The 135,871-nt window shown below is 39.2% G+C and overlaps 1 protein-coding gene and 1 pseudogene across 2 annotated transcripts; one reads left to right on the top strand and one right to left on the bottom strand.

Moving 5' to 3' along the window:
- Positions 1-3,602: 3,602 nt before the first annotated feature.
- Positions 3,603-75,124, top strand: PGGT1B (protein geranylgeranyltransferase type I subunit beta; the record flags this gene model as incomplete). The annotated part of the gene is made up of 9 exons (XM_080699043.1): positions 3,603-3,742; positions 21,045-21,163; positions 36,993-37,060; positions 46,725-46,876; positions 48,570-48,702; positions 56,162-56,207; positions 62,103-62,287; positions 70,157-70,265; positions 74,943-75,124. The coding sequence occupies 9 exons, from the start codon at positions 3,603-3,605 to the stop codon at positions 75,122-75,124; spliced, it is 1,134 nt and encodes a 377-aa protein (XP_080555169.1).
- Positions 10,648-11,237, bottom strand: LOC308265435 (translationally-controlled tumor protein-like; annotated as a pseudogene). The gene has a single exon. The product of its transcript is annotated as a translationally-controlled tumor protein-like (transcript).
- Positions 75,125-135,871: the final 60,747 nt, after the last annotated feature.

Here is a 135,871-nt window from a genome sequence, read left to right on the forward strand (position 1 = left end):
TTGGCAATGGTGAATTGTGCAGCTATGAATATAGATACACATGCATTAGTTTGGTAGTTTGGTTTCCTTTCTTTTGGGTAGATACCCAGAAGTGGTATTGTTGGGTCATATGGTAAGTTCATTCCCATTCTTCTGAGAATCCTCCATACTCTTTTCCAAATTGATGCACTAATTTGCAGTCCCAACAAGAGTGTATTAGAGTTCCCATTTCTCCACATCCTCACCAACATTTGTTGTTGTTTGTGTTTTGCCATCCTAGTTGGAGTTAGGTGAAATCTCAGAGTAGTTTTGATTTGCATCTCTCTGATTGCTAATGATGTTGAGCAATTTTTTTCCTTTATTTATTGGCCATTTGAATTTCTTCTTTTGTAAAGTATCTTGTTTCACTTGCTCATTTTTTGACTGGGTTTTTTGTTTTCTTAGTGCCGAGTTTCTTGAGTTCTCTGTATATTCTAGATATTAGTCCTCTATCGGAGGATCTACATAATTTAAACATTATCATTTAATGGCTAAATAATATTAACTTATATAAATGCTTTGTCATACGACACGCTATCTTCTTTACTAATAATGTAGAGTAGCATTTTATGTGGTTGTTAGATTCTGTCATGCATATACCAAATGTTTTGTGTGGTCAAAAGCACTCATAAAAAGCCTTTTACAAGCAGGGTGTGGTGGTGCATGCTTGTAATCCCAGCATTTGGGAGGCTGAGACAGGAGGATCTGGGTTCGCAGACAGACTCAGCTACTTAGTGAGGCCCTTTGCAACTCAGTGAGACCCTGTTTCAAAATAAAGGATAAAAAAATAGGGTTAGGGGTGGAGCTCGTAGGTAGAATGCCCCAGGATTCAGTCCTCAGTACCGAAAAAGAAAAAAGCCTTTTACTTACCTTCTAGGTATATTATATATCTTTCAAAGAGTCCTACATAGCAAGTTTTTCCATCAGCTTTGGATTAGGTTGCTTACCTTTGAGCTGAGAATCAGATGAAATATTTAGCTTCCTAATTAAGGATGAGAATTGTCAAACATGTATAAAGTATGCATAGTTGTTGATTCTATTATGTTAAATCATTTGTTATGACTCTAATTTGAACATAGGCATTTGAAGGTTTATGTGAGAGCTTTAAAAAAAACTTTTATTAGTGCATTGTACTTATATATCATACTGAGGTTAAAGTGATACAAACACACATATACACAACACAATGTATTTCCTTCCCTCTCCCACCCTGCTCCTTTCTCTTCCCACCCTGTACATGCTAGCGAGATTGGTAGCAATATTTTCATAAACTTTAACTTTTCTCTTATTCAATCCTATTCCCCTTCCCCAATCCCCTTCCACTATTTTGTTGGTCTGTCTCATTTATCTGAAGTCATTTATGTTTCTTCTTTCTAACTTCGGCACATGAAAGAAGACTTACAACCTGTTCTGAGACTCTGATTCTTCTTAGCATTATATTGTCTAATTCCATTCATTTTTCTGCAAATGACATAATTTTGTTCTTTATGACTGAGTAGAAATTACATTGTGAATCTATACCACATTTTCATTATCCATTTATTTGTTGAAAGATACCTAGAGTGGTTCCATCATTTGACTATAGCATTGTAATGCAGACTAGGCCTAACTGAAAGGTAAGGACTATAGCTTCAAATGACAACTCTCAAGACAATACAAGCTCTTTGTTAATGCATTATTTATTATTTATTAAAGAAATATAGGAACACTTGTGAGTAAACAGTTACTAGTATCAAAAATCATTCAAGGTGCCTTGGATTGTTGAATCTAACATCAGCACACAGGTCACATTTTTTTTTTAAGAAATAACATTTCTAAGAAAGCTAACAAATTAATTTTAAAGAACCTAGTTTAGGCCGGGCGTGGTGGGGCACACTTGTAATCCAGCACTTGGGAGGCTGAGAAAGCAGTATCATGGTTTGCTGATAGCCTCAGCTACTTAGTGAGGCCCTCTGCAACTCAGTGAGACCCTGTTTCAAAATAAAGAATAAAAATAGGGCTGAGGGTATAGCGTGGAGGTAGAATGCCCCTGGGTTCCACCCCCAGTACAGCAAAAATAAATAAATAAAAATAACCTAGTTTAGGCCTGATCCTTGGTATACATCCCTTCCCCCAGAAAGCTCCATGAAACTTTAGCGGGAACACTGCAGTGTATGTATGAGTCAACTTAAATCCCCATTAAAAAAAAAAAAAAAAAGCTAGAAGCACATTATTTCAGCTTTTAGCACACAAGTATGTTCCACTGATTTCCTGATGACACATGGACACAAGCAAAGTGTTAAATCTGTAAGATTTTTAAAAGAAAATGATGCAGTCTTATATGACAATATAAGTTATGTATGCCTGTAAGATGTTTGTAATGCATATATACAGGTGTTCCTCCACCTATGATGGAGTTGCATTCCAATAAACCCTTAGTAAATTGAAAGACTAAAAAACGCATTTAAGCCCCGTGTGGAGGCACACATTTGTAATCCTAGTACTTGGGAGGCTGAAACAGGAGGATCACAGGTTCATGGCTAACCTAGGCAATTTTGAGAGACCCCCTGGAACTTAGTGATACCCTGTTTCCAAAAGAAAAGAATAAAATAAGGCTGAGGGTGTAGCTCGGCGGTAGAATGCTTATGGGTTCCATCCCTAGTACCACCCCCCACCCCAAAAAAAGGCATTTAATACCCTAAAAGTATCTGTTGGTCCTGTCTGACAGGGCCCCTCATCCTCTCTGCTCAGCATCAGTAAAGAGTATGATGCTAATGGGGGGGGGAGGGGGGATCAGAATTCAAAGTGTGGTTTCTACTGAAAAATCGGCTAGGTCAAACCATTGTAATTTGAGGACTTGTGTGCATTTATACATATTTTAAATGATTCTCAGTATTTTAGAGATTAGGAAAATCTCCAAACTTGTGTTGATAACTAATAGACATGTTTATCTCCTCAGTTTTAATTTGTAGGTTTAGTTTCCTTATCCGTGAGTTTGAAACTGTAGCCCTCCAGAAATAACCGCGCAAACATACTATTTCCACCTCGTTTTCGGATCTACCACCTTTACATTCACTGCTTAGGGCCAGAGTTTTCTCAAAACGAACTTTAATCTCTGGTTCTTGGGGGGCGGCGGGGAGAGAAGGGTACCGGGGGTTGAACCCAGGGGCATTCTGCCTCCGCCCTATTTTATTCTGAAACAGAGTTTCACAGAGTTGCGCAGGCCCGAATTGATGTTGGAACTGCACCTGCGGTCCTGCGAAGGTCTCAGCCTCTCAGGTACTGAGGTTACACCAAAACCTACTCCAACCACTTGTTCTTGGGCTTCCAAATATCCAATGAGACGAAAAGGCGCAAGATTCTGGCAGATTCATGGGCTAGAATTCACAAGACCTGTGAAATATTTCCAACCCTTTAGCGCTTAAAATAGAAAGTACCCTACCTGAGGAGAAATAAGAGAAAATGCTGTCAGAAGACTTTTAGTCGCCAGTAACCAGTCCGTGTCGCCCGCCTCAGCAGTGACCCGGCATCCGCGGCGCCGGCCGGGTGCGCGCACGCCCTGCCCATTGCTTCCGGGTCGCGGCGGAAGTCGCTTCCGGAGCAGCATGGCGGCCGCGGAGGACGAGCGGCAGGCTGGCGGCGGCGAAGGAGAGCGGCTGGATTTCCTGCGGGACCGGCACGTGCGGTTCTTCCAGCGCTGCCTCCAGGTCTTGCCCGAGCGCTACTCTTCGCTCGAGACCAGCAGGTAGCTCGTGGGCACAGCCGTTGGCAGAAGGTGGGGAAGTCGCGGTGGGGAGGGCCCGAGGAGGCTCTAGGTTCCGCCTCGTTTTACCGCCCAACCATTTTTTCCGTCTACTCCGAGCTTCCTTTTTACTGTCGTTTCCAGAGCCTGGATTCACTGTTTACAAGTATAAAAAGAAAATATCAAGCTTTTGTCCTTTAGTCGCTTCTGTGCTTTCCTTTCTTCCGTAGTCATTAATTCGTAATTGAAAGTCTGTACCATACTTGTGTAGGAGGAGCGGAGAGCCTGTAAGGTTTGAGGAGAAATCTACTTTCCAGGAATTGTACTTCTAGTGTTAGGCAAAAGACGTGCAGTGTAACGTGAAGCTGCCTGTTTATAGAGTATTTGCAATACGGTTCGGTAAGGTTGGTGTTAGCCAAGGAGTGTGATTCACAGTGAAGTCAGAGGATGAGGAAACGAAAGGACGAGGAGATAGTTGGGCCGCATTGTTGTGTTTTGAACCTCATTGGATCGAATGGGAAGAAACATTGTTTTTGCTCAGATGTCTCCTCACGTTTGCCGAACTTGCTTCTGGTATATGTCGAACACTACATGGGTGGGTCAGTTTCCGGAGTTTTAACAGATTTCTTCACCTAATGCGGTCAAGAATATTTACTGTGGTTGGCACTGGAATACATCGCTACAGTTTGAGTAGATTTCTGTATATTAGCATAGGATTGATGGGAGCATATAGAAAAGGCATGTACCCAGTCCACATTTGTGAGTGTGTGTTGCTGGAGATCGAACCAAAGGCATGTACCCAGTCCACATTTGTGAGTGTGTGTTACTGGAGATCGAACCCAGGGACATTCTACCTCCGATCTGTACCCCCAGCCCAATTTTTTTTTAAATTTGGAAACAACCTCGCTAAGTTGCTGAGAACCTTGCTAAATTGCTGAGGCGTGCTTTAAACCTATCCTCCTGTCTCAGCCTTCCAAATACTAAGATTACACACCCCACATAATCCACATTTTTTAAAGAAGCCTTTTATAATCAGTACTTGATATCATATATTATTATTATACTTTGCCCACAGAATTATAAATTTCATAAAGGCAGGATTCTTTTGTCTGTCTCTAACGTTGAGACTGGTCTCCATAGGTAACCACTAGCCACACTTAACTATTTTGTCTTGAGTTAATTAAATCAAATGTAAAATGTAATTGCTTTTCTACAGTAGCCACCACAAGTGCTCATTCACCATATTGGCCAGTGGCTGTTGTTTCTTTCCACTTCAACATTTGCATCATATTCCAAAGTAATATTGGATAACATTGCACCAGAACTTGAATGACATTTGTCACATAAAAGCAGTAAAGAGTCGGGCTTAGTGGTACACACCACTAATCCCACTACATGGGAGGTTGAGACAGGAGGATCACAGGTTTGAGGGCAGCCTTAGCAATTTAGTGAAACCCTGCTTCAAAGTAAAAGCAGCTTCAGCAACTTAGTGAGACTCTGTTTCAAAAATAAAAGGACTAGCCAGGCGTGGTGGCTCATACTTGTAATCCCAGCATTGGGGAGGCTGAGACCAGAGGATCTCGGTTTGCGGACAGCCTCAGCTACTTAGGCCCTCATAACTTAGCGAGACCCTGTTTCAAAATAAAGATAAAAAATAGGGCAGGGTGTGTAGCTTGGAGGTTGAATGACCCTGAGTTCCATCCCCAGACTCACATGAATGAATGAATGAATGAATGAATGAACGAATGAATGAATGGATTAGGGGTGTAGTTCAGAGGTATAATGCTCCCGGGTTCAATCTTCATTACCACCAAAAAAAAAAAAAAAAAAAGAAAGAAAAGAAAAAGAACCATTAAAGAAATATTTCTCAAATAATGGTATCTGGTTCCTGAAAGGTGAACAGATTCTTTAAAAGAAAGAGTAAACTATATTTTTTCCATCTGTAGGTAGTAACTAACAGAACCTGTAACTACATCTTAAATTGGATTCAATCCCCAATAATACATACAGGTACACACATGATCCAAAACTAAATCCATTGATTATAGTGTTACTAGATGTTAAAAAATGTTGGCAAATGATTTTCATAACTTATGGGGATTGATTTTATGTGACCACAGATAATTTGGATTTACAAAATGTCCTTTTGTTAAATTGCAACCTTTTAAATAGCTGGACTTTGCTTACAGCTATACTTACAGATCTGTGGTTAAATTTTTTAAATGCCAGTGTGTTCTATAAAATTCCAGCTTGTACAAAACTATGTAGACTAACACATGTTGACATAAATTGTGTAGTTCTTACAGTGTAAGTAAAACAATAAATATCCTCTGAATTAACTAAATAAAACTATTTGATAACTTTGTTATAATTATAGGATCTTCAACAAGCATTATATATTAGAGAATAAGTAATAAAACACCTACTGCATTGCTTAAGCAGTATTCTTTTTATGTATAGTGCTTGTTACTTATATAGAATATTTTCCTAATTTCAGTTTTTCTATGGTTCACTTAATAACCACATTTAAGAGATAACAATATATCAGATTCTATAGGGTTTTTTTTAAACTGCTTTTCACTTTTTCTCTCACTTGATTTACAGCATATACTTTATTTAGCATTAAGAAGCATCAACTTGTGTGTGTGTGTGTGTGTGTGGTACTGGAGTTCCTGGAAACACTTCTACCTCCGGACTACACTTCCAGACCTATTTTTTTTATATTTTTTTATTTGGAAACAGGGTCTCTTCAGCCAGGGAGGCTGGCTTCGAACCCGCACGATCCTCCTGTCTCAGCCTCCCAAGCATGGGGATTACAAGCATGTGCCACCATGCCAGGCAAGAAGCATTAACTTTTTAAGAAAAGGTGACTGTTCATAAAATTTATGGTATTACAGTTGTAATATAAAACACTGCACTGGCTAAGTCAAAGTTCTTTCCCAGTATTGTACTTCAAATCCACAACTTTTGAGTGCCTAATTGAGGGATACAGTATTCACATGTGATTCACACGTTTTTTATTCATTTCTTCTTACATATATGAAACAACTGATTCCTAAGGCTAATGTTGGACTGGATATTTAGATGCTTATTTTCTGACCCACTCTTTAGGCAAATTATTTCTTTTTTGTTGTTGTTTCTTTCAGTGTGACAACTAGTAATAGATTTTTTACTTTTCTAATGATAGTGGCTTCATGAATATAAATTGATGTTTGCTATTTAATCTGAGGGTTTTTTAAATATTAACTTTGGAAAAATGGTATTACTGGTTAAGTGATTGTTAAGCCTTAAATGGTGAGCAGTTATGAAGTCTATTTTTTATGACTGTGTAGTTAGAGTTTTGTGTGGTTATGAGAATTGCCATTGTTATTGGGATGATGAAAATTAAAGGCTTTTTTTTAAGTTGAGGAATACCATAGTGACCTTTTTTTTAAAATTGAAAATGGTATACTGATTGGTGCCCTCTTCTCCCCCTCTACTCCCCCCCTGTTTTCCCTTCCTTCCTCCTAACAATGAGTGTCCAGGTTAACCATGCTATGTTCATACTTTTACACATATTCAGATGTAACTCCTCTATTAATCAACCTCAGCCTTCTTCCTCTCTTATCCTTCCATTCTAGCTTTGCTGAGATTTCCCCTCCATTATCTGGAGTCCCTCTGAGGAATACCGTAGTGACCATTTTCTAATTTTTTTTTTAACCAATCCAGCTGTTCTGGAAGAGTTTAGGATATCCGTTATTTTGCCTACTTTTTCAGTTGCCCTATTGTCCTGACATCTTCCCCTATAGATCCCTAGTTGTAACCTCTGTTGCCTACCATTCAACAACTACTCTGTCCTTTCATTCCTTCCCTGGTTTCCACTGAGTATGGTTGTGGGAGACTGTTAGTGATATGACATTTCTGGGGCGCTCCCCAGATTTGCTGTGTTGAACATGGGCCTGGAAGCTTGCATCATACTTATCATCTCTGGTGATTGTAATGCATGCTGAAATTTGAAAGTTTGAGACTGCATAAACAAACATAAGCAAATAGATTATTACAACAGTGCTTCACATATGACTTGCCTGACATCTTGTTAGAATTCAGATTCTAATTGCATAGGTTCAGATAGGGTCTGAGATGCTGCCCCCTCACCTCCCTCATGGTAGTGAAGATTACATAGCTAGCCCCATTTATTTTTTATTTTGAGATGGGTCTTACTAAGTTGCCCAATTTGCCCTTGAACTTCTCGTCGTTCTGCCTTAGCCTCCTGAGTCAGTGGGATTACCAGTGCATACCACCACTCTCAGCTGAGATGCTATATTTTTATCAAGCTCCCAGGTGATGTTGATGCTGTTGATCCTCTGACCATACTTAGATTTTATATGCATGGTAGTGGTGATACAGGGTGTTACGGAAGGACCTAACAAGGGATTCAGAGGAAGCTTCTTGGGAGAAATAACTCCAGAACTAAATACTATTTGAGTGTGTTCCAGTCGTTTTCTTTTTTGTGTTTGTTCTTATTTTGGTTTTGCAAATGGATAAGAAGGCAGATAAATGAGTGTTAAGTAGAAATTTTAATGGTTTTCTAATACTGATTTGAAACTTCAGTGTTTTTACAAATTTCAATCAGTTTGGTTCAGAGGGTAAGGCAGTTGTGGTAGGAATTAAGTCTGAAGAGGTAAACATGAGCCAGATCATGCAGGGCTTTATATGCCTTATCAAAAATTTGAATCTGCTATCCTGTAAGTAATGGAAAGTCACCAAACACTGGGTCTTGATGTATAAATAAGGTTTTCATAGTGATTATTGTACTGAGTAAAACATCCAAAACCTGGGGGATTAATTGAAGTGTTGGATATCCCAGGAAAGAGGTGCTGAAGCAGAGGAAGTAGGGACAGAAAACAAGGGATGAAGAACCAGTTGCTTCAGATACCAGGGTTGGAACTACCTTTTGGTCTGGAGAAAAAGAGGCAAAGGAGCAGGTTTAGAAAGTGAAATGATGATTTCAATAATAGTTTGAATCGTACGACCTGCTTAAGTTAGGAAGCCTTATTAAGTTTTGTGAAGATATCTAGTGCTATACTAGATCGTTTAGTAAATGCTTCTGGAGTAATTATGATAGTGGAAAAAGTATTTTGCATGTTAACTAATTCCAAAAATGTATGACTATGGTTAAAAATATTTAACAGATGAGTCAGCCATTTGAACGTATGAGTGAGCTGGGTGTGGTGGTGCACGCTTGTAATCCCCAAGCTTGGGAGGCGGAGACAGGAGGATCGCACAGGTTGAAGCCAGTCGCGCTGCTTAAGAGACCCTGTTTCCAAATAAAAAGTATAAAGTAAGTGTGGGAGTGTATCCTGAAGGTAGAATGGCTTCCAGGAACCCTAATACCACCAAAAAAAAAGTATGAGTAAATACTTAAAATTCTATAATTGATGCATTATTTCAGTCATTCATTTCAGAGTACTTAATAGGACGTATGTGTGCTAATATTTTAACTACATGCTTGATTCTAATGTATCTTCTGAAGGCTTTCTGTTTACTGACACTATTTCTACTTTTTTTGTGTGGTACTGGGGATGGAACCCAGGGGCATTTTACTTCTGAGCTACACCCCCACCCCTTTTTTATTCTGTATTTTGAAACAGGGTCTCACTGAGTTGCAAAGGGCCTCACTAAGTAGTAGCTGAGGCTGTCTGTGAACTGCGATCCTCCTGTGTCAGCCACCCGACTCCTATTTCTACTTCTTAATGTAGCTACTTGTTTATAAATTTATAACTTTAGAGTATTATTTAGCCATAGCCCCACCTGAGAACTAGGCAGGAATCCAATCCATTATTAAAGACACATAGAGATACCAGTAAAGGAAGGATTGTGTCAAAAAGGAGCAGAGCAAGTGATCCAAAGTTTGGAAATCTAGTTGCCTCCCATAAATTAGTATTTCTAGTGTATTTGGAAATTGTCACTCACTGTGGTAGCCTGAGAATACAAACTCACTCATAAGTAAGTTCTTTTGATTTTGTTTTTATGCCATTTTTCAACACACACACACACACACACACACACACACACACACACACACACACCACTGCCTTTGATTTTCGTTCTTTAATCCTTGTTTTATGTTTATGCTCAAGATTGGAAAATGAGATCTTTTGGAGACATTTAGTTTATTCATCTCATCTTTGAATGAATTGATCTACTGGTAAAGCAACTTTTATATAGGTGGGAAATGTTACTTTTCCATCTAGGTAAGATAAACTTTATAGTAGGAGAAGGGGAACAGGAAGAGATGGCTTACTTAGTTTAGCTATTAAACTACAGACTCAAGAGATTCTTTTAGAAAGAGAATAAATGATCTCCAAAAGGAAACATTTGATTGGCCTGATTTAGATAAATGTGTTGGCAAGATTGTCCTTCTGTATACCTAGGTTACCCAGGAGATTATACTCCAATTTGTCGTTTGGGCTGCCATTAGCCTTATTATTTATTTATTTCTCTATTATCTATTATTTATTTCTCTAAGGTGTATAACCTTAAATTACTTTTTTCTCTTGGTATTAAGAATTAAACCCAAGGATATTTTACCTCTGAGATATACCCCAAGCCCTTTATTTATTTATTTATTTATTTATTTATTTTTGAAACAGGATCTTGCTAAGTTGTCTAGGGTCTTGCTAAGTTATTGGGGCTGAACTTGCAATCCTCCTGTTTTCAGCCTCTCAAGTACCACATCTGGCTTCTTTTATATATCTTATGGCTTGTTTAATTCTCTCCTCCATGAAGATTTAGGGCCACTTGAGAATTCTTTTTTTTTTTTTTTTTAGTTTAAATTCACTTTATTTTGAGACAACCTACATGACATGTTTCTTAAAAAAAGCAATGCCTCCACTTTAAATAAACCACAGTCAAAATAAATGAAGAGCTCAAGATGACATCAGTCCCATTTGTCTTAAGTCCTGGTGTTATGTGGATGGCAAGCAGCAGCCACTTATGACAGGTGACAGGTCCAAAGTAAGTGCCAGATTTGTTAACATTTCTCCATTTCTAAACCATCCTTAAAGAAAAACATAAATGGAGTCACACCATCCTCACGGTAGTCCAGGAGAGCAACCATGCCATCTGGATTCATGTTTTCACCAATAAAAACTGGTAGTTTTTGAAATTAGCAAGGATATGCTTGATTTGTTCTGCAGCCCCAATCATAAAAGGTTTTACTCTTTCTGGTCTCTGTTCTTCAAGTTTGCCTTTGATTGACTTAATGTAATCTTTGGTGTACTTCTTATAGGCTTCCTTTGTGAAGGTTCATGACAATGTCCACACCAGTGACTACTGTGCTTTGGGTTCCTTTGCCCTCAGGGCCTTCAGCGGAGGCATTTCCACCAATGAGCGAGTCATCAATATTACCCTCTGTCCTACTGACCATCCTGTCCTCCAGGCACAGCCCTTCCATGACCTCCCGGATCTTGTAGTGTCACATTTCATCGTGGCTGATGAGGTCCCAGTAGATGATCATGGTGGCGGCTGGAGGGAGGTGGCGGCTGGAGGGAGGTGGCGAGCAGGAGCTCGGAGCTAGCGCAGTCCAGCTGGGGGGAGGGGGGAGCGGGCAGAAAAGGCCCCACTTGAGAATTTGATATGATCAGAAAAGATCTTTCAGTCTGTCTAGAAGGGAGGCTTAGAATTTGCCCCAAAGCAGCATCTGTCTTCTGTCTGCCAGCCATTGCTAGATGCTTCTGATGGGGTCTTACTTTATAAATAAAGCTATTTACTGTAGCTATTTTGCTCATGGTATGCTACTCATAATATTTTTTTAATTAACTAACACAAAAAAGACATACAATACTTCATCTAATCTTCATGGAAAAATTTAACAAGATTTTCAGTTTTGCTGTCATTCATAAAGTGAGTAATTGCATTATGCTAGATAAAATTTCCAATAATTTAGTTTACTAAAGCATTATTATAGAAAAAAAAGCAATGCCAGGCGTGGTGGCTCACGCTTGTAATCCCTGCGCTTGGGAGGCGGAGACAGGAGGATCGCGCAGGTTTGAAGCCAGCCGCGCTAGCTTAAGAGACCCTGTTTCCAAGTTTAAAAAAAGTATAAAATAGGTCTGGGAGCATAGCCCGGAGGTAGAAGGGCTTCCAGGAACCCCAGTACCACCCAAAAAAATAAAAATAAAAAAAGCAATGATTTTTAAGCTTGCCTGCTCTTACATAGGGTTTTCCCAATGTCTAACATCCATTTTGTTTTGTAAAAGAATATTACCCTAGTGTGACGGGCCCCGCCCATCAGCCAGTAAGTCCGAGAGCTAAGATGGCGCTGAGCGGAAATCTTCCCCAGAGCACTTAGGTGGTAAACAGCTTTCAGGAAGTGACGACAAGAGCATGAGATACACGGGAACACCGCATGCCATAGGGCAACAGCCAATGGACTGGCTGTTGCCATGAGTTGTGCACGTGAACAGTCTGCTGATTGGCTGTTGGGCTCTATATAAGGGGAAGATTTCTGGGGGGAGAGAGAGAGAAGAGAAGATTTACGGGAAGAAGATTTGCGGGAACTGTACAAGAACCTGGGGTAATAAAACTGCTTGAGGAAGATCGTGTAAGAGTCGTCACTGCGCACGACAAGTGGTTGGCCCGTACGGGGACCTTCGCTTTGATCAGAACCTCGGCAGTCCAGGGCAGCCGGCTGGTAAGTACTCCTTGACTCCGAAAAGGGAGGAGGAGGCTCCGTTTACGGAGGGTTATTTTCCCCGATCAAAGGGGGCTCCATTAAGGAGGATATTTAGTAAATAAGGCTCGCGGATAAGCGAGGCTCGCGGAAAAGCGAGGAACAGCGCTGTATTTTCCCCGATCAAAGGGGGCTCCATTAAGGAGGATATTTTTTAGTGTAAGTAAGTTAGAGAATCGGGCTGGTCCTGATTCGACAAGATGGGAAATAGTCCATCTCACCCATTGCATAAAGCATTGAAAGCTTTGTTGAAAAGTAGAGGCCTAAAGCTTAGGGACAAGACAATACAAGATTTTCTCGAACAAATAGATAGGGTAGCGCCATGGTTTACAGTATCAGGGAATCTTTCTTTAGCAAGCTGGGATAAATTGGGAAGAGACGTAGAACGCGCCGAAGAACAAGGTATTGTCACAGGAGGGACTCGGCCGCTTTGTCGGCTGATTCGTGCCTGTTTGGAAGAAAGGCGCTTTAGAAAATTTGTGCAGGAGGGCCAGGCAGCTTTAGACGGTGTAAAAGAGGAACGTTCAACTTCCTCTAAAGTGGCCAGTGAGGAGGATTCAGAGTCAGAGGGGGAGGATGAATCTGAGGAGGAATTAGAGGCCATTTGTAAACAAGTGAAAGCTTTTGAACTGATTAAAGAGGAAATTTCGCCTCCTCCGTATAACCCTTCTGCGCCCAGAGCAGGAGAAGGTGTCTCTTTTAGTAGTCAGATGTGGAGAGATGCGGGAATTTTTTTAGCAAATCAAGCTTTCCCAGTTTTCCAGCTGCAGGAGGGGGGAAATCGTTATCATGAGCCTTTGGACTTTAAAACAGTTAAGCATCTCGCAGAGTCAGTTTGCACATATGGGTCGTCAGCTGCTTTCACTATAGCAATAATAGAGAGTTTACATCGCTATGCCATGACCCCAGGAGACTGGCAAAATTTGGTTAGGGCCACCTTAAATCCTGGCCAATATTTGGATTGGAAAGCTTATTATATAGAATATGCCACTGAACAAGCTGCACGTAATCGAGCAGCAGGAAATTCAGCCTGGGATATAGACATGCTGATGGGCCAAGGACGATTTGCTAATCAACAGCTTGGGTATCCACAACAGGTGTATGAACAAATCAACAGACTCGCTACCCAGGCCTGGAAGGCCCTCCCTAACAAAGGAGAGGTATCTGGTAACCTTACAAAGATTACTCAAGGATTGACTGAACCCTTTTCAGACTTCGTTGCCCGTCTAGTAGAGGCTGCGGGAAGAATTTTTGGGGATTCTGACGCGGCCATGCCGCTCATTAAACAATTGGTCTATGAGCAATGCACTAAAGAATGCAGACAGGCCATCACTCCTTACAAACATAAAGGCCTAGAGGTGTGGATGAAGGTGTGCAGGGAACTCGGAGGACCCTTAACCAATTCAGGACTTGCTGCAGCCATTATACAGGCCTCCGGACAACAAAGTAAGAATAGTACCAAAAATGGCAATTGTTTTTCCTGTGGAGCGACAGGACACTTAAAACGAGATTGTCCTAAGTGTAGGGCGTCCCAATCTTATCCTTCTCCTCCTGAGTATTGTCGTCGATGTAGAAAAGGAAGGCATCCTACTTTTGAGTGCCGTTCGGTTAAAGATATCGATGGCAACCCCTTGCCCTATACTGGAAAGCAATCATCAAATACTCAGACAAAAAACGGGAGGGCGGGCCCTCGTTCCCAGGGCCCACAAAAATATGGGAACCCTCAGGTGTATGGGGCCATGGAGACACAGCCACCTCAGTGGCCCAATTTACAGCCTCCGGAACAGTCCGGCGAGCCACTCCAGGTTCGGCAGGATTGGACCTCTGTGCCACCTCCAGGCTGGTATTAACGCCACAAATGGGGGTTCAAATTATTGAAACAGATTTTCAAGGTCCTCTGCCACCTAATTCTGTTGGCTTACTTTTTGGAAGGTCTTCCTCTACCATGAAAGGACTTGTAGTCCATCCGGGGGTTATAGATGAGGATTATACCGGTATTATCAAAGTGATGGTTTCAGCGCCCCGGGGTATCGTTGCCATTTCCCCTGGGGATAGAGTGGCACAGTTACTTTTGCTTCCCAGTCTACATGGTATGTTTCCTTCAGCAGAGGGACGACGCGGTATTGGTGGGTTCGGTTCTTCAGGAAATGAGTTAATATCTCTTGCCTTTGATATGGGAACTCGTCCCTTGATAACCTTGGACGTGGAAGGCAAGCAAATCCTAGGACTTTTAGATACTGGGGCAGATAAAAGTGTCATCGCCTGTAAAGATTGGTCATCTTCATGGCCCACTCAAAAGGCTACCGGAGAACTTAGAGGTTTGGGTTATGCTAAAACCCCTGACCTCAGTGCTAGGGCTTTACATTGGAAAGATCAGGAGGGACATAAGGGGCAGTTTGAACCCTATGTGCTGGAGCTGCCAGTTTCCCTCTGGGGAAGAGATTTATTAGTGGACATGGGATATTCCTTACAAAATACATCTTATTTCCCCCAAGCCCATAATATTCTCCTTCGCCAGGGCTACCACCCTTCCTACGGGCTGGGAAAACACCTCCAGGGACGTAAAAGCCCAATTCCTACTAAAGAAAAGAGTGGTCGCGAGGAACTGGGTTTTGTGCAGTAGCCACTGAGGAGGCAATTCCCATTACCTGGAAGACGGGAGATCCAGTATGGGTTCCTCAGTGGCCTCTCTCCCGTGAAAAGCTTGAAGTAACAAGGAAATTAGTACAAGAGCAATTACAGTTAGGCCATATCCGGCCATCCACCTCTCCTTGGAATACCCCGATTTTTGTGATAAAGAAAAAATCTGGAAAATGGAGGTTATTACACGACCTCCGAGCCATAAATAGCCAAATGCAGATTATGGGGCCAGTCCAACGAGGGCTTCCACTCCTCTCTGCTATTCCGAAGGAGTGGCCACTTATCAGCATAGATATAAAAGATTGTTTTTTCTCCATCCCTTTAAATCCTGCGGATACTCCTCGTTTTGCTTTTACTGTTCCCTCTATTAATCAAGAGGAAATTGACAGTAGATATGAATGGGTGGTCCTCCCACAAGGAATGGCCAATAGCCCTACCCTCTGTCAATTATATGTAAATAGTGCTCTTGAGCCCGTAAAAACCAAATTTCCAGAAATTCGGTGTATTCATTACATGGATGACATTTTGTTAACCACAAAAAATCCCTCCATACTTGAGGAGGCTTATTGTCACCTTGTAAAGATTTTGGAAACTCATCAATTATTCATCGCCTCAGAAAAGGTACAAAGAGGAGAAAATATACACTTTCTTGGCAACATTGTTCTCCCCCATGCAGTCCTGCCTCAAAAATTAATCATCCGCACTGATCAATTAAAAACCCTCAATGATTTCCAAAAACTGTTGGGAGACATTAATTGGGTTCGACCCTTTTTACAAATTCCTAACCATGCCTTGAAACCTTTATATAATCTGCTCGTAGGCAATCCTCAATTAGATTCTCCTCGCGTCCTTACCGATGAGGCCCGCCATGCGTTACAATTAGTAGAACAAGCACTTACGAAAGCGTCTCTCCGTCGAGTGACCCCTGGACAGCCATTATGGGCTTGTATCCTGGCCACTGAAAAACAGCCTACTAGTGTTCTTTGGCAACAAGGACCCCTTCTTTGGATTCACCCCAAAGTCTCCCCTCAAAAGGTAGTTGAATATTATCCCACCAGTGTAGCAAGCCTTGCCCTTAAAGCCATTCAGCAGTGCATCCAACATTTTGGCAGAACGCCCGATAAGTTGGTGGTACCGTACACTGCTCTGCAAGTACAAACGCTGGTAGCCACTATTGATGATTGGGCTATACTTATGTGCTCTTTCAGTGGTGAAATAGACAATCATCTTCCCAAAGATCCATTGTTACATTTTGTTCTGGAACATCCTCTCATTTTCCCATTGGTCACTAAAAACAAACCTGTAGCTAATGCAATTAACATTTTTACTGATGGATCCAAAACTGGTGTGGGGGCCTACCTAATAGAGGGAAGCAATCCTGTTGTCATCCAATATTCACATACCTCTCCACAACTGGTTGAATTAAATATTGTTTTAGAAATTTTTAAGAGAGTTTCTTCTCCTTTCAATTTATTATCAGATTCACAATATGTGGTTAATCTGGTTAGATCGCTTGAATGCGCGGGTCAACTCTCTTTACATACTCCTATTCATTCTATGGCTAGCCAAATCCAGATTTATATACATTTAAGAAAGACACCATTCTTTATCCAGCACGTTAGGGCACATACTGGATTACCTGGCCCTATTACATATGGAAATGATCTAGTAGATAAACTCACCAAGATACATATGATTTTTTCTCTTACTCAAATGCAACAGGCACAGGCATTTCACCGTCAATATCATGTAAATTCTAAAACATTACAACAGCGATTTAAAATCCCTCGACATCAGGCTCGGGAAATTGTAAAAACCTGTAATGCCTGTGCCCCTTTTTTACACCCCTCACATGTGGGCATTTGCCCACGAGGCTTGCTCCCTCTACATCTCTGGCAAATGGATGTAACTCACATATCTGAATTTGGAAAATTGAAATATATCCATGTTTCCATAGATACTGTCTCTGGAATTATTCATGCATCTGCTCATGCCGGGGAAAAGGCACATGACGTCGTCAATCATTGCCTTGAGGCCTGGGCAGCATGGAATATGCCTAAAGAAATAAAAACTGATAATGGCCCGGCTTATACTTCCCAAAAATTCACATCCTTTTGTTCACAGATGGGAATAACTCTAAAGCATGGCCTTCCGTACAACCCTCAGGGACAGGGTATTGTGGAACGCGCCCATCGTACTCTTAAAGAATGCTTGATAAAACAAAAAGAGGGAATTGGAACCAATATGAAACCGAAGCAGCGCCTATCCTTAGCCCTTTTTACTTTGAATTTTTTGCAATTAGATGTCAATGGCAAGACTGCTGCCGATCGTCATTTTGCCCCCTCGGGTACGAGCCAGGGTTTCGTGCGTTGGAAGGATGCCCTCACAGGGCAATGGAGGGGACCTGACCCAGTGCTCACATGGGCCAGAGGCTCTGTTTGTGTGTTTCCACAGAACGGCGCCGATCCTGTCTGGGTTCCAGAGCGGCTGACTCGTCTGGTGAAACAAAAGGATGATGAGCCATCGACTGATTCTTTTGGGGACCATGATACTGTGGAATTCCAAGGATAGGAAGTGATCCACAATGGGGGCTTTTGACTGCTTTTTCTTTTCTATTGCCTTTGAGTCATTCTGCTCAAGTTCTTCCCCGCTTAATCCTTTTACCTTTTCCCCTTAAAATTGGCACAGGAGCAAATTCTACTTTTGCAGGTTATAATTTTACTTATTAGAGCCTGACCATGGCCTTTCATTCTAACCTATTTGATCTGTGGCTTCTTTGTGGGATAAATGGCAGTTGCACGGATTTAGCTCCCCTTGTCATGATTAATGATAATGCGTTTATTGCCGCTAATCTTTCTTGCGAGCTTTCTGCATATCCTACAGATAACCGGTCATCGAAATTTGACAATTTGACAAGACGGTTGCGGTTGGAGATCATCAAAACCAATACTACTCAAGTTGACCCGGTGATGGCCCGCACCTTGATGTCCTGGATCCAACAAGCAGCTCGTCATTTAAAAGAGTGGGCTGGACTGGGTGCTCTTGGTCTTTGTCTGGTCTTACTGTGTATCTTATGTCTCTACTGTCTTAGAAAACTAATCCGTCAGCGCGCTACAGATCAAGTGCTCATAGCTCAGGCATTTGCAGCCATGGAGTTGGGACAATCCCCTCAAATATGGCTTGCGGCGATGGGAAAGTCTTAATGACAGGATGCCAGCTAGGACTGCACTCGGGACCCCGGGAGGGTGCATCCCGAGGAGGGCATGCTCAACTGCATACGGGTTGCCACTGATTCTTGTCCCGTCCCTGGCAAAAGGTGGTGGGCCTAGAAGCCCCTTCCAAACATACAGGGGTTGAGTCCTCTGTCCTCTCCTGTCTGAAAAAACAAAAAAGGGGGAACTGTGACGGGCCCCGCCCATCAGCCAGTAAGTCCGAGAGCTAAGATGGCGCTGAGCGGAAATCTTCCCCAGAGCACTTAGGTGGTAAACAGCTTTCAGGAAGTGACGACAAGAGCATGAGATACACGGGAACACCGCATGCCATAGGGCAACAGCCAATGGACTGGCTGTTGCCATGAGTTGTGCACGTGAACAGTCTGCTGATTGGCTGTTGGGCTCTATATAAGGGGAAGATTTCTGGGGGGAGAGAGAGAGAAGAGAAGATTTACGGGAAGAAGATTTGCGGGAACTGTACAAGAACCTGGGGTAATAAAACTGCTTGAGGAAGATCGTGTAAGAGTCGTCACTGCGCACGACACCCTAGGGGAAAAGATAGATAGTGGGGGAAAAGTGGGTAGCCAAACAAGGAACCTGGACAAAGGTAGGTAGTATTGTAGAGTATGATTTGCTTCTAAGGTCCTTATTATTCCTGTCCCACCAAATTAGGGAAAACACTAATAATAATGGTCTCCATTCTCATGAGTGCTTGTTGTGGGCAGTAAGCACTAAAACTGTAATGTGTATTGATGGGTCCAGCCCGTCAGCGGTGGGGCGGAGCAGGAAAATGAGTGCCGACGGCCTGAACAGAAACACATGAGCTGGGAGTCAAGTCAAGCAGGATCTCGTTTGCTTTTCTTCAGGCAACCCAATTTAAAGCAAAAAACTGCAAGGGGGATTTCCAACAGGAAACTATTCTAACCTATCATGCTAAAGGTCACTCTTGCATGTGCAAAGCACATAACTTGTAGCCAATGCACGAGGGGTTCACGAGCATGGAAGCATTATATGAGCCAATAAGGCTCAACATTACCAAATTGGGCTAGCGGGGACAAGGGGAGTAATTACGCCCTCCATATCTGCTCAAAAGTTTTCGTGGTTCTGTCTGGTGGCTGTGTAGACCCCAACAGTGTACAATATGTATATGTATGAAACTATAATATGTGTATGATGTATAATAATTTATATTATTATTGGAAACTAAGATTAGGTATCCTGCCCAGTGTCATGTGGCTAGAAATTAGACAATTGAATGTAGCTCATTTGCCTGCAAAATTTGAACTGTGGATTGCTGTACTGCAAGGTTTCCCACATAAAGGTGTTCTACTGCCCTTAAATTAATCCTGATTTTATCCAGGTAAATGATCTTTTTGTGTGTGTGTGTGGTACTGGCAATGGAACCCAGGGGCATTCTACCTTCTAGCTACACCTCCAGCCCTATTTTTGATTCTTTATTTTGAAACATGGTCTCACTGAGTTGCAAAGGGCCTCACTAAGTAGCTAAGGCTGTCTGCAAACCAGGATTCTCCTGTCTTAGCCTCCCAAATGCTGGGATTACAAGCATGCACCACCACACCTGGCTTCACCTTTCTAATTAGATGGATCTCAGTGAGTAGTTAGAATTAAATTGAGATATAAGCAATTTTCTAGCTCCGTGACCAGTACTTATTAATAGGGTTTCAATAATGTATACTATTGTATATCAGTATTTCTTTGTTTTTGGTTTTTGCTCTTAAGATTTGATTGGAATTAAATTACTGTTCAATTTCTTCTCATTATCTGATGGATGCCAGCCTTTTTCTGCCAGGGATCAGAGGGGGGGGCGGGGGGAGAGAGGGAAGGAGGGGAAGAGAGAGAATGAATGAATTAGGTTTCTCCTAAAGTTGGTATTCTCATTCTATATAATCCTATCCTAGATGCATAGATAATTTATTACATACTAATGGATGCCTAGGACATTAGGCTTAATTTTTTCTTGGAGCCTTCTTGAAAAGGTTAAAATAGCATATATCAAGTGGCTCTGCTCTAAAATTTTATGTCATGATTTGAAATAACCATTTATTACTACTACTGCTCAGAAATTATTATACTATGCAAATGAGTCAACAGTGGCAATATAAAAATTATATTTAAGAGATCCTTTATGTTAAAAACAACATCAAAGATGCTATTTTTATAAGAAAGTACAAAGTTCAGAATTACGATTTAATTAATGCACAGTATTGAAGGGGGAGGGTGTTGCTTTATAGCTTTTTATTCTACCAAATAATATTCCTTTGTGGGAAAATGAAGTTGAAATGCATTTGTATTTATTTTTCAAAATATTTCTTTACTTCCCAAAATTTATTATAAATTTTTCTCAAGAAATCATATTTGCAAACAGATCTGAACAAAGATTAAATTAATTCTGACATTTCTTAACATGTAAGCATAAGCTGTAAGTTTAGTTACTCTTAGCAATTAGTAAAAATTGATATTTTTATGTATTTTCCAGCCTTTTGGGCATATTTGTACTGATTATATGCAGGGAATTCTCTTTTTTTAAATCAACTTTTAGCCATCAGGTAGCATATATACTGTCTTCAGTAGATTCATTTATATCTCAGTTGAAGAGGATTGGTTTAATTTGGCAAGATGGTTATACTATTTAAATTATTGTAAATGTTAAATTGAGTTTTTTCCTTGATTGAGAAAGTGTTTGATAGTTAAGGTGGAATTTTACTTTTTTTTTTTTTAGGTTGACAATTGCATTTTTTGCACTCTCTGGGCTTGATATGTTGGACTCCTTAGATGTGGTAAACAAAGATGATATAATAGAATGGATTTACTCCCTGCAGGTCCTTCCCACAGAAGACAGTGAGTGAGTTTTTAGCATTTTCTTTTTAGTATAACTAATTGTGCCTGACATAATATTTGTTGAATTAGCAAACTTTAGTATTTACTCATTTAATATTAACATATATATTTATGCTTTCCATGTAATGCAGATCCAGCCTGTTCAGACACAACACTTAACAAGTCTAGTCATTAATCCCTCAAGAGAACAATTTTAAGTTATCGGAGATTAAAATAGGGACTAATAATTGTAGCATCACTGTGTTGTATACTCCAACATTGATACTGCTTGTTGACTGTATGTTTGTATATGATTAGTTCATAGCATTCACTCATTAGCAGTCATTCTTTTTGGCTCTTTAGTGAAAAACTGCATCAGAAAGTTTTATTTCAGTCTCCTGGTCATGTTTAATTAGCATTTTTAAATGGTTTCTTAGAGCTCTTTTTTATACTTCCGTCATTTTTATGATTCTTAAAATTTTAAGTTTTTTAGTAAATTTCCAAAATTCACAAATTATATGATCAACTAAATATGTACATTTTATTAACTTTGTTAGGTACTCTTAAGTGAAAAATATTCAACACATAAAACATATACACATTAGGGATTCTGACTTTAAGATCAAGTGGGATTGGGAATGTAGCTCAGTGGTAAAATAAATGCTTGACAAGTATGAGTCTCTGAACACACACACACACACACACACACACACACACATACACACACACACACGAAACAGACTCTTAGAAATTCATGTAGTTTTTATCAGTGGTCACCACTTTGTCTTGTAAGACATGGAAAGCAAAAAATGTGTCTTGCATTTCTTTTCCCTTTCAGAACCTACAAAATTATTCTATTTCAGTAACTGCTAAATTGTTAAATCAGCTGAACATTCTCTACCTGTTCTCCTTCCCCTTTTCTATATCTGTCTCAAATATATTCTCACTCGAAGCATTTGCAGACTGGTTGGAATATGCCTTTTGTAATTCATAGGTCTGTATTTGTCCTTTTTGTGGTTTTTTTTTTTTTCCAGTACTCAGGATGGAACCCAGAGGCATTCTACCTCCAAAGTATATCCCCAGCCCTATTTTTTATTCTTTATTTTGAAACAGGGTCTCACTGAGTTGCAAAGGGCCTCACTTAGTAACTGAGGCTGTCCCGAACCGTGATCCTCTTGTCTCAGCCTCCCAAATGCTGGGATTACAAGTGTGCAACACCATGCCTGGCTCATATTTGTCCTTCTTTGTGATATCACAAAAAACTTAAGGAATTTAAAAGTCTAAATATTAAATAAGCAAATAAAGGAAAACTTGATAAATGTAACTAGTAAAGATTTTTATGGTGTTAGATAAATGGCAAACATGGAGAAAATTGTGGCTATATATAAAATAAACAAAACATTAATAGCCAGACTGTGAGGAATTTTTATTTTTTTATTTTTTATTTTTTGCGAGTCTAGAGGAAACTGAGAGGCAGAGTATAAGAGACTTGCCCAAAACCTCACGGATAGATGTTACAGAAGCAGGCTTAAACTGAAACCCCAGACCCTAACTCAAAGTCTGAATGCTGCTTTACTGTTTAAGTATATAGATCCCAAGCTGGGACTGTTGTATATGACATTAAGTACATTGTAAATGTTTAATCATTATAGAAGTAAGACTATAATGAAGTTTTCTGTTCTCTAGTCCTTTTGTATTTTTATTTCATAATAACTGTTCAATGGCTATTTATTATGTATGTAATCTATATAGACTTTGTGAGAACTCTGAGGCCATCTGATTGATGGCTTTAAAGGAAAACAAATCTGGTATCTTTTCTTTAGGAGGTTCCATATAATGTCAAGATTAAGTGGTTGGAAATATAGATAAGGTTGAATATTAAAGAGATAAATGGGTAATCATATCATATGTAGTCAATTTTTCAGATTTACTACCCTTTTTTAATAATATAGTTGATATGTAATAAAAGTCTCCAGTTTCTTTGAATGAAAATCTTCAACTCACTGCCTTTTCTTTACTTGGTCTTAGTCTGATTCTAAAACTAATCTTCAAATTTTACAAAATAAATATGGAAAAATTCATTTTTGTCCAGATAAAAATTTGATTACCTTGTCTGGGTCTTTTACATGTATAAAAAAGGAGCTGGATACAGTGTGTTCTTTACTAAGAAACCTGAATTACTTGAGATCTGTAAGAAATTATTTCTGTATTCATAAAGTATAAATGTAAAATTATAAATGTTCATTATTAAATAAAATTGCCACATTCCTCCTTCAGGAGGCTTAATGCAAAAGCCTTACTCTTGAAGTAAAAATTAGAAAGTTAAGAATGTACTCAAATCAGGTTTTGAATTATTTTATGACCATCATTAGTAGTGAGGTGATATTTTAGCCTAACAGTTGTCCTTTATTAAAAAGTACCTAAATATAATTTTAAATGTATTTTTTATTTTTCATAGTACAATTAAGGGAAGGTAAACACACTACTTATGAAAAACAACTTTCCTGATCAAAATCTTGTTTGCTGTGTGTGGTGGTATAGATTTGTAATCCCATCATTTGGGAGGCTGAGCTAGGATTGTGGTTTGAGGACAGCCTCAGCTACTTAACAAAGCCCTTCACAACTCAGTGAGACCCTGTTTCAAAAATAAAAAGACTGAAAAATAGGGCTGGGGGGTAGCTCAGAGGTAGAATGCTCCTGGGTTCCATCCCCAGTACCATAAAAAATAAAATTATATAAATAAGTAAATCCGGTTTAACTCATTAAACTTTCATATTCTTTAAGCTTTTAACTTTTTAAAAGAATATCTACATGTACTGTGTTTATGTATTTATTAATATGAGTTTAGTAGTAAAGCCCTAAGTTTTAAAGTGAAGTATGACTTGATCATCAGAAAAGAGCTTAAATACTATCTTACATGTGCAGACATGATAGCTAAACACATACTCTAATAATACTCTCCCCCACATATTTACACATAAATATACATGCACATATTACATTTATGTACAGTTTCTTCCATTTAACATTAAACTTGGTTGCCTTTATGGCACTACAAAAGTAGAGGATGCATTCAAATCAGTGGTTCTAGGTTATTTTTCTTTAATTTTTTTATTTTCTTTTTATTATATTTATTTTTAAAATTTTTTGGTGCATATTCATACATCATATTGGGGTAAAAAACTTGTGTGGACATACATACACACATCACTGATTTAACCCCTACCCAATTCCCACCCCATTCCCTCCGCATCCCTCCTTCCCTTGTTTGGCTTAGTGGTTGACTTCCATAGGTTGTTTGTTTGTTTGTTTGTTTGTTTGTTTTTGGTGGTACAGGGGTTCCTGGAAGCCCTTCTACATCCGGGCTATACTCCCAGACCTATTTTATTTTTGGAAACAGGGTCTCTTAAGCCAACACGTCTGGCTTCGAACCTGCCTGATCCTCCTGTCTCCGCCTCCCAAGTGCAGGGATTACAAGTGTGCACCACTATGCCCAGCAAATTCGATATGTTTAAGTACATTGTGTGTTTTAGAGAATTTCCTTCTTATCTCCTCCGATCTACTTATTTAGGTTGTCTTGTTTGCTCCTCTATAGGATTTCCTTTTTCATCTAGAGTTCCTCCTATGACCCATTTCTCCCTAACTCTCACATATTAGGGAAAGCATCTATTTTCTTATTTTCTGTGAATGACTAATCTCACTTAGCATAATGTCCTCCAGTTCCATCCATTTCCCTGAAAATGATGTAATTGAGTTGTTTTTAATGGGTGAGAAAAATTCCATTGTGTACATATCCCACAGTTTTGTAATCCATTCATCTGTTGATGGACATCTTGGCTGGTTCCATAGTTTGGCTATGGTGAATTGTGCAGCTATGAACATAGAGACACATGCATTAGTTTGGTAGTTTGGTTTCCTTTCTTTTGGGTAGATACCCAGAAGTGGTATTGCTGGATTAAATGGTAGATTTGTTCCCATTCTTAGGGTTCTCCATGCTGTTTCCCAAAGTGGTTGCACTAATTTGCAATCCCACCAACAATGTTTTAGATTTCCCACTTCTTCACATCCTTGCCAGCATTTGTTGTTTGTGTTTTGAAACATTGCTATTCTAGTTGGAGTTAGGTGAAATCTCAGGGTAGTTTTGATTTGCAGCTCTCTGATTGCCAATGATGTTGAGCATTTCTTCATGCATTTATTGGCCATTTGAATTTCTTATTTTGTGAAGTGTTTATTTAGTTCACTTGCCCATTTTGTTATTGGATGACTTGTTTTTTTGTGTTGAGTTTCTTGAGTTCTCTGTATATTCTAGATATTAGTCCTCTATCGGAGGTGTAGGTGGCAAACATCTTCTCCTATTCTGTTGGCTCTCGATTGAGGTTCCTGATTGTTTTCTTTACTGAACAGCAGCTCTTCATTTTCATGCAATCCCATGTATTGATTCGCCTTTTCGTTTGTTGTGCTTTTGGGGTCTTGTTGAGAAACTTTATCTGTGCCTGTGTGTTGCAGTGTTGGACCTATGCCCTCTTCAAGGAGCTTCAAGGTCTCTTGTTTGATTTCCAAGTCTTTGATCCATCTTGAACTGACTCTTGTGCAGGGTGAGAAAGTGAGATTACTTTCCAATTTTCTGCATATGGTTATCCAGTTTTGCCAACACCATTTGTTGTACAGGTTGTCTTTTCCAGTGTATGTTTTTGGCCCCTTTGTCAAAAATCAATTGGCTGAAAGTGTGTGGACTTGTTTCTGGGTCTTCTGTTGTGCTCCATTGGCCTATGTATCTATTTCTGTGCCAGTACCATGCTGTTTTTATTACAATGGCTTTGTAGTATAGTTTAAAGTCAGGTATTGTGATTCCTCCTGCATGTTTTTTGTTGCTGAGAACTACTTCGGCTATTCTGGGCTCTTTGTTATTCCAAATAAATTTAAGGACTTTTTTTTCTATGTCAATGTCCTCTGCAAATAGAGAAAGTTTGAGTTCTTCTTTTCCTATTGGTACTCCTTTCATTTCCATTTCTTGCCTTATTGCTCTGGCTAGAGTCTCTGGTACTATATTAAAGAGAAGTAGTGATAATGGACATTCTTGTCTCCTTCCTGTTTTTAGGGGAAATTCTTGAAGTTTTTCCCCATTTAATATGATGTTTGCAGTGGGCTTATTGTAGATTGCCTTTATGATGTGGAGATATGTTCCTTCTATTCCAATTCTCTGCAGTGTTTTATTAATCATAAATGGATGTTGGATTTTATCAAATGCTTTTTCAGCCTCTATTGAAATGATCATGTGATTTTTTTGTCTTTGATTCTGTTTATATGATGAATATCATGGATTGATTTTTGAATGTTGAACCAGCCTTTCATCCCTGGGATGAACCCTACCTGGTCATGGTTTATGATTTTCTTGATGTGATTTTTGAATGCGTGTTGCTAGTACTTTGTTGAATAGTTTTGCATCCAAGTTCATCAGAGATAGAGGCCTGTAGTTTTCCTTCCTTGAACTGTCTATTTGGTTTGGGTATTAGTGTGATGTTGGCTTCATAGAGTTTATTTGGGAGAGTCATGGTTTTTTCTATTTCACGAAATAGTTTGAGGAGTATTGGTTTATATTAAGGTTTGATAGAAATCACTTGGGAAACCATCTGGTCCTGGACTTTTCTTTGATGGTAAGCTCTTTATTGCTGTTTCAATCTCTTTGATTGTTATTGGTTGGTTTAAGTGTTCTATATCTTCTTGACTCAGTTTAGGAAGGTTGTATTTATCTAGGAAGTTGTCGATTTCCTCCAGATTTTCCATTTTGTTGGAGTATAGTTTTTCAAAGTAGTTTCTGATAATCCTCTGGATTTCTAAGCTGTCATTAGTAATGTCTCCTTTTTCATCCCTTATCTTCATAATTTGGGTTGATTCTCTCTTTTTTTTAGTTAGGTTGGCTAGTGGTTTATCAATCTTGTTAATTTTTTCAAGAAACCAGCTTTTGGTTTTGTTGATTTTCTGTATTTTTTTTTATTCTCTATTTCATTAATTTCTGCTCTAATTTTAATAATTTCCCGTCTTCTGCTGGCTTTGGGGTTCAATTGTTCCTGCTTTTCAAGAGCTTTGAGGTGTGTCGTTAGGCTATTTATTTGGAGATTTTCTGTTTTCCTTATGTGAGCACTCAGTGCTATAAATTTTCCTTTTAATACTGCCTTCAACGTGTACCAGAGATTTTGATATGTTTTATCTTTATTTTCATTTGTTTCTAGAAATTTCTTGATTTCACCTCTTACGCTTTCTATGACCCATTCTTCATTCAGAAGTGTGGTGTTCAGTCTCCACATGTTTATGTTGTTTCTCTGGGTCTTTTTATAGTTGATTTCTAGTTTCATTCCATTATGGTCTGAAATGAAACAGGGAAGTATGTAACATTTTTTAAATTTGCTAGTGCTCATTTTGTGTCCCAGGATGTGATCTGTTCTGGAGAAGATTCTGTGATCAGAGAAAAATGTAAACTCCGCTGTAGTTGGGTGAAATATTCTATATGTGTCTAACAGGTCCATTTGATTAATGGTGTTCTTTAGTTCTGAGGCATCTTTGCTGACCTTTTTTCTGGAAGATCGGTCTAGTATTGTGAGAGGTGTGTTGAAGTCTCCCAGTATTATTGTATTGGGATTTATGTGTGACTTCATGTCACAAAGAGTTTGATTTTTGAAAGTAGCTGCACCTATGTTTGGGCCATAGAAGTTGATTATTGTTTTTTCCTCTTGGTCGATTATTCCTTTTACAAGTAAAATATGACCTTTGTCTCTTCTAATAATTTGGGTTTGAAGTCTAACTTGTCTGATATCATAGTTGCTACTCCTGCTTGCCTTCGAGTTCCATTAGCATGGAATACCTTGCTCCAGCCCTTTACCTTGAGTTTGTTACTCTCTTTACTTGTAAAATGTGTTTTTGTAAGCAGTAGATGGATGGATTCTAGTTTTTAATCCATTTTGCTACTTTATGTCTTCTTTTGGGGGAATTTAGACTATTTACATTCAGTGTGATTACTGAGAGATAATTACCTTCAATGCCTAACATATTAAGATCTTATTTCTGTTTGAAATACTGTGTATTCTTTGCTTAGTTGTCTGCTGGGTGGAAAATCTTGTTACTCTGGTTTGGTGTATATTACCTATTTCTTTTTTGTAGTTATTCTCCTTGTGTATTTTTTCTAGCGCTGCTTTTGAAGACATAAATTCCTTCAGTTTCTGTTTGTCATGGAAGCTTCTTATTTCCCCATCTAATTTGATATGTAGGTTTTGCCGGGTAAGAAATTTCTGGCTGGAAGTTGTTATGTTTCAGAGTTTGGAATATGTTACTCCAAGCCCTTCTGGCTTTCATGACTTGGTTTGGGAAGTCTGAAGTGATTCTAATTGGTTTGCCTCTGAATATCACTTGACCTTTTGTTTTTGTTGCCTTTAAGATTCTCTGCTTGGCTTCCACATTGGTCATTTTGACAATTATGTGGCGTGGGTAACCTCTTCTCTGATCCTGTCTAAAGGGAGTTCTATAAGTTTCCTGGACCTGTGTGTCGACCTCTTGCTCTATGTTTGGAAAATTTTCTGCTATTACTTCCTTGAAGAGATTTTTGATCCCTTTGGTTTCACCTGCTTTTCCCTCCTCTATTCCGAATATTCTTAGGTTAGCTCGATTAAAATGGACCCATATTTCATCAATATCAGATTCCTGCTCTTGTATTTTTTTTTGTAAATTATAAACTATTCGTTTGTTTCTGGAGTGATCATCTTCTAGGAGCGAGATTCTATTCTCCATGTGGTCTAATAGATTGTTTATACTTTGAATTGAGGCCTTTACTTCAGTGATTGTGTCCTTTATTTCTTTTAAACTCTGTAAATTCTTTTCGAAGAATTTCGATGTCCTGTATGAATTCTACAGTTATATTCCTAATTTGACCTTCTGGAGATCTGAATTTTTGTTTTATCAGTTTCTGATGTGTGGTTTGGGTGTTCCTTGCTCCATTGTTATTCCTCTTCCCCATGATTTCAGAAGTGTGTGCCTTCTCTGAGTTCTTCCCTGGGTAACTACAACTTCACTTAGGGTGCTCTGGATCTCAAGTCTGTGGTAATCTCAGTCACCTCTTCTCCTTTTTCTGGGTTATATCGCAAAGTGTCAGACCCAGGGAGTTTATTGAGGCTGCGTGAGACCGTGGGTGTGCCGGGCTGGGCATTTTCCCACTGGGAGCTGCAAGTAGGGTGTGGTATGTCTGCTACTGCTACACCTTCACTGGGTTGGACTGCCAAGTCTCAGATCCAGGGAGATTGTCAAAGCTGCGCAAGTCCCTGGGGGTGTAGTATTGGGATTTCTCCTTTAGGGGCCGCAATTTCCCTTATGGTTATTGTTCGAGCTCATCTGGAGCTGTCGCAGGCATGGTGGACACGGTTGGCAATATGGCACTGCTGACACACCCTTGACCGTGAGGCTGATGTATTTCTTTTCTGGTTTTGAGCTCCGTTCTAAGTCCCTGAAGGGCGTGATGAGCTTGGCCACTGGGAGTTTTTGTCGTTCTTTGCGCTGAAGAAACTGCTGAATTACACCCAAATGATCTGCAGCTGCTCACTTCAGTTTCTTGTTTACCTTTCTTCTCTGGAGCCTGGTGAGTTGTTTAGTGCGCTAATGTGGAGCTGTCGTGGGCGTGAAGATCTCGCCACCGCTGCTGCCAATATATGGCTGCTGCCACGTCCTCAGCCTGAGGCTGGCCTATTTCTTTCTCGTTTTGAGCTCCCTTCTGTGTCCCTTTCTTTTCTGGATCCTGGTGCTGCAAGGCAAGATGGCACAGCTCCGCTGCCACAATGTGGCCTGCTTTCTTTTCTGGTCTCTGGTCATTCTTCTAGTCTTTTTCTCTGTTCTTGTATTTACAGTTTTTACTTCTCTGCTTCTGGCATTTTCTGGCTATGAAACGTGCTGATTTTGTGGCAATAGAGATAGATTGTTAGCGGGACTCGTAAACTCTGCTTTTCTCGGTCGCCATCTTCCCGGAAGTCTGTTCTCCTTTTTTAAATATGATTGTATAGGCCCCAGACTCATAGTTTTTATGCAGCTGTGGAATGGAGCCCAAGAGGTATCTATATTTTTTTCAGATTCTACAGTTGATTTTGGTGGGCAGACAGACCAAACAAGTAACTTTCTGTTTGTTTTGCTGCCATTGAGTAGGAACACTAGATGGTGATACTTCATCTGTTTAAAGAAGTTTAAACTTAACCAGGAGTTTGCTTCCAGGTAAAAAATAGAATGAACTACATTTATATCTTAATGAGCATAAAAAGGTAAACATATAAAGGAAAGTTCAATAGCAGACAATTCTTGATAGGAACCTAAAAGAAGTACCTAATGATTTAAAAAGCTGTAACCTGGGCATGGTTGCTCATGCTTATAATCCCAGCATTTGGGAGGCTGAGACCAGAGGATCATGGTTCACAGATAGCCTCAGCTACTTACTGAGGCCCTTGTCAACTCAGAGACCCTGTTTCAAAATAAAGAATAAAAAATAGGTCTGGAGGTGTAGCTCGGAGGTAGAATGCTCCTCAGTTCTATCCCCAGTATCACAAAAAAAAAAAGCAATAAAAATGTTACCTCTTAATTAGCACCATTTTTTAAAAATCATATTTAAGTGTATGACTCATAACAGATTATCAGAAATGATTGTTCTTGAGTTCATAGGTATGTAATATTAGCTTCCCTAAGAAATATTAAGATATCTTTTTGTTGTTGCTGTTATATTATACTTTTTTTCCCCCCAGTATTGGGGATTAAACCCAGGAGCTTTCTACCTCTGAGCCTCAGCCCTATTTTTTATTCTTTATTTTGAAATAAGATCTTACTAAGTTGAGGAGGACCTCAGTAAGCTAAATTAGCCACAAACCTGCAAGCCCCTGTCTTAGTCTCCCAAGTACCGGGATTACAAGCATGCTCCACCATTTCCAGCTTATATTATATTTGAATAAGTATTTTTCTTTATTCTTACATTCCATGGACATTTCAGAAGAGGGACAGAAATATTAAATTGCCTCTCTTGTCTTTTCCATATATAGTTACTGGTGCTTAAGATTGTAAATGTCTATTATATGTGACAGGATAAGTTCTATGTTTTGAAAGGAAAACAAAGGCAATTTTACTTTAAAGAAACTTCCTTGATACATCATGACAGAAGCTGTTAATTCTTTTTGTTTTGCTTTTGATAAAATATAATTGACTAATTTTAAATGGTTGCTGTTTATTACACCTTGATCACTGTGCTAAAAGTACAATCTGAATATTACTTATAACCCTTACAATAACTTTGCATGGTATTCCTTGCAGTGTATTACTGTTCCTAGCTCAAAAATGTAAGAAACTGGCCAAGAGAAGTTGCTACTCACCCATAGAACACAGTGCTAGGAAGAATAAGGTCTTCAGTTTGATTCTGAGCATTCATGTCATGGTGTTTCACCCTTATGGCATTTTTGAGCATCAGTATTTCTGCTGCTTTTCAGAAAAGTTATTAATTTAACCAACCTAGAATTCAGAAATGATCAAATAGGAATACTTTTATTCATTTTACCTCTAAGCGATATTTTACTCAGAAACAGATATTTTATTGAATGTTACTGTATGTCTGCCACTATGTAAAGCATCTGACAGAATTATGTTACTAGCAGAGGTGCTGTAAACTTTCTAATGACAGTATAAATGCAATGAAAGATGAAATCAGTGCTTTCTTTCATCAAAGGTAAATAATGAACTGGGTACAATAATACACACTTGTAATCCCAAACAATACTTAGGAGGCTGAGTCAGGAAGAGCACAGGTTCAAGGCCAGCCTCGGCAACTTAGTGAGACCTTGTTTCAAAATAAAAAATAAAAAAGGGTTCTGGGTATACCTTGGAGGTAGAACATACCTGAGTTTAATCCCCAGACCCTTGCCCTCAAAGTAGAAATGGGATCCTATTTTTATGGAGAGCTATCAGCAATTGGTAGCTTGGGGAGATGGCATTGCTTTTGAAATTTAAGTTATATAAGACAATATATCTTTTGATGTTGCCTCTTAACCAACTTGATAGAGATTTAAAAAGTGATGATAAAAGGTGAGCACACACACTTGTAATCCCAGCATTTGGGAGGCAGAGACCGGAAGATGGTAGTTCATGGACAGCCTCAGCTACTTAGTAAGGCACTTTGCAACTCAGTGAGATCCTGTTTCAAAAATAAAAAAGACTAAGCCAGGCGTGGTGGCGCACGCTTGTAATCCCCGCTCTTAGGAGGCTGAGACAGGAGGATCACACAGGTTCGAAGCCAGCCTCAGCTACTTAGTGAGGCTCTCAGCAACTTAGTGAGACCCTGTTTCCAAATAAAATATAAAATAGGTCTGGGAGTATAGCCCGGAGGTAGAAAGCCTCTGGGTTCCACCTCCATTACCACCAAAATAAATAAATAAATAAAAATAAAAAAGACTAAAAGATGGGGATGGGAGTGTAGCCCGGAGGTACACTGACCCTGGGTTCCATCCCCAATACTGGGGGGAAAAAGTGATGATAAAAGGATAAAGGCATCCACTTTGATTTCTATGTTGAATTCAAAAGATTCCTCCTGCCTTCAAGATTCCTGGTTTGGTTAAATGGTATTTTAGGTACAGCTGTGAAAAGACTTTGCAGATGGCAATTAAGATAACATAAGTCGCTGGGCGTGGTGGCGCATACTTGTAATTCCCGCACTTGGGAGGTGGAGACAGGAGGATCACGCTGGTTCGGAGCCAGCCTCGCTGGCTTAAGAGACCCTGTTTCCAAATAAAAAATATATAATAGGAATCCCAGTACCGCCAAAAAAAAAAAAAAAAAAAGATAACAAGTCATTTGACTATTGTCATTAAATGTGATTTTTCATAGGTGATTTACATATACATATATATTATATAATATATTTGCAGATAACCTCAGTATTATTACATGAACAATAGAAGAGACAGTCAGAAAATATAGTGAAAAAGAGGAGGAGAGAGAACAAAGAGCCAGAGAGAGTCTAACCATAAAGAGGATTTGAGAGCCATTGCTGGCTTTCAAGAAAGGGCTCCAAGTGCAAGAAGTGGATAGGGAGGCATTAGGTGCTAAGGGGAGTCTATCACTGACAGCCAGCAAAGAAACAGTGCCTTTGTTTGCGGGGTGGGGGGGCAGGGTATTGGAGATTGAACCAAAGGACATTGTACCTCAAGCTATATCTCCAGCCTTTTTTGTTTGTCTGAAACAGGATCTCACTAGGTTGTTGTCCTCTAACCTGTGATCCTCCTGTCAGCAGCATCTCACATACTGGGATTACAGGTGTGCACCACCACACCCAGCTAAATAGGTGTCTTAACTTGCTATTTTTGGTAATTTGTTATGGCAGTGATTACTAGAGGGTACAACTCACCCTTGTTGATACCATCCTACACAATTCATAATGTTTTATTCTCTTCCAGGCTTTGTTGAGCTGTACCATTTGCTAAATTTTAACATAATAGAGCACATAATATTTTTCTCTTACCTTAGTTGTACACATCTTGCATTTTCTCTTACCTTAGTTGTAGACATTAGTTGCTATATAGTTTTACCAATAATTACTTTTTGTGTGTGTGTGTGTGGTACTGGGGGTGGAACCCAGAGGCTTTCTACCTCCAGGCTATACTCCCAGCCCTATTTTTATTTTATTTTGAAACAGGGTCTCACTAAGTTGCTGAAAGCCTCACTAAGTAGCTGGGGCTGGCTTTGAACCTGCGTGATCCTCCTGTCTCAGCCTCCCAAGCGCAGGGATTACAAGTGTGTGCCACCATGCCCGGCCCAATAATTACTTTGAATAGCAGTATAATCTTCCTTTCAGTAGATACAACAAGATACATTTAACTTGTACTTTAGTCACTTCTGAATTTTCACCATATTATGCCACACTGATTATTATGACCTTGCTCATATTTGAAGTTAATGGGAGTAGATCATTACTTAAGTGTGTATGAATGTTTTCATGATTTTGTTATACATTGGTGTTGTATACAGGTTTAGCAAGAAATGAGAAACTCGAGTCCAAGGGAATGTGCCAATTGAAGCCTTTATTAGTTGGCCAGCAGGGGTACCCTCAGCACAGAAGTTTGGCTGTAGGGGCACACTGAGGCCAGAACAACAGTAACCTTTTCTAATAACAAGGGACCAATCAGATTCTTACATGTTTCATATTAACCCAGTAACCATGCGAGCTATTGCAAACAAGCCAAATACAGAAGCCAATTAGCCGTTAGCAGGGACTAGGGCAAGAACACACACAGCTGTTAGCCATATGTGGTGATTACTGAGGCCAACCAGAATGTTGTGGTTAGCTACATCCTGTTTAACAAGAACCATATGTTTTAAGCCTTGCACAATTAACTCTATAGTTACAAAATGGCAGAGAAAACAAAATGAAGTTACTTCAGTTTCACATTGGCAGGATTTAAATGGAATACCAATTTAAAAGTCTTTAGCAAAAATAAGAACCATCTTCACTGAAATTGTTGCCATAAGTGTCTTATTAAAATAAAATTGCCAATAAAGGAAAGATGATTGATGGGGAATTAATGTATAAGCTCTTTTTCTAAGTATTTCAATGGATAAAAAGTTGAATAAAGTACAGTGCCTAATTTGAAGCAGCAGGAGAGTGAAACAGCTATTGTGAATTAGTCATGTACCAATCACAAAAGATGTGAAAGTAGATTCTCATTTCAGGGCCTATTTTTAAGTCTGCTTTATTTATTTATTTTTTTTTTTAGCAGTGCATTTAGTTTACTGGTATGTTCCTGTCTCCTTCATCTATTAAGCTGATTTTCTAATTATCAGAACCATAATTATTATTAAGGTTGTGATTGTTTTCTTAAGTTTCTAACTTATATGTCATTGATACTTTGAAAAATGAAGATGATTAGATTAATTTAAAAAGAAATGTGTTGCTGGGTGTGATGATGCACACTTGTAATCCTTAGTACTTGGATGCTGAGACAGGAGGACTGCAGATTTGCAGCCAACCTCAGCTACTTAGTGAAATCATCTGCTACTTAGTGAGACTTGGAGGTGTAGCTTGGAGTAGAATGGCCTTGGGTCGATCCCTAGTACTGCAAGAAGAAAAAATATGTGAAGAAGTAAACCTTGAATGAGTGTAGACTGAGTGCTAACTTTGAGTATTCTGTGTACTTCAAAGCCAAGAACTCAGAATAAAAGCATAGCTAACACTGAATTACAAAGCACATATTTTCTTTGTGACTATAGAACAGTCTAAAGCCTGCTCATATATAAAGCAGTAGTGAGTTAAAGGATGAGAAGTTAGGATTCTAGACCTGTTTTGTTGTGACCTTGAATATTGTCACTTAACCTTTTTGGCTTCTGTTTTCTGTTCTATAGAAAGGGAGATTGAGGTAGGCCTGGTGGCACATGCTTTCAATCCCAGTACTTGGGAAACTGAGACAGGAGGATCTGGATTCTGGTTTTCAGCCAGCCTCAGCTACTTAGGCCCTCCACAACTAATGAGACCCTATATCAAAGTAAAGAATAAAAAAATAGAGCTGGGGTGGAGCTCAAAGGTAGAATGCCCCTGGGTTCTATCCTGGGTACCACAAAAAGAGGGAGGATTTAAATAACTTCTTCACTGCCATTCTGATTGGGGTTGAATGGAATCTCTGTAGTTTTGATTTGCATCTCCCTGATTGCTAGTAACAGAATATTTTCTTACATATTTATTGGCCATTTGGACAGCTGTTATGGAGATCAGTGTGGAGATTCCTCAGAAAACTAGGAATGGATTCACCATGTGATCCAGCCGTTCCATTCTTGGATATCTTTACAAAGGGACTGAAATAAGAATATTACAGTGATTGTCATTTGCAGGAAAATTGTTGGACCTGGAGAACATTATGTTAAGCGAGATTAACCAGTCACATGGTGAAGGGTCATGTGTTTTCTCTAGAATACAGAAGTTAGGGAGTTATCAGAGGTACTTCAGATAATGGAGAAAACATTCCAATGGAGCCAGGGAGACTGTCTAGTGGGAGGAGGAAGTGGGAGAGGATCAATGAAGAAATATTTCCATCGACATTATGTATGTATGTGAGAATACCAAAGTCAATATCAGTACCCTATATGGGGAAGGGGGTGATAGAGAAGGAGCCAGGAAAAAGACTAGCAAGTGCTGTGTGCATGTATGTCACTATCACTGAACATTATGACATGAGACTACAATGCACCAATAAAAGTACAGAAAGGAAGCCATGCATGTTGGCACACATTTGTAATCCCAGCATTTGTGAGGCTGAGACAGAAGGATCGTGGTTCACAGACAGCCTCAGCTACTTAGTGAGGTCCTTTGCAACTCAGTGAGACCTTATTTCAAAATAAGAATAAAAACAGGGCTGGGGGTGTAGCTGGAATGTAGAATGCCCCTGAGTTCCATCCCCAGTACTGTAATACACATACATATATAGATATGTGTGTGTATGTGTGTGTATATATATATATATATATATTATATAGATATATATTACATAGATATATAATTGAACATGTTGATCACATGAAAAATGGTTATGTAGGAGAAGTATGCAATGAGGTGAGGTACAAAATAAAAGGTATATAGTAGGAAATGACTATTTTGTCTATAGTATAGAAATTAAGTGAGGGTATCCCCATAAAGCACCTAGAACAGACCTGGAACATGGTGATCATTTAACATTAGCATGAAAATGGAGACAGTGACAAAACTGGTACTAAAACACTTTTGTGTAAGGTTATATAATTAAACTGCTTTAGAATCTATAAAAAAAATAAGGTGTATTTAAAATAAGCACATTTTGTTTTCTAGGATCAAATCTAAATCGCTGTGGTTTCCGAGGCTCTTCATACCTGGGTATTCCATTCAATCCATCAAAGGTTAGTTCTTCTTGGCTCAGAAGGTAGAAGGGAGATTTAGTGAGAAAGAATAAGAAATTATTCAGAAAGAACCAGGCTTTTAGGTTTCAATAAGGCTAAATACTATCTAATAATGTACATTATAAACTGAAACCCCTGAAGAGAAACCTGTACCCCCTTTCTGGAAGAATTTATAGTATATAGATATGCAGAGAATTCTATTAATTATTGCAAAAACTTGTCTCACTCTTTTGCATGCATGCATGTATTTGTAAAAATTGTTAGTGATTTCCTTAAGAGAAAGGTATAGTATTTTGATACTTTTTGTGTGTGTGGGTCTGGGGGTGTGCTGCGAACTTGTTCAGTCCTGGGGGCAATAAATCTGGCACTGAGTCCCCTTGGGACCGAGATCCTCAGAAAGATGGGCAAGGGCTTTGGTTGCCGTCCTGCAGGGGTTAATACCTGCAGTGACTCCTCCCTCTTAGCAGGTAAGAGCTCCTTCAAGTGTGGGGTCTCATCCCCCCCACCCCCACCTGGAAGAGAGGAATCTGAAGAAGTGACATGGACAACTGCCTTTTGTGCAATTGACAATGTTTTAATTTCCTGTCACCAGTATTTATACCCTATACCCCGTGTAAGCACCAAAGGACAATAGTGAGGCATTAAATGTAAACAAGATAAACAGGATAAAAGAAGATCCATGGCGTCACAGTTTAAGATCACAGTTTAAGATTCGTCTGGGACTAGGTGATTAAAGTCATCCCCCTTGGCCTTTGTCATTGGAATCAGGTTTCTGGCCTCACAGGTGAGCCCTAGGGGGCAAGGTCAGGAGTCTGGAAAGGCGTCCTGGACAGACAGGCAGGCAGACAGGCGTCTGTAAAGGCAGGGGTCACACCCAAAGTCAGTTTTGGGGAAATTTAGTCTTCTAGGATCTCCTTTGATCCTTCCAGAGTCTTTTTGTCTCTAGGGCTTAGTCCAGGCCCTTCTTTATCAAGATCCATAGGCTGCGTTACAGATTTGTCTGGTCCTGTCTGCTCTGCCATTCCATATAAGGCATTACTTATATTACAGTTAGTAGACAGGGCAAAAACATTATAACACAGGTGATTGGATTTCTATAATTGCTTTTTAATGCATGATCTTGAAGCAGACTTTTGAGTTTTTTTACTGTCCTCCTGCTGAGTCACAAATGGTAGGCTTTTGTTAAATTAAGAGCTTATTAGCATCTCTTAAGATTCCAGAGACAGTTTTACATCTCTTTGGGAAATGGGGCAAAAGGTAGATTTGTAGCTTCCCCTGCTGGCAGAGAGTTGCTTGGAGCTAATCTTTAGATCAAAGGACCTGCCTGGGGGGGGGGGGGGGACGGAAAGGAATTTTGCAGCCCCTGAATTCTGGCTGCCCTTTATTACAGCTGGAACAATATAGAGAAATTCTGAGGGTTCAGACATTTTACTAGAAAATTTATCTTTCATGGACTTTACTTCTTCCACAGTCCTAATTCTTGAGATCCTGTTTTAGATCATTGGAGCTTATTAGTGTAGACATCTAAGAGCAGGGAGTATTTTTGCCAGAGATGATGTCTCCTTCCTCAGGGCGTGGCCTCCATGAGGTCTTGCCAAATGCAGTTTGTCATGCTTGCATTTGCCCAGGGGGGACGGTGGCAGGGGTGGAACCCAGGGGCATTCAACCTCCAAGCTACACCTCCTGCCCTATTTTTTATTCTTTATTTTTAAGGTGGGTCTCACTGAGTTGCAGAGGGCCTCACTAATCTCACTAATCTCAGCCTCCCGAATGCTGTGATTACAAGCATGAGCCACCACAACCGGCTGTATTTTGATACTTGATTTGAAAGAAGCCAGTGAACTTTCATGTGTTATAGAAGGACTGTACATTCAGCTCTCATTTCTTAGAAAAAGCTCTTCTCAAGACAATGATTAATGACTTATGGCAATAAGCACAACTTCCTCCTCATTATAGCCAGAGTCTTTAGAACCAGCTCATGCCAGAATAAAAAGCAGTGAGTCTAACAACATACAGAACCCTGCTTCAAACAAGCATACTCAGAACTAGTGTTATGAACTAGTGTTATGGGTGTTCTGTTTATGTACAAATTGCCAATATTTTTCTACAGTAGAAGGCAGAGGAAAACTTCACCTTTTCTTTTTTTTTTAAAGAGGCCTCACAAATGGAAACTTCTTTCTTAATGGGGTCAGTCTGCTGGTATAATGGTTACAAGTCAGTATCTGATTTGTATCCAGTTGCAAGTTAAATTAAAATGGACTGCTTCCAGTTTTACCATAATTTACTTCAAATATTCAAAATACCGATTCTGGAAAAAAGAACATGATTTTTGATAGAAGTACTATTTCAACTTTATTTCTCTGCTGTAAGCAGTGTACCACCTTACCTGTGTTAAGGTCATATGAATTCACCAATATGTCTCCAATCATTTGTGCCATTTGCTTTTAGCAGGGAATATAAAAACAGAACATTTTTCCAGACCTATGATATTTTCTAACTAAAGCCAATCTTAAAGACAGTTTCTTCAGTTACTCATAATAAACAGGATATCTGGTTTTCTTGATATTGATAATCATGATCATTGTATAGTAGTAGACCATATACAGGTATGTACCTATACTTATTGGAATAACAAGAATAGGTATATAGCATTATTTTAATAACATTACTTTTCAAAGATGATCTCCTCTACCCTTGAGACATTTCATCTCATCTTAATGCATTTCATTTCATTTCATTCAGTTACAGTTTCTATGTTGTCCAAACTGGCACCAAACTCCTGGGTTCATGCCATCCTTCTGCCTCTGTGTTCTGAGTAGCTAGAACTGCAGACAGATGTGCCTCACTCAACCTGGCTCCCAGAATGTTTAAAGAAATTACAAGAATTAGAATTAAAGAAGAAACTGGTTTTTGGCCCTTGATTCACCTGGATTTGTCATCTTGTGGAAAGCTAGGTGCCATTCCATGCTGTGTTGCCTTCATCTAAATTATGAGTGGTGATAGGAGCAAGGAACTCCAGTAGAATCACATATATTGAATGTGGATAGCTTAGAGTATAAGAGAAAGATAAGGCTAAAAGAACCTGAGTAGGTACGGGATTATCCAAATAGTATGAATAAAAGAGCCTCATTGATTTTTCTTCAGAAACCACCAAGCTATCTGTAGACCATCAACTTATTAGATATATACCTGTGGCTGCCAGTGGCCCTAGAGCAGTTTTGGAGAAGCATTGATGAATCCTCCCAACCCACTATTGTTATCTTCCCATATTCTTTATTGAGTCATGTATTATCTTTAAAATAGGCCCCAGAATTTTTCTTGTCTTTTTTCTTTTTTCTTCTACCTATAATATCTGAAACTCTTCTTGTGCTGCAGAAAAGAATTCCTGTTTAAATCCATGTATTTCATTTCCTTCATAAACAATAACAGTCGTGTTGTAACTATTTATTCAAACCTCTCTAAAGCTAAGGTCCACATTTTATGTTTGGATTCTTTATATAGTTATTTTAATATAGCAAGTGCTTAATTTAACTCCAAAGTGAGATATGCTATAGAATTTCTAAGTGGTCTATTATAAGTATGGAATAGAATGGTCCTCAGAAAATTAGAGCCTGAGCCGGGCATTGTGGTACACACTTGTAATCCCAGCTTTCAGGAGGCTAACACAGGAGGATCATGGTTCGTGGCCAACCTCAATTACTTAGGCTTTTTGCAACTCAGTGAGACCCTGTTTCAAAATAAATTTTAAAAAATAGGGCTTCGGGCATAGCTCAGAGATAAAATGTCTCTGGGTTCCATCCCCAGTACCACCAAAAAAAAAAAAAAGAGAGAGAGAGAGAGAGAGAGAATTAGCTTGGCTCCTAAGGGTGGACTTAGAGTGAAAGTTGTCCAGATGAATATTTGTGACACTGTATAAAGAATTGTGTATTTAAGGGTGAATGAGTTCATATTGAAAGTGTATTGAATATCATGCAAATTTATTTTGTATGGAACCACAAAGATCAATATATAAGAAAGTCAAGTATACCCTTGAATCATAATTCCAAAAAACTAGTGGCTCTTTGATACTGCCTTGCACTTACTCTGTCATCATTAAGATAACTAGCATTTTTATAAACAATTATTTTTTTATTTTTTATTTTTTATTTTATTTGTGTGTGTGTGTGGGGGGGAGTACTGGGGTTCCTGGAAGCCCTTCTACCTCCGGGCTACACTGCCAGACCTATTTTATTTTTGGAAACAGGGTCTCTTATGCCAGCACGGCTGGCTTTGAACCTGCGTGATCCTCCTGTCTCCGCCTCCCAAGCCCGGGGATTACAAGCGTGTGCCACCACGCCCAGCTATAAACAATTATTTAATCCTCGTAATAACCTTATGAGGTATTAATATCTCTCTTTTCCAGAATGAAGAAAAAGCTAGTAAGTAGTAGAACCAGGATTTTTGTCTCTCAGTGATTGTAGAAGTTAACATTTATTATTAGAAGGCAGAGAAATCTATTTTTTCTCTATCTCTTTCTCTTTAAGAGTTTGTTTTTATTTTTACTCTTTTGGAATGATAAGCCCAGGGCCTTGACATATTAGGCAAGCATTCTACCCACAGAGCTACACCCCCCAACCCCAAAGTAAAACTTTATAATATGAAAGATTGATAGCATGTTGAACTTTATATTTTTCAAGTGAAATCGTCTTTCTAAGATAACCAGTTAGTAGGATCAGCTGATTATTTGAAATTAATTATATGATTTGTATATTGTGGGATGTAAAGTTGGCCTTTTGCGGGGGTGGTACTGGGGATTGAACCCAGGAGCTTTCTACCTTCAAGCTACACTCTCAACCTTTTATGGTTTTTTTTTTTTTTTTTGGTGGTACTGGGGTTCCTAGAAGCCCTTCTACCTCCGGGCTACACTCCCAGACCTATTTTTTTATAATTTTGAAACAGGGTCTCGTAAGCCAGCGCGGCTGGCTTCCAACCTGCGTGATCCTCCTGTCTCCGCCTCCCAAGCGGGGATTACAAGCGTGCGCCACCACGCACGGCCCAACCTTTTATGTTTTGAAACTTGGTTGCTACAGGACTCCCTAAGTTGCCGAGGCTGGTCCTGAACTGGTGATCCTTCTTTCTCAGTAGTGGGATTACAGTGTGGGCCACCACACCCAACTATATAATAAACCATTTTTAAATTCAGATTTTATCTATAGCAATACCAAGTCCCAGGGTCTTTACGGGATTTCTTAGAAGGAATCACGTCTTTTGTTTTTTTTTTTTTTTTTTGTGTGTGTGTGTGTGTGGTGGTACTGGAGTTCCTGGAAGCCTTTCTACCTCCAGGCTACACACCCAGACCTATTTTATATTTTGAAACAGGGTCTTCTAAGCCGAACATGCACGATCCTCCTGTCTCCGCCTCCCAAGCGCAGGGATTACAAGCGTGTGCCACCACACCCAGTGAATCACGCACGTCTTTTGTAGAGCTTAAGAAATCATCCAGGACTTCCGGGAAGATGGCGACCGAGAAAAGCGGAGCTTAAGAGCCCCGCTAACAACCAATCTTCATTACCACAAAATCAGCGCCTTTCATAGCCAGAAAACACCATCAGCAGAGAAACAAAAAAATCACCAGGCTCCAGAGAGAAAGTGGACTGAGAACAGAGCTCAGAGCCACAGAGGAGATACACCAGCCTCACGCCCGAGGACGCGGCAGCAGCGCCATACTGCCGGCGGCAGCAGCGAGTTCACCGGACGGCTACAGCAAGCCGAGGTAAGCCGCTGCGGAACAGCCAGGTGGGATTTTTCAGCGCAGGGAGCATCTAAAGCTCCCAGTGGCTGAGCTCAGCACACGCTGCAGAGACTCAGAGTGGAACTCAAAACCAAGAAGAAAAAATACACCAGCCTCACGGCCGAGGGCGTGGCAGCGGCGCCATATTGCCACCAGCGACAGCAGCAGCGAATTCACCGAGTCCAGTACAGCTATATCTGCGAACTCAAGAACAGTGAGTCAAATTGCGGGCCCCAGAGGAGAAATCCTAGTACTGTACTCCCTGGGACTTGACCCAGTGGGGGAGTTGCGGTGGCAGAGATATCACACCATAGGAGAACGTGCAACCTGGCACCCCCCATAGTCTAAAGCAGCCTCTATCGACTCTCTGGGTCGGAGACTCTGTGATACAACCCAGTAAAGGAGTAGTGGGGTCTGAGATACTATAGACTCGAGATCCAGAGCACCTTAAGCGAAGTCATAGTGACCCAAGGGAAGAACCCAGAGAAGGCACAAACTTCCGAAATTATGGGAAAAAGGAATAACACTAGAGCAATGAATGCCCACAACCCCACAACATCAGAACCCGATAAAACAAAAAATCAGAGATTTCTAGATCAAATCAGGAAAAATACTGTAGAAATAATAGAGGTGCTTCGAAAAGAACTCCGAGAGAGCCAAAAAGAGATAAAGGATGCAATTAATGAAGTAAAGGCCTCAATTCAAAGCACAAACAACCGATTAGACCACATGGAGAACAGAATCTCGCTCTTAGAAGATGATCATTCCAAAAATGAACGCATAGTTTCTAATCTAGAAAAAAATATCCGACAGCAGGAATCTGACATTGAAGAAATATGGGCCCATTTTAAGAGAGCCAACCTAAGAATAATTGGAATAGAGGAGGGAAAAGAAAGTGAAACCAAAGGGATCAACAATCTCTTCAAGGAAGTAATAGCATAAAACTTTCCAAACATAGAGCAAGAGGTTGATACACAGGTCCAGGAAACTTATAGAACTCCCTTTAGACAGGATCGGAGAAGAGGATCCCCACGCCACATAATTGTCAAAATGACCACTGTGGAAGCCAAGCAGAGAATCTTAAAGGTAACAAAAACAAAGGGCCAAGTGACATTCAGAGGCAAACCAATTAGAATCACTCCAGACTTCCCAAACCAAGTCATGAGAGCCAGAAGGGCTTGGAGTAACATATTCCAAACTCTGAAAGAAAACAACTTTCAGCCAAAAGTTTCCTACCCAGCAAAACTTCAAATTAGATGGAGAAATAAGAAACTTCCATGACAAACAGAAACTGAAGGAATTTATGTCTTCAAAACCAGCGCTAGAGAAAATACTCAAAGAGATTAACTACAAAGAAGAAATAGGTAACACTCACCAGAACCAGAGAAACAAGATTTTCCATCCAACAGACAACTAAGATTGGTTATCTGTGGAGATTCATTATTTATGTTAGTCTTTTACCTATCTCTAAATGGTATTGTTTGCCTTTATTGTTGTTAATTTTTAGGATTTCCAGTTGGAATATTAATATACCTTCAGATATAGCATTTGGAAATATTTTATCCCATTCTATTCGTAACTTTTAACTCTGTTTACATTGTCTTTGGATATACAATATTTTTTCATTTTTTAGGGAGTTTGTATACTCTTCTGTTGCCTGTGCCATTGAAATCATATCCAAGAAATCACTGCCAATTTCAATGTTGTGAGGTTTTATGACCCAGATTTTCTTCTAAAAGTTTATAGTCTTAAGATTTATATTTAGGTCTTTTATCTATTTTGAGTTAATATTTGTATATGGGATTAGGTAAGGGTCCAATTTTATTCTTTTCCATGTAATTATTTTTCAACAATATTTAGTTAAAAGATTATTATTTCCACCACCAAATGTTCGTGGAAACCTTGTCAAAAATAACTTGGCAATATAGGGAAGAATTTAGCTCTAGGCTTGTATTTAACTCCAATGGTTTATATATCTGCCTTTAGAACAGTACTACACTGTTTCAATTATTGTAGCTTTATATGGTTTGAAATCAGAAAATATATATCTGCTAGCTTTGTTCTTTTTCAAGATTGTTTTGGGTATCTAGAATCCATATTCCATATTAGGATAGATTTTTTTTCTGAAAAATAAATATATAAATATATGATAGTTTCACCTAAAAAACAAAAAAAAATCCTCTGGTAGGAAAGAAAGCAAAAAGAAATATTGAAATTTTATCTTTAAGTCATCAAAAGCTTGGTATCAGACAAACGAAACTGTTATGTGAGATTATCATTTTTAATTTTGGATAAATTTATATAATACTAGATGTCAACCACTAAGCCAAGCATGGGAGGGAGGGATGGGGAGAGAATGGGGTGGGGATCGGGTGGGGGCTGACTGGGTGATGTGTGCATGTATGTCTACAAAAGTTTGTATCCCACTATGATGTATGAATACAGTGCACCAATTAAAAACAAAAAAGAAACATCCAGTCAGGTATAGTGATATACACTTTTAATCCCAATACTTAGGTGCTGAGACAGGAGGACCACAGGTTAAAGGACAGACTCAGCAGTTAATTTTAGACTCTCAACCTAACAAGACTCTGTTTAAAATTAAAATTAAATAGGCTGAGGGTGTAGCTTAAGAGGTAGAATGCCCTGGGTTCAATCTTCAGTAACACACACACACACACACACACACACTTTGAATAATTGTATGTAATAACCTTTTATTGAAATAGTCAAATTAATCCCAACCATATTATTATAATATGAATTCTTCTGGGGAAAAAAGGCTTTATGTAATGTTCTTTGCAAGCAATACCCACTTGGGCTCTAAATAATAAAAGTTGTACTATTTTATTTTTGGACAGTTTCTCAGTTTCAGTATTTTGGGCTCTTTATATTTTGGGGTTTTTTTTTTTGCTATTCTAACTTCTTAGAAAAGGTAATTAAACTTTATGTAGGAGCAGAATGATAAGGTTTTCAACTATATTTTTAAAAACTTAATATGATGATTATTTATTATATTTATTATTTGTTATGTTATTTAATATTAGTATTATTTATTATATTTAACTTAGATTTTTGCTATATAAAAGAATTTTATGAATTTTTTTTGTGTGCGTGTGTGTGTGTGTGTGTGTGTTACTGGGGATAGAGTCCATAGGCATTCTACCTCTGAGCAACATCCCCAGCACTATTTTTTATTCTTTAATTTTAAACAGAATTTCACTGAGTTGCAAAGGGCCTCACTAAATAGCTGAGGCTGGCTTTGAACCTGCACAGTCCTCCTGTCTCAGCCTCCCAAATGCTGGGATTATAAGCATGCGCCACCATGCCCAGCTTGAATATTTTTGCTTAAAGGACTGCATGCAGTCTAAATGTGGTGGCACACACTATAATTCCATCTCTTCTGGGAGGCAGGAGCAGGATAATCACAGGTTCAAAGCCAGCCTGGGCAACTTAGTAAGACTCTTGTCTCAAAAAGGGCAGGGGGGGCGGGGAGCTCAGCAGTAAAGTATTTGCCTACCTATATGTGAAACCCTGGGTTCAATCTCCAATACTTAAAAAAAAATTGTTCTCTAGTTTAATAAGACAAATCATAAATCATAGAATTATTAAATATGAACTTTAAGTAATTTGGTTTATTTAAATGCCATAACTACTTCCTTAAAGCTTCTGGTCTCTAAGAGAAATTTAAAAATGATGTAGCCTGGAATGTACTTAATCTTACATATATTGAAATGTATATAAAAATAGAAGTTTGTTTATTTTAATTGGATATCTAAAAATTATTATATTTCACATTTAACTTTACTATTTATTAAAACCTCATGTTAAACTTGTTGATGAAATAAGTTTTCATTTCATTTTACTAATTATAACAATAATTTTTGAATTTAGAATCCTGGAACAGCTCATCCCTATGATAGTGGCCACATAGCCATGACCTACACTGGCCTTTCATGTTTAGTTATTCTTGGAGATGACTTGAGCCGAGTAAATAAAGAAGCTTGCTTAACAGGCTTGAGAGCCCTTCAGCTGGAAGATGGGAGGTATGAGTCATTTCTTGTTACTCTTTAAGAAAAAAATTTTGGAACTAAAAAAATGGGTATAAATTATTCTAGATTTTTAGAGGTTGATACAGTTGTCTAGAACCACCTAAAGTTTATTTTATATATATGCATATATATGGTTAACTGCTTAATCAAGAAAGTAATCCAAGATTCTTAGTGGGTGAATGAAAATAAAAGTAACTTTACAATAGCAGAAGTGAGTGTGTGTGTGTGTGTGTGTGTTTGTGTGTGTGCGCGCGCATGCTTGCTTGCAATACTGGGGATTGAACCCAGGAGCATTCTACTTCAGAAAATAACCCCAGCCCTATTTTTTATTTTTTATTTTGAACAGGGTCACACTAAGTTGAGAGGGCCTCACTAATTAGCTGAGGTTGGCCATGAACCTGTGTGATCCTCCTGTCTCAGCCTCCCAAGTACTGAAATTACAAGTGTGTACTACCACACTTAGCATAGCAGAACTTTTTTATACTTTTGTTTCTATTTAATTTACCTTCTAATGAAAAAGAAAATGGTAGTTTGAAACATTTAATCTGAATTTTAATTCCTTAAAAAAAGCATAGTGGTGCATACCTCTAATCCCAGTTTGGGGGACAGTGAGACAGGAGGATTATAGGTTCAAGACCAGCCTCAGCAACTTAGTGAAATCCTCAGAAACCTAGCAAGACCCTATTTCAAAATTAAAGGGGGGGTGTGTGGCTTAGAGGTAGAATACTCCTGAGTTCAAGACCATACACAAAAAATTAATGGCAGAGAAAGGGATAAACATTTTCTATTTTGTTCTAAGTGAAGATAGTTTCAGTGAAAGTTTCAAAGGATAGGGAAAAGTATGCTCACTAATATTTGGTGGTTTGTATGGTGTGTCTAAAAAATTTTCTAATACTTTTAGGTCAGAAATAGTTTTTAAATTTGCAAAATGATACAGTGATGCTAAGAAGATTTGCAAACAAATCCTGCTATGATATAGCTCTGAAAGCTCCATCTACTAATATCTCACTTTTCCTATCAATGTCTTCAAAATACTGCACTTGATTAGGGAAATACTAATATATTAAATAGATATTAGAAAGAGTATAAAAGTAAATATTAATATATTAAATAGATATTAAACAGAAAGAGTATAAAAGTAAATATCTATCTCATCCAGAACATGTGACTAGTATTTCACTATTGTTCTTAACTACTGTCGCCTTATCTTTGTTTATAAATAAATAAGTCAATAGATTTGTAGCATAGGCTATTACCGCTCAAACACTAATGTGTAGCAATTAAAACACAATATGATTGATCAATTAGTAGTTATCTGTATGTACATTTAGAAGAAAATTCACATAGTAAAACCTGGGCTTCATAATTTTGGACCACTCAGTAGATCCCAAATTTTCCCTGCTACTCCTGCCATTAACTTTCAAACCAATGTGTCACAGCTTCCCTACACTCAGTGCTAACATCTGGCAAGAAGTGATATGATCTGAACTTTGAAGTACAGTTGAATATTTGGAGATTGTTCTGTATTTTTAAAGTTAATAAACATTGTTTATTAAAAAGTAGAAAATGACTTCTAAGTTATTGATAGATGTATCTGTAAGTAAAACCACAAAATAGCCTTTCTAAGCCCCTTGCAGAACAGTTAGAGTTCATCCTTAATAGAAAATCACATTGTTATTGTTTTCAGTTTTTGTGCAGTACCTGAAGGCAGTGAAAATGATATGCGGTTTGTGTACTGTGCTTCGTGTATTTGCTATATGCTCAACAACTGGTCAGGCATGGACATGAAAAAAGCCATCAGCTATATTAGAAGAAGTATGGTGAGTTTGAGTTATGTGGTAACATTGACTAGTTGAAATTATTATTGCTGGTATAAAACAGCTGCAGTATAATGTATGCCTCATCTTTTCCACCAAAAACTTGGAAATCAAGTCAGTAAGATTGCTCTCTTGCTGGGCGTGGTGGTGCATGCTTGTAATCCTCGCGCTTGGGAGGCTGAGACAGGAGGATTGCACAGGTTCGAAGCCAGCCTTAGCTGGCTTAAGAGACCCTGCATCCATAAAATATAAAATAGGTCTGGGAATGTAGCCCACAGGTAGAAGACCCCTGGGTTCCATCCCCAGTACCAAAAAAAAAAAAAAAAGTGAGATTGCTCTCTTGAACATGTTTCGGGAGGGAGATACACCAAATGATGTGTGCATGTATAAATATACCACTTTGAATCTCACTATGATGAGTTTTATAGTGTGACATGTTATTCTTTAACACAGTACAAGTTAATCCTTTTATTGTCAGTAATAAGGAAAGCTTAGTGTCAGCAAAAAATATCCTTTGCTTTGTTCCATCTCATATATAAAACTAAAGACTAACTGAGATACCAAATTTAAAATTTTATTTTTATTTTATTTTATTTATTTATTTATTTTTTTTGTGTGGTACTGGGGTTCCTGGAAGCCCTTCTACCTCCGGGCTAACACTCTCAGACCTATTTTTCATACTTTTTTATTTGGAAACAGGGTCTCCTAAGCGCGCACGCTGGCTTCGAACCTGCACGATCCTCCTGTCTCCGCCTCCAAGCGCGGGGATTACAAGCGTGCGCCACCACGCCCGGCCTAAAATTTTAATTTATTGTCAACTCGTGTAAAATTGAAAGGAAAAACCAAGAAAAAAATTTTAAATTTTAATTTATTGTCAACTCGTGTAAAATTAAAAGGAAAAACCAAGAAAAATATAACCGGAGAAACAGAATGCTGTTTTATAGGTTTAGCACTTTCCATGTATGAAGTTTTGAGTTTTGTAAATTAGAGATTTTAAGGTTGTTATTTCAAACTTTAATTAGTATTTTAGTATTTTGAAATGAAAATGTCTAAGTTCTTAGAAGAGTGGAATTGGTTTTAACTAAATATGTAATTGTGGATCAAATTTTATAGAATATACAGTAACGCAAATTTTAAAAAGCTTGTGGATGCTAGAAGAGAACTGTAAAGAATTTTAAGAAGAGACATTTATGTTAGGAGGTTATATAAGAATGATACCTATTGATGACATGAATAGTACAGAAGCAATACTGTCTACTCAGTGCATTGTATTTGGAGATATTCCGTGTTGACAGGCCCTATTTCTTCTCACTTGGTTAAGGTGGTGTATGCCAGAAATTTCTTTGTAAAGTTAGTATTTTTTCTTTGAGATTATCTAGTATTTTATGGCAAAATATCTGGAAAACTGTAAATATCCTGCCAATCATCTATATAGACCCCTATCCCAGCTTTATTGATATTTATTTATTTAATATGTGAAACATTAGCTTGGTTCGAAATGTCAGAGCTATACATGAAGATACTCAGAAATATGAATCTACTGCTCCTTCCATCTTCTATCCCTTTTCTACCCTCAAATCTAGCATCTTGTGCTGTTCACTCTGTAGGTAACCATTCTCTTTAGTTTTTACCTTGTCCTATATTTCTCTTTGATGAGAAGATATGCATATTTTATTTTCTTCCTTTCTTACTTGAAAGATAGCATACTATAGACACCTTTTTGCAGCTTTTTTCTACTGAACAATATACCTTGAAAATCTCTTTAACAGTTCATAGAGATTTTCCTCATTCTTAGAATTTTATATTATTCCTATATGTGGATATATACCAACTGTTTTATTTTCAGAATATTACTATAAATAATAACCTGTGTGTATGTTTATATATTGTTAGAGATGTATTTTCAGGGTCAGTTTCTAAAAGTGGAATTGCTTGATCAAAAACTAAATGTATAAGCAGTTTTATCCGATATATCCCATTTTCTATCCCCAAAGGATGGACCAGTTGTATTCCCATCAGTGTACAGAAGTACCTATTTCACTAGAGCCTTCCCAGTAGAATGTGAACTTTTTCATTTATATTTTCTCTTATTGGTGGTTGAAAAATGATACACTAGTATATTTTAATTTGCATTTCTTTTATTATGAGTGAAATGAGACTTTTCTTTTTTAATTTTTTATTGGTGCTTGTATTTATACATCTTAATGAAGTACAAGATGGTAGAGGCATACTTACATACATTACCCAATTAGCCCCTACTCAATTCATCCCATTCCCTCTGTCATTCTCGTGTTTGACTTAGTGATTGATATCTTTGTTAAAGTACATCATGTGCATTAGAGAATTTTACTCTAATCGCCTCCTATCCCGTCACTTAGGTCACCTTATTTGCTCATCTATAGTATCTCCTTTGTCTAGAGTTCCTCTTATGACCCATTTTCTCCCTAGCTTTTGCATATTAGGGGGAGTATCCGATTTCTTATTTTTTGTGACTGGCTAATCTAATTTTGCATAATGTTCTTTGGTTCCATCCATTTCCCTGTAAATGATATAGTTTTTTTTTTTTTTATGGCTGAGTAGAATTCCATTGTATACGTATGTCATAGTTTTGTAATCCATTCTTCTGTTGATGAACATCTTGGCTGGTTCCATACTTTGGCAGTTTTGAGTTGTGTAGCTGTGAACATAGATACACATGCATTAGTTTGGTAGTTTGGTTTCCATTCTTTTGGGTAAACTCCCAGAAGTGGTATTCCTGGATTGTATGGTAAATTTGTTCCCATTCTTCCTTGAGGAACCTCTATACTGTTTTCCAAAGTCGTTGCACTAATTTGCAGTCCCACCAACAATGTTTTTTTTTGTTTTTTTTGTTTTTTTCTTTTTTTTGTTGGGGGGGCTGTCTGAGGGTGGAACCCAGGGGCATTCAACCCCCGAGTTACACCCCTGTCCTATTTTTTATTCTTTATTTTGAAACCAGGTCTCACTGAGTTGCAGAGGGCCTCACTAGGTAGCTGAGGCTATCTGCGATCCTCCGGTCTCAGCCTCCCAAATGCTGGGATTACAAGCGTGCGCCACCACGCTTGTAATCCTTGCCAGCTTTTGTTGTTGTTGGTATTTCGAATGATTGTCATTCGAGTTGGAATGATGTAAAAATCTCAGGGAAGTTTTGATTTGAATCTTTCATAGCTAATGATGTTGAGCATTTTTCATGCATTTATTGGCCATTTGAATTTCTTTTTTCAGGAAGTGAACTCACTTGCGCATTTTTTATTGGGTTATTTGTTTTCTTAGTGCTGAGTTTCTTAAGCTCTCTGTATATTCTAGATATTAGTCCTCTATCAGAGGAGTAGGTGGCAGAAATCTCCCATTCTGTTGGCTCTTTATTGAGGTTCTTTATAGTTTCCTTTGCTGTACAGAAGCGCTTCAGTTTAGTGCAATCCACATATTGATTCGCCTTGTAGTTTCTTGTGCTTTTGGAGTCTTGTTTAGAAAGTTTTTACCTCTGCCTGTGTTGCAGTGTTGGACCTATGCCCTCTTCAAGGAGGCTCAAAGTCTCTGGTCTAATTTTCAAGTCTTTGATCCATCTTGAATTGACTCTTGTGCAGGGTGAGAAGTGGGGCTTATTTCCATTTTTCTGCCAACACCATTTGTTGAAGAGGCTATCTTTTTTTCCAGTGTATATTTTTGGCCCATTTACCAAAACTCAACTGGCCGTAAGTTTCTGAATCTTCTATTCTGCTCCATTGGTCTATGTATCTGTTTTTGTGCCAGGATCGTGGTGTTTATATTACTATAGCTTTGAAATTTAGTTTAAAGTCAGGTATTGTGATTCCTTCTGCATGGTTTTTGTTACTGAGAACTACTTTAGCTCTTCTGGGTTTTTTGTTGTTCCAAATTAATATAAGGACTGATATTTATATGTCTAAAAGAAATGACCTTGGTAATTTAATGAGTATTGCATTGAATCTGTAGGTCACTTTTAGAAGAATGGCCATTTTGATTGTATTTATTCTGCCTATCCATGAACATAGAAGATCTTTCCATCTTTGAAGGTCTTCAGTTTCTTTTATCAATGTTTTATAATTTTCTGTGTAGAGATCTTTTACCTCCTTGGTTAAGTTTATTTCTAAGTATTTTATTTTTTTGTGGTATATTCTGAGTGGAAGTCTTTTCTTGATTTTTTTCCTAGTGGATTTATCGTTGGTATACAGAAAAGCTTCTGATTTTTTAAGATTGATTGTCTTTCATTTCAACCATTTTCTTTCTAACCTTTTGTACTTCTTAATATTTTCTTCATTCAGTTATTTATGCCTTTCTTTAGTTTCCCTTATTTTTATTTTAAACAATCAGTCCTTATGTATTCTATAATTTAGTCTTTATTTTTTAGTTTTTTTCTGAAATCATTTAAATCTTATTTCTTCCTGCTTTTTTCATTTCTATTTTTAATTTTCAATTTCTTTTTTATATTTCTGAATACTTTTGTGAGGGTATGTAATTAACTTTGGAATCCTATATTAAGTTTTCTTCTATTTCATTGCTATTTCTTAGCAATAGGGACAGATTTTGATATACTAATGCATTTTTATTCCATTGGCTGAATTTTTATCTAAGAGTGACTATATAAATTTGACAAAAATTTATTTTTGTTTAATAATTTTAAGTGTTTTTTTTTTTTTTTTACAAAAATTTCATGTTTAAAGATGCCTTCTTTTCAATGCAAAATATGTGGGGGGTTTTGGTTTTTCTTTGTGCAGATCTGGGGATGAAACACAGGGTATTCAACCTCCAAGCTATGCCCCCTGCCCTATTTTTATTCCTTATTTTGAGACAGGTCCTCACTAAGTAGCTGAGGCTGTCTGCAAACCGTGATCCTCCTGTCTCAGCCTCCCAAATGCTGGGATTACAAGCATGCACCACCACGCCTAGCTAGGTGTGATTTTGTTTTTTTAAAAAATGGGTGGCTCCTTTTAGTTCTTAGTGGTTGGAACACACTGTGTGTTCAGTGATTTTGCTGGCAGAAAAGAGGTTCTTTAGTTTCTTAGGTCTCTAATTATTGCTCTTTTGAGTTTTCCATTATTGCCTGATTTTCAAAGGACTCATTTCTTATTTTTTTAACTTTCTTCACCATAAACCATGCCCCTTGAGCACTGCCACCTTGACTTGCACACTGTTTTAAATTCCTTCCTTATGACCAGTGCTGTGTTCTTACCGGGCCTCTTTTTAGTTTTGCTTTGCATGGCAGTGCCAGACCATAACAATACCATGCAAGCTAAAATCAGTCATTTTAGTCATCAGTGGGGGAAATTGAAATTATTGTTCTGTAACCTTAAAAATGTTTTTCTAAACTGCGATCCTCTGGTCTCAGCCTCCTGAATGCTGGGATTACAAGCATGCACCACCATCTCTGGCCCTATTTTATTTTTTATTGAAACAAGGTCTCACTAAGTTGTGGCAATTTTCCAAAATTGCTGAGGCTAGCTGCAAATCTGCAATTTTCCTATCTCAGCCTGCTAAGTACTGGGATTACAAGTATGCCCCACCATGCCTGGCTCATCTTTTCTTTTTCTAGGCAAATGATCATACTCCATTTTAAGTTTGTTTCCATGTTCAACATTTTTCTCCTTTGTGTTTTCAATGTTGTTAAATATCTCTAAGAATCTTTATTAGATGACATTTTTTGCCATCAATGTTTCTCTAGAACATCTTCATCCTTTTCTTTTTTTTTTTCCTTTAGTGGTACTGGAGTTCCTGGAAGCCCTTCTACCTCCAGGCTACACTTCCAGACCTATTTTTACATTTTTATTTGGAAACAGGGTCTCCTAAGCCAGCACGCATGGCTGGCTTCAAACCTGCGCGATCCTCCTGTCTCTGCCTCCCAAGCGCGGGGATTATAAGCGTGCGCCACCACGCTCGGCGTATCTTCATCCTTTTCATCTCTCCATTTCCCTCACTTATCTAGGTACCTTATTAGTTCTTTTGTGTATCTAGAGTCTTTCTTTCTTTCTTTGTTTTTTTTTTTTTTTTTTTTTTTTTGTGTGTGTGTGTGTGTGTGTGGTACTGGGGGCGGAACCCAGGGGCTTTTCTACCTCTGGGCTATATTCCCAGTCCTGTTTTATATTTTATTTGTAAACAGGGTCTCACTAAGTTGCTGAGAGTCTTAGCTGAGGCTGGATTTGAACCTGTGCGACCCTCCTGTCTCAGCCTCCAAAGTGCTGGGATTACAAGTGTGCGCCACCACGCCCGGCTCTAGAGTCTTTCAAACAATAGCATTGTCAACGTTTCAGTGGTAGCCATTTCTTCTGTAACTGCTTGATTTCATATTCACTTCAGTGTTGCCACTTTTTCTTTACTGTACTTTTCATTTTAGATGGCTAATCCCTCCTTTTCATTATGCTTTTGTGTAAAACAATATGTGACTTTATTTGCTCTCTGCATAAACTTAATAACATATGCAGTAACCAATTACTAATAGACTTTTAAAAAGATTATACAGTTGGCACTGATCATGATTTACATCTGTTATTTATGTAATTGTGGACTGTGAAAATTGTACTTTATATAGTTACAGTTAATATACTCTGGTTACTGAAATTTTAACCATTTTTAAGTTATGATAAATGAAATACATACATATTGAAACTTTACAAAGCAAGAACTGTCTGTATCTTCAAATCAATCTCAGAGCTTCCATTACTTTCCATCGTCTTCTATCCGCCTTCTTCCTTTTGATTTTTCACAGATCACCTTTGCTTTCTACAAATGTCAATTATGAGAGGTATCTGGGATTTGATTTTTTTAATCTGAAGTTTGAGTATGTCTTCTTGCTAAGACTTAAGTTTTATAACTTTATTTTTCTACTTAATTCTGTTTTGATTTTGGAGGACTTGTGGGAAGTTTGAAATTTAGGAAAGCACTTTTCTTTATTTTCTTCATTATGCCCAAACTGCTGGCTCTGTGTGTGTGTGTGTATTTGGTACTGGAACTTGAACCAAGAGGCATTCTACCTTGGAGCTACAGCCCCAGCTCTGTTTTATATTAGTTTACAACAGTCTTGCTAAGTTGCTACAGCTAGCCACAAACCTGTGATCCTCCTGTCTCAGCCTCCCACTATGCCCAGCTCTAGATTTGTTTTATGACTGTAAAATCCTTATATTTCATTCAACTCATGTTTGCTTGCAAATGGAAGAGAACTGAGGTTCAGAACTCTTTATTGAGTAGAAATTAATCTGTAGGTACCATATTTTAATAGTTTTTTTAATCAAAATTGTATGCATTTAGTGATGTGGCTTGGTATTTAAGACAAGATTGGGTACATAGAAAATGCTTAGTTCTAGTCTGTGGAGAAAAGTCCATATTTTGCAAGATATCAGGAAATAGACAAAATAATTAACACATTGGCAACTTTAATCATTTTTTATTATCTTTTTATTTCCCTGTTAAACTAAATATTTTTCCTTTTCAGTCCTATGACAATGGGCTGGCACAGGGAGCTGGACTTGAATCTCATGGTAAGACATCTTAAATGAATGTGTAGTTTCTTTTTGTTCTCTGAACATCATCATGGTATCTTCAATATGGAAGACCTGAGATTTATCTTGACCCTTGGGGTAGCCTTATTATCTTCTTTTTTACTTTTCTACGTCTCTTTTTATTAACACTATTGAGCCTATTAGAAGCTTCTTGGGTCATTGATCATTAAGAAATTATTCAAACCAGAGTGTTGATACAATATTTTTTAGTAATGTAGTTATATAGTAGCTGCATGAAAATATTTTAGGATTATCTTTTAAGCTACTGTTAGAAAATAGATTATTTTCTTTGGTGTAATACTAAAAGGCCAGACCAAAGAGATGCAGAGTATTAAACATGAATCAATAAATTTCTAAAAAGGTGAAATTATATTAATATAATTATAGTCATAAAATATTTTGCTATTGAATATATGTCCTTACCAACATTAATAAAATCCCTTCTCTCACATTTTCCTCACTTTTGGCAGAAGTAAAACAGTGTTATGCTAGTCATTAAGTTTGTCACATTAATAGCCTGAACTCTCTGGAATTGAAATTGCCATTCTGAAATAAATAGGTTTCCATTCTTCTTTTCTAAAAAGAAAGATACCAGATCTTAGAGGCTCTGTGAGTGAACCTGAATTTCCTCTTCATTACAGTAGGGTTTTTATGTGCTCATTTGTTGTCCTCATCCCTCTGCTCCTGTGATAGAGTAGAAAGAACAGGTTAGTGTTTGGGCCTTGGCCCTGACACCAGCTGTGTGACCTTAGCATCTGCTACACAGACATACAAGCTAAATGGAGACAAACCCACACATAATCATTTGATTCTTGACAAAGGCGCCCAAAACATGCCAGAGTAAAGACAGTTTTTGAACAAATGGTGCTGAGGAAAGTGGCGATCTAGAAATAAAAGAATGAAACTAGCTCCTTCTATCACCCTTCACAAAAGACAACTCAAAATGGATAACAGACCTAGGAATTGGACCAGAAACTTTACAACTGCTATAGGATTATACCTGGACATATAATGACTTCAATAGGATTTTTTAAGCTCAGGAAATAGGCTGGCATGGTAGCACATGCCTGTTGTCCCAGTATTTGGGAGGCTGAAACAATAGGATCACATGTTCAAGGCTAGCATTAGCAACTTACTGAGGCCCTGTTTCAAAATAAAAATATCTATATAAGGAATAGGAATGGGAGTGTAGCTCTGAAGAATACCCTTAGGTTCAATTTTTTGTACCACAAAAAAAATTCAGGAAATAAGAATTATTAATAAATGGAACTGCATCAAAATAAACTTCTCAAAAGCAAAGAAAATAATTTAAGAATATAAAGAGAGAATGAAGAAAATCTTTGTCATTTACTCTTTTTTCCCCTCTTTTTTTGTAATACTAGGGTTTAAATCTAGGAGCGCTCTGCCTCTAAGCAACATCCCCAGCCCTGTTTTACTTTTGTTTTTGTTTTTGTTTTGATTTTTGGTGTGTTTGTTTGTTTGTTGTGGTACTGGGGGTGGAACCCAGGGGCTTTCTACCTCCAGGCTATACTCCCAGACCTATTTGGAAACAGGGTCTCACTAAGTAGCTGAGGCTGACTTCGAACCTGTGTGATCCTCTGTCTCAGCCTTCCGAGGATTACAGGTGTACGCCACCATGGCCAGCCTACTTTTGTTACCTTGAAATGGTGTCTCACTAAGTTGAAGAGGGCGTTTTATTTGGTGTTCTAGAGGCCTCCTATAATTGGATATCCATGTCTTTCCTATGATTTGGAGAATTTTATACTATTTTTTAAATAAGTTTTCTATGCCCTTAACCTTTATTTCTTTCTGTTTAGGTATGCTAGTAATTTGGATATTTAAGATTTTAAGGATGTTCTACAGATTATGAATGTTTTCTTAATTCTTTTTTCACCATCTTTTTCTAAATGTAATATTGTAAAAGACTTGTCTAAGTTCTGATGTGCTTTCTTTTGTTTGATCTAATTCTGTTGTTAAATCTTCCACCTGAACTTTTATCTTGAGCTATTCATTTCCAAGATTTTTTTTTTTTTTTTTTTTTTTTTTTTGGTGGTGGTGGTACTGGGGTTCCTGGAAACCCTTCTATCTCCGGGCTAAACTCCCAGACCTATTGTGTGTGTGTGTGTGTGTGTGTGTGTGTGTGTGTGTGTGTGTGTGTGTGTGTGTGTTTTTAAATTTGGAAATAAAGTCTCTTAAGCCAGCGAGGCTGGCTTCTAACCTGCGCGATCCTCATATCTCTGCCTCCCGAGCATGGGGATTACAAACATGCACCACCACGTCCAGCCTATTTCCAAGATTTTTTTATTGGTTCTTTTTTATAATCTCTATGTCTTTGCTAAACTTCTCATTTATAGTCAACATTGTCTGTCTTCATTTCACTGTTTATCTGTATTCTCTTGTATTTCATTGAGCCTTTTAAGAAATCATTCTTTTGAATTCTTATCAGGCATTTTATCTACTTTATTATCTGTCTGTTATAGATAGTTATGAACTTGAAGAAATATATGACCTTGTTTTTCTACTTCTTGTGTTTCCATGTTGATATTTGTGCCTCTTTTGGAATAAATGTCTCTGCTGCTAATGAGATGTCTTTCTTAGCATGTAGTTTTCTCCTGAGGATGTATCTACCTTAGTTTGTTGTGCTTTGTTGAGTTTATTTCCAGCTGGGCACCATAGTATAATCTCCTTTTAGCTTCTTTTGTTGTGATTGAGTTTGGGTACAGTAGATACCATATCAGAATCAAAGAGACCCACTGTCTTTGCAGGTCTTGCAAGAACAGAGACCCTCTAGCAATTTAAGCAGGTGGATGTACAGTGTTTGGGGTTTATCTTCTGTGATTATTCCCAGCCAGGAGTGATGGGGACTCTATAGGCACTTTTAGTATTGCCTCTGTTACTTGAAAGTGATTCTGTTAATGGATTCTCCACTAGTCTTCTGACCAGGTACTGGTGTGGATCCTGATGCTCACAGGGAGAGGCAGGAGCTGGAATCCTCCCTACCCATCCTCCCCCCTGATACTCACTCCCAGTGGTATCAACAGTGCATGATCAGACAAGATGGTATAACCAATGCTTGTGTAGGTGCAGATTCAGCAAGTTATGTTATTCCTCATGACTTCACATGCTCTCCTAGTTGTATGCCTGGGGATGGATCTATGCCTGAGTTTTTGTCCCCTCAATTCTTTAAGTTGAGGTGTCCACTAGAAATTTGAGTGGGAATGAGCCATTGCTGGGGCTGAGCGAAATTCTTCTCAACTTTACTGGAGATACAGCTTTGTGTCAGAGCACTCGCCTAGAATGTGTGAGGCCCTGGGCTCCATCTCCAGCACTGCCAAAAGAAAAACACATTAAGGAAAAACAAAGCAAGACCCCCCCAAAATGAAAAACCCCAAGTTAAAAATATATATATAAAAGAGATTCAGCTGGGTGTGGTGGCACACACTTTTAATTCCAGTGCTTGGGAGGCTGAGACAGGATCACAGGTTTGAGGCCAACATTTCTATACATACATATACTATTCTTTGATCATTACTACCTTCTTTTATTCCGCTATCACTATCTTCTTCCTACCTGTCCCTCTTCCTGGAACTCCCGAAATAGCCACTCTTCTACTTGCAGATATTTTTCTTTTTCCCTTAGTTTACATATATGAGAGAAAACTTGATACATGATCATTGTTTTCTGGCTTATTCCACTTAACATGGTGATGTTCATTTCTCTCTATCCTTCTGCAAATAATATGTTTTCATTATTTATGGCTGAATAGTACTCTGTTATTTCTTTATCCAAATAATTCATCTCTTGACAGGCATCTAGCAAGGCTTGTTCCCCAACTAGTCTACTGTTAATAGTACTGCAATGAACATGGATATACAGGTATCTCTTTGTGTGCTCACTTCATTTCCTTGAGGTGTACACCCAAGAATGCTATAGCTGGAATTATTAAACACTATTGATTGCATTATAAATTAATACTGCCACTATAGAAAACAGAGGTTCTTCAAAAAATCAAACTGTACATTAAAAACCACCATCATTCTTTTCTTTGTCCCAGCCAGTTAGTGCTGTGCACAAATGTCTTTGTGCACAGAATAACTTAACACCAGATTTACTGATTTTTTTTTTTTAGAAAAGTTAACAATCTAGGATAATGGGGTGTTTATTCTCTTGTTGTTTTTGGTTTTGTTTTTTTATTTTCAGTACTAGGGATGGAACCCAGGGGCATTCTAATTCCAATCTACACTTCCAATCCTATTTTTTAGTCTTTTTATTTTTTGAAACAGGGTCTCACTGATTTGTGAAGGTCCTTGCCAAGTAGCTGAGGCTGTCTATGAACTGCGGTCCTCCAGTCTCCGCCCACCCCCTTCACCCCCTTATCCCATCACATGCTGAGATTATAAACCACCACGCCCGGCTTGGTTTTGTTTTCAGTTTGCCAGTTAAACCAGTTGTCCTACATAAATCACTGATTTACAGTCTTATATTAGTAGATTAAGAGCAAAATCGCTTATGTATTTATCAGTTGCTCTGTGCCAGCCAGTATTTGATTCTTTACATACAATCTCATTTCTCACACCAGCCCTTTAAGAATAGGCAGTTTTGTATTATGTTTAATCAGAGAAACTAAACCATTATGAGTATTGAAGAATAAAGGGTTTATTATAGTAATACAATTTTATACAAAATTCTGGAGGAACACCTAAAGGACTAGTTAGAAGATAAAAGAAGCCATTCTGAACCATAGGCAGAGGGAGACAAGTCAGATCTGCAGAGGAATCTAAAAAAAAAAGGAAATATAATTGATAATTGCTTAATAGAAATTAGAAGGTTGTGATGAATTTATTTTTCTGTTTTAATTCACTCAACTCTACAATGGATTTCCCAACTAATGGGGAAAGATCCAAAAGATTAGATAGTTCTTACAGGAACATTTTCAGTGTGATGGCTACTTTGAATTTTCTAGAGATAATGCTCACTTTTCCTTTCTATCCAGGATTTGTAACACCAAAAGGAAAGGTAGGGGATGAGACCTATTAGGAACAATTTACTTAATATGCTGAAATTATTAAAAATAACTATGTAGAGTCATAGTATATTAGAAATGCATGTATTTTCAAATTGTTTGGAATTGATAGCCGATAGTGTCAGTAGAAAGCTTTGTTTCTTGTTTATTCTAAAAAAATTACTGGCTTTATTTCCTGAGGAAAATGCAGTCATCCCTCAGTACCTGTGGGAAATTTGTCCCAGGACCCCTGCTAAGGTGCATGGTCAAAATCTCTTATATAAAAGGTGTAGTATTTGCATTTTAACCTATGTACAGCCTCCCATATACTTTAAATCATCTCTAGGTTATAATGCCTAATGTTTATGCCATGTTGTGTTTCATTTAAAATAATGAGAAGGGGGAAATCTGTGTGGTACAGATGCAGTTTTTTTTTTCATATACTTTCCATCCTTAGTTGTTTACATCCACAGTTGCAGAACCCATAGGTAAGGAGGGCCAACTATACTGTTGTTAAGGGACTTAAAATCATACTCAAGTGATTAGTCTCAGGGACTGAGTAGTCCTGGATTTTAGTTCTAAATCTGCCACTAACCATGTAATTTGGAACAAGTTTTCTAATCTTTTAAGTCTTGTTTTTTTATAAGTAAAATATTTCTTATAGCTTTAAATTGTTCTGAGTTCTATTCTGTTTCATCAAATTAACATTGAAAATTTCAGTGTTTAGTAGTTATTTTGAAATTATTTATTACTTAAATTTTATTTCACTGTTTTCTAATATTAATTTAACTATTCTTCCTCTCCCCAACCATGTACTGGTTTTATAGACCTCTAATTTGAAGTTTATAGCTTTATGTGGTTTTGATTAACAGGAGGATCTACTTTTTGTGGCATTGCATCACTGTGTCTGATGGGTAAACTAGAAGAAGTTTTTTCAGAAAAAGAATTAAACAGAATAAAGAGGTGGTGTATAATGCGGCAACAGAATGGTTACCATGGAAGACCAAATAAACCTGTGGACACCTGTTACTCATTTTGGGTGGGAGCAACTCTAAAGGTAAGGGCAAAATGAGAAAACCTCTACTCTATATTAGTAGAAAATGAGCTAAAATCTAAAATATTTGGCCTTTGTAACCTATCTTAATACTGTTGAGACCACTAAAGTTTGTGAGTTTCTTTTTTTCAGTATGCTTCTTGAAAATTTGCATTCTTACAATATTCAAGTGATCCAGAACTTGGTCTTACACCTACTTACATTATATGCAGAACTTGTTATATGCCTACTTTCTTATAGGTGTAAGATCATAAAAATTCACTAATGAAACTGACTAGTAGTCCATGAAGAGCAGGGATCTGTCTGAAAGTGATACTAGTGAAAATTTTATGGAGAGATATTATTCTTAAATGGTTTTTCAAGGAATAATTTATGGGTGTGTATGTGTGTGTTTCTTTTACTAGGGATTGAACCTTGAATCTACGGCATTCTGCCTCTGACCTATACAACCCCAGCCCTTTTTATTTTTTATTTTAAAACAGGGCCTTGTGAAGTTTCCCAGGCTAGCCTCAAACTTGTAATTCTCTGGTCTGTTTCCAAGTACCAGCATTGCAGGCATATACCACTGTGCTCAGCTATGATTTATCTTTTAATATTTTTGTTATTGTTTAAACCTTTTGAAACACATTGATATACCCACACATTTCCCCATCTTTACCTATGCTTTAAAGTATTCTATATTGAACCCTAACTTCCCACAAGTTTTTTCTATCTTCTCTTTCCCTTTACCTTTAAGAAATATCATCTAGCTGGGTGTAATGGTACAAGCCTGTAATTCCAGTACTTAGTTGTCGCGTCCCTCGACCAGTGATTAAGACACGACACGAAGCTCTTCTTGCAAGCCGTTTATTCAGGATACTAGTAATGGCGGAATGGCAGAATGGCATGGCCTGGCAAAGATCTGCCTTGCGCAGGGGATTATAAACATTAACCCTCCCAATCACTCCCTGCCACGTCTCACTCACTCATTGGCTCATGCTCGTCAGGCCACCACCACGCCATGCGTTACATAACCTTAGCCTCCAAATATGGAGTTGCTTCCTGCACAGCCATGTGTCAATCAAGCTCAGAGGCAGGAAGCCGGCGCCATTTTCTAGTTCAGAGGCAGGAAGCCGGCGCCATCTTCTAATGGCGGCTCGCCACAATTCCCCCTTTTTGTTTTTATAGGCAACAGGTAAGAGCAGAGGTTTGACCCCTATTAATCACTGGCACCTTTTTCTAGGGACGGGTACTTGGGTGCCTAACCCGTGTGCAGTCAAGCGTACTCTTCCTGAGGACCAAACTTGTGCCCTCAGCTGCAGTGCTTTGCCTTGCAACCTGAGCCACTATGCCTTAGCTGCCGCGAGCCAGGCTTGGGGTGATTGTCCTGCCTCGATAGCCACACAGGCCTGTATAAACATGGCTGTATTATGATTAACACTTTGGCGAAGACGAGCAATGCACCAGACACAAAACAACACAGCCACAACCAATAATCCCATCAAGGCCCCCAATCCAGCCCATTCCTTTAGATGATTCATGGCATGAGTTATCCAAGATGACAGTCCTTTGGCCAAACTAGTGTCCACACGAGTCGAGTTGACGGTGACCACGGCAGTGCGTAATCTCTCTAGTTGGGTTTCAAATTCTCCCGTCCAGTTGCATGGGTACCGGAAATGCCGATAGAATTCCCCATCTCCATTCCATCTGAACCGAGGTTATTAGGTGAAGCAGCATCCACAGCCGTAGGGGGTTTCTCATTTTCATGATTATTGCAGCGCCTAGTCAAGCGTTCTGGGAGCCACACCGGGTCCTGTTGATTCTGTGGAAAAACACAGACAGATCCTCTCGTCCAGGCCAACACTGGGTCTGGGCCATGCCAGAGTCCCGTAATTACATCCTTCCATTTAACATATCCCTGACATATAGGCTTATGTGTCATATGACGATCAGCCGCAGATAATCCATTTAGATCCAAGTTTAAAAAATTTAGAGTAAAAAGAGCCAATGCCAATCGCTGTTTAGGGGGCCGGGAGGCAGAAACCAGAGGATTGGAGTTCAAGGCCAGCTCATCAACATAGTGAGATGAGAGAGAGTAGGAGAGGGAGAGAGTAAAGGAGGAAGGGGGGAGGGGGAAGAAGGGAGGAGAGAAGAGAGAGATAACATCTTCTATAAAACATCCTAATTTTTTCTAATTATTAAACAAATTCAGAAAAGAGAATGATTTAAAATGAAGATAGTACTTCTGTGTTTCTCCTTTCTTCTGAATGCCATTTCTCAGATATGCTTTTTTTTTCTTTTTAAATCATGAAATATTTTAAACATACTTGAAAGTAGGGAGAATGGTATAATGAAATCCCCATATATCCCAACCAATATCAACATAACAAAACCAGCTTCCTTCATCGAGACTCATCCTACTTCCCTTCTCTTCACTGTGTTATTTTGAGGCAAATCTGAAATCCTGCTTTTTATATTATCTGGAAATTCTTCAGTACAATCTCTAAGTGAAAAAAAGAATTTTTTTTTTTTTTTTTTTTTTTTTTTTTTTTTGCAGTGCTGGGGATGAAACTCAGGGGCATTGTGCCTCCAAGCTACACCTCCGGCTTTATTTTTAGGTCTTTTTTTGTTTTTGAATTAGGGTCTCACTGAGTTGTGAAGGGCCTCACTAAGTAGCTGAGGTTGTCCATGAACCACAATCCTTCTGTCTCAGCCTCCCAAATGCTCAGATTACAAGCATCCCACCACACCCGGCTCTAAAATTAACTTTTTTTTTTCTTTGAGTTTGGGGATGGAACCCAGGGGCATTTGACCTCCGAGCTACACCTTCTGCCCTATTTTTTTATTCTTATTTTGAAACCGGTCTCACTGAGTTGCAGAGGACCTCACTAAGTAGCTGAGGCTGTCCACAAGCCGTGATCCTCAGGTCTCAGCCTGCCAAATGCTGGGATTACAAGCGTACCACCACGCCTGGCAACTTTTTTTTTTAAAAAAAAGAACCTTAGTGTCACTATCACAGATTAAAAAGTCGGTCACAATTGTTTATTATTATTAAATATCCAATTAGTAGTGATGTGTATTTTCTATTGCATCACTAAAAGAGGCACATAATATCTGTCTCTCTCTCCTTTTTATCAGAGGGCTCCAAGATTGGCAGCCCGGGTTTTTCCATTACAAATTTCCCATCAGCTTCTGGTTTTTATTTTTTACCTTTTATTGTGATAAAATATGCTTGTTTTGTATATAGTAAAATATGGTAAATACATATATATCAATTTAACCATTTGTAAATGTATAATTCAGTGGCGCTGATTGTAGTCACACATTGTGAAACTATCACCACCATATATACTCACTTTTCATCATCTCTAGCATAAGCTGTGAACATTAATAACTTTCCATTCTATCCTCCCAGCCCCTGTGCTAGTCTACTTTTTATCTCTGTGAATTTGTCTATTCTAGGTGCTTCATTTAAGTGGAAATCACACAGTATTTATACTTTTTGTATCTGTCTTGTTTTTTTGTAGCATATTTTCATGGCCCATTCATGTTGTAGTATGTATCAGTGACTTCCCTGTTGATGACTGAATAATATTCCATTGTATTTATATACCACGTTTTGACTATTCATCATATGATTTCACATGGGTTGTTTCCACTTCTTGGATATTGTGAATAATGCTGCTACAAACATAGTGCACATTATATGTTCAAGTTCCTGCTTTCATTTTTGGGAAACATATACACACTTAGGAGTACAATTGCTGGGTCATATGGTAGTTCTTTGTTTAACTTTTGAAGGAACTGCCAAGCTGTTTTCCAGTGCAGCTGCACTTAAACATTCTCACTAGCAGCATATGAGAATTCCAGGTCCTCTATATCCTTACCAATACTCATTTTTTCTGTTTGGGTTGTGGGGGTTTTTTTTGTTGTTGTTGTTTTTTTTTTCTGTTTTGGTTTTTTGTTGTTGTTGTTGTTTTTAAGTAGTAACCATCCTAGTATATTTGAAGTGGCATTTCGATGTGGTTTTGATTTGCTTTTCCCTACTAAATAGTGACATTGAATACCATCTTTTCATGTGCTTGTTGTTTATTTGTGTATCTTTTGGGGGAGAAATGTCTATTTAAATTGTTTGCCTATTTTTAAACTGGATTTTATAGTTGTTGAGTTGTAGGAGTTGTTCATTTATAATGGGTATCAGTCCCTTATCAGATAAGAGATGTGGAAATTTTTTTCTCTCATTCCTTGAGTTTCCTTTTTACTCTGTTCATAGTTGAATACACAGCTTTTTTTTTAATGTTGATGCTATCCATTTCAATCTATATTTCTTTTTTTCCTGTGCCTGTAATATCTGCAAAATGTCTGCCAAGCTGGGCATAGTAGTGCATGCCTGTAATCCAGTACTTGGGAGGCTGAGACAGGAGGTCGCAGGTTCGAAGACAGCCTCAGCAAGTAGTAAGATGCTCATCAACCTTACAAGACCCTGTTTCAAAAATAAAAATGAAATAAGGTTAGGGATGTATCTCATAGGTAGAATGCCCTAGTAAATAGTCCCTAGTACCATTAAAAAAAAAAAGATTGCCCAATCAGTGTCATAAAGATTTTCTACAGTGTTTTCTTCTAATAAAATAAATAAAATAAAACTTTGTTATAAATTTTGAAATCAAGACAAAAATCTTATGCTGGGAATAAAAATCTTATGCACATGTCTATAATCTCAGAATTTGGGTGGCTGAGATAGGAGGATAACAGGTTCAAGGACAGCCTCTGCAATTTAGTGAGGCCCGAAGGTAGAATGACCCTCAGGTTCAATCCTCAGTACCAACCCGCCTCAAAAAAAAATTTAAAAAAAAATTATACACCTCTAACATGATCTTTTTAAAGTTGGCTTTGGCTTTGGGCCCCTTAGGTTTCATATGAACTTGTGACTGATTCTCATTCACACACACACACACACACACACACACACACACACACACACACACGTTAGAATTTTGATAGGGACTGTTGACTTTTTTTTTTTTTTTTTTTTTTTTAGAACTGGAAGTTGAACCCAGGGGCATTCTACCTCTGAGTTGTACCCTCAGCCCTATTTTTTATTCTTTATTTTGAAACACAGTCTCACTAAGTTACAGTGGGCCTCAGTAGCTGAGGCTGGCCTTGAACCTGTAATCCTCCCATCTCAGCCTCCCAAGTACTGGTATTACAATTTCTGGGCATTGAACCCAGGGACATTCTACCTCTGAGCTACACCCCCAGCCCTAGTTTTTATTCTATATTTTGAAACAGGTCTCACTGAGTTGCAGAGGGCCTCACTAAATAGCTGAGGCTGTCTGCAAACTGCGATCTTCCTGTCTCAGCCCCACAAATGCTGGGATTACAAGTATGTGCCACCATGCCCAGCTAATGTGTTGACATCTTTAATATTAAGATGTCTTTCTACTGATGATCATGCTGTGTTTTCCCTTTTACATTAGGTCATGTTTCATTCCTTTAACAGTGTTTTATAGTTTTCAGCATACAGATCTTTCATCTCCTTGTTTTCTTATTTTCACTTTGATCATTTATTGCCAATACTTAGGAACCCCATCAATGTTTTGGGAGGATGGTTTAGCATCATTGAATATCATTGCTTAGCTCACTTATGTCATTAGGGATTATAAAATGGTGATATTCTATCATTACTTTTAAATTTAACTAGAATTCCTTTAAAAAGAATTATACTCTACCCTGAGGTAGATATGTATTTCTTTCTCTTAATTTTAATAGTAGCATAAACAGTAGTGGTCAGCATTAACAGCTTCTCAGGATTGTCCCATTTGCACCCAGTAGAAACCCTCTTAAGTTGGCTCTTGCATCTTTTTGCTGTGACCTCAGTAATACTTGATTTTCTAATGGCAGTCAGTTTTGAACAATTTTTCTTTCAGTTTCAGTTTTTCTGAACATATGCTAGCATTGGACATTATCTTTGATTCCCACCTAGGAAAAATTAATATCTGGAGTCTTTTTTCCAGTAAATTGTTACTGGTTTTATATAGATATATTTTTAACCCCCAGTGTTAGGGATGGAACCCAGGGGCATTCTACCTATGAGCTACATCCCCAGCCCTATTTTTTATTCTTTATTTTGAAACAGTGTCTCACTGAGTTGCAAAGGGCCTCACTAAGTAGCTGAAGTAGGCCACAAACCCAGATCCTACTGTCTCAGCCTCCCAAATGCTGGAATTATAAACCTGTGCTACCACACCCAGCCCTATATTTTATTCTTTATTTTGAAACAGGGTCTCACTGAATTGCAAAGAGCCTCACGAAGAGCTGAGGCCGGTTACAAACCCAGATCCTTCTGTCTCAGCCTCCCAAATGCTAGGATTATAAGCATGTACCACCATGCTTATATTATTTTAGGTAACATTCATATTTAGTAACTATTAAAACGTTTATGCTTTGCCTTAAGATTGATTCTACAATCTTAAGGCCTATCATGTTGCCTATCATGTGTAAGTCCTGGGTTCAATCTCAGCACGGCAAAAAAATATATATATATATATATATATATATATATATATATATATATATATATATATTACTCAGTGCCACTTAATGGGAAGTGTTTCTCTTTTTCCGTCTATTCTAATTGAATCAAAATGAGTGAATAAATTTGTTTTTTATTTTCATTATAATTTATCTTACATGTTTATCTCTTTTTGAGAAATATACTTGTTCATTAATCATTAATATCTCCATTAATATCTTCCATGGATCTCTGATCCATTAACACACTTTACCTTGTGTCTTCAAACTTTTTTTGAACTCTTTATCTTCTATATGCCCCATCTTTCCTATTACAGTTCTTTTTTCTTCTTAATGGGCTCTTTAGAGAGAAAATAAATATATGTCCCAAATCATTAAACTCCATAGGTTTTTATATTGTAACCATATTTGTCACACCTTTATCTTTCCTAATTGAAGAGCTGTAATTTTTTTTTACTATTTTCATACAAAACTCTAGCATCTGCATAATCATTTTTGCTCTTTCTTGAAATATTTTTAGTTTCAATTACTTACTACCAGTTTGTAACAAAAAATAAAAAGTATCATAAAAGTTAGAATATGAGTAGATGAAATGGTACTTTTTAAAGTGATTGATAGCCGGGCGTGGTTGTGCACGCTTGTAATCCCTGTGCTTAGAAGGCTGAGACAGGAGGATCGCGCAGGTTCGAAGCCAGCCATGCTGGCTTAAGAAACCCTGTTTCCAAATAAAAAAATATAAAATAGGTCTGGGAGTATAGCTCGGAGGTAGACGGGCTTCCAGGAACCCCAGTACCGCAAATAATAATAATAATAATAATAATAATAATAATAATAATAATAATAATAAATAAAGTGATTGATTAGCCAGGCATGGTGGTCCTCACTTGTAATCCCAGCATTTGGGAGGCTAAGACTGGAGGATTGCGGTTCGTGGACAGCCTCAGATACTTAGTGAGGCCCTTCGCAACTTAGTGAGACCCGTTTTCAAATTAAAGAATAAAAAATAGGGTTGGGGGTGTAGCTCAGAGGTAGAATACCCCTGTGTTCCATCCCCAGACCCGAAAAAAAAGAAAGTGATTGATTATGTTGAGCACACTAGAGAAGTTATGTTTTTAATGTAGCCTAATGTGGTACAAAGGGCTTAGTTGGGCCTGGTTCAGAAGAAGGATGTAGTAGATCAATAAAACAAAAATAGATTTGGTAAGAAAAATGAAAAGATAATGCAGGGACTTATTTTAAATGCTCAGATCTTCAGAGATTTCATCTCTGAGAGTCTTAGCTAAGAAAAAGCATATCTAAATGATACGTTTCTGAAATGTGAGCCAAAGGTCAATTTTTGCCAATTAATTTTTGTCATTTCAGCTTCTAAAAATTTTCCAATACACTAACTTCGAGAAAAATAGAAATTACATTTTATCAACTCAAGATCGCCTAGTAGGGGGATTTGCCAAATGGCCAGACAGTCATCCAGGTAACTGCTTTCTTTTATGAATCCAGAACATTTATTTCTTGAGTAGATCTTCAAGCATCTTTATCAGAAGGATGCCTGATAGAAAATGTTGCCATAGTTGTAAAGTTACAGTAAGTAATATCTTTTTTAAAAGATTGATTATTTGAGATAGATTTACGGTTCTGGGCAGTACAAAGGAAGGGATTGATTATCAAGATGTATTGGTATACTGTGCATTCTGTCCCAAATATGTAGGAATGCTTTAAGTGTTATAGTAACTCAGATGGTCTGAATGGGTCCTGTTCCAAAATGGATTTTTGCCCATCCACAGTCATTAGGATTATTAGCTATGACTTGAGCCAAGTAGAATAAATGACTCAGTCCTGAAGGGGACTAGTTCTTATTCTTTTCAAAAGTCATTAAAGAAAGTTACATCCCCATACAGATGTCACTCATTGCCTATAGTCTTGTTCTCTAAATTTCAGATCGAAGTAACCTTTTCAGATGAATACCTTGGTATCTGAACTATCACCATTCACTGTCTATACTCCATAACTAAATAAATTCAGAAAGTATGAACAATACCCAGAATTTGGCTTTTTTTCCCCACCTCTAACATGATTCTTCATTTTCCCCTTTATATTTCACTTCAGGAAAATGTGTCTATAGCTTGCCCATAAAATCAATACAAGTTTCTTAAAATAATTAACAACACTGACATTTTTGATAAGCAAGGTTTCAAAGAATTAGCTGTAAGTATGAAATTAAGTGAAAGGAATGATTGTGTTTATAGCATTGCAGTAGAATCATGGTTTTGTTATCAGTCTAGAAAATAGCTCTTCAGCTCATTTCTTATCATGGAATTGCTATGGTTGTAAAGTATCCTTGAATCAAAATATAAGTAAGGCTTATAAAAACATTTTTAATATTTGAATGAGCAAAATATATATATATTTGGGGGAGAGCAGAACTGGAGGTTGAACCCAGGGGCATTCTACTTTCTAGCTATGCCTCCAGCCTTATTTTTTTTTTTTTAATTCTTAATTTTAAACCAGGGTCTCAGTAAGTTGGGGAGAACTCACTTAAGTAACTGAGCCTGGCCTCAAACCTGCAGTCCTCTGATATCAGTGTCCCAAGTACTAGGATTACAAGTGTGCACCACCACAGCTAGCTGAGCAGAAATATTTCCTCATATCAATACTTAACATGTATTTTTATGTAAAACATGCTTCCTTCAAAAAATATAGTACTTTTAGTCATAAAGTTATGTTTTCACAAAATACTTTCTGAAGCAGTATTTTTAAATTTAGAAGTGCCTCAAGAAATCTGAAGCTGGGAATAGTGGCGTACACTTGTAATCCCAGTATTCGAGGGGCTGAGATGGCAGGATCACAGTTCACAGATAGCTTCAGCTACTTAGTGAGGCCCTTTGCAACTCATTGAGACCCTGTTTCAAAATAAAGAATTAAAAAAAAAATAGGGCTGAGAGTGTAGTTCAGAGGTAGAATGCCCCTGCGTTCCATCTCCAGTACCGCAAAAAAAGAAAAAGAAAGAAGTCTGAGAATTATTTTGCTCTCGATGCCAATTTTTTTTCCATTCATTGTGTACTATTTAAACAAATAATGAGAATGTGTACATTATAATTTCTTAGAAAACATAAATATACTTAGAATATATCAAACATTTCCAAGAACAATTTTTAATTATTGAAGCTTTTTTTCTACAATCATCAGTTGCTTTCACATTTATGTAAGTATTTGAATGTAATATTGACTGTGTGTGTGTGTGTTTGTTTGTGTGTGTGGTACTGGGGGTGGAACCCAGAGGCTTTTCTACCTCCAGGCTATACTCCCAGACCTATTTTATATTTTATTTGGAAACAGGGTCTAAGTTGCTGAGAGCCTCACTAAGTAGCTAAGGACAGGCTTCGAACCTGTGTGATCCTCCTGTCTCAGCCTCCCAAGGGCGAGTGTTACAAGCGTGCACCACCACGCCCGGCTAATACTAGCTTTTTACAGATACATTACAATGTCTTTGGAACCTATACACCAGGGAGCACAAAAAGTATTTAAGTTGAAATAATGTGGAAAGACCTATTCTCAGAGCCTTTAGGGAAATTATTTAAATTACCTTAATGTCAGGTGTGGTGGTGCACACTTATAATCCAGGATTGCACAGGTTTGAAGCCAGCCTCAGCTACTTAGTGAGGCTCTCATCAACTTAGTGAGACCCTGTTTTCAAATAAAATATAAAATAGGTCTGGGAGTATAGCCCGGAGGTAGAAAAGCCCCTGGGTTCCACCCCCAGTACATAAATAAATAAATAAATAAATAAATAAATAAATAAATAAATAAATAAGCAAGCAAGCTTAATTTGGGGTCTAGCAAATCTAGTAGCCAATATGACCTAGGAGATTTTTTTTTATGTACATTTATGGGAGAAACTTAGAGTCACATTTTATTTTGAAGTAAATGTATATTTCACCATCAAAAGTGCTTTTTTATGTCACCACGTATAAAGAAGTTTGTTTTATAGCTATTTGAGGTTTACAACAAGTTCTGATCGCTAGCTTTTACAAAAATCGTTTGAGGAAAGACTAAGTTTTACTTTATCTGGAGATCCCTTCCCTTCCCTTTCCATACTGGGGATTGGACCCAAGAGTATTCTACCTCCAGACTACACCTGCAGCACTCTCTGTATTTTGAAACAGGATTGTGCTAAGTTGATGAGGGTCTCATTAAATTACTGAGGCTGGCCTCAAACTTGTGATCCTTATGTCTCAGCCTCCCAGGGTCTGGAATGTATACACCCAACTTGGAGATACTTTAATATTATACAGGATACTAAATTTTGTTATTCTGAATATATTATTTATTTTTCTTGGTGGTGGTGGTGGTGGTACTAAAGATTGAAGCCAGGGATGTGCTCTACCACCAAGCTACATCCCCAGCCTTTTTTATTCAGAGACAGAGTCTCACTAAATTGCCCAGGCCAGCCTTAAATTTGTGATCCTCTTGCCTCAGCCTCCAGAGTAGCTGAAATTACAGGCATGCATCATCAGGCCTGGCACTTTTATACTCATTTTTTCCTGTAAAAATTATTTTGCTTCAGCCAAGCGAGGTGGCACACACTCGTACTTCCAGCATTCGGGAGGCTGAGACAGGAGGATTGCAGTTCGCAGACAGCCTCATCTACTTAGTGAGGTCCTCTGTAACTCACTGAGACCCTATTTCAAAATAAAGAATGAAAAATAGGGCTGAGGGTGTAGCTTGGAGGTAGAATGTCCCTGGGCTTCATCCCCAGTACCGCCAAAAATAAATAAATAAATTAATTAATTAATTTAGTTTCTAAAAAATAAAGCTTAATGTTGTATTTTGGTCTTTGTAATTTTAGAGTAACTATATGGAACAAGATAGCACTATAGGAGGAAGTGAAATTTAATTGTTGTAGTCTGAAAATTAGATCCTAAAGAAACCTATGCATTAACTCTTTTGACTTAGTAATATGTTTTGAACTTTAATGACTCTTGAAGTCATAATTGCTGGCCAGTTTGAAAAGAGAAAAATTTTTGACTGCTACAAAATTTTTTATTGCCATAATAACAGAGTTCTGAGCTCTTAAAAAGTCCAAAGAAGGCTTTCAGATGAGCCATGTTCACATGATATCAGTGGCCACTTTTACAGGTTTCTGCCCCCTGAAAGATGGGAGCCTTAGGGAGGCCACTGCAGAAGAATTTTTGTTATAAACAAGTAGAATATGAGAGTGTTTTTATTGTCAGGTCAGATGTTTTTAGAAAGGCTAACACAGAAGAAAATGGAACAGTCCAGGAGGAGTTATTTTTGGTCCTTTCATTTAATACATAATATTAGCATATGGTTTAGGAATAGCCAGAAGTAAAACTTCAGAGAAAGGGTTTTTTCTTTTTTCTTTTTGGTGGTACTGGGGGTGGAACCCAGGGGCTTTCTACCTCCGAGATATACTCCCAGACCCATTTTATATTTTATTTGGAAACAGGGTCTCACTAAGTTGCTGAGAGCCTCACTAGCTGAGGCTGGCTTCGAACCTGTGTGATCCTCCTGTCTCAGCCTTCCAAGTGCGGGGATTATAAGCATACACCACCATGCCCGGCAGAAATAGGGTTTTTAAGAAAAAAATTTATTTTATTGATAGAGTTAAAGCCTTTGTTTCTATAGTTTATAATAAACTAAAGGCAAAACTCACCAAAGTACAAAGATTTTTATATTACTTCAATTCTTTTGTCCTTAGAGAGTGTTGGCAGTTTCATCTCCTTAGTTGGGAACTACTTTCCTTTGTTAATAATAATTCTTTATTTATTTATTTATGTATGTATTTACTTTTTCGGTACTAGAGATGAAAGCCAGAGGCATTCTACCTCCAAGCTACACCACCTCAGGGTCTCACTGAGATGCATGGGGCCTCACTAAGTAACTTGAGGCTGTCCTCGAACTGTGATCCTCCTGTCTCAGCCTCCCAAATGAATAATAATTTGATTAATAAAATGTTTAATTTTGATCATCTGGCTTTTAAAAAGTTGGTGGTCGAAACTTTGAGAAAGTATTTCAAAATTTTAATTTTGAAGTTTTAAATTTATTTCTAATCAAGTATAAATATGTAGCTACTATATTCTATAGCATGTACTAGAATGCCTATTATGATTTTTAAAATGCCTCCTTTCAGATGCTTTGCATGCATACTTTGGTATCTGTGGCCTGTCGCTAATGGAAGAAAGTGGAATTTGTAAAGTTCACCCTGCTCTGAATGTAAGCACACGGACTTCTGAACGCCTTAGAGATCTCCACCAAAGCTGGAAAGCCAAGGACTCTCAACAGTGCTCAGAGGATGTACCTATCTCCACATGATTGACTTTAGATGGGGGGTGGGGTTGTAGCATAACTGTAGCTCAAGGTTAAAAGCCATGTGTAACCAAGTGTGCTCTTTTTTTTATAAGGGGTAGTGTCTCAATCAAAGCTTGTACTGTTTCAAGAAAGTCTTTGTTGAAGTTTGAACAACAGTGAATTCTGTTATGGTTCTTAAATGTTTTATACTGTATATCTAAGAAGATCTTTAAGGCAAATTAACTGTATGTGTGTAGATTATCTTTTTTAAAACTCTTAGTACAAATTGTATCTTATAATGAATATAGATCTTGAAAACAAGTTTACAGTTCAGAAAGCATTGATAATCTACAGGTGAGCCTTTAGTGATTCATTTAAAAATGTTCACAGCTGATGGTAAGAATTTGCTTTAATGAATTAAGTATCTGGGATTATTCTTTGAAAACAGACAGTCCCATAATTTTTTTTAAAGAATAGCTTATTTTGTCTTATTCTTCAGTAAAGTGTGCCAATTAAACTTGTGTGGCCTATATAAATGAAGCAACTTCATAGTAAGAATAAATAGGTTTAACTAATATGATAGTTTTCTAAAGGGAAATTGTTTTAAGAAGACTATTATTATGAACTGAGAGAAGAGTAATTTAACTATGTGATTATGAATGAGGAGGTTTTGTGCTGTTTGGGTCTTTTATGTGGAGGTTGCTTGAGTGAATACCAGTTATGTTGTATTTTAATCTCAAATCATTAGTTGCCTTTGGGTGGGTAGGAGGAAAAAAACCTTACCTAGAAAAAAGGCAGTGATTTTGTTTATATTTTTGAGAGTTGTGATACTATAAATTATACTAGTACTTTTATCACTGAGTTATATTTAGCCAGTTTGGATTTTTTCTTTTTCTTTCTGTTTTCTTTTTGTTTGTTTGATAGTGGCCACCAGTATGTTATTCGCTATTCTAATAGCAGACTATAAGATTGAACATCCCAAATCCAAAATCTAAAATGCTCCAAAATTCTGATTTATCAATGGTGACATAACACCACATATGGAGAATTCTATCTTTGACCTCATCTGACTGGTCACAGTCGAAATGCAGGCACACTAAATATACTGTGTAAAGATATTTCAGCCGATAAGGTACATGTGAAACAAATCCTTTTGTGTTTTGACTTGATTTTCATCTATGAAATATTACATATATTCAAATATTCTAAAATCTGAAACACTCTCTGGTCTCCAACTTGGATAAGGACAAACAACCTGAAATAATTTTCTAATTTTCAAATCAAGCAAAAATTTAAATGCAAAAGCAGAAGCACTTAAGTAAATTCAGTGGTGTAGCTCCATACATATTTCTATTTTCAGTTAAGTCGAAGGGAAATGTCATCATTTAGAGGGTAATCATTTAGAAGTGGGGTTTCGTTTTTGTTTATTGCTTTGTTGTATAATTCTGTGAACTAATTAATTCCAAAGGTGATGCTGTAAGAATTCTTCATTAGTAATCAACTTGTCAGTAATTTGCATCTACTACTTATAGTGATATTCAGAGAGATGGTGTGTGTGTGGGGGGGGGTACTGGGGATTGAACCCAAGGGCATTCTACCTCTGACCTACATCCCCAGCCCTATTTTTTATTCATTTTGAAACAGGGTCTCACTAAGTTGTGGAGGGCCTCACTAAGTAGCTAAGGCTGGCCAAGTACCTGTGATCCTCCTGTCTCAGCCTCTCAAGTACTGGGATTACATGCGTGCGCTACCAGGCCTGGCTCAAAGATATGATTCTTTTTTTTATGGTGGTACTGGGGTTCCTGGAAGCCCTTCTACCTCCGGGCTATACTCCCAGACCTATTTCTAATATTTTTGAAACAGGGTCTCTTACGCCAGCGCGGCTGGCTTCAAACCTACGCGATCCTCCTGTCTCCGCCTCCCAAGCGCGGGGATTACAAGCGTGCACCACCACGCCCGACAAGATATGATTCTAACACTGAGATGGAAAAGGTAATCTCTTGGTAATAATAAAAGTTGAATCATTAGTTCTACAGATATCAATATAAAATAATAGGTATCACAGTTTAGTTACTGTAGTATTTCAAAATGTACATTAATTTCTTAAGTTAAAAAAAATCCTAAAACAATCCTTCCCTAGGGAAACCTAGTATATATTTGAAAAAATAATTCATTGTTATTTGTATGCTTAGTTTTAAGCCTGAGTTTACCAGATCTGGTGATTTATTCTTATTTTTTATTTTTTTTACTTTTTGTAGTGATAGTAGGAGGTAAAGGAGAAGAGATGGAGAAGGAGGAGGAGGAAGAGGAGGGCTGGAAGGGGTAGCCACAAAATTAGATGGCAGGAACAAAATGTTAACCCACATAGTTTCAGCATCTGTATAGAAGCAGAGGGCAGGCAGCTGGATTCAGAAATCCTGCAAGCTGGATAGCTGTGACATTGCCCACAGTTTCTTACTACAAAGTACAGTTGGAAAGTCTGAGAACAGAAGCTGCAACTGGGAAGGATTCTGCAGAGTTCCACCTGTGGGTGAGCATTAAAGCAATCCGGAGCCAGGCATGGTGGCTCATGCTTGTAATCCCAGCATTCTGGAGGCTGAGTCTCGAGGATCACGGTTCACGGGCAGCCTCAGCTCCTTAGTTAGGCCGTCCGTAATTTAGTGAGACCCTGTTTCAAAATAAAGAATAAAAAATAGGGCAGGGGGTGTAGCTTGGAGGTCAAATGCCTCTGGCTTCCATCCCCAGACCCACAAAAAAAAAAAGAAAAAAAAGAAATCCAATGAGATCCAATGATTACAGCAGATCAACGTTGGCCTTAAACTGTTACTTCTTGAGACAAAGCCCAGCACTGGGGAGAAACTGCTAGAATTAGAATCTAAATTGCACAGGATAGACTTATATAATAGGACAAAATAAAGAAGATAAATACTGGGAAGGCTGGTAGACACAGATACGTAAACATGCACATAAACAATATTTAAGTCACTGTGACAACAGAAAGGGAGCTCTAGGTCCAAAGGACTGAAATGTCACCCTAGAGCCCCTCTTCTTCCTAAAAGCACAGAAAGACTCACGTCACTTAAAATAATGAGCAGGGGTGTAGTCAGTTTCCATTCAAATTTAGTAGAAGAATAGGAAAATATCTATAAGGATAATAAAAAACACCATAAAGCCATGACCACAAGCCATGACCGAGTACTTTAAAACAGACATGAGAACAAATTTATAGTATATAGTATGATATTACTGGTCTTAACTGGAATACACAGAATGAATTAGTAAAGATTAAAAGTATTGATACCTAGCACTGCAGCACTGAAAAAAAAAAAAACAGCCTAAAATAATTAGAAAACCTAAACAGTAGAGTTAGTTTAAAAGATGTTTTTTTGTTTGTTTGTTTGACCTGGGAGTTGGGAAAGCTCAATGAGATAGACAAATCACTCTCTAACCTGTTTAAGAAAAAAAGGAAGAAGCACAAATCGGGCGTGGTGGTGTATGCTAGTAATTCCAGCATTCATGAGGCTGAGACCAGAGGATCGGGGTTTACGGACAGCCTCAGCTACTTAGTGAGGCCCTCTGCACCTCGGTTTCAAAATAAAGAATTAAAAAAAAAAAAAAAACAGGATAGAGGGTGTAGCTCAGAGGTCAAATGTCCCTGGGTTTCATCCCCAGACCCACAAAAATTAAATAAATAAAAATAGAAAACCTTAAATGGCAAGGGGGAAATAACCAGAAAATAGGAAATTTTTTGAATTAACTACTTTGAAGAATTAGTATAGTAAACTAGAAAGACAGTTTTTTAAAGAGAAATGTGAATTGCCAAGGGTTTGATAGACAGCCAAATAGATATTTAAAAGACCCCTTACTAAAAAAGCATCAGGACGGATTGTAATTTCTACCAAACATTTAATATTAAATAATCCAGCTGGGCATGGTGGTGGATACCTATAATCCTAGTACTTGGGAGACTGAGACAGTATGACCACAGGTTCAAGGCCAGCCTCAGCAATTTAGGGAGACTTTGAAATTTAAAAAGAATAAAAGCTGGTGGTGTCGCTCAGAGGTAGAATGTCCCTGAGTTCAATCCCCAACACCAAAAGAAAAAAAGGAGGGGGCAGGCTTGTTGTCCCATGCCTGTAATTCCAGTAATGATTGAAGAGGAGAGGGACTGAGAGGTGAAACACAGATTTGAGCCAGCCTCAGCAACTTAAACCCTGTTTCAAAATAAAAAAAAATGAAAAGCACTGAGGTATAACTGGGAGGTAGAATGCCCCTGGGTTTAATAAAAAAACAAAGGATTAATAATCAGTGTACCTTAATTCCAGAGACTAGAAGGGGAATCTTAGACCTTAAGTTAAAAAAGAAGTTCCAAATTCATCTTGTAAAGTGAGCGTAATGGCATTGATTCAAAAGCCTGACAGTTTCTACCAAAAAGAAAATTATGGACCAGTCACATGAATATCAATGCAACAAGTTTTAATTTATAGCAAGCAATTCAATAGTGCTTTCAAAAATGTATTATTCCTATAATCATGTTTATTATAGGAGTAAAAGGATACTTCAATATTAGACAATCTTATATAAAGAGTTAAAAGGGAGCCAGGCATGGTGGCACATGCTTGTAATTCCAGCATTTGAGAGGCTGAGACAGGAGGATCACAGTTCACAGACACCCTCAGCAACTCACCCTTTGCAACTCAGTGAGACCCAGTTTCAAAATAAAAAAAAATGGGACTGGGGGTGTAGCTTAAAGGTAGAATGCCTCTGGGTTCAATCCCCAGTACCACCAAAAAAAAAAAAAAGGGTGGGGGGATCTAGAATTATCTTTGCTGAAAAAACTTTTGCTAGAAGTAAGCACTCATGTTAAATATACTGAAGTAGAAACTGGTGAATGATTCATTAATGCTATCTGCCCAAAAGCAAGCATCTTAACATTGAAACAGTAGAGACTCTCCAACCAAAGTTAGAAACAAGACATGCCCACTATCTCCACTACTCTTTTTGCCAAAACAAGAAAGTTAGACAAAACAAACATGAACTAGAAAGGAATATGTAAAATGTATTTGGAAAACCCAAAGGAATTTGTTAGAAAACTGAATTATAAGAAATCTTAGTTAAATAGCTATTAAATACAATTAACATACAAATGATCAGCCTTCACCAGACACAAAAAGAGTACACACTCTTCCATTTAAAGGAAGTGCAGAACAGGCAAACTTCATGTATGTTGTCCAAAATTATCCCCTTTCAGTCAATATCCCCCTTCTCAAAACTAAGTGCTATCATGACTTAATTCATTATCATTTAATTTTATCTGGTTTTGAGCTTTATATAAGTGGAACCATATTGTGTGCATTTTTTTTTAACCTGGCTGTAGCTCTGCAAAAGAATACAAAGGAGGCTCTATGGTACTTGGAATGTTCTGTTTCATGATCTAGGTGCTGGTTACATAGGTGCATTCATTTTGTAAATATCAAGCTGTACACATGATTTCTGCACTGCTCTGTATGTATAATTATAGATAAAAATATTTAGTGACAAGAATAAAATACTTTATATTTCAAACTAGTTATATAACTTCAAGGGAAGTTATCCCCTAGAAATTCCATATAAACAAGTTTAGCTTAGACATAAAAATAAGACATGATACAATTTCAGAAAACTCAAAGTATTTTTGTGAATTGTGAAAAATAAGGAACTGATTGATAATATACAGTGCAGTATTGGGCAGCTGTTTAAAGTGTGGACATAGACATTTATAATTGATGAATTAAGAGTTTAGTATTCATGTATAAATAAGCAGTCTGGTAGAATAAGAGAATTCTAGAAATGATCTCAGTGACATACTAGGTACAGTAAAGGCAACATCTCAAATCAGTAACGAAATGAACTTTTTAATAAGTACTATTGGAATGACTAGTTCTAAGTTACCTAGATGTTTGCATATTTTTAAGGATATATAGTTTTACTCACTTTGAGCCTTTCTTTTTACACTAGACACTTATTTTTATAATTTTAAAATGAAAGTGATAGTCTTCTCCAACCTTACCCCTGAGCTGTATAGTTCCTATGAAAGCCACTCTTTTTGCAAAAATCCTGTAGACGTGTGTGTGTCCGTGTGTGTGTGTGTGTAGAGAGAGAGAATATATACTTTAAGTGACTTGTTTTAAGCACTACTCATCCCAGTACCTTATATAAGTACATAAAGATTAGAGATAAGACTGTGTATTTGTATATATACATTTTTGGTTTTTTTGGCGGGTCTGGGGGTGGAACCCAGGGGCATTCGACCTCAGAGCTACACCCCATGCCCTATTTTTTATTCTTTATTTTGAAACCGGGTCTCACTGAGTTGCAAAGGGCCTCACTACGTTGCTGAGGCTATCCGCGAACTGCGATCCTCCCGTCTCAGCCTCCCAAATGCTGGGATTACAAACGTGCGCCACCACACCCGGCTACATTTTTTTTTTTTAAACAGGGTCTCTTAAGCCAGCAGACTTTGAACCTGCGCGGAGACAGGATCGCGCAGGTTTTTTTCTAAAAAGGGGATATTCATTCAAATATGTTTGGGAACCTCTGCCAATGAAAGAAAATAATGACTAAAATAATTTGATAAGGTAGACATGATTAAGTTCCTTGAATTTTCATCTTGTTGGCTGTGATACTCATATTAATATTTGTTATATTAAGGAACACTTAGGTTGTTTCATTGAATATCCATTCATTTCTATGGGGCTCCTAAAAGGAGAGTTTAGGACTAAACTTAAAAAATATTTGTAGATACTGCTAAATTGCCATCCAGAAACAGAAGAGCCATTCATTAACTCACCAATAGTATATTAGAACTGTTTCCTCATTTATTCTGCACCACTAGGTTTTATCAATTTTCAAGTGTTTTCATTCTTGGGGAAAAATGAGAGTTCCCTGTTGACAAATAACATGTAAAAACCAAATTCTACATTTTAGGGGAATTAAATTTTTTTGTCTGTGTTGTTTGGGTGAATGTTAATTATACCCCTGTGAGTGAAATGAGAATATTGCCTTTTCACTAATATATGATTTAGAATAAGTTTTTAAAATGTGGTCTGTAGATGAGAATGTTGGCCTCACCTGGGAGCTTGTTAGGAAGTGCAGATTCTCTGGCCCCATCTTAGACTTGCTGAATCAGAAGGTGCAGGTGGGGCCACCATCTGTTTTCAAACATGCTACCCAACTGGTCCTGATGCACACTCAAATCTGAGGATCAATCACTGACTGAGAAAAACCAGATTGGGTAGGAAAAGCAGTGAAAGCCCTGTAACTATTTGTAAATTTATATTTGAAAAAGGTGAGCCGGGCATGGTGGCGCACGCTTGTAAGCCAGCACTTGGGAGGCTGAGACAGGAGGATTGCACAGGTTTGAAGCCAGCCTCAGCTACTTAGTGAAGCTCTCAGCAACTTAGAGAGACCCTGTTCCCAAATAAAGTATAAAAAATAGGTCTGGGGGTATAGCCCAGAGGTAGATAAGCCCCTGGGTTCCACCCCCAGTACTACCAAAATAATAATAATAATAATAATAATAATAATAAAGATTTACTTTAACTGCAAATTCAGTCTAATTTAGTAATATGATTTCTACCCACCACCACCACAAGCAAGCTAATGTGATCTAGGATTGTGGTAATAGGGATAAAAAAAAATTAGTGAATGAGCCAGGCGTGGTGGCACACCTTTGTAATCCCAGCATTTGGGAGGCTGAGACAGGAGGATCGCAGTTGGCAGACAGCCTCAGCTACTTAGTGAGGCTCTTTGCAACTCAGTGAGACCCGGTTTCAAAATAAAAAATAGGGCAGGGAATGTAGCTCAGAGGTCGACTGCCCCTGGGTTCCATCCCCAGACCTGCAAAAAAAAAAAAAAAAAAGAAAAATTAGTGAGTGTTCAGATATACAAAGAAAATACATATTTTTTCAAATATACCCAGCCTTCATTTACCCATATCTTTGGAGATCAAAGGGTGTGGGAGGCTAGGGCCAGGGGCCTTTGGAACTTGTCAGCCAACAATCTGTCTCTTCTGATTTCTACAGTGTCATTTTTTTCCCTGCGTCTTGCTGTCTGTTATATGTGACAATTTTCAGGTTGCTGCTCTACTCTGGTTCTTGGGTCACTGCTGCTGGTCTAGTAGGGCCTTTCAAGGTGGGTTGATGGCTATTTTCTTCTGGTTTCACTGTCCAACACAATGGCAGCCTCTTCACACCAGTCTCAGATCTTCAGTCTACTGCTGTTGGTGACTCCACCTGCTCTACACACATTCTCTGCTCTCTGGCATATGCAGAAACTCCAAGATGCTCCTTATGCCTGAAGCACTGACTCTATATATCTAAGCCTTCAAAAAGGTGAGGTTCAAATTTAGAAATACTAGTTTCAGCTGGGTGTGGTGGTGCACGCTTGTAATCCCAGCATTTGGGAGGCAGCGACCAAAGGATCACGGTTTGCAGCCACCCTCAACTACTACTTAGTGAGGCTCTTTGCAACTCATTGAGACCCTGTTTCAAAATAAAGAATAAAAAAATAGGGCTGCGGGTGCCTGGAGGTAGAATGTCCCTGGATTTCATCCCCAGAACCACCAGAAAAATACACACACACACACACACACACACACACACACACACTAGTTTCAGGGTTCCCCAGCATTGAGGTTCCCCACTTGTGAAGGACCCCTAGTCTCCTTGACTAAGCTTCATGTCACCCCAACTCCATCAAACACCTTGGACCAAGGGTATAGCACAGTCCAGAAAAAACCCAGAGAAGAAGCCCCTGGCCCTGGGAGTGGACTGGGACAGGGAATTCCAGAATCTCTGATATTAAGCCATAGCCTACAAAATGGCCACACAAATTTCCCACCTTGTAGGGAGACGCAGGATCATGGGGTCCTCTAAAGTGCGAGGGCCCTTCTTGCCCAGATCTAAGGGAGTACTGAAAGGCCACAAGGCTTCATGTACTTGGTTTCCTTTATGCCTATCTAGACCTTTTACTTCCATGCTCTGCTTCTCTGCCTGTTGTTGACCCTTTCCACTCTCACAGGGCTAGGAGTGCATTTGTGTTCTTCTCATGAGGAACTACATTATGATGTGAGACTATAATGCACCAGTAAAAGTATCTAATAAAATAAAAAGAGGTCTTTTTTGCTTCATCTGTGGCAGGGACTTGTTTCTTCACTCGAGTTCTCTTTACTACTGACTTTTCACATCAATTGAAGCTTTAGATATTCTCTCAAGTGATAGTTGAATTATGGTTCTTATTTTGCTCAAATTCAAAACTTAAATGTTTCATTCAACTTTCATTGTAAACCTCTCAAAGGACATGAGTTCCTCTGATGGAGTACGAAGTGCAAAGTAAAAAAAAACATTAGATTTTTTCACATTTCTCTTTTCTGCCAGATTACTTAGATGAAAGTCAGGTGGTAGCTAGAATGAAGGAGAGAATGACACCACTGTCCTCTTCTGTCCAAATGCTACAGGAGACTCAAGAGGCCACATTAAAAAGGTAAGAGCCAGGAAGATCAAGCTCTCCATGGAACAAGGAGAAATGGACCATTGTTTTCACATTAAAATTTATATGGTCTTATTTGGAAGAAGACATATTCAGTAGCAACTCTAGAACTTTTTCTTAGGTGGAACTCAGAAAGGATCATCACTAAGAAGGCCAGGCCTAGATGACTTGCCCTGGAGGTGACATACATATCACTGTACTTGAAAAAAATGTGTATTTATTTGAGGTAGTTTTTGAGAAAGGTGAAGATTACAGGTTAATATTTAAATTGCGCAGTTCTGCTTTGCCACATTTTATCTCCACCAAAACCTGAACTTCTCAAAACTCTTTAACATGCAAAACAAATATTTGTTGATCAAAGAAATTAATGAATCAACATTTGAATCCTATAAAGAAGTCGACAGCATTACATGTGCATGAGGCTGGAAAAGGTAGCCCTCATAAGCTCTTCAATGCTGCTGGAGCAGGTAAGGCGCAGAATGGACAGCAAGGAAGAGCACCAGGAACATGGGTTGGGAATACCTCTGCTAGACCCACTTTACGATAGCATTTAGTTTGGATAGGGCAGTGCTTAAGCATACACACAGACACATTTAAAGAATTAACTCTTTCCCTAAAATTAATGTATATTGCCTATTCTGGATGAACTGCATCTTCAGAGTGAAATTATCCTAGTTGATGAGGAAAAGTTCTTTTTCAGAAAAAGTCTTAGTTCATAAATATAACAGCGATGCTGTTAGGAAATAACTTACAAAGCTAATAGATTCTGTGCAACAGTTATCAGTGGATACTGATTAGGAGAAAGGTTGATGGAGAACTTAAAAGTGGAAGGCCCTCAAGCTGCCACTACTGGATTCTATCAATCACTCCCAGCACAAGATATGAGGAACAGATGCTGTCTGCCTCCTGATAAGTAGAAAATAATTAAGTAACAATTATGGAGGATCTTTTCCCAAAAGAGACAGAACCTAATCAATCTGCTAGACTTAATTTCTAAATATAGCAAGTGAGACAGGAACAAATGGATACCACAAGGAGGCAATCTTCCATACCCAGAAAAGGAGGTGTCCTGAGAAGTCTAGCTTCACAAGTCTGGCATAACCAAAATGAAGAAGGACAAGGTAAACTGTCAAAAGAAGTGGTAGAGACATGCAGTTGAGTGCAACATGTGGGCCTTGTTTGGATATATTAGCTACTAATTTTTTTTTTCTTTTTTTTTTTTTTTTTTTGGTGTATGTGTTGGAGCTGAGTACTGGGTATGGAACCCAGGGGAGTTCTAGCCGAGCCACACCACCAGTCCGATTTTATTTTTATTTTGAAACAGGATATCACTAAATTGCTGAGGGTCTCATTAAATTGCTGACTGGCCTCAAACCTGAGCTCCTCCTATCTCAGCCTCCTAAGTACTGGGATTACATGCATGTGCTGCCACACCCAATTGCTATTGGATGATATTAAATAATTATTTTTGTTAGCTGTGATGATGGTTCTTATACAAGAATTCATTTGTTGGTACTGTAGATTGAATCAAGAGGCATTCGACTTCCAAAATAAAGAATAAAAAATAGATCTGGGGTGTAGTTCAGAGATAGCATGCCCTGGATTCAAAACCCAGTACCCAAAAAAAATTCCAAATTTGATTTTAAAAAAGTATTAGGTCCATAGATTCAAGAATCTCAGCAAATTTTAAGTAGAAGAAAACAATTACTCAATGATAAAAGAAAATTTTAAAACTAATCAGAGAAAACATATAAGTATAGAACAAAGAAGTTTGACAGCCGATTTCACTTCAGAAATAATCCATGTGATCAAACAGTATTGCACCAACTCTAAAGTGCTGAAATATATATCAACCTAGAACTCTATACCCAGGGAAGATAACCTTTTTCAAAGAAAGAGAAGATGAAGCAAGTATGGCAAAATATTGTCAGTCTGTCATATCTAAATTTTAAGTTAATGGGAAATTGGTAAACTATTGCCTTTGGAAACTAATACACAAAGTTTAAAAATGCTAAGTTTGATCTGGGCATGGTGGTGCATGCTTGTAATCCTAGTACTTGGGAGGCTGAAACAGGAGGAATGTGAGGCTTTCAGCAACTTAGTGAGACCCTGTTTCCAAATAGGTCTGGGAGTGTAGCCTGGAAGTAGAAAGCCTCTGGGTTTCATCCTCAGTACTACAAAAATAAATTAATTAATTTAATTAAATTAAAATGCTAATTTTAATATTTCCAACTGTAGGCTTGCCGGAGCTAGCCAGCAAAAGTACAGGTTCTGAAGAGAGGCATGAGGATGAAAGAATTCAATTCTAAGAATTAGATTCAAAGAATATTTAATTCTAGCATGGAAGGATTGCCAGTACACTCCTGGGTCAATATCTCTACTGGCCGATCCCGGGTTTATATCTCTCATCCTATTTATACAGTTCCAGGTCAATCAATCCCATGTGCCATCACCACCTGTGTGCATAATGGTCAGGTCAATCGATCCCTCGTGCCATCACCACCTGAGCTTCTCTCAGACCTTTTACTTTGAACTTTCTATGATTCCAAACCTTATTGACTCTGGGTAAAGGACAGTCAGAAGTAGTCTTTTAGGGGAAAACCTCAATGGCTCCCCACAATTCCCCCTTTTTTTTATTATATTCAAAAGAAGACTGTGCCTGTCTTAGGTTGTTTCCTTCAGGTATCAAGGATTACATGTCTTTGGACAATACAGAGCTATAAGCTGTATATCCTGTCTTAGGTTTCCTTGTCCCAAGGAAATCTTACCCATTATTGACTACCAGCCTCTTAAATGGGGGTACTACTTAGAGGTAGATTGTGTACTTCTGCTGAATAAAAATGTTCTCACTTTGTCCAAGGACACACTTTGTCCCGAGTCTCTAATAAACAAGGTATTGGAATATCATGAAAAATAGGTATTTCAGTAAGACATTTCTTCCAATTAACACTAGGATTTCTACATGTTAAATCAGTTTAACAGGGTAAACAAGTTATTGGTGGACTAACATTTTTATCTTCTTTCCCTGTGTAACCAGGGCCCCACAAAACCACGCCTTTAATAGCACAATTACTATCAGTCTTTGTACTTGTCTGCAATACCACAGGCATCAACTGAAGACATCCCATCTTTTTGATATTTTTGGAAAAACATAAGAGTGTGCCAATTATTTGTCCAAAATAATTAAAAGTTTCTGTAATAAGTTCAAAGCAAGAAGTCTCAGCAATCGTGAGTTATCACTGAAGACAGTGATCTCTCATTGTTCCCAAACAGCTGGATGAAATATGGGATGATCTGGAATGTAAGTCCATGTTTCATTCATCATCGAAGCTGGGAGCATCATCAGCTTTAATCCGAAAGTTTTCCATTTTTGCTTGATCCATATTAGTACAGGGTTGGGACCTTTCCAAATTCCTGTGCAAGGATCTTTCCATTTTACTACAGCAAAATTGTTTTTGGAGGATGGATGCCAATATCTATCTGCTGTATCTATCTGCTGCTGTGTGCCCAGTTTTGGCAGCATTCAGGAAATTAAGAATAAAAAGAGCATGATTTAAAGAGTTCTGTGGTGAATGGGGATATAACTCCCCATTTTATTTATTTTCAAAAGTGTTGTTTTCAAAGAATTGTGGGCATGTTCTACAATGCCCTGTCCTTGAGTATTATAGGGTATACCTGTAATATGCTGATATTATATGTATTGCAAAATCATTTAAAAGCCATACTCAGTATATCCTGAACCATTATCAGTTTTAATGCAGGTAGGAAGGCCTGAGAAAGCAAAACATTTCAAACAATGGAAAATTACATGCTTAGTGGCCTCCCCAGTTTGGGCTATAGCCATAATCTGATAAAGTATCAATAGACACATGAACATACTTTTGTTTACCAAAGGCAGAAATGTGCATAATATCCATTTGCCATAGATTATTGGGAAACAACCCCTGTGGATTTACACCTAAATGAGGAACAGGCAAATACTCTGGACATATAGGACATTGTTTAACAATTTGTCATGCTGCTTCTCAACTAATTTGAAACTGTTCACACAGACCAGCACTATTTTGATGATGTAAAGAATGTGATCGTTGAGCTTGTTGCAACTGAGAGAGGTAGACAAATTTTGTAGCATCGTCAGCAATTTGATTACCTTCTGCCAGAGGACCAGGTAAAGCAGAATGTGCTCCTAGGTGCCCAATAAAATAAGGATGTTGTCATTATAAGATCTGAGTTTGAATTTGAAAAAATAAATTACCTATCAATTTATTATGCATATCAATATATGGTACAGTTTCCAATGTTTGAAGGACATTAGCTATATATAAGCAATCAGTATATAAATTAAAAGGCATATCAGATGTTGAAAAACAGCTGCTACTGATTGCAATTCTACAACTTGAGCAGACGTAAAAGATGTTTGAATTATAGTACTATGTTTATTAATTACATAAGATGCCTTACCATTTGAGGAGCCATCAGTAAATACCAAGACTGCTTGAGATATGGGAGTAGCATGAATTATTTTAGGAAATATAAGAGCATGTTTATTAAGAAATTGTAATAATTTATCATGAGGTAAATGATTGTTAATTTTTCCAATAAAGGATGCAAAAGCAATAGCCCATGAACCAACATTCTGAAAAAGCCATTGTACTTGTTGTTTAGTAAAAGAAACACTAATAAGTGAAGGCTCTTTACCAAAATATTTTATAGATTCTGATCTGACAGAACACACCAAGCAGGCAACTAATTCCCAGTATGGCATTAAAACTCTTCTTGGAGTAGCAGGTAAATGTATCTACATTAATGGTCCGTCCTGCCACAAAACAGCAGTGGGTGTATGTGCCAATGTCAATATATAAGCCACCCATTCTTTAGCATAATCAGTGTAGTGTACTGTTTCCTTTGACATTCAATAGCCAATTCAATTTTTTTAAGAGCAGCACGTCCTTCTGTTACGATCTGAGAGGAAGTTGGGTCTGAGTCACCTTTCAAGATACCAAATAAAGGTTTTAATTCTCCAGTAGTAATATTTAAAAATGGTCTTAGTCAATTAATATCTCCTAAAAGTTTCTGAAAATCATTTATGGTTTTTAAATTATCTTTATGTAATTGAATTTTTTGTGTCTTGGGATTAAGAATGTTTCCCAAGTAAGTATACAGTGGTTCTCTTTGTACTTTTTTTTTTGAGCTATAATCAAACCATTACTTTGTAATGCAGTTTGTAGGGTAGAATAAGCTGATAATAAAATTCCTTCATCTTTATGTGCTAATAAAATATTATCCATATAGTGTATCATATATACAGGTTTATACCGCCGCCCTTCTTTGGCATCTGTGCGCGTGAACCCGCATGACTGGATAAATGCTCAACGGAAGCAAAGCCCTGAGGAGGGAGCGTTATCTCTGGCCAAAGTACTCCATGCTCTTAGAATTCTATACTAATAGCTCCAATGATGTAAAACAGGATCCCAAGAATTAGGACTGTGGGAGAAGTTGAGTCCATGGAAGATAAATTTTCTAGTAATATGTCTGAGCCCTCAGACTTTCTCTGCATTGCTCCAGATGTAATAAAACATAGTCAGAGGTCAGAGGCTGGAGAAGGGCTGCAAAATTCCTCTCGGCCTTTCTGCAGGCAGGTCCTTTGATCTACAGATTAGCTCCTAAAGGGGAGTATCGTCCCCTAAGACTCCGACCCGCAGGGGCTTAGAGAATGACACAGACACCTCTTCAGCTGAAATATGAATTCTTCTTTAATGGATCCTTAATATGTCTCAATAATATGTCTCTTCTTCCTTCTCAGTGCGTACAGCAAGCACAATATATATCAGCATCATAATCCCTCCCTCTATTCCCTACCAACCCCAAGCTTCCCACGGCTAGGGCATGCACATTTCTGACTCCCTCATAGGCAGACTGGTGGTAGCACAAGGTGCTGCATCACTGATCATTCTGCAGGCACGTAGCATAGCACACTGTGCATGCTCAAGGAGACATCCATCTTGTGAGTCTCATGACTTGGCTGCAAGCCTAGGCGCCATCTTGAATCCATGCTGGCAACAAGCCTGGGTGCCATCTTGGTCCAGCCAAGTAGGCCCCAACAGGGGAGGATGCAAATCTGCCCTGTCTCCAAACATAGGCTCCTACCTTTTGCTTCATCCCCCAAAAGGTGTGAAATTGTTTCTCTGGAATCTGGGCCATCTGCTTCTCTTTTAGAGATGCAAATAAGCCTTTTCCTAGCCATGGCTTAACAAAAGCCTACCATTTGTGACTCAGCAACAGGATAGTAAAAATCCCAAAGTTTGCAATAAAAAACTGGCTTCAAGGTTATTCATTAAAGAACAATTATAGGAATCCAATCACCTGTGTTATGTTTTTGGCCCTGTCTACTAACTGTACTATAAAGTATTGCCTCATAGGAGATGGTGGAGCAGACAGGACCAGACAGATTTCTACCGCAGCCCTTTGGATCATAAACATGACTCAAACCTTGCTAGACAGAGGAGGGCATGGACTAAGCCCTAGGAATGGAAGACTCTGAAAGGATTAAAGGGGATCCTAAAAGACTGAATTTCTCCAAAAGGACTTTGGGTGTGACTCCCGTCTTTGCGGACTCCTTTCCCGGACTCCGGACTCTGCCCCCTAGGACTCACCTGTGAGACCAGAAACCTGATTTCAATCACAAAGCCAAGGGGGGCGATTTTAATCACAAGGTTCCAGACAAATCTTAAACTGTGACACCACGGGTTCTCTTTTATCATGTTTATCTTGTTTACACTTAATGCCTCACTATTGTTCTTTGGTATTTATACTTTACCACTGGGGATAAGGGTATAAATATTGGTTATGAAAAATAAAACTCCGTCAGCTGCACAAGAGGCAGTTGTCCCTGTCTGTCTTTTCAGATATCTTTCTCCCAAGCCTCCGGGGACAAAATCCCCATGTTTAGCATTGTGAACGGGGACTTGAAGGAGCTTTATTTGATAAGGGAAAGGAATCGCTGCAGAGAGGCTTCTGCAGGACGCAGCCGAATCTCTTTGCCCACCTTCCAGGAACCCTAGTCCCATGCGGATTTAGTGCCCAACTGAGCCAGTCCGTCGCAGGTTTATAGGATATTCTGACAGTAGCTATAGCCTTTGCAACAAATTTTTGACACAGAGTTGGACTATTAGCTATTCCCTGAGGTAGCACTTTCCACTGATACCTTTGCATAGGAGCTTTGTAATTTGTAGATGGAACACTAAAGGCAAATCTCTTACAATCTTGTCGTGCTAAAGGTATAGTATAAAAGCAGTCTTTTAAATCTAAAAATATTTTATAAGTGTCTTTGGGGATAGCTGAAAGATTGGGTAGTCCCGGCTGTAAAGCTCCCATTAATTCCATAGTTTTATTAACTTGCCTTAAATCCTGTAACAGTCTCCACTTACCAGATTTTTTCTTAATGACAAATATGGGTGAATTCCAAGGGGAGTTAGAACTTTCTATATGGCAATAGTCAAGCTGTTCCTGTACTAACTGCTCTGTGGCTTTTATTTTTTCTAAGGTTAGGGGGCATTGATCAATCCAGACTGGTTTCTCATTTTTCCAAGTAATAGGATTGGCATGGAATACAGGCTGATCAACAGCCCCTTCTAAAAATACCCTAGACCTGTTCAAGGATGTTGTAAATGAAGGTGTAATGGTTCTGTAATACCCTGATTATTTATCCCTAGACCTTTCTCTGGTAAAAGTCCTTGATCAAACATTTGCTGTGTCACTATAGGGCTGGGGCTATAAAGATATACAACCATGTTCTGCATAACATCTGGGCCCCATAAGTTGACAGGAAGTCCTGGAACAATATAGGGTTGAAAAACTCCAGTATGGCCTTCCTCATCTCTCCAAGTAAGCCAATCACTGCTTTGTTCGGGGTTTTGTGTCTGTCCAATGCCTTTAAGGTGAGTGAGGGAAGAATGCTTAGGCCATTTGTTAGGCCATAAATCAGCTGGTATGACAGAAACCTCTGCTCCCATGTCTAATAATTCTGAAAATTCTTTCCCATTAATAAACAATTTTAATTTTGGTCTTTGAGTTCCAATCACTTGGAACCAAAAAGCATCTGATGAGCCAAATCCCCTTTGACCTCATTTAGATCTCTGAACACTATTATTAGTTTGCACCTGAGGTAGCAATACTAATTGTGCCAGTCGTTGACCTGCATTAATAATAGCTATACCTTGAGGAGAATATATTATAATTTTTATTTCTCCTTCACTGTCAGAATCAATTACTCCAGGGGCTATTATAATTCCCTTCATGGTGACACTACTAAATCCTAACAACAAGCCTACTGACCATTTAGGTAACGGACCATAAACACCAGTAGGAAGGGCCTGCATTCCCATTTTGGGAGTTGTTAATACTGTATAGGTGGAGGCACAGAGGTCCAATCCTGTGCTGCCTGGGGTTGCTCTGAATAAGTCCTGAATGGATTGTTTTGTTGAGGGTAGCCCTGCTGTGGTACAAATGTCTGGAGTGCCCCATAACATTTTTGTTCGGGGCCTGAGGCAGGCACCTCCTCCTGTTTCCCAACAGGAGCTGATTCCCTTGGGCATCAGTCCTTGATTTACATTCCTTAGCCCAATGCTTCTCTCTTTTACATCGAGGACATAAGCCTGGCTCTTGTTTATTACTAGCACTCTGCCTCTGTGGACAGTTCTTAAGTAAATGACCATTTTGTCTGCACCGATAGCATTTAACCATATTATTTTAGGTCCCGATTTTTTATGTGGTTGGAAAAGGATTTCTTGTACAGTTTTCCCTTGTAATGCCGCAGCCATAGCTAATCCCTGTGTATATGCTGGTCCTATATCGGAACATAACTGAATATAATCAGACAGATTTCCTTTCTTTCCAAAAGGGCATAAGGCTGCTTGACAAAGAGTTTTAGCATTCTCAAAGGCTAATTGTTTTGTAAGCAATAGCCCTGCTTCACTGTCACCTAACAATCGACTAGCAGATTGTAATAACCTGGCTACAAACTCCTGATATGGCTCATCTGGTCTTTGTCTTATTTTCGAAAAGTCTTCAGTTTGTTTTCCTGAAGAAGGCAACTTGTTCCATTCTCAATGTGCAGCAGCATTGGTCTGAGCATAAGAAGCTAGACTAAATTCTAATTGTGAGCTGGGAGTGGTGGCACACGCTTGTAATCCCCACGCTTGGGAGGCTGAGACAGGAGGATCGCACGGGTTTGAAGCCAGCCTCAGCCACTTAGTGAGGCTTTCAGAAACTTAGTGAGACCCTGTTTCCAAATAAAACATAAAAAAGGTCTGGGAGTATAGCCCAGAGGTAGAAAGCCTCTGGGTTCCTCCCCCAGTACCACCAAAAAAATAAAATAAAATAAATTAAAATAAATAAATTCTAATTGCTGCGCAGTCTCCCTAAATTGCCCTTCTCCTAACATACCAAAATTTATGAATATTTCTTGAGCTACGTTCAAATCTGCTGTGAATTGGCATTGTTCTGCTGTTGGGGCCAGCCCAACAGTGATGGAGCTGAGAGGGAAGATAAGTACCGACAGCCTGATCACCACACGGAGCCGGGAGATTTGTCAAGCAAGATCTTGTTTATTTTCTTTTAGGCCACCCAATTTAAAGCAAAAAGGCAAGGGGGGATTTTCCAGTCAGGAAACTATGCTAATCTATCAAACTAAAGGTAGCGGGGGCAAGGAGATGCCCCCTTGCATCTGTTCGGCACTATTTGTTGCAGGTCTCATTGGAAGTTCCGGCATTCACCACATGCAGCCCATTCATTGACAGCGCGTTCCCTGCTACATGTAGCCCATTCATTCACAGCGTCTCGCTACATGTAACCCATTCATCGGAAGTTTTGACAGGTGGCCAACGTACTTGGCGCTACCTGTCATCTGGCGGTTGAGCAGACGCCAACGCACTTGGCACTACATGTAGCTAATTTATAGGAAGTTTTGTCAGGCAGTTTGAGCAGACCCCAACATTCTGCAAATTCAGAGTTCCATAATAAAAAATCACCCCCTGGTAAACAGGCTTCGGCTATCTGTTTTCAATCAGAAGGACACAAAGCCTCTGTAGAGAGAGATTCTAACATGGTTTGAGTAAAAGGTGCTGTTGGCCCATATTGAACACAAGCTGTTTTTAATTCTTTTAATTGTTTGAAAGGAAAGGGTCAATGTCCTCTAATAACACCTACTTGACCATCAGGGTCTTCAGTAACCGGGAAAACTGAATCCTCTAGTATCTTCTCCATTTTCTGCAGCCTGATTTATAGCTGCTTGCTTCAAGCAGCTTTAATATCACTGCTTCAGTGATATTAAAGATAAAGGTCTGTGCTTTTCAATGCTTTGTTTAGCAAATGCTACAGTGGGAGAATTTTGAAGGCTCGTATTGCTGATAATAGGAGAATATTGTTGAGATCCTTCTTTTTCACTATTTGAAGGAGCTATCTGATCTAATCATTTAGTTAAAGTCTCTACGACTACTTGTAATTGTTTTATACAAAAAGTGGGCTCCGAAGTTTCTGGAATATCTGGATAAGCCCCTAACTCATTTCTATGGAACTGAGCAGCAGTTTTCTCAAGCTGCTCCTCTTCTTCAGTATCCTCATATTCCTTAGGAAGTGAAGGCAAAGTGCCTTTGTATTCTATCTTAGTTTTTCTAACACCAAGCATATCTCTTAACATCCGTACAAAAAACAAAAGACTAATTTTTTGGCCCATTGTATATTACAACTTACATGTTACTCACCACCTTCGAGTGCACTCCTTTCATATTCAGCGGTGTCCTTCACTGTATCCTCAGTTTCAGAATCTCCCCGTATAGGCCACCATCTGCCGGAGCCAGCCGGCAGAAGTACGGGTTCCGATGAGAGGCGTGAGGATGAAAGAATTCAATTCTAAGAATTTGATTCAAAGGTTATTTAATTCTAGCATGTAAGGATTGCCAGTACATTCCTGGGTCAATATCTCTACTGGCCGATCCCGGGTTTATCTCTCTCATCCTATTTATACAGTTCTAGGTCAATCAATCCCATGTGCCATCACCACTTGTGCACATAATGGTCAGGTCAATTGATCCCTCATGCCATCACCACCTAAGCTTCTCTCAGACCTTTTACTTTGAACTTTCCATGATCCCAAACCTTATTGACTCTGGACAAAGGACAATCAGAAGTAGTCTTTTAGGGAAAAACCTTAATGGCTCCCCACATAGGCTCATATCATTTCCAGTTTTACCAATTCTTTGTTCCTTGAGTTTTTACACAGGATAACCTCATACCTCTGTTACCTGGCTGGCCCCTGAAGGTATTTAAGTTGGAATAACAGTTAATACAACTTCAAACTTGCTGCAACTGGCTCAGTCGAGATGGGCATGATCCCACTCGTGATCAAATAAATCTCAGAAAAGATGGGTGAAGATAGGGTGCTGTACTGAAGCCACTTATCTGCAGCGATTCTTTCCCTTCTAGGAAATAAATTTCTTTAAGTTCCTATTTACGGTGCTTCTGGAAAGAATCTGACATGGACAAGAGCTTCTTGAGCTAATGACACTTTATTACAAGAACCCAGAAAATTTTATACCCTTCACCAGTGAAGTTAATAATAAGAGAAAAGAGGGGAGTGCAATCACTGTAAAACAATAGTGAATAACATGTAAACAAAGGTAAAAAACTAGTCCGGCTTTTAAGAGATTAGCTCAGATCTTCTCCGGATCTTGCAGACAGGCAGTTCCAAAGGGCAACTTCCAGAAGAAACAGGGCACGCCCATGGCTTGGAGGCCTCTCATGGAATCTTCCTTAACTTTTTTGGAACTTTCCATCTTTCGGGCTTAATCCATATGGCAGGCATGGGGAGATGTGGTGATCCAGGTGTTGCCCGCCTTGCCTTCTAAAATCTGAAATCTTAAGCAAACTCACAACACAGTTTGGCAGATAAACACCAAAAAATACCATGAAGTTTTTAGATTTAGTTGTCAGATATACTTCCTTGGCTGCTGGACACTTTCCTCAAACGATAGGCTTATTAGAAAACTATTCCTCTTTTAATAATCCATTTCCACATCACAATCCTTCTGCAACCTGCTTTTAATCTTTCTAATTCCTTTCTTTCCCATTTGGGACAATCTTATGATAAGCTCTTCTTCATACAAGAATCCTTTCTTATTTTCACCATATTTCCTTTCTTTTACACATTTATTATATCTATCCTTGTTTCAGACATATTCATTTCTTAGCCACGTGGCACCTCCCGTGTCTTGGGCAGGGCTCATACTGGGTGTAAAGGTTAAGAATCTTCCTAGCCTTCACCTCCATTGTATTGGGCAGTATTAGTTGCTCATAAACTAGGTTGCTTTGATGTCACACCCAACGTTTGTCTTCCTGTATCTGGGCAGGATCACAAAGAGAGAGGTAAATAGAGGCATCAGATCGCCTCCCCCTCGAGGGCCTTTTTTTGTAAGTTAGTGATTAGGTTGAAGGTCAGAGATTGAGGGGAAATCTGCGTTTGTAATTACTGACTGGAATGCTGCCACTGCATCTAAATTCTAACTAGATTTTATTACCATTTGAACAAAGCCGAGGACATTTAGAGGCTTAGACAAATTACCAGAAAGTTTATTTTCCACAGACTCAGTTTCTCTCACAGTCCTGATCTTACACCACCGGAGCAATTCGTGTGGAGAGTTTAAAGAATACTAAAAGAATAATAGTTATGAAAGAATATCTAAAAGTGGAGGAGTTTTTTGGCCAGAGACGACACCCTCTCTCGGGGCTAATTGCCAATTTGACTATGTGTCACACACACGCAGATGCCGAGAGGAAGTAGGTGGTCTCGGCAAAGTCTTGGCACAAACTGGTTATTTCCAAACACATATTCCATACATTGAAAGGCATATTTCACTAGTAGAACCTAGTAAGCCTATAAACATAGATTCCAAGGCCTCACCTCTGAAAATGTTTTTTATTCAGAAAGCTGTGGGGAGACAAGCTTTTTTTTTTAATTTTTAAAGTTCCATGGGTTAGTTATTGTAGTATTGTAGCCAAAAAAAGTTTAGAAATCATTATATATTAACTAACTCATAAGGTTCCTTCTAACATGAACAATACATGGTCTTAAGGTGGTTTTTATTTAATCTCTCTCCTCTCTCTCTCTCTCTCTCTCTCTCTCTCTCTCTCTCCCCTACCTCTTGGTGGGGCTGGGGATTGAACCCAGGGGCATTCTATCTCCAAGCTACATTCAAACCCTATTCTTTATTCTTTATTTTGAAACAAGGTTTTACTAAGTTGTGGAGGGCTTCACTATGTAGCTGAGGCTGGTCACAAACCTGTGATCCTCCTGTTTCAGCCTCCCAAGTACAGGGATTACAATCATGCACTACCATTCCTGGTCTGTCCTACATCCCTTAAACAGTGGTTTGGGACAGTGTCTTAAGGGTGCAGTTAAGTTTTTGGCAAAATATTATTTTCATGGGAGGCTCAACAATAGTAAAAACAACTGAAGATTAAGAAAAATTAAATAAAAGACCAGCAGCTCTTTGCTTTCTACTCCAGGCCTAGCCATACTAGGCCATAGCCAATACCCAGTGTTGTTGGAAACAAGAAGCAAGGGTTGGTTTCCTGTTGGTTATTATACTAAAATGTCCACTGTACACTCCAGACAAAGAAAGAGAAACATGAAGAGGAGAGGCCTAAGGGTTCCAGGAGGGTGGAGGACGACCTGAAGAAGGAAGCACCTCAGGGGACATGATGTACACAGACAGGCTCACTGAGCCCATCACTGTGCTGAGCATGGGAAGGAGGGACAGGGCAGGCACCAGAGGGCTCAGTGAGTGTATGCATGTATGCTTCTATCACACTGAACTTCAACAAGATATATGATTACAATGCACCAATAAAAAAGACAAAAAAGAGGTGTCTCTCATAAATAAAAGTTTAAAAAGTAAAGATTTCTAAATGTCAGACCTATTAGATATAAGTAGACAAATGAGTTTCAGGAAGCACTGCTTTTAGATCTTCATGAAAAACTTGCTTGGAGGAGACCACATACTACAGAAAGATGGAGACCCAACCCAAATCATTCCAACTCTCATTTGTACAATGAGAATGTACCAACATACCTTTAGAGTCTAATGAGTCCACAGAGCTCACTCCAATTTATTTAAAATGAGATTTTATGCAAACTGTAGGAGATTTCAGAGTAGGTTATAACTCTTAAATGTTTAATATTACAGTATTTATCGAAGACAATAATTCTGTTTCTATGCTAATAAATATATAATGGCATATGGAAGCACTCCCTTAAATGTTACTAGTCTACACAGTGATTGGTCGGGTCCTCTGAAAATGACTATGGCGGGTACAGGAGGTGGAACCCTGGAAGCAGAGATATCATGAGAGTCCAGGTGCCACGAGACATATTTGAGATTGCAAGACTACAGATGTCACGAGAAAATCGGCCTTCCCATGCTTAGTCCCACCCCCCAAAATACGGGCTTAAAAGCAAGATCATTTCTGGCCCACCATGTGGGGACTCAGCAGGCCAATGTGGACTACTCACAACTCTCCAGGCAGATGGCTCATGGGTCCCTTCCCCACCCCGCTGACCTCACCTCAACCCCGAAGGTGCTGAGGTGATTCTTCTGATTGAAAGTAAATTCTGCTACCTCACTGGCTGTTTGCCTCCTTCATAATCTCCCCAAACCTTTGCAAACCTTTCACATAGCACATATCTAGACTGTGCTTTTCCCCAGAGTTCTATATTATAGTTTGTGGAAGAGAAAAGGTAAAAAGAGAGACATCAGAGATGCTTGGCTGCATTAAAACCAAATGTCTTAGCCAGCTGTTGTAGCACACATTTGTAATTCCAGTACTTGAAAGGCTGAGAGAGAGGATCTCAGGTTTGCAACCAGCCTCAGCAACTTATTGAGGCTGTGTACAACTTAGTTGAAACTATGTTTCAAAATAAAAAATAAGGCCGGGCGTGGTGGCGCACGCTTGTAATCCCCGCGCTTGGGAGGCGGAGACAGGAGGATCACGCAGGTTCAAAGTCAGCCGCGCACGCTGGCTTAGGAGACCCTGTTTCCAAATTTAAAAAATGTAAAAATAGGTCTGGGAGTGTAACCCGGAGGTAGAAGGGCTTCCAGGAACCCCAGTACCACCAAAAAATAAATAAATTAATTAATTAATTAATTAAGATTCAAAATGGCGACTGAGGGACACAGCACTTCTCAGTAGCTGAAACAAATAAAGTTCAACTACTTAGAAAGCATTGCCTTAATCAACAAAATAAATACATCCCAGGAACCAAAACAGATCCAGGTACCTCGGCGGAAACCCTGAACTCAAAGAAGAAGAAGAACAAAGATCGGGCACCAGACCTGTGGCAGATACAATCGGGCTGCCCGCCCCACCGGTGGGCTGCGTGGGCTGCCTACATGCCCAAACTGCACTCCTGAGCCCTGACTGAAACCACCATGGCAAGATAATCCAAGACTGAAAACGGTCATAGAGCCTCATCTTAAGCAGTGAGCAGCACCCATGTCAGAATCCTGTGTGCTCACCAGAAACTGGATCACAGCAGCACAGGGACTCCCATGGATGCCTGGACAAAGGAAGCCAGGTACCTGAGTGCGTCCAGGGAAAGTGCGGGTCCTAGCATGCGCCCCAGGCCCAGCACTGGCCCAGGGCATCTGTCCCACACCTCAGAACCCAGCACTGTCCTTGGGCACCCTGTCTGCACTCCGGACCCCTGCTAGTAGCCAGTGACTGGCCATCCCCACCCCTAAACTCAGAGCTTACCTTGTGTGCCTATTTCCCGCTCCCCACTGGAGCGCAGGCACCTACCTTGCTGGTGGCCTGCTTTCCAGGTGGTGAAAGCTCTGTGCACCGTGAGATCTCCTCAGGCCCCCAGCTTCTACGCCCCACGGGAGGCAGAGATCATTGCTGGATACCACGCAGTGCCTGTGCCCCCGGACCCGTGTGCACCTATCCCACACCCCTGGCCCACTGCTGGGAGTTCCTGCCCACCCGGCAGCCTGAGACTCAGTTCTAGTCTAGAGCACAGCCCAGTGCACCTTGGAGGAGCATAGCAGTAGGCACTAGGCATCTGCACCCACTCACCCCTGAGTCCAGTAATAGCAGTGCACCCAGCCTGCACTCTCAGAACTGGCAGTGCTCTGGCAGTAAGTGTGTGAATCCAGGAACCAGCAACCCTTTGCCCAGGGTACATCTTGGGAACACACAGGCTAGCCCAGTTGGAATTTCCAGAGACATAGGAAAATCCATCGAGACACAATATCTGCACAAGACCTCAGGGGGAGGTTCCAAGTTTACTTTAGACATCCTCCACTCCTGCTGTAAGGAAGCACAGGACGGAGTCTAGGGTGGTGAGTGCAGAGGTGCTGACTACAGGTTGGAATTACGCAGAACCTGGGAATTGTACAGAATCTAATAAAAGTGACACCAAACATCCTGCCACATAAACCCAAAGCATTTAAAGGAAAGAAAGGTGTCCAAACACCCAGAGTAACTTAAGAAGATAAAAATAGAGTACAAAGAAAACTAAAAGACATTGGGTTATATTCTGAAACCTACCAAAGCAATCAGATATTCAAATATTACATGGACCTGACCCAAGGTTCGTAAATAAGTAGGACTGTTTTATTACTTTTACTGTTGATGTTTTGTTTTGTTTTGCTTTTACAGTGCTTTTGTTTTGTTATGGTTATTGCTGCTTTAATTTTTCCCCATCCTTCTTTTACTTTAACTTGTTTGTTTTTATATATATTTGATAGTTTGCCTTGTTTTCTGGTTTCACACAGCTGCTAGTTCTTTTTATTTTATTCTTGTCCTTCTTTTCTCTTTCTTCCTCTTTCCTTCCTTTTTTCATTTTCCTCTTTTGATTGGTTTTTCTTTTCTTTTTCTTAAATTACATAATAGTCTTGGTATCTTGTGTGGATTTTTTTTTATGTTTGTCTGCTCCTTCCATCACCCCTCTTACAAACTTCCCCACACTAACCTATATACTCTTTTCCCCCAAAACTTTTCCCCATAATATACTTCCTTGTTTAATACTCAAAGTATTTCATATCTCCATACTTACTCTACTAACTACAAGAGTCCTACTAGTTAACTTCTCTAATTCTCAGCAAGATATTACCTTATCATACTTAAAGTCTTTCTCAACCTAAACATATCCTCTACCTAATCCGACTCCTTTACCTATCACCCCAGCTCCTCCCCCATCACCACCCTCAACATTGGAAAAGCTATGCTGATTTGCCGATACCTCTAAATTCCTAATACTAAGATTGGACTAAGCATAATACTCAAAAACGATGGGCAGAAATCAGAAAAAAGAGAACGCTATAAATATGAGAACCAGAAATAATGAAGAGACAACAGAAATCACGAATACTGACCTACAAGAAATGCAAGAAGGGGCGTTCAGAATCTTGATTTACAATATGATGAAAGGATTTAAAACAAGTCTAGAGGAGGTGAAAGGTGAGTTAGAAACACTAAGAAAGAACCAGAAACAGGTCTGGAATGAAATGAAAGAGTCAATAAGTGAAATGAAGACAGCAATAGAAAGAAATTCTGGAAGATTAAATGAAATGGAAAAAAGAATATCAATATTAGAAGACAGTACATCCAAAACAGAAAACACAGTCAGCGATATATAGAAATCTTTATAGCAACAAAACCTAAATGTTGCCGACTAATCTTGGGCGCCAGTTGTTGCCGACTAATCTCAGTTGGGTCGTTATTGTCAGCTCCCGGTCAAATCCTCAGAAAGATGGGGCAAAAGGCAGGTGGAGTTCTGCAGAAACTTATCTGCAGCGATTCTTTCCCCTCTATGAATTCCTTAAGTTTTTAGGTACGGCGCTTTGGAAAGAATCTGAGGTGGACAAAGGCTTCTTGAGCCAATGACAATTTATTACAGGAACCCAGAGAAAATTTATACCCTTCACCAGTGAGATTAATAATAGGAGAAAAAAAAAGAAAGGGAAGGGGGGCAATCACAGCAAAACAATAGTGAATTAGATATAAACAAAGTAAATGACTAGTCCAGCATTTAGGAGATAAGCTCCAGATCTTTCTTCCGATATTGCAGCAGGGCAGGTCCAAAGGTAAATTCCAAAGGCAATACAGGCACGCCCAAGGCCCAGGGCTTGGAGAATACGCCTTCTCATGGAATCTTCTTTTGCTTTCTTTTTTGAAGTTTCCATCTATATCCATATGACAAGCATGGGGAGATGTGGCGGTCCAGGGAGATGCGATGGGAGTCTCTCAGATCTCATCCGCTTTGCCTTCTGAAGTCTGAAAGCTTACAAAAACTCACAACACAGCTTGGCAAATAAGACACCACAAACAACACCATGAAGTTCTTGGATTTAGTTGTCAGATGTATTTCCTTAACTGCCCCTATCACAAACCCTCTGCAACCTGCTTCTAACTTTCTAATTCCTTTCTTTCCCGGTCGGGACATTCTTATGATAAGCTCTTCTTCATGAAAAAGTGCTTTCTTACTCTTACGGTATTTCCTTTCCTTCATACATATATATTTAGAATATCTGTCCTTTATTTTGTCATTTTCATTTCTAGCCATGCGACATTCTCTCTGTCTCGGGAACGCTCACACTGGGCGTAAAGGTCAACAATCTTTCTCCTTGGCTCTATTGTATTTTGGCAACTAAGTTGTTCATCAACTAAATTGCTTCGAAGTCACACACAAAATTTTATCTTCTCTGTCTCTAGGCAGGATCTCAATGGTAAACAAAGTTTCCTTAAACTGAGCTATCGGTTACCGGAGTTAATAGCTTAACCTAGTGATAGGAGTGAGGGTCAGAGACCCTTTGTGATTGCTGCAGCTGGAATGCTTATCACAGCATCTGAGTTCTGGCCAGTTTTTTCCTTACTATTGAGCAAAGCCAAGGACGTTTAGACAAATTATTAGAGAGTTTATTTCCACGGACTCAATTTCATAGTCCTAATTTCACATCACTGGAGCAATTCGTGTAGAAAGTTAAAAGGAATCATTAATAGTCATGAAGGGTATCTAAAAGTGGGGGATATTTTGGCCAGAGACAACACCTCTTTCTCAGGGCGTTTTTGCCAGATTACCTATGTGGAGTGGGGTCTCAACACATAGATGCCGAGGCAGCAGGATGTCTTGGCACCTAAACATCGACTTCCGGGAAGATGGCAACTGAGAAAAGCGGGGCTTAAGAGCCCTGCTAACAACCAATCTCCATTGCCACAAAATCAGCGCCTTTCATAGCCAGAAAACACCATCACCAGAGAAACAAAAAAATCACCAGGCTCCAGAGAGAAAGCGGACTGAGAACAGAGCTCAGAGCCACAGAGGAGATACACCAGCCTCACGCCCGAGGACGCGGCAGCAGCGCCAAACTGCCAGCAGCAGCGGCAAGTTCACCAGATGGCTACAGCAAGCTGAGGTGAGCCGCTGCGGAACAGCCAGGCGGGATTTCATGGCGCAGGGAGCATCTAAAGCTCCCAGTGGCTGAGCTCAGCACACGCTGCAGAGACTCAGAGTGGAACTCAAAACCAGAGAAGAAAAAATACACCAGCCTCACGGCCGAGGGCGTGGCAGCGGCGCCATATTGCCACCGGCGGCAGCAGCAGCGAATTCACCGAGTCCAGTACAGCTACATCTGCGTACTCAAGAACAGTGAGTCAAATTGCGGGCCACCGAGGAGAAATCCCAGTACTGTACTCCCTGGGACTTGACCCAGTGGGGGAGTGGCAGTGGCAGAGATAGCACACCATAGGAGAACGTGCAACCTGGCACCCCCCACAGTCTAAAGCAGCCTCTATTGACTCGCTGGGTCGGAGACTCTGTGATACAACCCAGTAAAGGAGTAGTGGGGTCTGAGATACTACTGACTCGAGATCCAGAACACCTTAAGTGAAGTCATAGTGACCCAAGGGAAGAACCCAGAGAAGGCACAAACTTCCTAAATCATGGGAAAGAGGAATAATACTGGAGCAATGAATGCCCACAACCCCACAACATCAGAACCCGATAAAACAGAAAATCAGAGATTTCTAGAAGATCAAATCAGGAAAATAACTGTAGAAATAATAGAGGTGTTTCGGAAAGAACTCAGAGAGAGCCAAAAAGAGATAAAGGATGCAATTAATGAAGTAAAGGCCTCAATTCAAAGCACAAACAACCGATTAGACCACATGGAGAACAGAATCTCACTCTTAGAAGATGATCATTCCAAAAATGAACACATAGTTTCTAATCTAGGAAAAAATATCCGACAGCAGGAATCTGATATTGAAGAAATATGGGCCCATTTTAAGAGAGCTAACCTAAGAATAATTGGAATAGAGGAGGGAAAAGAAAGTGAAACCAAAGGGATCAACAATTTCTTCAAGGAAGTAATAGCATAAAACTTTCCAAACATAGAGCAAGAGGTTGATACACAGGTCCAGGAAACTTATAGAACTCCCTTTAGACAGGATCGGAGAAGAGGATCCCCACACCACATAATTGTCAAAATGACCAATGTGGAAGCCAAGCAGAGAGTCATGAGAGCCAGAAGGGCTTGGAGTAACATATTCCAAACTCTGAAAGAAAACAACTTCCAGCCAAAAATTTCCTATCCAGCAAGACTTTCTATCAAATTAGATGGAGAAATAAGAAGCTTCCATGACAAACAGAAACTGAAGGAATTTATGTCTTCAAAACCAGCGCTAGAGAAAATACTCAAAGAGATTAACTACAAAGAAGAAATAGGTAACACTCACCAGAACCAGAGAAACAAGAGTTTCCATCCAACAGACAACTAAGATTGGTTATCTGTGGAGATTCATTATTTATGTTAGTCTTTTACCTATCTCTAAATGGTATTGTTTGCCTTTATTGTTGTTAATTTTTAGAATTTCTAGTTGGAATATTAATATACCTTCAGATATAGCATTTGGAAATATTTTATCCCATTCTATTCGTAACTTTTAACTCTGTTTACATTGTCTTTGGTTATACAATATTTTTTTAGGAAGTTTGTATACCCTTCTGTTGCCTGTGCCATTGAAATCATATCCAAGAAATCACTGCCAATTTCAATGTTGTGAGGTTTTATGACCCAGATTTTCTTCTAAAAGTTTATAGTCTTAAGATTTATATTTAGGTCTTTTATCTATTTTGAGTTAATATTTGTATATGGGATTAGGTAAGGGTCCAATTTTATTCTTTTCCATGTAAGTATTATGTTTCAACAATATTTAGTTAAAAGATTATTATTTCCACCATCAAATGTTCGTGGAAACCTTGTCAAAAATAACTTGACCATATAGGGAAGAATTTAGCTCTAGGCTTTTATTTAACTCCAATGGTTTATATATCTGCCTTTAGAATAGTACTACACTGTTTCAATTATTGTAGCTTTATATGGTTTGAAATCAGAAAATATATATCTTCTAGCTTTGTTCTTTTTCAAGATCGTTGTGGGTACCTAGAGTCCATATTCCATATTAGGATAGATTTTTTTTCCTGAAAAATAAATATATAAATATATGATAGTTTCACCTAAAAAAAATAGAAAAAAATATTCTCTGGTAAAAAAGAAAGTAAAAAAAATATTGAAATGTTATCTTTAAGTCATCAAAAGCTTGGTATCAGACAAATGAAACTGTTATGTGAGATTATCATTTTTAATTTTGGATAAATTGCTATAATACTAGATGTCAACCACTAAGCCAAGCATGGGAGGGAGGGATGGGGAGAGAATGGGGTGGGGATTGGGTGGGGGCTGACTGGGCGATGCGTGCATGTATGTCTACAAAAGTTTGTATCCCACTATGATGTATGAATACAGTACACCAATAAAAAAAATTTAAAAAAGGAAGAAATTGGAAAAAAAAAAAAAACTAAACATCCAGCACATATGGGATAATATTAAGCATCCTAACTTACGGATAATAGGCATTGAAGAAGGGATAGAGGTACAGACCAAGGGCATCCATAATCTCTTCAAGGAAATAATCTCAGAGAATTTTCCAAATATGGAAAGAGACTTAGATCTTCAGGTCCAGGAGGCATACAGAACTCCACTGAGACAGGACCAAAGAAGGACCACTCCACGCCACATAATAACCAAAATGACCAACATAGAGGCCAAGGAAGGAATCTCAAAAGCAGTGAGAACAAAAGGATGGGTGATATATAGAGGCAAAACAATAAGAATCACCCCAGACTATACAACCCAGGTCATGAATGCTAGGAGAGACTGGTATAATGTGATTCAGACCCTTGAAGAAAATAACTTCCAACCAAAGCTTATTTATCCAGCAAAGCTACTATTCAAGATCAATGGAGAAACCAAAGTCTTTCAGGATAAAGAGAATCTTAAAAAATTCATGAATTCAAAGACAACACTAGAGAAAATTCTTAAAGAAATAAACCATAAGGAAGAAAAAAGAAGCAGACTTCAGAACCAGAGAAGAGAGGAAGTTAATAAGTGGGCCATTTAAGTAAAGAAGAAAAACCAAACCACCCAAGAGTAGACAGAACACAAAATGGCAGAAAACAAAGATCACATTTCACTAATATCTCTTAACATCAAAGGACTTAACGCACCAATCAAAAGACATAGACTGGCAATGTGGATTAGGAAACATAATCCAAATATATGCTGTCTGCAAGAAACTCACCTTACAGTCGAAGACATTCACAGACTGAAAGTGAAAGGATGGAAAAAGATATATGATGCCAACGGTGACCAAAAAAGAGCAGGGGTAGCAACCCTGATATCCAACAAAACAGACTTTAAACTAAAACACATCAAAAAAGACAAATCAGGGCACTTCCTTTTATTAAAAGGAACAATACACCAAGAAGATATAATGATAGTAAATATTTATGCCCCAAATGTGGGTGCAACCACATTTGTAAAACAAATCCTTCTGGACATCAGATCCCAAATAGACCCAAATACAATAATTCTAGGAGACTTTAATATGCCTCTCACACCACTGGATCAATCTTCAAGGCAAAAGTTGAGTAAATATGCTTTAGAACTAAAGGAAACCATAAACCAAATAGACCTAATAGACATTTTCAGAATATTTCAACCAGGAACTACAGAATACACACATTCTTCTCGGCAGCCCATGGAACCTTCTCCAAAGTAGACCACATCCTGGGACACAAAGAAAATACCAGCAAATTCAAAAGATGTAATATAATTCCTTGCACCTTTTCAGACCACAATGGAATAAAAGTAGAAATCAACAACAGAAAACTTGAAAGAAAGTATTCAAATACATGGAGAATGAATGATACACTACTGAATGATGAATGGGTAAGAACAAATTAGGGAAGAAATAAAGAAATGTATGGAAACAAATGAAAACAGAGACACAACCTACCAAAATCTATGGGACACTATGAAGGCAGTATTAATAGGAAAGTTTATTGCATTGAGTGCCCACATAAGAAGGACAGAGAACCACCAAGTAAAGAACCTAATGACACAACTCAAGGACCTAGAAACTCTGCAACAGTCTATTCCCAAAGCCAGCAGAAGGCAAGAAATTAAAATTAGAGCAGAAATAAATGAAATAGAGAACAAAAAAATAATTCAAAGAATCAATAAAACAAAAAGTTGGTTCTTTGAAAAGATTAATAGAATTGATAAACCCCTGGCCAACCTAACCAAAAGAAAAAGAGAATCAACCCAAATTATCAAAATTAGAAATGAAAAGGGAGATATCACCACAGATATTGAAGAAATTCAAAAGATTATCAGAAACTACTTTAAAAATTTATACTCCAATAGACTTGAAAACATGGAACAAATTGATTTCTAAGCACAGTTAACCTTCCTACACTCAGCCAAGAGGATATAGCAAGCCTAAACCAACCAATAGCAACCAAAGAAATAGAAACAGCAATAAAAATTCTTCCACCAAAGCAAAGCCCAGGCCCAGATGAGTTACCAGCTGAATTCTACAAAACCTTCAGTGAACAACTAATACCAATACTTCATAACTTGTTCCAAGAAATTGAAAGATATGGAACTCTCCCAAATTCTTCTATGAGGCCAGTATCACATTAATCCCCAAACCAAATAAAGATACCTCAAGAAAGGAAAATTACAAACCAATATCCTTAATGAACATAGATGCAAAAATTCTAAACAAAATACTAGCTATACGCATTCAAAACTGTATCAGGAGAATAATACATCAAGACCAAGTCAGTTTCATCCCAGAAAAACAAGGCTGGTTCAACATATGCAAATCAATACATGTTATTCACCACATAAATAGAACCAAGAACAAAAACCACATCATCATAGCAATAGATGCTGAAAAAGCATTCAACAAAATCCAACACCCATTTATGTTAAAAAAAAAAAACACTGCAAAAAAATGGGATAGAAGTAAAGCACTTCAGCATCATTAAGGCAATATACTGTAAACCCAAAGCCAACATTATATTGAATAGGGAAAAACTGCAAGAATTTCCTCTAAAGTGAGGAATAAGACAAGGATGCCCACTATCACCACTCCTTTTCAATATAGTTCTTGAGACTCTTGCTGCAGCAATAAGGCAAGAGAAGGAAATCAAAGGAATTCACATAGGAAGAGAGGAATTATAATTATCCTTATTCACAGATGACATGATCCTTTATCTGGAAGACCCAAAGAACTCAACCAAGAGACTGCTGGAGCTGATTGACAAATTCAGCAAAGTCTCAGGATACAAGATCAACCTAAAGAAATCAGTGGCTTTTCTTTATGCCAACAATGAATCCACAATGAAAGAAACAAAGAAAACAATTCCATTTACTATAACCTCAAAACCAATAAAATACCTAGGAATAAACCTAACACAAGATGTAAAGAAGTTCTACAACAAAAACTATAAAACATTAAAGAAAGAAATTGAAGAAGACCTTGGAAGATGGAAAGATCTCCCGTGCTCATGGATAGGCAGAATAAATATCATCAAAATGGCCATTCTGCCAAAAGTGATCTATAGATTCAATGCAATTCCCATTAAAATACCAATGACATTCTTCATAGACCTAGAAAAATCAATCATAAACTTTATATGGAGAAAGAAAAGACCCAGAATAGCCAAAGCAATTTTCAGCAATAAGAAACATGCAGGAGGCATTACAAGCCCAGATTTCAAACTATACTATAGAGCAATAGTAGTAAAAACAGCATGGTACTGGTACAATAACAGATATACTGACCAGTGGATTAGAATAGAAGATACAAAAACAAATCCACACATCTTTAGTCAATTAATCTTTGACAAAGGGGCCAAACACATACACTGGAGAAAAGACAGCCTTTTCAACAAGTGGTGCTGGGAGAACTGGCTAACCATTTGTAAAAAGATGAATCTAAACCCCTATATCTCACCAAGCACAGGAATCAACTAAAGATGGATCAAAGACTTAGAAATTAGACCTGAGACTGTGAAGTTAGTAGAGGAGAGCATAGGTTCAATACTACAACATATTGGCACAGGCAGTAACTTTCTCAACAAAACCTCCAAAGCTCAGGAAATTAAAGCAAGAATAAACAAGTGGGATAGCATCAAACTAAAAAGTTTCTTCTCATCAAAGGAAACTATCAACAACCTAAAGAGGAAGCCTACAGAATGGGAAAAGATCTTTACCATTCACCATTCTGATAGGGGGCTAATATCTAGAATATACAAAGAGCTCAAAAGACTGTACACTAGCAAAACAAACAACCCAATCAAGAAATGGGCAAATGAACTAAATAGACACTTCACAAAAGAAGAGATACAAAGGGCCAATAGATACATGAAAAGATGTTCTACATCACTGGCCATCAGGGAGATGCAAATCAAAACTACACTGAGATTCCATATAACCCCAGTCAGAGTGGCAAGCATAAAGAAATCAAATAACAACAAATGCTGGCGAGGATGTGGGGAAAGAGGAACTCTTTTACACTGTTGGTGGGAATGCAAACTAGTTCAGCCACTATGGAGATCTGTGTGGAGATTCCTAAGAAAGGTGGGAATAGATCCACCATATGATCCAGCTATACTACTCCTGGGTATCTTTCCAAAGGGGCTGAATTCAGAGAACTATAGCAACATATGCATACCTATGTTCATAGCAGCACAATTCGTAAAATCCAAAATATGGAACCAACCCAGATCTCCATCAACAGATGAATGGATAGCAAAACTTTGGGAAATATACACAATGGAATTCTATTCAACTATAAAGAAGAACAAAATTATATCATTTGCAAGAAGATGGAAAGCCCTGGAGAACATTATGTTAAGTGAGATCAGCCAAGCACAGAAGGAGAAGGTACATATGTTTCCTCTAATATGCCCAAACTAGGAAACACAGAGGATACAAGTGGGACTCCAGATAATGGTTGGGAAATATCAGAAAAGTTTGAATGGAAAGATACGAGAGGAGGAAGGCAGAGCTTGATTAATGAGGGTCTACGTCTGAATATGTGTAAAATTATGAATATGACATGGTTAACCTGGACAACCATTGGTGGGAGGGGGGAGGGAAAACGGGGGCGGGGGGAAGAGGGCACCAAATATAGTTTAAATGTATACCATTTATGTTCAATAAAAAATTGTTTAAAAAATAAATAAATAAATAAAAAATAAAAATAAAAAATAAATTAGGCTCAGGCTAACTCTTATAATACTGCATTTAGGAGGCTGAGACAGGAGAATCCAGTCATGGACAGCTTCAGCTACTTAGTGAGGCCTTCTGCAAATTAGTGAGACCTTGTTTCAAAATAAAGAATAAAAAAATAGGGCTGTGGGTGTACAATGTATAGTTCAGAGGTACAATGTCCCTGGGTTAAATCCCAGTACCACAAAAACAAAACAAAACAGAAGTCTTCTCCTCTAGTACCCTTTTATTTTGTAATGCTACAACTCATTTCAGTTGTTTCATCAACTGATAATTGTCAGAGGACAATTATCAACTAAGAACATAATTGAAAAGAAATCTGACTTACAGGGAATTTTTTATTTCAAAGATGAATTTCCTTACTAACTGAGTTTGGATTTAAATTTAAAGAATATGAAGGTGTTACTCTTCTCCGGTCAAACACACAGTACAAAAGTTTCAATACTGGATGAGCCAGCAGAAAAGAGATCATTACCTAAATCAGAACAACACAAATATGAAGGAAATATTTACCTGTAAGGATCACATTTTTCAATCATTGATACCTTCCTTTTCTATTCTACTCCTTTTTTATATACTGGGGACTGAACCCCAGGGTCATTTTTGTACCTCAGAGTTTTTTGTTTTTCGTTTTTTTGCGGGTTTGGGGATGGAATCCAGGGGCATTTGACCTCTGAGCTACACCCTGTGCCCTATTTTTTATTCTTTATTTTTGAAACAGAGTCTCACTAAGTTGCAGAGGGCCTCACTATGCAGTTGAGGCTGTTCATGAACCGCAATCCTCCAGTCTCAGCCTCCCGAATGCTGGGATTACAAGCGTGCACCACCACACCCAGCCCCACAGCCCTTTTAATTTTTGTTTCAAAGCAGGGTCTCTCTAGGTTGATGCCAATCTCACTACATTGCTGAGGCTGGCCTCAAACCTGCAATCTTCCCGCATACTGGGATTACAGGTATGTTCTACCATGTAATAATACATCACTTTGGAATACAAGACTTGAGAGGATATACAAGCACATATCATCCAATAAACCCTCATCTAATCCCCATCCCATTCCCTCCCTTTCCGTCAATCCCATGCTTAATTGGTAATTATCTTCGATATATTTGTTTATGTACCTCATGAGTTTTAAAGAGATTCTATCCTCCCCCATCCCCTCCCCTCTGATTGGTCATCTTAATTGCTTCTCAATTGGGCCTTTTCTACTACTTGACCTCCTCCTGTTACCCCTTTACTCCTAGTTCTTGCTAATTAGGGGAAGCATCTGGATTTAATTTTCTGTGCATGCCACATTGCAAGTACCAATCCAACTCTTGAGGGCCCCAGTAGTGGCCTGGCCACCCAGGGGACTCTTATCCCGACCTCACTGGCTCCAGCACTGGCTTTGCCTCATGAGAGGCTCCAATCCTGGTCTCACTGGCCCCTGCACAGAACTGACCCCTTGGCTGGCTCCGCTCCCAGCCTCAGAGGCCCCAGCACCAGCCTAGCCTCACAACAGGATCCGATCCTGGCCTCACTGGCCCCGGCACCAGTCTAACCCCTCAGCAGGCTCCTATCCAGGCCTCGGAGGCCCCGGCACTAGCCTTGCCTCACAAAAGGCTCCGATCCCAGCCTCTATGGCCCTGGCACTGGCCTAACCCCTTGGCAGTCTCCAATCCCAGCCTCGGGGGCCTCAGCACCAGCCTTGCCTCATGGCAGGCTTCGATCCTGGCCTTGCTTGATCCGGCACTGGCCTAACACATCAGCTGGCTCCAATCCTGACCTCGGAGGCCCCAGCACTAGCCTTGTCTCACGGCAGGCTCTGATCCCAGCCTCCCTGGCCCTGGCACCAGCCTAAACCATTGGCAGGCTCCGAACCTGGCCTCGGAGGCCCCAGCACCAGCCTTGCCTCATGGCATGCTCTGATCCCAGCCTCACTGGCCCCAGAACCGACCTAACCACTCAGTAGGCTCCAATCCAGGCCTCCAAGGCTCCATCACCTGCCTTGCCTCAGGGCAGGCTCCAATCTGAGCACCCTCTTCACCCAGCAGGTTATCCCATATTCCTGAGGTGTGTGGTGGTAGTATTCCACCTCTGAGGTAATTTCTTCAAAGTTCCAGGTGTAGTACGTCAGATCTCTGCCTCCCCTGGGTACTTGCCGCTGCCAATGCGACTGTCTTCACCATTTCAAATCTTTCCCAAGCTCTTTTCCCATACCGCACAATGTCCAGTGTTCCAAAGCATGAGCGACAGTAGCATTCGACCTTTGGGGTAATTTCTTCAGAGGATCAGGGTGGGTTGGCTCAGATGTCTGCCTCTCCCAAATCCAAGTCTCCACCACCATCTCGGCCACTGCTGCCACCACTGTCTTCCTCCTAGGTCTCCGCTAGACTCTCTCCTTACAGGTGATGTCCAGGATTCGTAAAGATGTAGAAAAGCCTCAGTCCTCCTTCACGGGGAATTTTTCAAAAAGTTCCAGTTCAGATGTACATGTTTTGTCTGCATCTCCAATATTCTAGCTGCTGCTTCAGCTATCTTAACCCCTCTAGAATATTTTTCTTTTCCTTTTTTTTTTTTTTTTTTAAGAGAAGAGAGTATGTGTGGTTTGGGGAGGATGTGGGTTCAGGCACTCGGTAGCAATGAAAAATTTTTTTTCACTCCGGGTGTGTTGGGTGGGGGTCGCCTAAGGGTGCCCCACCCATGCCCGCCCAAGCACCCAGGGTCCCGGGCCTGGCGGCTGGACCTCAGGGTCCTTCCAGGTGAAGAGGGGGTCGCCTAAGGTGCCCTGCCAGCGCCCGCCCACACGTCCAGGGTCGGGGCCTGGGGTCTGGACCTCAGGGTCCTTCCTGGTAGGGAGTGGGTCGCCTAAGGGTGCCCCACCAGCGCCTGTCAACCACCCAGGGTCCGGGTCTGGAGCCCCAGACCTCAGGGTCCTTCTGGGTGGGGAGGGGGTTGCCTAAGGTTGCCCCGCCCATGCCTGCCCAGTGCCCAGGGTCCTTCCAGGTGAGGAGGGGGTCCACTGAGGGTGCCCCGCCAGCGCCTGCCCATCAGCCCAGGGTTGGGGCCAGGCGGCCTGGACGTCAGAGTACTTCCGGGTGGGGAGTGGGTCGCTTAAGGGTGCCCCACCAGCGCCTGCCACCTGCCCAGGGTCGGTGCCTGGCCGCCCGGACTTCAGGGTCCTTCCGGGTGGGGAGGGGGTCGCCTAAGAGTGCCCCGCCAGCGCCTGCCTATCTGCCTAGGGTCGGGGCCAGGCAGCCCGGACCTCAGGGTTCTTCTGGGTTGGGAGGGTTCGCCTAAGGGTGCCCCACCAGCCTAGCTTCTATTTTTTAAAGTCATCAAATCAGAAAAAAGAAGTTAAACAGGATAAAAGAGGTGCTGTTAGCAAGAAAATTTCTTCCCATACCCAAATCCCTTCATACCCTACTTTTTTTCCCCAGAGCCAAAAATGTGATCAATTTCTCTTCTAGAAATTGACTTGTAGTAGATACACTTGTATATGTGTAAATATGTTTATACCTACACACTTTGATACAATGATAGTCTAAAGATCAATTGACTCCACTGAAACTCACATATTCACTCATTTGATAAAGTCTGCCATTTTCCTATTCTAGAAATTTATTATAGTTTATTAGAAAAAAAAGTCCAGCATTCTAGTCAGCTTTTTCATCGCTGTGACCAAAATACCTGACAAGCACACTTCAGAGTTTATTTGGCTCAGAGTTTTATAGCTTTAGTCTGTAATCAGCTGGCTCCAAAGAAGAAACATCTCAGCTAGCAGGTCCTCAGGATATGGAGCTGTCCTTAGCTCACAGTGGCCAGGAAGCAAAGGGAGAGAGGAGGGCCTAGGGACAGATACAGTCCTGAAGGGCACGCCTCGGTGACTCACATCCTCTAAGCCACCCACACCTCTGAATCTCACTGCATTGCCTACACATGAGTTTCTCTGGGGGATATTTTAAATCCACACCATAATAACCAGTTTAATAATCTTTGTCAATTTTTTTTTTTTGGTGGTACTGGGGTTCCTGGAAGCCCTTCTACCTCTGGGCTACACTCCCAGACCTATTTTATACTTTTTTATTTTTGGAAACAGGTTCTCTTAAGCCAGTGTGGCTGGCTTCGAACCTGGGGGATCCTCCTGTCTCCACCTCCCAAGCACAGGGATTACAAACGTGTGCCACCATCCCCGGTAATTTTTGAGAAAGGGCTAAGAAATGATAACAAAATAACTCATAAGCAATAAATAAACAATAATAACTAGGAGGTCATAGAATAAGACATTTATATTTTAATTCTACACATTGTGTTCAATTTGGTTTGGTTTGGCTTGATTTAGTTTACTTTGGCACTAGGGCTTGAACACAGGAGCCTTCTACCATTGAGAAGCTTACACCCTTAAGCTTAAGCTCCCCAGTATCCCCAGTGTGATACCTGGGAGTGAAAACTAAAAAAACGATTATTTTTTATTTTTTTGAAACAAGGTCTCAGTAAGTTGCTGAAGTTAGCCTCAAACCTGTGATCCTATCTCTTCCTCCCAAATACTGGGATTTCAGGCATGCACCACAGGTTGGGAAAAGGTCCCTCTGAAGAGGTGAATTAAAGCTAAAACTTCAATATCTAAATGCTTATTGTTGAAGAGAAAAGGTCATGCTGACATCTGTGACTGTGACAATTTGGTGTGCCCCCACAAAGCCAGATTGTGGTTCTTGTAGTGCACACTAGTTATTTGTATTAGCATTGATTCACATCATAGAACATGTACAAAATATTGTTAGGCACTTGCAGCCTACCCCGAACCAGTTCTAGTGCAAAAACCTACCATCCCAGAGATTCCATATTGGCCCATGCCCCCCCCCCCCAATGACCTTCTTCTCAGGGGACTGAAGATAACATGTCTTAACACATTCGTAATGCATTCCAGACAGTGGAGTTTATAATTGTCACATGAAGCATGGTCTTCAGGACACACTTTATTGCAGAAGTAGCATCACTTGGAGCTTCTTGAAAAAGCTGTCTCTCAGCCAGGCATGGTGTAATCCCAGTACTTGGGAGGCTGAGACAGGAGGATTGCAGGTTTGAAACCTATGCCTACAATTTAAAAAGATTCTATTTCAAAATAAAAAATAAAAAGGGCTACAGGTATAGCTTGGAGATAGAACACCTCTGGGCTCAATCTCCAGTAACATACACACACACACACACACACACACACACACACACACACACCCCTCATGGCCCACCTCAGGCCTGTTGAATCAGTATCCATATTTTAACTCCCAAGTGGGATATATGAACATTACAATTTATGAAGTGTTTTTCTACAGGGTAATAAAAGGTCCTTAGAGATTGAAGCCTACTGCCTTTGCAGTCTCATCTTTGGTTGCTCTTTCTCTTCAACATACTCAGTCATAATGAACTATAACACCTGGAAACTGTGCTCTCTGGCTATTCCTTTGTACAAGTGGTTCTCAGCCTAGAATTAATTCCCTTTACCCGCCCTTCTGAATTCTTTCTTATCCTTCAACTCTCAACTTAATGTAAAGTTTCACCTGCCCCAGCAGATTAAGAATGAAAACACCAGTCGTGTGTGTGTGTGTGTGTGCGTGCATGTGATATTGGGGAGTGAACCTGGGGCATTCTACATCTGAGCTACACCCCCAGCCCTATTTTTTTTAAGTTTTGAAACATGGTCTTGCTAAATTGCAGAAGGCCTCATAAGTTGTTTAGGCTGTCCTTGAACCTGCAACCCTCCTATCTGAGCCTCCCAAGTACTAGGATTACAGGTGTATGCCACCAGTATTTTTTTTTTCCTGTACTGAGGATGGAACCCAGGAGAATTCTATTTCCGAGCTACACCCCAGCCCTATTTTTTATTCTTTATTTTGAAACAGGCTGTCACTGAGTTACAAGGGGTCTCTCTAAGTAGCTGAGGCTGTCCACAAACCGTGATCCTCCTGTCTCAGCCTCTCAAATGCTGGATGACAAGCGTGCCCACCATGCCCAGCTCTGTATGTCACCTTTTTAAAGTTTTACTTCCTACCCTATTGTCCCTTGTTCTTATTGTGTGCCTATTACAGTACTTACCACATCACACCATAATTTTGCTTGCTCTCTGCTCTCTCAAGCTGACTGGAAGCTCTTGGTGTCACTGTCTTTGGTTTGCTCATTTTTTTTTAGTTAGGAGGCTAACAGCACATTCACAATTCATGCTTATTGGATAAATCAATCAGGTAATCTTGCTAGCCATTTCTGTCAGAAAACTATTTCCTTTTAAAAACAATAGTGCATATACTTATAAATCACTTCAAAATAATTCTATTTGTGTTACTTTGATTTGTAACTGCTTTCATAAAATTCAGGATAGCATAAAAACCCATTGCTTATCCCTCAGGCTAAATGTAAAATTACAGTCTATTGTTTCAGGACTGAATATATTTTAATAGTAATGAAATTATAGCAAAAGTAATTAAATAATATCAAAATAAGTTATTAAAGAAAAAATAAAGCCAAGCATGGTGGCATATGCTTGTAATCTCTGTACTTGGGCGGCAGAGCCAGGTTTGTGGCCAGCCTCAGCTACTTACGCCCTCTGCAAATTAGTGAGACCCTGTTTCAAATTAAAAAAAGAAAAAAAGAAGTTTTGTCATTAATGTCAATTGTCTTGGGTTGCTGATAAGTTCTAATAACATAAACAGAAAATTCAGGGCTGTCCTCACCCCTCTACCACCCACATCCCTAGGAGTGCCAACATACTTTACAGCCCAGAAAGTTTGGCACAAGTCTTCCTTCTCCATTCATACCTCAGAGACACAGGAATAAGCCACATTACTGGGATCATGGTTTTGCTACTTATTTATATCAAAGCCCTTCCACCTTCTCACAAAAACCGGCCAATCAATGTAAGACCTATGTCCTGGTTGGCTTTAGTGTAGTCCCACTACTTATACTAAGTAACCCTTCAAAAAAAAAAAGCCCTTGAAGCTGTGAAAAATCAGACATGGCAGAACATCGACAGAACTAAGACATAGTTCCCCTAACTAGGATTCACCAGCACTTCAGGCTTAGATTTTTCCCCTTGGGCTAAATAATCATCTTCTCTGTGGTGAGGCACCTCTGCTCCTGTTTTTTTTTTTTTTTGGGGGGGGGTACTGGGAATGTAACCCAGGGATATTCTAATACTGAGCTATACTCCCAGAACTTCTTTCCTTCTTTCTTCCTTCCTTTATTTCTTTCTTTTTAATTTTGGAAATAGGGTCTTGCTAAATTGATGAGCGTCTTGCTTAATTGCTGAGGCTGGCCTTGAACCTTCAATCCTCCTGTTAGCCTCCTAGGTACTGGGATTATAGGAGTGTGCCATTAGGCCCAGTGACACTTTGCCTCTTGAACTGAAGTTGTCTATTGATATGTCTTTCTCCAATTGCACCATGTGGTCCTTGAGCAAGGAACCAAATCCTTTTCTGTTTTTGATTTCCAGTGCTTACAGTACAAATATTGTTAATATTTGTTGAATTGAATGGAACTGAATTCATCCAAGCCAATTTCTCTGCCCAGCCTGTATAAAGGTATTGGGAGAGGTAAGCAACCGACACCCAGCTATGCCCTATTCTGGTGACCTTTAGCAAACCATTCCCTGTCCATATCTCATTACTGTATAACATAGCAATCATAGAAGTTGCCCCCTACATCAGCAGAAACAATAAAAAGCAATGTGTATTTTTAAATAAAGTCCCCAAAGCTTTTCTGAGGAGAAAGTGTTTGAGATTTTTAATTTAAAGAAAAGCCGAGCGAGGTGGCACATGCTTGTAATCCCAGTATTTGGGAGGCTGAGACACCAGCTTCAGCTACTTAGTGAGGCCCTCTGCAACTTAGACCCTGTTTCAAAATAAAGAATACAAAATTGGACTAGGGATTGTGCTTGGAGGTAGAATCTCAAACACACACACACACACACACACACACACACACACACACACACACACAAGATTGTAAATCAGCCAAGTGAGTAGAATCTCACAAATAGGACAGAACTTTTATATGTTGTTCATATTTTTAAAAAAATAAAATTTTACTTTACAACAGTTTTACATTTATAGGAAAAAAACTGCAGACAGTCCCCAAATACTCTGCACCCAGTTTTTCATTAAAATTTAACATCAATATGGAATATATGCTATAATTAATGAACCAATATTGACATATCATGATTAACTATATTCAGATTTCCTTAGATTTTTTCTGTTTCCCATACATCTTTTTCTGTTGTCTTTTTTCTGTTCCCCATGCAGAATATTGCATTACATTTAGTTATTATTTCTCCTCTTGGCTGTAATAGTTAATAGACTTCTCTTGTTCTGGAAGACTTTGAGGTTTCTTTCTTTCTTTCTCTTTCTTTCTTCTTTCTTTCTTTCTTTCTTTCTTTCTTTCTTTCTTTCTTTCTTTCTTTTTTGAGGTACTGGGGATGAGGCCTAGGGGCATTCTACCTCCTAGCTACACCCTTGTCCCTATTTTCAAGTCTTTATTTTGAAACAGGGTCTTAGCGAGTTGCAAAGGGCCTTACTAAGTAGCTGAGGCTGTCTGCGAACTGTGATCCTCCAGTCTCAGCCTCCCAAATGCTGGGATTGCAAGTGTGTACCACCATTCCCAGCTAAAAGGGCATTTTTCTACCTTTCCACCTGCTAAAAATCCTGTGTCTGTTCTTCCTATCCTTTCTCTCAGACCTCCAAAAGTTGTTATTATATCAACAGTGCCTGTTTGAGCTGGGCCTGGTGGTACATACCTGTAATTTTAGTACTTGGGAGGCTGAGACAAAAGGATTGCAGTTTTGAAGCTAGCCGTAGCATCTTAGGCTCCCAGCAACTTGGTGAGACTCTGTTTCAAAATAAAAAGTAAAATGAGGCTAGAGGTCTATCTTGAAGGTAAAATGTCACTAGGCATTAATGTATTCTGAATTACAAGAAGTCATGCTTACTCTGTTGGTTATCACTAGCAGCAATGGAACCTATAAGAAGCTTCCTTTGAATAGCTGACCTTAGCCTGAAAGCCTGAGGTTCTCCAGCAATTTTGACAGTGAGCTGAGAAAGGCTGAGCCAAAGCAAACTGCCTTGTATGGAAGATGGAACAGTCTAGGAAGCTGACTGAGAGAAGACAGTCCCTTATGAGTGACAAAAGCCCTTGAGTGGAAGAGCACTGAGGACCGCATTTGGGGGGGAGTGTTGAAAAATAGTTTATGGATATAGGACAAGTGAAGCAGTGGCTGTCCAAGAGCCTGGGCTCTCATTTGTCTCTGCCATTGCTCAGCTGGGGACACTGGGTCAGTCACACCACTGTTTGAGCCTCTGGGTAACCAGCTCTGAGCAGTGGATAAATAGTACCCACCTTGTAGAGTTTCACGGGGCTCAAAGGAGCTGATGTGAGTAAGCACTGAGAGTGGTGTTTTACCCATGGTGCACAATACATATTAGCTATTATGATTATATTGTATCATCATAATTATGTTGGAGCTAATCTAGGAGGCATACTAAAATTAAAACCCGAAGGCTCAGAAGTTTCTAAACAAACTAGATAGAAAAAAATTTAGATTTCATAAAGAATTTTCAGGAGCCCTCATTAAAACAACAACAACAACAACAACAACAACAACAACAACAGAGCCCCCTCTCCACACCTGCTGACAGGTATAAGAGAAGGCAAATGTTTAGAGTCTCTTGGGAGCATGGCTGTGTTATACTTCCTCATGTCTTCTCCAACATGATTTAAATTTGGAATCAAGGGAACAGATCAGTTAACCAGGGTTAAGTACTGTCTAGGTTCATGAAATAGATCCAAGCCACCTTGGCCCTTAATGGAACACTGAACTTTGAGTCTGATTATGGAGCCAACCAGCAAATAACTTCCAAGCAGGCTCCCACTTTCACTTTCATTCTGTTAAGGATTAGAGCAACTTGGGTATGTTAAAGTGCTTAAAATCTGTAAGTACTAATTGAGAACGATTAGGTGTTCTATCATGATATCTGCTCTGGTGTCTGACTCTGAAGGTGATAAGTAAAATAAATGCAACAATTTTTCCTCTTTATACAACTTTTACAAGTATTATAGGTGGTAAAAATGAATAACAACAGTTAAGTGAATTATTTAAAAAACAGCCAAACCCAGCATGGTGGCACACTCCAGTAATCTCAGTACTCAGAAGATTGAGACAGGAGGATCATAAGTTCAAGGTCAGTCTGAGAACCTTAGCAAGACCATGTTTCAAAAAAAAAAAAAAATCAAAAGGCTAGAGGATGTAGCTCAGAGGTTGAATGCCCTGGATTTAATCTCTAACATCAAGAAAAAGAAAAGAGCAAATGGCTATAATGTGCTATAAATGTGGGATTATGTTTGGTTGTAGGTAGTAGAAAACTGAAAAAAAAAAGGTTTAAACAAGTTATGGCTTAATTATCTCTTGAATAAAAAAAGGCAGAAGAGTTAGAATGGCAGAGTTAGAATGGCAGCTGGGCATGGGTACATACACACCATGTAATCTAGTACTTGGAAGGCTGATAAAGGAAGGATTGTTCAAGGCCAGCTTTAGCAATTTAGTAAGAGCCTCAGCAACTTAGTGAAACACTGTTTCAAAATAAAAAAGTAAAAGAGTTCAGGGGTAGAACAGCCCTGGGTTCCATCCCCAGTAAACTCACACACACAGATGGCAGCTTCCCCCTTCTTCCTCTGAGGTCCATCCCTCTTCTCTACACTTCTTACTGCATGACTTCCATCCTTAGGTTCTCCTCAAAAGTTCAAGGCCAGTGCCAGTCATCATAATGGTACATCGTAAAGAAAGGAAAGAGAGGGCAAAGGGGCTTTTCCAGAAGTTCTACCTAACAACTTCCAATCATCTCACGGATCACTTCTTCTGGAACAAAGGCTGGAAAAATGCATTTTTTTTCAATTTGTCTCAAGATTCTTTAACATAGAAAGAGGACCCATGCATCACAAAATACGGTTTCTTATAGTATGCCATTGTTTGACAGATGAAAAGAAAGCTTTTTTTCTTTCCACTTGCAGTAGTTATTTTAAAAATACAAACAAGGTAGGACATGCAATAAAAGAAAATTAGAACTTTACTAAGATTTTCAGGTTTCCCTTATGCATGATTTATTCATAATTAATGAAATTCTATAACTTCATAGTATGTAAATGATTATTTTAGACTTTTGTAGTCAAGATTAAAAAAGAAATAGTATCTGAGTGAGTGAGATAATATTTTTTCTCATTTTTATTCTGAAATTTTAATCTGAAGTGTCCTACACATTAGTTTGAGATTTCTCTTTTAAAGTGTAAGTGTCTAGTATTAAAGATTTCATTTGTATTTTAAAGGGAAAAAGTGGGAAGAATATTGTTAAGTAAAATAAAAATGTGGGTCCAGCGGAGTGTGAAAAATACGAGAGAGGTCCAGTACATGTGGCATTCACTTTAATTGCATGGCTCTCCCGGATATCGGGGCTGGGCAGTTCCATGGGGCCTGCACGCCTGTCCGAGGCTAGAAGAGGCGGGCTCTTCTTTTTAAGGTATGCATCTTGGTGGGGAGGGGTTTACTCATGTGAACACACCCTTCTCACGAGATGCTGCTCTTCTCGTGAGATGCTGCTCACAGGGCAGAGTGTGGAAGGGAACCCGTCCAATCATCCCGGTCTTCTGGTGATAATGGGTGAAGAATTGACTCAAGCTGCTTTGAGCTGTCAAGGGGTGTCATAAGGGGTCCCCCTTGGCCAGGAGAGGTCAGGTCATCCAAAAGTGGGCAGGTGGAAGTGTGGTTGCAGCAGGAGTTGGAGGTTACCCTGGACATCTTGGTGATATGTGTTCGAGGAGACTTTAATAGCCGAGGAGCTATTAAAGAAAAGGCTATTTAAAGAAAAGGCAAATCATGAGAGCAGTTGGGTGAGGAGCATCAGTAACAGATTTTATGGAGTTTAATACTTATGGCTGTTTGGCATCTGGAGAGGGAGAGCATCATACTTTGTAAATGAGTGGACCTGCTAAAATAAAAACATTAAAGAGAATTATGCTGAGAAAAACAAAGCTTAGTGGGCCCCCAAACTGTATAAGAGAATTTGCCATGAGGCTGTTGTAGCAGAGCCGTTTTTAGACTTTGCCTGAGCTTTAGGCAGAGCAATTTTGTCCTGTAAAAGAGGGCCTGTAATGTGTGGGCAGGAGAGCTTGCCGTCAATCCCCTGTACCGAGATTGGAAAAAGAAAACTAAGACCTGAAAAGATGGAAGGACTGAGAAGGCAACCAAAAAGGAGACTGGCTTACCTGCTGCCTGGAGAGTTACCCTGGACTGGCAAGGAGGATGGAGGTTGAGGGATCCAGGAGCCATCAGTCCTCAGTCAGGTAGAGTAGGGCCAGTGGCAGGGCCTGGTCTGGAAAGGTGGTCCCCCTGTGTTGAGGCACCTGGGGCTCACCCTTTTCCAAGGGCACTGTTCCAGTGGCCCTCCTGGCCGCATGCCGGGCATGGTCTGATTGGTGGGCGTGGCCTTGCTGCACTTGAGGCAGGCTCCTGGAGGTAGTCATCGTTGCTATCCTCCACCCATAGGCGGTGCTCCAGAGGGCTGAACAGCCACCACCAGGGCAGCTACCAGGCATCTGCCTTTTTGCAAAGTTGGAGTGTACACGCCATCTCCACCTGTTCCTCTCTGGAATGAAAACTTTAAATGCCATGTTAACCAAATCTCAAATAGGGGTTTGAGGACCATCTTCAGCCTCTCAATTTTTTTTTTTTTTTTTGAGAAGCCTCCTGAGTTGGTTCCTTAAGGAAGGAAAGCAGGGGGGAACAGAGCAGGTTAGAGTGGAAGGCTGTCCTGGGATAGGATGCTGACTGGGGTGAACTGGGGTGAATTTACAGGATAGAACCTGTAAATCAGTGTCTGCAGAAAGCGGCACCTACAAGCCACCTGGGTCAGATGCTGGCATCCACATGTTATCACAAAATGTGGACTGTGCCTCTGACTCAGCAAAATTGCAGGCTGGCACAGGCCAAGATGGCGACTGCACAACGTCACAAGGTCACGACTGTGTAACAACACAAGATGGCGACTGTGACATCACCAGGCAGCAACTACACACCATCACAAAATTGTGGCTAGCAGGAAAATGGCAGCTGATGAGAAAGAGCATTTGGAAGGATGGGAATGCAGGGGAAAAAAGCCTGGACATAAAGACTTCCGACCATTTACTAGACTGCTTACTAAAGTTCTTAACCATTCTTGGGCCACCGCAACCAATTACCCAACTCGTATCAAGGCCAGACAGGCACTCAGGGCATCTGCTAGTTTAAAGGTTTGACTTCCCATAATTGGTTCACAGGTGAAAATGAAGATTATGAAACAAGCATCCCCATTTTCCTGATCAATCGTTCGGAAATGGGGGTTAAGAGATTGGAAAGGACGTCTCCATCCCTTCTCAAAACTGGAGGATGACCTGGTCATCCAGATTGTGGTCCCAGTGGACCAGGGGAAAATGGGTCACCAAGCATTTGGATTTTGGGGTCCCAGTGGACTGGAAGACCCAAGTCCAGAACCAGCACTGCTACAGCAGAAGTGCTGAGAAGCTGCTGGGGGCACAGTGGAGCACCTGTGCCTGGTGTGGGAGGCACTGGCGGCTGATGCAGGCAGAATCAAATGGTAGCGCAGAAGTGGTGGTGCGGCTCTCCAAGCCCACGGAGTGGGAACAAAATGGCTTCCAGGCACGCGGCAGATGCTGAGGCCGGGCCACAGGGCACACCGCCCAGCAAACCTGGCTTGGAGGCAGGTGGAAAGGAGAGGCAGCAGCAAGTGGAGCTATGCCTGCAAGTCAAGCCTGGTGTGGGTGGCTGTAGCAGACAACGAAAGCGGGCTGTGCGCTGCCTAATGAGCCTGGCTGGGGGCGGGCGGAACAGAATGGCCAGAGGTCCTGGCAGTGACTGGAGTGCCGAAACAGAACGGCAGTTATAGGAGGTCCAAGCAGCGGGCAGAGGTCCTGGCCTGCACAGGCAGTCAGCAGGCAGAGCAGGCACCAGCAACCCCTAAGAAGCCTGGCTTGGGGAGGGTGGAACTGGTGGCCTGGCGGCCGGCGAAGCCTGCACGCCATGGTGGTGGTGGCCGCAGCAGCAGCAGCAGCAGCAGCAGGCGGAGCCGCACCTGCAAGCCAAGCGCCAGCGCAGGACCTTGCGGTCGAGCTGCTGGTAGGTTGGAGAGTCTGGGGCTCAAAAAGAGAGAGAGAAAAAAAAGGAAAGGCCAGGCGTGGTGGCGCATACTTATAATCCCTGCGCTTGGAAGGCAGAGACAGGAGGATCACACAGGTTCGAAGCCAGCCGTGCTGGTTTAAGAGACCCTGTTTCAAAAAACAAAAATATAAAAAATAGGTCTGGGAGTGTAGCCGGAAGGTAGAAGGGCTTCCAGGAACCCTAGTACCATCAAAAAAAAAAAAAAAAAAGGGAAAAAAACGGGAGAAAAAAGCCCCCCAAACTCCTCCCAGGTTTCGGCACCAAATGTTAAGTAAAGTAAAAATGTGGGTCCAGCGGAGTGTGAAAAACATGAGAGAGGTCCAGTACACATGGCATTCACTTTAATTGAACAGCTCTCCCAGGGATCAGGGTTGGGCAGTTCCATGGGGCCTGCAAGCCCATCCGAGGCTAGAAGAGGCGGGCTCTTCTTTTTAAGGTATGCATCTCAGCGGGAGGGATTTACTCATGGAAACACATGCTTCTCACAAGATGCTGCTCTTCTCGCAAGATGCTGCTCACGGGGCAGAGTGTGGAAGGGACCCTGACCAATCAAATACTAAATTAGATACTTGGAAAACTTCTTCGCAGAATTATATTTGATTATGGCTAAAACCTTTCTTTTGACCTTGGTTTATCTAGTTGTAGATATATTTATTCATTTTAACTTATTTCATCAACTCATAACTCATTTGGAACTTAATATGTATTGGATACTTTATGTTTGATAGTAATTTTTCTTTCATTGTTAACAAAATAATGGGGTAATATGTAACAAATGATTAAAAGTTTGTTACTCAATGAGTATTTTTATGGTTAATTAGAATGTATTTCTTTCATACAGCACATCAAATTTGTCTTAGTGGCACCTTGGAAAAAGAAAAGTAAAACTCATTTGGGGATTATATGACATACAAATACTTCAACTAGATTTACATTACACAGAGAAAATCATATTTTATATTATGAATCTTTACATATTAACATTAACAATTTTCTTTTTAAGAGTAAACAGCATCCTGAGAATGCTTTTCTGAAACACAGAGCTCTCCCCTAGCAAACCAACACATCTCTAAAATAGATATATCTTCAGAAAATATTCTCATTTATATATATATATACACACACGTGTGTGTGTGTGTGTGTGTGTGTGTGTGTGTGTGTGTGTGTGTTTTTTGCGAGTCTGGCATTCGACTTCTGATCTATACCCCCTGCCCTATTTTTTATTCTTTATTTTGAAACATCGTGTTACTAAGTTACGGAGGGCCTCACTATGTAGCTGAGGCTGTCTTTGATCCCACATCCTGGTCTCCATCTCCTGAATGCTGGGATTACAAGCATGCACCACCATACCAGGCTCTCGTTTATATTAATGTAACCATAATTCTTCTCAAAGAAAATATATGTAAATATTGCTACTGTATTGAAAAAATATGTTACATTGTAGTAGAAGAGTTGCCTACAATGGAGAATATAGTAAATATGTTTTTCCTGGTAGAATTAAAGCCTGTGTCTTGCACTGTAAATGAAGACATGTAACTTTTAGATCAGAACGTGGGGCTATGTCAGGTGTACTGTGGAGTATTTGTTTGCTAATTACCTTCTGAAACTAGATGAGCAATGCAAAGGATTGAGTTCACCAGCCTTAATGCTTTGCCCAAAGGTTGTGGGAGGAGCTCAGGCACCTGGTGCACAAAGCTGGACACCTGTGCCTGTGTGTGGGGATTGGAGAAGGGACCTTATAGAGTCTGAGTCATTAAAATAAATCATGTTATCTACAAATTGTGAAACACAGAAATTTTCATTTCAAATATGGATTCAAAAAGCAGCAAATGGCTGAATGTGGTGGTACACTTCTGTAATTCCAGTTTTTGGGAGGCTATGACAGGAAGGTCGCAGGTTCGAGGCCAGTCTCAGCAACTTATTGAGGCATTCAGCAACTTAGTGAGACTCCATTTTAAAATAAAAAATAGCCAGGCATAGTGGCATATGCTTGTAATCCCAGCATTCAGGAGGATGAGACTTGAGGATCATGGTGCGCAGACAGCCCCAACTACTTAGCAAGGCCCATTGCAATTCAGTGAGACACTCTTTCAAAATTAAAAAAGGACTAAAAAATAGGCTGGGGTTATAGCTTAGACATAGGCTGCCCCTGGGTTCTATCTCTCGTCCCCCCACCCTACCTCACTACATACTCATATACACATGAAGGAGGAGGAGGAGGAGGAGAAGGAGGAAAGAAACAAGAAAAGAAGAGAGAAAGAGAGACAAGACAAAACAACAACAACAAAAAACAGTGTCTTGCTAAATCGCTGAGGCTGGCCTCTGTCTCAGCCTCCCTTGTATTGGGATTACAGGCATGAACCATCATGCCTGGTTTACTCTGTGGAATTCTTTGCAGATATTTCACTCCTCTCTAATGGAACAATAGTACTAAAGCCCTTCCAAATATTTGGTTTAATCATTAAATCATTAATCCATGTTGGTGTTAATAATATTCTTAACTTCCATTAAATAGTGAGATGAGCTATGTGCTATATTAGGAAGACCTAACACAACAAAAAGGAATGAAAAATATGTCTTGGTGGCAAAACAGAAAAATAGCCATACTTTTTTCCCAAGCCAATTTTACTAATCAGTACTTCCTAATATACCCATCCCCTGACTCACTGCCTGCCAGAAGCAGTACTGGATCTAAGTCTGAGATTTCTATAAATGATTTCTCCTCTCTCTAAAACCCTACAAAATACCTACCAACAAACAAGCTTCTAAAGTAAATAAAGAAGAAGAGGAAGAGGGCTCCTAGAGCCAGTCCAGCTATCTCATTCCCAGCACTAATAAGTAACTTCCTTTATCTCTGGCTGAGGACTCTCAAAGGAAGATGCCAAGGTACTTCAGTATGATTTTTAAAAATTAATGTTTATAAGGCAGGACAAATGATACAAAGTATTACTTTGTTCCAGAAAGAAAACTGATGTTCTGCTGGAAGGTTCTTAAGCCTTGAAAAGAATGAACTTTTATGGCAGTAACACAACCAGGCCTGATGAGAAAAGCAGATCTAAGAAACTAAAAACAGAGTGTGTGACTAAATTATTTATGATGCTGCTGCAGCTGTATTGATCCAAGGCAGTTTTCTCACTTAACCCTGCCTTCCCTATACTTAGAGAAGCTATTATCACCCCCAAAATTCTACCCATGTAAAAATACAGGGTGGCATCAGAGGGTGGGTAACTGTCAGGACCTTAGTTAAAAGAAGACTGGTTATCCAATATAGTTCCACCATATCTAATGCCAAACTGGCAACCTCCTCACATATCTCCTTTCCTAAGAAAGAAATGGTATATCATTTCAGTCTACACCCAGAAGGAATAAAAGGTTCTGCCCTAACTGCCAAGATCATATTGCCTCAGCATTGAAAAGCTCAACACAGAATTTCTGCTTTCAAAACACAGCATGGTGGTACAAAGATATTAATATTTTGAGAATCTTGTTTATTTTATTCACTGCTGAATCTCCACTATCAGCCATGTTTAACAAAAGGGTGCTGCTGGAACACACTGAAGGTGATGTGCTTAACAGTATGTTTTGGAAGGCCACTGGCTCCAGGAATATCTTGTGGTACCAATCCTAGTTTCCTTCTGTACAAGTCTTGCTTGCAGGAGGAATAACTCGTCATTCCTAGAGGCTGAGGATGAACTTAGGATATGTGCACTCGGTTCTCATTTTGCCATTTAGAAAACTCTAAGGCAAGGACTGATCTTTTGTCCTTACACAAACACTCTCAAGACATTTACTACCCTGCTTGAGACAAAGATTGTGTATGATAAACTTTTGAAGAAAAGGAACTGTTATAAGACACAAAGTCTTTTTCACCCCAAGGCAAAAGGGAATAAAACCAGCACTCCACTTGGGGGGATTAAGCTTGTGGTGGGGTTGTTCTGTTCAGATGTAAAATTTTAAAAATTGTTTTCTGAAGAAGTGATTCAATCCAAGAGAAAACTCTAAGAATTTGTCCCAAATGGTTGTTGGAAAACCACCTAGAAAGACATATTGTGATATACCTCCATCACAGACAACTTGGGCTATTGTACTGCCTTTCTTCATAATAATAAGCATTTTTTTCAATATTGAGGATTGAACACAGGGACATTCTACCTCCTAGCTTCACCCTCAGCCCTATTTTTTTATTCATTTATTTATTTATTTATTTATTTATTTATTTATTTATTTATTTATTTTTGGTGGTACTGGGGTTTCTGGAAGCCCTTCTACCTCCGGGCTACACTCCCAGACCTATTTTTTATATTTTTATTTGGAAACAGCGTCTCTTAAGCCAGCACGGCTGGCTTAGAACCTGTGCGATCCTCCTGTCTCAGCCTCCCAAGGGCAGGGATTACAAGCATGCACCACCACGCCTGGCTATTCTTTTATTTTTGAGACAGGGTCTCACTAAGTTGCAGAGGGCCTTACCAAGTAGCTGAAGCTGGCTGAGAACCTGTGATTCTTTTGTTTCAGCCTCCCAAGTACTGAGATTATAAGCATGCACCACCATACCCAGCTAATAATAAACATTTTATCAAATAAAAATACATTATTTAAAGAGAATAAACTGTAAGTTAGGTGTGCCTAGTTTTCTGATAGCATTTAAATGGGCCAAAGAGTCCTTGAAACAATCAAATTTCAACAAAAATCTATAATGGAATCAATTTTGTATCTTGAGTCAATATGAAAGTAAGAAATTAGGCATGGATGGTGTATACCTGTGATTTCAGTACTTGAGAGGCTGAGAGAGGAGGATTGCAGGCTAGCCTCAGAAACTCAATGAGGCCCTCAGCAACTTAATGAGACTCTGTTTCAAAATAAAAAATTAACTTCCCTGGGTTCAATCCCCAGTAAACACACACACACACACACACACACACACACACACACACACACACACACCACAGATTAAAGTCAGTGCCCATGTTAATGTCTGAATGCCTTTCACCCCCAATTCCTACAAATAATAGATATTATTATTATTTTTTAAGTTCATAGCAGTACTCGAAACATAAAAATGAATACACTGGTTGATCCAAAAATTATTTTAAGTTTTTAAGTTTGTAATCCCAGCATTTGGGAGGCTGAGACAGAAGGATCTCAGTTCGCTAAAAGCCTCAGCTACTTAGTGAGGCCCTTTGCAACTCAGTGAGACCCTTTTTCAAAATAAAAGATAAAAAAATAGGGCTGGGTGTAGTTTGGAGGCAGAATGCCCCTGGGTTCCATCCCTAGTACCACAAAAAAAATTTTAAGTAATCCCTAAAACGTGCAAGATAGATAAATAATATTGACAGAGAAAAAGCTACCACCTAAAAATGGAATTACTCCAAATGTGCTACTAATGCAGTATGGGGAGATACTAATGCAGTATGGGGAGGATAGGAAGAACCCTGGGTTGCCAGAATGTGATCATTGGACATTAAAGCAAAATACCAAGGAACGCCAATAGGTCAGATTGAAGGATGTATTAATGGAATGATATAACATAACCAAGCAGGATATGTGCCAGGAAAGGTTCACCATGGGAAGAAATATCAATGTAATTCTTCCTGATACAAGACTTAAAATGAAAATCGTACAATCATGTCAATAGATGCTCTAAAAAGACATTTGGTTAAAATTCAATATTTATATGTTTTTTTCACCTTCCTAACCTAATAAAGAAAATTTGCAAAAAATGCTTTGGAAAGAAATGGTACATCATTTCATCCTGTACCCTGCAAAGATGAACTATAAAGAGTCAGAAATAAGAATTGCCGGGCGTGGTGGCACATGTTTGTAATCCTAGCAATTCAGGAGGCAGAGAACAGAGGATCAAAGTTGGTGTACAGCCTCAGCTATTTAGTGATTAGCCTTAGCAACTCAGTGAGGCCATTTTATCTCCAGTTCCACAAAAAATAAAAATTAAAAATAAATAAAAATTAAAAATTAAATAAATTGGGCTGGACGTATAGCCCAGAGGTAGAATGCTCCTGGGTTCCATCCTCAGTACTGCCAAAAAAGACTAATAATTAGATTTTACATGATTTATATTTACTTATAAAGATGACATTTCAATTCAGTGCTGAAAGAATGGGCCTATGCCACCAAGCCCAACTGTTTCCACCTTTTGATTACCATAAAAATGTAATTACGAGCACTTCTTGCATCAAATATCAGTTGAAGTCCCTGGTTTCAATTCTTTTGAAGCAATTCCTAGAAGTGGAATTGTTGAGTAATATTGTAATTCTATGCATAATTTTTTGAGGAACTACTAAACTCAGCTACTTAGTGAGGCCCTCTGCAACTCAGTGAGACCCGGTTTCAAAATAAAGAATAAAAAAGAGGGCAGGGGGTGTAGCTCAGAGTTCAAATGTTCCTCAGTTCCATCCCCAGACCCGCAAAAAAAAAAAAAAAAAAAAGAATTCTGTATCATTCAATATTATGAAAAAAACTTTTGTATTTCTACACTAGCAATGAACAACCCCAAAAGTGAAATCAATCTTATTTCCAATAATATTTAAAAGAATAAAATATCTACCAATTCATAAATAAGAAAAATACAATATCTGGAAACTAAAGTATAGAGGTAGAGAGTATTGCTAAATGACATTAAAGAAAATCTCAATAAATATTGGAGAAATATTCTAATAATTTAAATCAGATTATGAAATGTTTTCACAACTCCATAATTTAATAAAAACCACAAAACTATATACTTATAACTGATGAATTTTATGGAATATAAAAAATAAGAAGATTTTTGTTACTGTTGGTGGTGGGTTTTTTTATTATTATTTGGTACTAGGGATTGAAAATCCAGGGTATTCTACCTCCAGGCTAAACCCTGGCCTCTACATTTATTTGTTTATTTTTAATTTTTAAAAGAGGGTCTCACTAAGTTGCTGAGAGTCTTGCTTAAGTTGCTGAGATTGACTTCAAACCTTTGATCCTCCTTTTCAGCCTCATAAGTATTGGTATTTCAGGCATTTGACAGCAAAGAGATTATTTAATTTTTTTTGGAGTGTGTGTGCTGAATGCATTTGTATTTGTGTCCACTAGATTTTAAAAGAAACTTGGGTTAACTGGGCCCATACTTGTAATCTCGGTTACCAAGGAGGCTGAGGGAGGAGGAATGCAAGTTTAAGGCCAACCTGGACAATTTCCTGAGATCCTGTCTAAAATAAAGTAAAAAGGGATAGGGATGTAGCTCAGAGGTAGAGCACTTGTTCAGCATACAAAAACAAGACCCTGGGTTTAATCTCCAGTACTGAAGGGGAAAAAAATGTGGATTTTGTTGGTGTGATTTGTTAAACCTATTATGTTGGTTGCTGTCAGAAGAAGAAAATAGAATGTGGATCAAAATCTGAAGTCTAAATCTAAGTCTAAATCCGTGAACCTCCATAGGTTACAATTATCTTTACAACTGGTATTGTAAATGATCAGTTATGCTAAAGAATTTTCTTCATTTGATGGAAGTTGGCAAATAGCAGATTTCCCACAGCAAGGTACCATTTAATATTGTTGGTTTTGCCAGTGTAAAGCATTCGCACATTCTATGACCCCTCTTTTAAATATCTTCCTTTTATATGAGGAAATTCCTTATGAAGTAGCATCTTTCATATCAATTTCATAATTTATTTTTTGAGAAATATGAATTAACTTTTGGGAAAGCAAAGTTTGATAGCAGTGCATTTGTATTTGTGTCCACTAGATTTTAAAAGGAACTTGGGTTAACTGGACCCATACTTGTAATCTTGGTTACCAAGGAGGCTGAGGGAGGAGGAATGCAAGTTTAAGGCCAACCTGGACAATTTATGCATTTAATTGCATTTGATAGCAAATGCATTTAAATTTTATTTTGTTTTTAGAAGAAAGGGAAATAATAAAGCAATTTATATATGGAAGCTATTGACTGTTGGAACCTATCTGAAGACCATACATAGAATTTCTTTTTCTTTTCTTCTCTCTTTCTTTCTTTCTTTCTTTCTTTTTTTTTTAAGTCCCAGTGGTATTGTACCCATGGGCTCCACCCTCAGCCTTATTTTTTATTCTTTATTTTGAAACAGGGTCTCACTGAGTTGCAGAGGGCCTCACTAAGTAGCTGAGGCTGTCTGCAAACCAAGATCCTCCTGTCTCAGCCTCCCAAGTACTGGGATTACAAGCGTGTACCACTATGCTCGGCTCTATGCATAGAATTTCAGAAAAGACTTTAATGTGGTCTCCATTTTGTATGCCTGTCATCTTTGAAGGGTCTTTACTGTGCCACAGTGTACTTGGATGGACTTGGATGATGAGCATGGTAAATGCCACCAGATATCTGAGCAAATGCTCAGGACTAAATCCATGTTCAATCTTTTGGACACTAGAACAGATACTAGAACTATGGTGAGCAATTCTCTGGTGAAGCAGAAGCCGATTATAAAACTTTCTTGTCCTTGGGTAGGAATTAGGTAACTGGTATGGATACTTGAGAGTATTTCCTGGGAGCAAGTGATCCAGTAGACAATCCTTTGTAACACCAGGTTCTTCAGGGAGGTGAGTGGTAGCTAGTGCTGCCAGATGGCAAAGGTAACCTCAGATCAGAGATCTTGTAATTGAGAGGAGGAAAGGGTTAGAGACTATTTTATCAAAACCAGTCATTTTTACATAATGAAAACTGAAACTCAGAAAGTTGAATGTACTTAATCCAAAGAATAGCAAAAACTAAAAGTTTCCTACTTGATTTCTATCTCCCCTACTTCCTTGCTAACAAACTGTTGACCTTGTTTGGTGTGGCATCATTACCAGAGTAAAAACTATCACCTTTGCAGCCTTCCTTGCAGCTGCAGGTGAACATATGACCTAGTTCTCACTAAGGAGATGTAAGATGAGGTCACTGGATGGGGATATGGAAAAGCTTTTTAAGTAGAAACACTTGGCTTCTGTGCTCATGTCTCCCTTTTTCCTGCTTGTAATGCAGACACAAGATTAGCAGGTCATCTCTAACACAGTGATTTTATTCTGCAAGAAATTCTATTCTGGGTGTGAAAACCTTTACTTTTAGAGCAATATCTTTTTCTGGTTATCTATCAAGTGTTGTTGATATTGAAAAGGAATCTATTCATGGATACTACAGATCTTATTTTAATCCTGCTTTTCTTTCTTACGGAAGCGAGAGCATAACTGAGATTCTACAGAATTGGAGAAGGTCAAGAAAGGTCTGAGATCTATAATCAAGAAGTTTTGCAATTGTGCTGTGTCTACAGAGCCCTAACTGTGAACATTAAATGTTGCTGCTTGCTTGCTCTAAGAGGCTAATAGCTCGCAGAGGAGAGTAACAGTGAAGAAAAAGCAAAGTTCTGGTCGAAGAACAGTTGAGCAATATTACTGTGGTTTTAAGGTGAGATGTGTAAAGGGTAAAAAAAAGAAAAAAAGAAATGTGTCCACACTTTTGATTTTCTGGGCCAGAGGGGAGAAATTAGAAAATGACCCAATGAAGAGGCAAGCAAGAAAACCCCCTATGGCTTACTGAGCCTGGAAAATGCCTCGATTCCTGTAAAATAGGTCATTTCCACACATTACAGTGCTTTGCCATGCAGAGCCCAGGGTTAACTCTGCCAACCTGTTTTAAGAAAAGAAGTTTTACTCTTGTAGTAAATCTTGCACCTGTGTAATCTAATTATCATGGCAGTTTTTTAAAAAAGTTAGAACTCCAGGCCTTATCCCCTTTCTCCTTTTCAAGAAAGAGACTGCCTAGAACAGCTTTTGCAGTCTAGGGCAGGCTTTGTTTACTTTTCTTTTCAAGAGAAGCAATATTGGCAGGTATGGCCTTAGAGGCCATTTCAACTGCAACCTCCTAGGGAAGCTGTTACTGTAAGTAGAAATATAAAATAATAAAATGTAAAAAGTCGTCTTGTTGACCTCAATCAAGGAAACAATCAGCAACCTGCCTGTGTGTGGTAACTAAAGGTGAGAGTGTCCAGGAAGCTTGATCGTATGATTTTTTTCTTCTTTTTTCTGTTAAGGGAAAACTGAGTATCTAGAGGATATGGAGATACTATCGACCTTACAAAGGGTGGTTAAAATATAATCCTTGTATTTGTTCTCATCTCAGAAGCTCTGGGCTTGGTCTTTGTTACCTATTGGATTTCAGGAAGGCTGACTTGAGATGCGGTGCTGCCATTTCCTGCCCTCCCCCCAGCCTGCCCCTCCAGAGCTGGCAGACAGATCCTTTGTTGCGCCTCTCTGCATTCATTTTTCTCGGACCTCGCACCTCCAGACAGCGGGAAGGTAGTTTTCCCTCGTCCTCGCTCCGGGCA

This window comes from Muscardinus avellanarius (assembly GCF_963383645.1).
Source record: "Muscardinus avellanarius genome assembly, chromosome: 7".
In the NCBI taxonomy this organism is placed as follows: domain Eukaryota; kingdom Metazoa; phylum Chordata; class Mammalia; order Rodentia; family Gliridae; genus Muscardinus; species Muscardinus avellanarius.